Source organism: Dipodomys ordii, unplaced genomic scaffold, assembly GCF_000151885.1.
Source record: "Dipodomys ordii isolate 6190 unplaced genomic scaffold, Dord_2.0 Scaffold40, whole genome shotgun sequence".
Classification (NCBI taxonomy): Eukaryota; Metazoa; Chordata; class Mammalia; order Rodentia; family Heteromyidae; genus Dipodomys; species Dipodomys ordii.
This window is the reverse complement of record NW_012267256.1, coordinates 11,829,621-11,973,799: the sequence shown is the minus strand read 5'-3', so window position 1 is coordinate 11,973,799 and position 144,179 is coordinate 11,829,621. Positions and strand designations below refer to the sequence as shown.

General features: G+C 40.0%; 1 pseudogene; it reads left to right on the top strand.

Annotated features, from left to right (window-relative positions):
* Window positions 1-36,120: 36,120 nt before the first annotated feature.
* LOC105987212 lies at window positions 36,121-119,721 on the top strand (annotated as a pseudogene).
* The last annotated feature ends 24,458 nt before the right edge of the window (window positions 119,722-144,179 follow it).

The window sequence follows — 144,179 nt, the reverse complement described above, 5'->3', positions numbered from 1 at the left end:
ATCTTGCCCATGTAATTGTAACCCCTCTGTACAGTATTTTCACAATAAAAAATGAATAAAAAAAAAAGAAAACCTGTGTTAACATGACTGAGCCAACAGCTCAGTTGATACTCATCAACAGCTGTCAGGAAAGTGATACTGCCACAGAATGCAATGCTGTTCACCAAAGAGAGGATATTCTGTAATGTAACCATAATATAATATAACTGAGGAGACAGAGAGACCAGATTCAATTGCATCTTCTATATAACATGTTAAAACCAGGTAAAATGAATCATGGCCTTGGAGTAAACTCTAATAGAAATAAATGTGGGGAAAGCCTTTGCACAAGTACCAAACACTTGCTGTGTGTGAGAGGGTGTGTTTGGGAAAAAAAATCGATGGAGTTACAAACCAATGTGCACTTTTGTGCATGCATATAATAAATGTAAATTTTTGACTGTCTTTATTAACCAACTGCTCATAGCTCTGTAAGTATAGAAATTAAAAAAAATAACAATTGGACCCTGTCATCCAAGGCTGGAGAGATTTTCATTTTTGCCAAGGTAATCCAAAAACAAAAGTAAAAAATCACTCTTGAGTTTTGTTAGTAGAGGGCAAATTCATTTGCAGAATATTTGTCTTCCTTTTAAAAATATTTTTATTATCTTCAAGTGGCTGTGCAGAAAATCATCATTCAATAAAATGGTTCATGACTCAGTGTGTCTTGACCAATGTCATCCCTTTCAACATTCTCACCCATCCTTCTCAACCCAGACAGCGTTGCCTATACCCACCAGCTCTGAATGCCACACCCAACTCTATGCATCTCTTCAGACATTAGCCAAGCCAACTTTACCCTTTTCACACAAGAAGGATCTGGGATATGGAGAGGCTAGTCGTGAGGTCTCTACAGTATTAAAGGAATAATAATAAAAAAAAAAAAACAAGTAAAGGGCTGGGAAGGTGGCTCAGTGGTAGAGTGCTTGCCTTGCATGCATGAGGCCCTGGGTTCGATTCCTCAGCATCACATAAGCAGAAAAAGCTGGAAGAGGTGCAGTGGCTCAAGTGGTATAGCGCTAGCCTTGAGCTGAAGAGCTGAGGGACAGTGCCCAGGCCCAGAGTTCAGGCCCCACGGTCGACCAAAAAAAAGTAAAATCAAACAGTACAAATATGTCTGTAAGCTACACAGTGTACTAAGCCCAGACTTTTAGCTCTGAGAAGGAAAAGAAATTAATATAACAGGAGAAAAAAATGGGGAAAAGAAAATTAAAAAGAACAAAAATCCAAGGATTAGTTTTAAGCCAAGGGTATCTCAAGCCCCTTCTAGGATATAATGTGTTTTATTAAACAAGGAAAATAATTTCACTCTTGAAATTGCACATATCTAAAATCAAACCAACATATATGAATCATGAACAAATGTAAACATTTTAAGTGTTTATATCCTAGGAACTAATATGAAACTAGATTGGGGCATTCTTCATTCTAAATGAATTCTAAATGAATCTTGGATGATTAAAACACTAAGCCGTTGGTGTTTTAATCATCGTAAGTGAAGCTGTTTTTGAGAATTATAGCACAGATAAGAAAGTGCATGCCTCGTCAGCATACATCTTGACAAGTTATTATAAAGCAAATGTCTGTGTGTCTTAGACTGGGGTTAACAAATAGGATATACGCCAGCATGAAAGAAAATTCCTGCTGTTACCCTCCCAGTCCTATGCCCTTTCTTCCCCACAAAAGGTAGGCAATAAGAAAATTGTCATAGCAACCGCCTCTCCTCGTTTCTCTGTACATGTATGATCTAAGCGTATTTTATTCCCTTGTCATCTGTTGAGGGCATCTTCCGATGCTTACCAAGTCACCACTCCTTTTAATCATTCGATTTTTAAGTTAGGCGTATCTGAGTATTTTTAACTGCTCAGATTTTAAGTGTCCACATTCATGTGAATTATTATTCTGTGCTAGGCCTGGCTATAGCTCCAGGTGGCAATCATTTAGATAAGCATGGCCATTTGCCCCCCGATTAAATGGCCTTAGATCTCTGAATTACTTGTGACTTGTTCTTGTGTTTCTTTGGTTTGTACAGATCCTGTCATCTGGTAATTTCTGCAAACTGTTCACCTTCTTTGCACCTCCTTACACTTAAAAAAAAAACAAACACCTTTTTTTAGGACTTCCTCCTCCACCACCCACCCCATCCCCCACGCTAGGTAACATCTCAGACAAAATAATAATCCTACGAACACTTGTTGTTATTTTTTCCAGCCTATAGAGAATCCTTTTGCTATAGAGGTCTTTTTGCTAAAAGTGCAAATTCCTCAAACCTATGAACATTCGCATTTTGAAGATTAGCAGTAGCAGCTCAGAATCTACAAATGTACCAGCTACTTCTATTGATCCTGGTGCTACAGTACAGATGAGACTTTAGTAGCAATTGTTCTCAGAGGCTGACCAACCCTGACCAGGACTGCATGTCTCATTCTAGCCCATAAACGCATACATAGAATGCATATGCGTGCTGCCCACAGAAACACATATTTGCGCGCACACTCACACACACACACACACACACACCACTCGCTAAGGGAAAAAAAAGCTTAGCAGGAATGGAATTAAGGGGTAAAATATTTCTATTCAAAGTTTTTACACATAGTAGAATTTGAGGGAAAGATACCAAAAAATCCAGAGAAGAGTTTTCTCAAACTGAATGGGTGGCATTTCAACTCACATGAACTCATGAATTCACTGGTTTGTAATTTTTTAGTCTCCAAAGATCTCTAAAGCTTCGAAGAAACTTGAGAAAAAGGGAGGAAAGGAAAGAAAAACAAGAAAAAGGAAAACCAAAATGTGTATCTTGCATGGAAGCAAGTGTTACCGTATTTGGTTCCCAGACCCTTAAAATACTTGATGATATTAAAATATATATTTCATAGCATACTTGAACAAGTATTTTAGACCATATTTGAAAAACATCAATGATATGGTATTAGGAATATATTTAGCTTTTAAAAATTTATTAAAGTACTCAAATAATAGCAAGAATAATTGTTTGAGTCTGGCACCAGTGGCTTGTGCCTGTAATCTTAGCTACTTAGGAGGCTGAGATGTGAGGATTGCAGTTCGAAGCCAGCCTGGGCAGGAAAGTGTATGAGACTCTTATCTCCAATTAAATCATAGAGAAAGCTGAAAGTGGTGTTATGGCTCAAGTGGTAGAGTGTAAACCTTGCACAAAAAAGAATTCAGGGACAGTACCCAGGCTCAGAGTTCAATTCTCAGAACGAGAAAAAAAAGAGCAATTGTTTGGAATGTTACTTTCACTGTTTCTATAGTCTATATAAAATTTAAAAAAAATTGCTTCATAGTAATCAATTTGTTGAAGCTTGGAGATGTGGCTAATTACTCTCTCAAATGAAGCAGAGCTGGAAGAGTTTTACAAAGGAGTATAAAACAGACTGGGAAGTGACTCTCATCATCAACTGACAAAGAGAGAAAGAGAACCCAAAAGGGAAAGAAGGAGGGAAAGGTTAAGATAAGAAAAAAGGAAAGAGGGAGGGAAAGGCTAAGAGAGGGAGGGAGAGGGGAAACATGGAGGTGTCAAGTATATTTATGAAGGTGTCTAGAACTGATCAGAGAAACTGATCGGGATTCAATGAACCATCCCAATTAGACCTCTAACTAGTGTCTGGCCTTTCTGGCAGGGGTGGACCCTCTCTGGTAAGCTGTGGCATGCTTGTGCATCTGTTTATAGGTGGTTTTTCAGTTCTCCAGCTCTCCACCATGTACTGCTCCTCAGTCCTAGCCAGTAAACTATGCCACCAATAAGCCAATAAACCAATGCCACCAATGTGTTATTAAAGCATCTGTGTGTGACATCTGCTTTTCTCCTCCCTGCTCCACAATATTGACCCACCCTAAGGAGACAGACTTGAAGCCAGGATCCAGACCAGTGGTGGCCAACCTTGACAGTATCTGGCTGTAAGTTCCCTCCCACCTGGACAGCTTGTCTTCTAGTCTGCTGGGGCCATTTCGGCGAGATTTGTAACTTGAGCTCTGGTTGAACTCCAGGATTATGTTGCAGAGGCACAATGCTAAATCTTCTCTAGTTAAATATAATCATGTCCTGATGTTGAATTATGGTTGTTGTTTGATTCCCCCCACACACCCCAAAGCCTTTGGGTTTTAAATTTATTGCATTTTCTTCTGAGCCTCTAAGGGTCATTCCCCAATCCCAGCTCACTCACCCCCTTAGCACTTCAATTCGTTGGGTTTTCAAAACAGCTTTTTCCTGTTCTGTACCCCATGTTTCTTGAGGCTTTTAGCAGATGGAACAATCCTGGTAGGAGAATGTATCCTTCCCTAAAAGATCACAGAGAAACTGATTTTCAAAACATATGTTAAATAGGAAATTGTCATGGGACAATTAGTGATTCTACCGCCATATTTGTGTGGCATCTCTAGAATCACTCTTACAGTCAACTTTCTACCCTGTCAAACATGACTACTATCACCATGCCAGTAATCCTAGCTACTCAGGAGGCTGAGATCTGAGTGTTGTGGTTTGTGAGAAAAGTCTGTAAGATTCTTATCTCCAATAAATCTACCAAAAAAGCTGGAGGTAGAACTGTGGCTCAAGTAGAAGAGTGCTAACCTTGAGCAAAAGAAGCACAAGGACAGTGCTCAGGCCCTGAGTTCAAGCCCTAGGCCAGGCACAAAAGAAAGGAAAGAAATAGTAAAGGAAGGAAGGAGACAACACACTCAGTAAGCACAGATGCTACAGGATGTCAAGAAAGCAACATTCATCAGCCAGCTGCAGCAGCAGCATCCCCATTAAACACCTGGACGAGACTCTGAGCTCATCAGCTGCAATTTCCCCTGTCAACAAGCACATGCCACAGAGGCTGGGGGGTTACCTGTCCCCAGGGCTAGGTCAATGGAGCTTTGAGGAACTCCTGGCAGGTTATATGTGGCACTTTCCCCCAAACACTCCCCACAAGTACATGTACTTAGGCACTCTTGCTAGAAGTTTGCATTCACCTGCAACACTGCCCACTTTGTTTCCACTTGCCTGGTCCGACCATTACCATCACTTTGAGAGATTTCCTTCCCTTTGGTGCCATCTGTGGTCACCTCTGCTGGAGAATGACAATCACTTCTCTCTTCTTCTATGGCTCTAGATCCTACTGCTCCACCCCAAATAAATTGTTACAGTCCTGAGAAACTTTTTTTTTATGACACAAACAAAATGAAACAACCAAAAAAAAGTATTAAATGCACCGTGACCACAGAACTGTGACTAATATTGGAATTTAGCAAGAAGTCAGCTCTAGTTTCACGAAGCCAAAGTAAGAGTTTGGGAACATTTTGCCACTAAAGCCCATGATGAGTGACTCTAAGAAGAAAAGATTGCCATTTTCTTATGCTACTTCTCTTTCCGTGTCAATTTCATGCCATAGGTAATACGATGTGGCACTCAGGCATGTAGCAAACCTTCTTGACTGACAAAGATAAGCTACCTCTTCTTCAGTTTTGTCTTCACAGAACTCCCGAACTAGGGAGTCAGATTGGACTCAGACAGGGAGATAATTACAGTCATGCCATTTTCCTCATTTCTTAGACTGATATTATCATCATCTTGCCTTGAGAGGCTAAGCAAGGTACATGGAGCAATAAGAGGAAATTCAATGGTGCATAGTTCCAGCCAGTCCTTCATCTTTTGCTAATGTTTTCTTCATATAATTTCCATCTCTCAGGAAAGTTGCAAGGATGAGAGAAAGGATTTTTTTTTTGGGTCCGGTTGTGGGGCCTGCACTCTGGGCCTGGGCACTGTCCCTCAGCTCTTCAGCTCAAGGCTAGTGCTCTACCACTTGAGCCCAGCACCACTTCCGGCTTTTTTCTTTTTGCTTATGTGGTGCTGAGGAATCGAACCCAGGGCCTCAGGCATGCAAGGCAAGCACTCTACCACTGAGCCACCTTCCCAGCCCCGGATTTTTTTTTTTTGTATTATCCTCCCAAATTCAACCATGACATTTTGCTCAATTTGCTCCACCATTTGCTGTGGATTTCATGTTTGTGTGTATGTATTTACCTCTGTGCGTCACTACTGGGATTGAAACTCAGGGCCACATACTTTCTAGGCAGGGGCTCTACCACTTGAGTCATCCCAGCTCTTCTTGGCTTCAGTTACTTTTTTTAGATATGATCATCTCACTTTTTCCTAAGCTGTCTGAAAATTAGGATCCTCTCAAATATCGCTGCCCCTTAACTAACTGCACCCCCATATCTGGTCCAATAGGCAACTTCATACACCATGCGTAATACCATGCCCTTTTGCCATGTAATAGCTCAGCCAGTCTTTCCTAAGAATTAGAGCAAACTTAATACAATCGTCGAACTGCAAAGTTAACATTGTTACATTACTATTGTCTTGTGTGTGTGTGTGTGTGTGTGTGTGTGTGTGTGTGTGTGTGTGTGTGGCAGTACCAGTGTTTGAACTCCAGGCCTCACACTTGCTGAGTATGCTTGCTCATCTGGCACTCTATGATTTGAGCCATATCTTCAGTCCTGATTTTTGCTGCTTAAATAGAGAATGAGTTGCACAGACTTTTCTACTCAGACTGATTTCCAACCACAAGCCTCCTGATCTCAACTTTCTGAGTAGCTAAGATTATACTTGTGAGCCACAGCACCAAAATCCTCTACTATTTTCTATCCCCACAGTACCCTAGTCCAAACTTCAAGTCAGGATCCTTCATTGAATTTAGTTTTCCTGTATCTTTGTTTCTTTTTCCTTTTTCTTTTTTTGTTGGTCGTGGGATTTGAACTCTGGGCCAGGGCATGGTCCTGAGTTTTTTAGGTCAAGGCTAGTGCTCTACCACTTGAGCCACAGCACCACTTCTGGTTTTCTGGTGGTTTCTTGAAGATAAGAGTCTCACAGACTTTCCTGCCCAGGCTAACTTTGAGCCACTATCCTCAACTCTCAGCCCCTTGAGTAGCTAGGATTATAGGCATGAGCCACTGGAGCCTGGCCTTTAAGTTTCTTTTAGTCTGATGATTTCCCTCAGTTTTTGGTATATATTTTACATTTAACATCTTAAAGAGCACAAGTCAATTATTTTCAAGATTATGATAAAATTCAAGCTTGTCTCATGTATGTTTGTGATTAGATTAGGTTATTTTTTGTTGTTTATATCCATCATGGGACTTGAACTCAGGGCTTGGGCCTGGGCACCGCCCCTGAGCTTTTTGCTCAAGGCTAGTGTTCTACCACTTTGAGCTACAGTCCCACTTCCAAAGTTTAGGTGGTTAATTGGAGATAAGAGTCTCACCAACCTTCTTCCTCAGAGCTCAGCCTCCTACGTAGCTAGTGTTGTAAGGAAACACAGTCATGAGAAACAGAGAAGCCTCCACATAAGAAGCCAAATGGTGAGTTTTTATTGGGAGCCGGAGGACTGCTGGTGGACTCCTGTCTCAAAGACCAGAAGCCCCCAAAGCAACCAGCACAAAGCTTATATAGGTCAAGACCACATAAGATGTGTAGAATTAAACCTAACAAAAGTGTTATACATAAGCAAAGAAAACCAAATGAGGACACTTAAACCTAATAAAGGTATCATATATAAGCAAAGCAAATCAGATGAGGATACAAACCTAATAGAAGTATTTAATAAGAGCAAACCATCTAAGGAAACAATCAAGGGAAATCAAGGGCCAATTGTCTAGGGGAAGTCAGGCTTTCCTGGAGCTTAACAACTCAGGACACACTTGCAATTTTCCAAAGAATGTCATCTATCACCACTCTCAGTTTTCAGAGCTGCATGGAAAGCCCCCTTTACTCAGCAAGGCACCAAGATAGCTGTAAAGAAAAGGCATATTGCTTAGACTCAATCTCTTTGCTTCACTAGGATTACAAGCGTAAGTCATGAGTGCCAGATAGGTTATGTTTTTGAAAGAAAAAAGAGGAGGAGGAAGGAAAAGATGGAGGAAGATCAGAAGAAGGATAAGAAAAGGAGATGGAGGAAAAGAAAGAAGAAGGAAGGGGAAAAGGCGAAGCAGAAAAGGAGAGGAGGAAGGAGGAAAAGGAAGAAGAAGAAGGAAGAGGAAGAGGAGGAGGAAAAACCACTAGAGAAAAGGGCAAATGACTTCAGGATCTTAGCTTCCTGAATATCTAGAATATACCAAATAAACACAAATGAGAAGAAAGATGGAGTGATTATATTAACACCAAATGAAGTAGGTTTGTGTGTGTGTGTGTGTGTGTGTGTGTGTGTATGTATGTATGTGTTAGCCTCCTTAGGATGAAGATCTTATTAATCAAGAAGACATAATCCAAAAGTTCATACACTTAAAAACATATTCTTATAGACCAGCAATTAGAAAGAAGGAAGACTTAAAACCAAACCGTTAAAGCTAGAGAATCTAAAACTGCTAACTCCATAATTGATAGACATCATAGACAAGAAATAAGCATGATTATAGCAGATTTGATCAACATAGCCAGCCAATCAAGCAATAACATTTATTGAACCATGTATGCAAAACACAAAATTGTTAATATATTATTTTCAAGGGCACAGAGCATGTGTTCCAAAACAGAACATATTTTAGGCCATATAACATGTACAAATAAATTCAGAACAGTATATTTCTTGAACAGGATATTTCTAAATAAGCCCTGGTCAAGGAAGAAGCTAAAAAAAGAAATAGGAAGCAATTGAATTACATGAAAAGGCACACATATTTCAGAATTGGTTGAATGAACTTTAAATAAAGCCTACGGAAATTTTTACAGCATCAAATGCTTAGATTTACTAATGTAAAGGCAAACTTACAGTCCAATAAAATAAACCGAGGAAATAAGCACTTGGAAGAGAGGTAGAATGAAGGAGGGAGTAGATGAACCAAGAGAGGAAGCAGAGTAGAATGCAGTCATAAAGTCCAAAGCACATCCTACGAAATAAAGACAATTGAGGGAAGGGGTAGAGTTGGGAATGATGAGGGAGAATGGTGAAAAGAATAACATTCATTAAGATACATTGTATTCATAAACTGCTTTGTTGAATGGTAGCTCCTTTGTACAACTATGTGAGGATAATAAAATATTTTAATTGCTTACATTAATAAAAGAATCTCTACGTATTTGTTTCAATATTCTAAAAATCTAAATAAAATAATTCTGAGCTTAATTCAAAGGTTAAAGAAGGAAATAAGAACAGAAATCACTGAAACATAAAATAGACAATACAAAAATAATTGTGTTCAAGAAAATCAACAAAGTGAGAAAATGTCTAGAAAAATCAGGAGAAATAAAGAACCACATAAGTATTTAGTCAAAGTTCTTCAAGATATATACATTAATTGTGTTCAGATTTTGGTTGGGCAACCACACCTGAATAAAATGCTGTGGAAAATAACCATAGATTCTGTGATATAAGTTAAAGAAAGAATCTGTTGCAAAATATCTGATGCCAATATTATGAGATATAAATAATCTAATAAATACATTAATAAATACACTAACTCAAAGAAATAGCCATGAAGATATTTCAATAGATGGGGAAATTTTGTCATAAAAATGAAAAATGAAATCTGATTAAGAAGCAAAGACTATTTCTGGTTTTATCACTTATTTCTTTCATTCTAGGTCTTTCTCAATGTTTCTGAGTCTACAATATAAATAATCAAAGTTACTTTTGTTTTCCTTATAAGTATCAAGGATAACCACTCATTTAAATATTTGATCCTTCATTATAGAACTCATGTGCTTTGAACAAAATTGCTTAGAGCTTAAATTCTAACTACTAATTCTTCATCATTTGTAAAATATGAATAACAAATGAGAAATTGGTTAACATATTCATCTTTTTAAGAAAAGCATGCTTATATAATAAAATTCCAATTTGTTATGAAGATTTGTCATATGTTTCGTGATTTTAAAATTATATTTAGTATTAGAGGACAAATTTTCAAATATTGATTTTAGTAGTTACATACTATTTTGTGGAGAAAATAACCAAAAATAAGTTACCTGTATTAGGAATGAAATAAAGGCATTGCTATAAATCCAACAGTGGTGGAAATGTTAATTAGGGAATATTATGAACACCTTTGTAAGAATTTGGTATAATAACTGGGTGAAACTGACAAATCTCTTGAAGGACACAATCAAAGTCCAATAAAAAGCAAGTAGGTAGGCTAGTAAGCCCCAGATCTATCAGAGAAACGGAATTCATAATGTTTAAACTTATCCAAAGAAAACTCTATGCAGAATCAGGGCATAAGTAGCACACAGCTGGAATCCAGGCTACTTAGAAGGCAAAGGTGAGAAGATCTGGAGTTGAAGTCCAAACACCAGAAAAACAAGGGAGATCTTATCTCATATACAAAGTAATAAAAAATAAACAAAAGGGCTGGGGAAGTGTACATCTCAAAATAGTGTGAGGCCTGGGGGGTCAAACACCAGTACAACAGAAAGAAAATGGAATTAGGTGAAATGAGTTACTTACACAGTCTTGTGCAGGGCTGAGTTCCAAAGTCAGAAGAAATAAGAAAGGAGAGATGATGGAAAAATTCCTAGAAAGGGGCCAATCGCAGACCAATGTACAGTTTCTTAATTAGCCCATCAGAGTAATCTTTTGTGCTAGTACTGGAATTGAACTCAGGGCCTCTTTTTTGCTCAAGACTGGTGTCCTACCATTTGAGACACACCTGTACTTCCAATCACAGTTATCTCTGAAAGGTAAATCACTATTCTTGTGCTGTCAGTAAATTACACAGCACTAAGAGCACAGATAAAGAAAATCCATTCTCCGCCTCAATCCACTTAGTAAAATGACAATTACTGTTACTTTTTGTTTTTTCTCTCCCTCTTTATTCATTTTAAATTTTGGATAGCATAAGAATTGTGTTTGCACATATTAAAATATAGTTATGATGCAAGGTCACTACCTAGATCTAAAAAGAGAACTCTATTAAAATGACTGGTAAGTATATGATCCAATACTTATAGTTTTAAGAGTGATCAATGTATTTCTTTCTTCCCTCCGTTACCCACAGGATTAAAGAAGTCCACCATAATAGAAGACCACTCTGCCCAGGCCTCCTAGTCAAAACATTACACCATTCCCCTAGCTACACCAAGAAACTAGAGCAGGTGACATCATTCATCTCATATGTAAATTTTGGTCTCCCCAGGGCCTGATTTGGAGACCCAACATCACAATTCTTCACCTTGAAGCTCAGGCAATAGGAAATTCATCAGTGATGCTTAATTTGGTTTCGATTATTTTTTTAAGACATTCATTTTAAAATTGTGTTCTCAAGTTATCTATTTTCCTCCAACTTTTAAACCTTTAAAAAAAAAAGATCAGGAGGCTTGTCAAAAGTCATATTCTCTCTTAATTTTTGGAGCTTTCTTTCCTTCAAGGGCAATTTAATCCATGTGTTTTTTATTGACTTTCTCTTAACTCATTTGTATGTTGTGTGTGTGTGTGTGTGTGTGTTCACATGAGGAACATGAGGTATATACAAGAAGCCTTAAAAATATGCCTGTAAGCAAGTTTTTTATGTTGTTGCGTTTACCTTTTTAAAACCTGGAAATTATTCTTGGCCAAATATAAATTTAACTCAGGCACCAAGTGTTTTGAGTCCAGGTTGAAACTTCATATCCATAAATTTTGAATAGGTTCTAAACTTGGCACCGCTTATTTTCTATTTGGCCCTTATAGTCACTGGCTAAAGAAGATGGTCTCTTGATTAAAGAAATGCTTTGAGTTCGAAACAAAATGAAAAAGTTGAACAAAAGCAATTAATGATAAAATATTGGATGTCCTCATGGAGCAAGTGGAAAGGTCTCAAACCCTTTCTCATAAGTTTTGAATCAACCAGGGATGATATTTAAGAAGCGCACAAGCCACTTGCTTTGTTCCCAGAAATCAAATACTAGAATTTCAAAGGGTTTAGCCTAAGCCCTTTATCAAATGTTCATGATCCTAAAATTCCAGAAAATGGTGTTGGAAGAAGCACAAATTCATCAGAAGTAATCCCATGCATAGAATTCTGGTTGCATAGAATTCTGGTTCTTGCACAGTGTCATTCTGATTGGCTTCCTGGGAATGCCATTGTGAACTCTACAATAGATGTTCCAAAAAAACATTTTTTTTTAATGATCGTACTTTCTTTCTTTTTTTTTTTTTTTCGGTCATGGAGCTTGAACTCTGGGCCTGGGCACTGTCCCTCAGCTCTTCAGCTCAAGGTAAGAGCTCTACCACTTAAGCTACAACACCATTCCATGATCATACTTTCTGAGTCGGTTGGTTGTGATGAGAATTGTAATCCACTCTTCCCACCAAACAATATGCTCAAAGCATGTAGGAACTAAAAAGGCCTGAGTCAGTATCAACTTCTAGGGTAACTGCATCAATTTGTCATTGCGATAATATCCCCAAGTCATTCCCACTTGCACATTTCCAATGTCCTTGATCTCACCTGATCAGAGCAGAAGCCCAATCTAGAGGGGCAAAACTCAACACAGAACTGGCTCCTTCAGGCTCTCTCTTCTGAGAAGCTTTGATAATCTACCTATTGGCTGCACCGTGATAGGAAACCAACCTGCATCATTAACCTGATCCCAACCTTCCCTGACCACACAGATGTTTCCCTGGAAGCTTTGGCTCTTCTCATTGAGTGATTCAATCACTTTGCACTAGTGGACCTTTTTCACATGCCTCATGAGGTTTTTTGTTGTTTTTTTCCTGCTCCTTCTACAACTTGGAATTCCTTTCTCTGCACCTCTCTCTACATTCCTACTCATCCTTAAAAGTCCCACTTACATACTCATTCTTCACATCCTAGCTATTCACAGTCCTGGTCAGAAATCATCAACTCTTTTCTTGTCCCTAATGCCATTGTCTTTAATACCATTATGAGTAATATTTACAGTCAGCTTTGTCCTATATTTAGGACTTTGCAGGTCCACCTACTTCACTAAAACATGAATTCTCTGAATTCCAGGGATCTATTATTGTTCTTCAGAAAATTTCCACTGACTGGTACATAAAGGAATTTTCAATAAGATTAAACAATGCATTTGAATTCCATACCCTAACATTGACCACAGTTACATTCCAAAATGCATTATACAAACATTGACATTTCAGTACATTATTACCTAAGACAAGGTTGACAACCCTCTTTCTGTGAAAAGGTAGATAGTAAATGCATTAGGCATTACAGGCCACATACGATATCTATCAAGTCTTCTTTGCTTTTTTATATATTATTTTAAAAAATATATATGTCATTCTTAGCTTGCAAGTTTTACAGAAACAAGTGAGGTTGACAGTCTGACACCCCTAGTGCAAGGTAAGGCTTTGCAATAGAATATTCTGTCATGCTGGAAATATTTTCTGCACTGTTCAGAATAGTGGCCGTGAACCACATCATGCTATGGAGTACACAAAATATATCTAGATTGTTAGTCAGACTTTCCATTGCTGAGCCAAAATACCTGACAGAAACAACTTAAGGGAGTTCAGATTGATACTAGCTCATAGTTTTAGAAGTTTCGGTCCATAGACCTCAGTTCCATCGATTCTGTACCTGTGGTAAGGCACATCATGGTAGCTGGAACATGTGGCAGAGGCTGCTTATCTCCTGGTTAACTGGAAGCAGAAAGAGAGAATGCCTGTTTTCATAAGCTCTCTTTTCTCTCCTTTTATTCCATCTGGACATAGCCTTGAAGATGGTACCACCCACATTCAGAGTAAATGGTCTCCTTTAATCTTCCCTGAGAACATCTTTACACATGCACGCAGAAAATATGTTTTACTAATCCCCTACACACCTCTCTAACCAAGTTAACGGTCAAGACTATGACAATTGGTGTGACTGAGAAATTAAACCTTACCTTTTTGTTTCATCTTGATTGATTTTTATTCATATAGCTGTAGATGGGTACGGACTTGTCAAGATGAGCGGAGAGTTAGAGACTCGCCTACGTGCTCCCTTGAATCAGTGTGAGTAGATAATTTTGGAACTGAGAAGTCAACAACTAGAAAATATAACTGTTGTGATAAGCAAGTATCTTTCTCTTGAAAGAAAGCCCCCAGGTTTACGAAAATGGTTTTGAGCTCTTTGTACATAGTTAACACAAAGGAAAGATTTTTTTCAAAGGTGGCAGCTACATAAACTTACTTCAATTGATGACCAGATTAATCCTTGTCATCAATAAGATGCGTCACACCTGATCAACTTGGAAAAGAATAAGATTTTTTTTAAAAAAAGAACTTTCTTACTGAAAAAATGTTTCTAAATTCCTTTGATGCTTTCAAATGCCCCTACCACCTCATCAACTCTCCACTGAGAATACACTGCCCACCAAAATAATGGTGGTCTAGCCCTATAAGATCCTAGGTTCAAATGGCCAGGAATATGGTTGCTTTCTCTTTCCCCATCTACCAGGGGGATATTTGCTATGGTGCTAATATAATGAAAGATACATGTAGTGAGTTGGGGGGGTGGGGGCAGAAACATAGGCAGACATGGATAGCTGCTGAGAATCAGTACCAGATGGAAGAATTTGTGGCTCTTCCTAGTCAAAGAACTGAAGGATATTATAACAAGCAAGATGGAAACATTGGAAGTGGTGGGTGGTTTGGGTGGATTTTAAATTTGAGACTTCGGAATTGGCACAACTGCTGGTGATGAAAGAGACCAAGATGAATCTTGGCTAAGGTGGAGTAGAACATAGTATGTTGTTGGATGTGAAGAAGTAAGAGAAAGAGAAGCCAAACTGTTGGATGACCACCTGTTGTACATGCTGAAATCACACAAGCTGATGACTGAATGAGGGCCAGAAGCCAGAGTCTTTATGAAAGAGGTAGAAGTAGAGTGACATAACCCTGTGGCAAACAGAAGGCAGAAACAATAAGAAGTTATGGGTGTCATAACTCCCAAATCCATTCATATGTGCAGCTACTTTCTGAGCATAGATCTGGCTGGAAATACAGTGCAGGGGCAACGTGCGTGCACAACGTATCCAAAGCTCTGGATTTGTGATACCTAGCATCACAAGCACCACTGCTAATTAATAGACCCTGCTGGCTTCTTCGATAGAGCCACTTCCCATTCCTGTTCTCCAATGAAATGGACCCAACTGGAACCACTAGTAGCTGCCCAATCAATTGGAGGCACACATCTTGAGCACATGCAGGGGTTGGGAACCTGTGCTCTTTGCCATTTGGAAGGGTAACTATCCAGAATAGTCAAAGCTTTCCAAAAAGACAGAAACAAAGAGACAGAAAAGCAAACAGCCTATGTCAAAGATTTTGGCTCATATGATTGTGAGGAATTGGCCAGGAAATGCAAAATCTGCAGAGTAGGAGATTCAGGGAAGATGTGATCAGGCTGAAACTTGTCGGCTGGCAGACTTCCATATTCCTTGGGGAAAGTTAGTGTTTGTCCTGAAGACCTTCAGATTTACTAGATGAGGCCCATCGACATGGTGAAGAGAAGCCTACTTTACTCAGTTTACTGACTGAAACGTCGACGTCCCCTTTAAAGCACAGCCTAACAATAGTAAGCCTGAGAATAGGCAAGGGACATCACTTCTGGGAGACTTTCCATTAAATGTGAATACTTGGAACAAACTAAGCTTATAAACCCAGAAACAATTAGCCATTGCCCATGGGCTGGTCATTCCCTATGTGGTAACATAAAGGAACATTCTATAGTGCTGGACAGTCTCATCTTCTTAGAGAGTTGCCATTTCTTTGACGTCTTCCTTTTTCTCCTCTTTTCTCAAGGGAACTCCGTGGTCTTGTTCCTGGTTTTATTTTCTGTGTGTATCTCATCAAAACTCTCTTTGTGCCTTCATGGAAACTATTTATACACCAGAAAGTACAGGAAAGTACTTTTCGTACCTCTAAACAAGAGTCTAGTGGAGGAGCCGTGAATTTAGCCTCTCTTACCTCTGCTGTCATTTTCAGAAAGACTTTTAATTTCTTATAAGTGCAGAAGATGCTAGCTACCCTCTGATTTAAGAGTACTATTAAGAGTATGTATTCATGAGAAACTAACTTGATTATTGACCCTACACAGACTCATAGACCAAAGACATAGATACCCCTAGAAATATTCACTGCATACCTAACTACATAGGAACCTATTCTGTATTCTAGAACCTTACTCACTACAGACAATTGATTGTTGCTTTAGTAAAAGTCCAGTACAGTACACAGCTGGAGACATCTAGTATTCAATTGAATCTTTATTGCTAGGAATGAATGCAGGAAAACGACTCCCAGGACAATGGCCATTTGGGGACTGTTGCTGGAATTGCACTAAAGTTATTTACTCAAAAAACCTACACGACTTCTGTGCACAGTGAAGTGCTTTCCGTGGATTCTTTGAGGAATCTAAAGGATTCAAAGAAACCACCTCTTTCTAGGCCATTAATGTCTATTACATATCTCCGCTTGTCTTGAATACTTTCTCATCTTACAATATTACCCAGAAACCAGGAGGCTGAATGGCCACCCAAGGAGGCTGCTTTATGAAGCAATGATGTGTTTGTGATGGATGGAGTAAGCCCAGCACAGGACATGAGAGTGAATAGCATAGTCAGGCCCAGCTGGGAAAATGGGGAGAACATGAAGGATTTCAGACTCATTCGTTGATAGTAAAGGAATGCAGGGGTGGCCATGGGAGGGTGAAGCAAGAGTCAAGTTCAAGCGAACCTCAAAAATGTGGGGAAGGAAAACTGGATGCATTGGACAAGATGTCAAATTCTTTTTAGCCCACATCCTGCCGAGAATCCTAGTTACAAACCAACCTAAATGCGTCCATGGCTCTCCTCTTGCAAAAGTGTCACTCTGCCAACCTCCACCTGCTTCTTCAGCCCCATCTTCCTTCCCTTCATCTCCAAGTTGTGCCCTTGGGGAAAGGAGGCAGGCTTGCTTTTACTTCTTCTGCTCGATAGCACTCAACAGCTTCACTTAGACAAATTATGAGTGAATGTCTCATTTTCAGATTCTACGGGGTTGAAACGTTTCATGTCATGAGGAATTATGGAATCTGTAAGTAAAACTCATTTGGAATTTCTGACTTTACCCACATAGCTACTGTGACCCCTGCAAAAGCAGGAAAAAGAAATGGTGTCAGAATCTTGACGCCCCATTATTTCCCACATTTACCCACAAGAGCTGACCAAATGAATATGAGATTTTTTTTTCGCCTGCTCTTTCCTCCTGTTTTTCCTAATCTAAATCTATCAGGATAAGGGTCACAAAAACCAGCAATTTATCTGCGAATCCATTAACTGTCAGCAAAAATATAAACAAATAAATATTCTCTACTAGCTATAGACAGAGGGAAAATAATATCATCTAGTCATTTAAGTAGTCTTATCTAGTATGGAAGAGTTATGAGATTTTGAATTATATTAGTATTTCTTAATATAGAAATCTATGAGCATCTCAAAAATCTGTGGAAAGAGTTCAGAGGATCTGATCATTTGACTGAGAAAATAATTATATCTTCATTTTCATAAACCCCAACTGGACTTCAGCATTTCTTTCCACTATATTGACAGACCCCAAACTATAGAAATACTAATGGTACCTGTTAGAAATACTGTTCATGTAACATTGCGTTGTTCTGATTATTTCCAAATATCATAAATATATGTCACTACTTCCAAGTTATAGAAATTGTTAAGCCCACCATTAGATTTGGTTATTTTATGCATTATAAGGGAAGAGATTTCCATATTAAAAAATTCTTTCAAAGATTGACCGATGTGTTTCCAAATTAGTTTCCTTTAGAATCATATGTTTTGTGTATGCAAAAGCATAAGGTGTACATTTATCCTATCTCAAATGGAGACACAGGGGTATTAAGAATAACAATCTTCACCATCTAAATGATTTTCAGTTTTTCATTCCCACACTTGCTTTTTGAGCTTTAGAGAAATGTTTGAGGAACTACTGTCTCTCCTGTTACTCACTTAATGTGATTCTGTTCAGCTCTTCTTCTCCTCTCTCCATATTCATCTCCGCTTTGCCTGGTCTGCAGGTGACCTACAGCTCAGGTACCTACCCTAATGAACGATGAGCCATATTCTCGCCTTCTCTGACTTATTCTTCTCCTTCTACGATGAGATCTTCAGGGTCAGATTGAAGAGAGAGTGGTTAAGAGAAAAAGGCAGGGCTCAGACATGGCTCAAATGGTAGAACACCTACCTATCGAGTGCCAGGCCTTGAGTTCACATCCTAATATCATAAAAAGAAAAGAAAGAACCAAGTGTAATGGAATGTCAGACGTGGACCCTTTCATGAAATAGAGCTGTAGGTGTTTCAGAGCTACACTAGATACTTCACTAGAGACTATAGTCCCCATTGCTTTTCTATCAATGTCAAAATAGCCACACCCTAGCTCATGCTTCAGGGAGTCACTCAACAGTTTCTTCTTACTAAGGATTTTCTTTGGCTGGGGTTTCCACAAGACAGCTTGAGCCGTTTATTCTCTGTCACATCCTCTTGTCCCAAAGAAGCTGTACATCCTGACTTTACAACCCAACAGGAGGATGGAATGACTCTGGTGGAGAAAGGCATGTTTTGTGCACACACAAGAGACTAAAAAGATGGCATTCCATTTTCCAGGAACTCCCCTTCATGTTCTAGTCCAGTTCTCTGAGAAGACCTACTGTTAGCAAACAGCATGAAATGAAACGTCTTCCTCTTCCAGAAGATTCTTCTGAAGGATTCTTCCTCCAGGTTTTTCAGTCTCCTTAATCTTGACATGGGATTCTCTCGTATTACCCAATGATTTGACCTAGTTGGGGGCAATACCCCTTATTCATCTCCAAGAAGAAAGTAAATAATTATTCATGCTATCCAAGGATGTCATCAATAGAGGTGGAAGCTGGATCTCTGATTTGAGAAGCCTTGTCTGTATCTTTTCCTGACATCATCCAAACCTAGTTCGTTCCCCAAAAGCACTATGCTTCAATGTGTGAATTTTATGTGGATACAAGCATTCACTTTACAGCAAAGTAGGGGCAGTGAGCCACAGAAGAAATGTGGCTTTTGTGAGGCCACAGAAGAAAATTTCAGCCTGCTGTAGGACAAATTCTATTCTCATCCATCATATGGTAAAAGCACAGAAAGCAATGGCATGGCCAAGCTATATATCCTTTATGACGAGGTTGTATTTTTATAATAAAATTAGCACCACAATGTATAGAGTTCTCCTCACATATCAAATTTAGCTTCTCTTTATTGTCTTCATTGCCATTTCAAAGACCCAGTTAAAAGAATATTTCCAGTTATCAGAATAAAGACCATATAAGAGGAGTCTACTTAATCTCACCTCTGCAAAAGAAGTTCTGCAAATAAAAACCAAACCATACTGCACAGATCCTGTCTCTAGTAGCATGATACTTAAGAACACACTTTAAAATGCACTCCTTTACAATGAGTCTTGTGACATATGCCTATAACCTCAGCACTCATGAAGCTGAACAGGCAGATCACCAAGTCAAGCTTAGCCAGGGCTCTACAGTGAGACCCTATCTCAAACAACCGAGAAAAAGCAGGGCATCTGGAAGCAATTCAGATTTGCTCTTGAATTTCTCATCTCAGTGAAAAGAGAAAAAAGCATCACAATATTTCCGAACATATCAAAGCTTGATTTCCCTTACCTTTTGCCGAAAAATAATAACCACTGCTTCTCACACCCAAAAGACCACAAGAGAATAAATTTCTTCTTCTAGCATGACTGTCACTCAGTCATGAGTTTCAAGATTGCTTTTTATATGGCTTCCCTCTTCCCCTTAGCAACCCTTAGAAAACTAAAACTCCACTCTGGTTACTTTTCTTCTATTAATCAACCTGCTGGTGATTTTTGAACCCTCTCTCCCTTTATTGAAAGAGAGAGGATACTGACATGCGCAAATGCTTGTCATGCCTTGGACTTACCTCATTCCCCATTTTTCTGGATTCCATGTACATTACAGATTCCTAAAAATAAAAACCCCTATACATTGGAATGATTGATGGACTATTGGTGTTTTCCCCCAGAAGAATGCTAACAAATCTATGCTGGGTTCTACTATTCCCCCAATTTGCATCTCAGAATCTATTTTCAGTCAATACAAAGGCAATTTTAAATATTAAACAGCCAGTTACTGGTGGCTCACATCTGTAATCCTCACTACTCAGGAGGCTGAGATCTGAGGATCACAGCAAAAGGCCATCCCGGGGAAGGCCCAGACTCTTATTTCCAACTAAGCACTAGAAAACCGGAAATGACACTGTAGTTCAAAGTGGTAGAGTGCTAGCTAGTCTTGAGCAAAGAAGCTCAGATATAGTATCCAGGCCATGAGTTCAAGCCCCACAATTGACTAAAAATAGGTTGTGTGAGCAAGGGGCAGTCTTACTAGTTGTAGCTACAAGATCACAGGAGTAGAGGAATCCAACTGGATCTTACAAGGCTCAGTTCTAGATCTAATAATGCACACACTGTGGGCTGAAGCCCCATCTCTCATGAGACAGCAGAATGGGTAGGTCACAGACTGGAGCTAGGCAACTTCATGGGGATTCTGACTTGGCCACCCCATAATCATTAAGACACAGATACATTATTTCACTCCTCAGTTAAATATCTTTGTAAAATGAGATTGGAAATTCACAGTTATTGTAATCTTTATAAAAATGCTCGTGAAGCACCTAAAAATAATACTGGATGGGTATGGGGTATTTGAGAATTCTCTTTACTATCATTGCAGATTTTTTTTCCCTGTAAATCTGAAACTGTCCTAAAATGAAAGTTTATTTTCTGAAGAAAAAAAAAAGGAGAAAAACAAGAAATGGTAGACAACCAACTTGCTCACTATTAGATATTTGCAATTACATTATCTCCCATGAAAGCACCGGTTATAGTTATTCCCACTTCACAGATGAGGAAAGTTAAGTTTAGAGAGGAAAAAACTGAACAATGTTCAGACGCAGATAGTGAAAGACAAGCCAAAATTCAACTACAGGGCTGATGATAAGAAGGAAGAAGACAAGGCAGAAAGAGAGGAAAGTAGAGAAGGGATGGAAGGAAAAGGAATGGAGGAAGAGAGAAAGGGATGGGTAAGAGAGGGAGAGGAGGGGAGAAATAGAGAGCAGGAGCGGTGCTGGAAGGAGGAAAGGAAGGAAATGAGAGATGGACAAAAAGGAGAAGAGAGAAGGAGGGAATGGAAGAGAGGCAGGAAGGTGGGAAAGAATGGAAATGGAGGAAAAAATGAGAAAAGGAGGGAAAGAATTGTTGTATTTCTTATTACTTCCCTCTGCCTCTTGCTCCCTCTGTAACTGGTTAACTCTGTTTCTTGAAATTCTCTGAGCTTCCATTTCATGGTCTGTATAATAATGAAATTGATGTCCGACCCTACTACACAAGAATTATGGAAGGATTAAATGAACAAGTGTAGACAAGCATGCTTTGTGAACAATGCAGATTTAGATAAAGGGAAATTAATATTGCAAGTGTTTCTCATTTTTTATAGCCCATAAAAATACATACCGTAGTTAATTCAGATGTCAGCCTTCTCTTAGCACCTCAAGATATGTCCTTTATTTCTTTTCTAGATTTACTGGTCTCCTCAAGGATAGTAGCTGGCTTTGGGTAGGCAGAGTTGAACAAGAAGTAGTTCCTGCTTTGGAGAAGGCCATGGTATTATAGAGAAGGATCATGGATAAGTATGACTCCGTGAGAAGCAGAATTTGTGCAAGGCCATCCGAGCTTTGGGAGTAACTCATCCTGCCCCTGGGGCTATGCAGAATGTTTGAGAGATAAAAGGAGGCTTAAGCTGAGTCCCAAGGGATGGGTAGACGTTCACATCTCCCCAGTGACTGCTTCCTCATCAGATCTTAGGAGCCTCTGCTCCCCAACCCCAGGATTGCCATGAGTAGGTGTGTTGGTAGGAGGACCCCATGGTTCTAAGTACTGTCTAGGTACCTCAGATCTCATTTATATTGGCCCAGAATTTTGGCCATCCAGTCCCATGGCACTCCAAGACAGTGCCTTCGTTCCAATAGAAGTAATTTCCTCTTCTGATTGTTGCCTTCCTCTCCTGCTTAGAGAAACTTTGGGGGAAAACTTCCCTTTCAGACACAGTGCTCTCCCTGCAGAGATGAAGGGACTCATACTGTCTCTCAATGTAATCAGTATTTGACCACCTTCGGGGATTTCCTTCCTATAGTGCCATTTATAAATGCACAAGGGACGCCCCATTGCCAATCTGCTAGCTTGCCACTGGAAGCCTGGCATTTTGCTGGTACTACACTGGTTTACAATGACATGGTAGGAATGGGATACAGAGGAGCTTAGAGAGATGAGTTCCCATGGGAAGGGGAAAAAATCACCTTAAATGTGTATGTCTTTGAAATTACTTGCTTTTTCATCTTTTAGTTTTAAAAAAATTTACTTCCTTATCTTTGTTTCCAGCACTTAAGAGACTCCCCCCCCCCACATACACACCAAAAAAACATTTCATCCCTTTCTGCACTGAACCTTTATTTGTCAGTGTCTCCTGGCCTTGACATATATATGTGTATACATATCTATAGATAGATGGGTTTGTATGTATCTATGTATATAATATATATGTATATAAGTATTTATATGTATATGTGTATGTTTATGTGTATAAGTACATACATATATACTATATATATATATATATATACATATATCGTGTTTATAGAGTGAACGAAGATGTATAAGACAACCCCCTAGTGGTGCAGAGGATTATAGCAGGCTTTTTACTTTGGGAGTGTTTCTCTCTCTTTCTTTCTCTCTCTCTGTCTCTCTCTCTCTCTCTGTCTCTCTCTCTCTCTGAGTCTCATTCTGTGAGTGTATAATTAACTCATCCCAGAACCCACAAATATCTGTGGGATGAATGAGAAAGTGTAAAGGGAATTTGAAAACTTCAGCATATAGGGAAACTTCGGGGAACTTTAAAAGAAAGTCAGATGGGAAGTTGCCTCAGTGGCAACCATCACTGAATACGTAAATTACCCACTTGCAAAGCTTAGATTCATCAGAGCACCTCTCAGGAAAAGTACAGTATATGTTAAAGCCTTTCATAATCTGTCTGGAGGACGAACAAAGAAGAACCTCCAGGGAACATGCTAACGTGTCCATGGATGGTCACTATTACCATCTTCTGGAGAGTCTGAGCTGCTACTGCACTTGACAGGGCGGAGGAGATTTTTCTAGAACAGAAGTGCTTCTGTGTGACAGGAGCCACTAGGTGCCACCACAAATAGACGAGCCCTCCTTCACATGCACCCTTGGAACTGTCCCCACGTTTCTTTCGAAATACAGGTATGCTGGTTCATTCGGTGTGGCTATCACAGAATTACATACACTTGGAAATGTATAAAGAAAATAAACTCAGTCCTCACCCTGTGGGAAGCTGGGGATCTGAAAGCACAAGCCAGCATCTGACAAGCAAGAACCATGACCGAAGGAAGAGGTCAAGAGAAAGCGAGAGTAAACACAGCCGGGGAAGTCCACTCTCAGGATGGTGACCCTCCCTCCAACTGCACTATCACCTTAACCTCTTCATGAGCATTCAATAATCTCCTAAAATTCCCAACTCTCCACACAGGGGCATTGGAGATTTCTAACATGTAGACTTTGAGGTCATATTCACATTCACCTTAAATATATTCAAAAATGATCCCAGATAACTACCTTTCCAAACGACCATTTGCCTCCACCTAACCTCTCTTCCAGGAATATTTGTGAATGGAAAAATGAGTATCTTCTATATAAGGAGAGTAAATAAGAGTTTCCTGGTGGTTCAATGGAAGGAGCAATACATAATATATACATAATACATATATACATACATACAGGCATCCATCCATCCATACATCCATCCATACATCCATCCATACATACATACATAAACCTAGTTTATTTGGGTGAATCAAGAGTAACACTAAAATGTCATGTTTCTGGGCTCTAGGAAGATTCTATGGTATGATACCTTGACTCATTGAATTTGAGGGCTTTCCTTGTATAGTTCTAAAGAGCCTGAATGGGCAAAGTTGGGCTAATGTATTACATATTCTGAGCATCCCCAGCAATGACATTGGATAAATCTTTCCTTTCTCAGGCTACTTTCATCCCCTATTTCCACCCCAGCAGATTTGCTGTTTCCCATCCAGGCCCTCTGAGAAAGGCTTATAGGAAACGTGCTGGGATTATGTGAATTCTCTTTCCCCATCACCCACAGTGTCAGCCTGTGTATTCACTGCCACTTCACAATACCTGTAGAAGCTTGGATAATTGTTTGAATTCAATAAACGCTTCACACATGTTAATAGGATTTTTCCAGTAGTTGAACCCCATCAGGAAATTTGATTTCTTCTTCTCTCCACCCCCTAGCTCCTTTGTAAGCAGTCCACAAAATGCATGTCATGTCCCTAATGGCCTCCAGTTACAGCATCAGCATAGACATGCTCCTAGGCTCTCCAACAGGTGTATAATTGTGTTATACTCCACAGTGTCAGCCAGAGAATTTCCCAACTTCTTTATATGAATTCCATATGCTCTGTTTCGTGCAAAGTTTATAGCCCAAAATGGTCCAAGGATCTGTGTCATCGTTGGCTTCTTCTGCAGGGGCCATAACCCTCTGTACATTGCAGCTGACTTTCTTTCATTCTACATTTCCACCTCAAAATGTCAAGAACAGGGAAAGCTGGAGGAGGCCCAAACATAGAAGGACAAAGGGTGAATAAATGCAGCTGTGGTACTCATAGACACTATGGTGAAAATGAACTATACAACTTGTGGGTTGGACAGGCAGGAAAATCCAGGAGAGAGCCAAGGAAGGGGTACAGTATCCAAAAATCAATGACTTATGGAACTGTAACCCCTCTGAAAATCACGTTTATAATAACAAGTTTTAACAGTTTTTTTTTCTTTTTTGTTGTTGTTGGTTATGGGGCCTGAACTCTGGGCCTGGGCGCTGTCCCTCAGCTCTTCCGCTGAAAGCTAGTGCTCTACCACTTGAGTCACAGCACCACTTCCGGCTTTTTTCCGCTTATGTGGTGCTGAGGAATCAAACCCAGGGCCTCATGCATGCAAGGCAAGCACTCTACCACTGAACCACCTTCCCAGCCCAACAGTTTTCAAGTCAACAACATAGTACATGCTCATTTGTATCCCTAAAACTGAGTAAAATCTTGTGCAGCTTTAAGGAAGAGGGACAAAAGGACTGTTGGTTGGTTATGCCATACATTCTGGGTCCTCGAACTTCATTTCTTCTGCCTCTTGTGTGTGGGAGGGTTCCCACACACAATCTTCGTTCATTCATCTTAAATCCCAGTTCAATTGATGACTCATCACCTCTAGTGCAAGAAGGAGCAATGACCTCTGTACAGTTCTGAGTAATTTCTCCTCATGACTCAGCCCCCGACTGGTCATAAATGTGTCTCTGGCATTAAGAAGCACTTAAATGTGGTTGTACTAAGTTGTCTTGTGTGACTTCAACATCTTTTATCTGAAATGAACAGCATATAAGGGATAGGGTTTCCACCCCATATTTATCAGAGTTGTAAGCCACTTCCTATAAAGAGTCTCCACTGAGAACCAGGATATGATCCAGGCAACCAGGATGATTGCACTGAACTGAAATCGCTCAGCTCCTCAAGTAGAAACGAGACTCAGTTCAGTTAGAACTTATTCCTCTCTCTTCATTCTTTCACTGTGTCTTTTTTTTTTCTTCCTGGTCCTGGAGCTTGAACTCTAAGCCTAGGCTCTGTCCCTAAGCTTTTGCTCAAGGCTAGTGCTTTACCACTTGAGCCACAGCTCCACTTCTGTTTTTTCTGAGTGGTTTGTTGGAGATAAGAATCTCATGGACTTTCCTGCCCAGGCTGGCTTTGAACCCTGATCCTCAGATCTCAGTCTCTTGAGTAGCTAGGATTATAGGCATGAGCCATCAGCACCCAGCTCACTGTGTCTTTAATGAAAATTTTATTCAATTAATAGAATTTACTGGGGAAAAGCTTACAAGGCACATCTAGAGATAAGAATTCTGGTTCTAATAATGAAGGTACATGAACTCAGTGACTCAGTTCCTTTCGATCTATTTTTTTTCCTTTATAAAATGATCATCGGTTTTTGCCTCAGAGAATAATTTTAATTTCAATAAGGTAAGTGCAGTTGAAAGTGCTGCCAGTAAATTAGTGATTGTTATTCCCCTTTTGGTATCAGGACACTCTTAAGTATAGGGGTGGTAGAAGAAAGTGTCTGAGCATCCAGAGCTCTCAGAAAGACTGCCTGGGTATTTACTGACATAATGCTTTTTAAACTTTTAACTTTGTAAACCTTTCGTCTAGGTAGGCATTTTGCATTTAAGCCACAGCATACCTTCTTACATCTACAGGCATACAAATATGCCTGCGCATACTTCCTGTTCACTAACTAACTTTTCCTAATATTCTTCTTCAAACCAGAGGTTTCAGGCCTTGTTTGGCAATAGAACCTGCCCATTGCCTCTCTCTGAAATACCAGCCAATTAAAGCGTTGCTACTGTTTGATGCACGTGTACAAGTTCAAGCACAAAATGCTCTGCTTCCCCCAAGCCCAGAGGCCCATCTGCAGAATCTCCTGATCATAAGAACACAGTGTGGAATTCTCAATCTGTGTACATTCAGAAGAATTCTACAACATTGTGGAGTTTGCGCATTTTTTCCCCAAATATCTTGGGATAGTAAAGTGTCTAAAAATTTGATCTCCAGACACCTTAGCTTCATTAAATCACCTTCAGCCAGTGAGTTTATTTTTAATCTCAAAACATTCTCATTGGCCATGTGCTGGTGACTCACACCTGTAATCCTAGTTACTCAGGATCTGAGGACTGTGATTCAAAGCCAGCCCAGGCAGGAAAGTCTGTGAAATGCCTATCTATTAATCACCAGAAAACTGGAAATACTAGAATGCCAGCCTTGAGCAAAGGAACTCAGGGACAGCTCCCAGACCCTGAGTTCAAGCCCCGCAATCGACCAAAGGGAAAAAGAAATTCTCATCTTCCTCCCTTGAGAGTCATACCTTTCTTTAAAGAATGCCCTTTGTGTTCAGCAAAATAAGATACAAGGAAATGGACACTCAAAAGGGGTAGAGTGTGGTCATGGGGTGAGAGATGGACAAATGAAGAAGAGAAGAGGGGGAGGATGAAGAATCTAATGTATATCCTACAGAATTAAGAAGAATGGGTGAAAGGTTGGGGAGAGATGGCTGAGAATGTTGAAAGGAATGATATGGATCAAGATATATTATAACCATAAACTGTTTGCTAGATGGCAACTCCTTTATACAACTACTTAAAGATACTTAAAAAAAGAATATCTTTTCTGACCTTCTGTACATGCCAGCCAGGTTTAACTATTATCTCCTCTCCCAGAAGCTTCTCTTACATGCCTTGGTTGCTCCATGGTGATCCCACAGAAGGCTCTAGAACTTTCTCAGTCTGTCATTATCTCATCTTTTTTTTAATTTTTTTTGTATGTTGGTATTCTTTTTTTTTAATTAAGTTTTTTTTATTGTGAAAATATCGTACAGAGGGGTTACAATTACATGAGCAACAAGGTAATGAGTACATTTCCTATCAAGCATTGTTGCCTCCTCCCTTGTGACTGAAGGGTAGGAAGCATTCTGAGAGACAGTGCTAGACCAAAAGTTAGTGGCGGGGTATCCACAGAAGGAGAATTTCCCAGCTGCTTTGCAGCTAACTTTATATGATGGTCTGTGGCCAGGGAACATGAGTTAAGGTACCGCCTGTAACTTCCAAATATAAGAGCATTGCTCTTCCACATTCTCTTTCCTCTCTCCATGCCTGTAAGCTAGATTCAACTGTGCAGTGAGGATACTATCCTCAATAGCAGCAGAACAAAAAGATGGCACCAATCTGAACACGGTTTCCTTGACAACCCAGACCATTCACCTCAGCATTATTTGGGAGAGAGAAATAAGCATCTGCTTTCTCCCTCCTGTTGATACTTGGGACTTTCCAATATCCCAAAGCATGTTAGCAATAACATAGGCAAAGACCAAGTCATATAAATGTGTGAATTATACCTATATCTACTATAAAAACTTGTTTAATAAAGTGGCTAAGTGGTCCTTTTGAGTTGAATTTCTGTCCTGAACCTTTGATATTGAATCAGATTGTATTCATTATTCTGGGTCATGGAGAACATGCTGTTTCTTATTTTTAAGGGTATCATTCATCCATCTAAAAGTCTTACACTTGCTGATTCCTAGCCTTGCTCTGAGCTCGCTCTTCAGCTCCTGAGAATGAACAATTGATCTGGTACATGATGGTTAGCAACATGTAAAGAGATTTTGTTAAATGGCATTGCACACAGTGCTTCTAGGTTTCTTTTCATGTTCATAGTTATCTCCGCACCATGCGTAGGTGCCTCATTCACCAGGTTTCCATACGCACATTGCTGTTTTACTCCCTATAAACCAGAGAATGTTAGCACAAATGGATGGGCTCTAGTAGTGAGCTCTAGAAAACAAACTGAGAACAAACAGTACCTTTGTTAAAATTGACCCAAGATGATAATGAAGAATGTAAAATAATAATAATAATAATAATAAAACCCACAAGAAAAAAAGATCTATCTGAAATACTATATTTAATGATTTCATTTAATCTTTTCCCTCTTTGGCCTTGAGGGCTTGGGTTTCTCTCTATCCGTATTTGTCATTCTTTCTCAGTCTTCTTGCTCTTATCTTCCCTTCTCTGCCCTTCCCTCCCTTCTTTTCCCCTGTCCTCCTCTCCCCCTCTCCAACTCTAATGAGATTCTGAGGAGGAATATACTATGCTACAGAGGGATTCTTCAGGGACTACCCTCTCAGACTGGCCAAGGATGATCTGAAATAGTTTATCTGGAGATGTGGATGGTGTACTAGGGAAACAACTCGCCCATCCCCTCAAAGGATAAATATATTTTCCAGTCCACTTGTTTCAGAATATTGACAATGGTCCTACAATCTATGGGTTGTGCACAACCTCCTGTCAAGAAGAGACTATAACTGAGATGAAGCCTAGAAGGTTTTCTACTCATACATTCAGTTTGGAAAGATAAAGGTATTCAGGGCAGGAACGTATGGGCAGAACTCAATGAGACTTCATGGAGTGTTGAATTAGGAGGATTCCAATAGTATAGCTTACAAGAAGGTCTAGGGAGCTGGAAGGCTCAACATCAAAGCCAGTCCAGCCATCATCTCACTCATTAATGCCAGGAAAGAATCAGGCTTTGCTAATGGGCTGATGGCTTCACCGACTGAGACTGCCCACATGTCTCCAAAGCCTAAAGACACATCATTACTGCATGTGTAGGTTACATAGCTATTTTAAGCGGCAAGTATTCATGTAAGTTTTGAGAAGAAATGCTGGTTTCTTTTTTCAGAGATTCCCTGGAGATCCATTTTAAAAAAAGAAAAAAAAAACAGACTCTGCCAAATGGCCTTAAACTAATTATCTGGAGTAAATTACTTCAAAAACATACTGACAAAAGTGTTCTACAATCCTAAATGCAAAGCACTGTCACAGTCTTGCTGCAATGGCAATGGGAATTTGGGGCCTCCCAAGAGAGCATCTACCACAGAATTAGGGATCATCCAAGGAACCTCCTTCATTATGTTGACTGCAAGAAGTGAAAAAAAAAAGTATAGAATCTGGGATCTACCTCTACTTGATATATAGATATAATAATGTATGGCCCAAGCCAAAGGTACTAACCTTGCAACCCTCTTTCTTCTATCCATTGTCAGAAAAGGCCATTTGCAGTCTGCAAAAACTGAGGCTGAAACTACATTTTTAACTAGAAAGAATCCTATTACAAGAAAGATAGTGTATTACCACTCATTATTTAACTCTAAGCTTACAAATATGTATATGTATTTATGGATGTTCATGTGTATCAATATGTATGTACACCTGTATATGTTCAGGGGGAGCTGTGGGGTAAGGAAAGCTAGATGGACATATTCCAAAATGCTAACTGAGCGTCACTATGTACTGGGAATGTGAGTGATTTTGTTTTGTTTTGCTTTTGTTGTTATTTTTTTCTGCTACGGAATCTTTCACCGTGTGTTATACCACGAATTACTTTTCTAATTTCAAAAATAACCTTCCTGTTAAAAACATACTTGTTGCAAAGACAGATGAGGAGTGGCAGAGGATAGAGCTACTATGACTCGCTGTGGTTTCCTGTGCTGCACATCCCGATCCCAAGGTAATAAAAGAACGTGCAGATGGGGCCACAGAACCAGCATCAGGGACCCTAGAGCATCACAGGCAGGAGGCATGGCTCCAGAAGGTTACAAGCTTACAAATATTATTCCTATTTTTAAGATGACGTCGAGTGGGTTTTTGAACATTGAATCCCAAGGCACGTAGCATCAATTCCCTACTTGACTTCAAGAGCAGATTACTAAACAAATCGCCCTCGTGTCTTCACAAAGTCAGAGTGGATCCCTTAGAAAAATATCGTTGCCAAATTAAACTCATTCCTCTTTTGAGTGAACTAGGTAGCTTCTCAGGAAAGAAGAGCTATTGTTTCAATAAGGCCATTGATCATGCTTACCTAGAACCTAGAACCTTCTTCACTGACGGAATCAGGTCAAATCAGAAAGACAAGAGCAGACACCTCCTCCAGGAGGGAAGAGGAAGTGGAGAAATTGGTCAGTGGCTGAGATGAGAGGGAAGTGGGGAGGTCACAGGTCAGGGGGCAAGTCCCTCCGTCTCTCCCTTTCTCTCTGCCTGAACACTCTTCCGGAGAGGTTCACAAGCCCAGGGCCTCACTCAAACATCCCAGCCTTCAGCATCGGTCCCTCAAGTCCTCTGTCCTCACTTCCTGACTGTTCAGCCTGATGCAAAAGAAACTCTTTGGCCATGTGCCCCAAAATAGAAATCTCCCACTATTAACAGCAACCACCTGTTCATAAAGCTCACCAGCAGTGGGGATGCCGAAAAGAAAAATGGCACCCTGATCCAAATTAACCAGATCTCTGGCCTCATGCTGTGGTACGTAGCACCTCATCCTAGTAATCCAGGTAGGATATATGTGACTAGCCAGGCCCCATGTGGGATAGGCTCTTGCCATTTCACCAAACACGTCCTCTTGGCTATGGAGAAGAGACAATCAGTAGGCTGTATTTCCTCCAAACTTGGCAGTGATGTTTTCGCCAGGGACCCACACAGGAAAGGGACATATCCATCCATACCCAAGAATTCTGCTGTGTCCTATTGGTTCAAATTCTCCAGTTTGAGTTCAGCCCCACAAATATGGACACTACTATGGTTTGACAGTTCTTTTTATGTTATTTTATTTCTTATTGAAAAGGTGATGAGCAAGGGGGTGACAATTACATAGGTAAGGCAGTAAGTACGTTTGTTTTACATCATTGTTACCTTATCTTCTGTATCTCCCACATACCCTCCTTCCCCCCACCCCTCACTCAAGTTCTAATGTTCATATTGAACATAGTGTCAAGTGAGTATCAATGTTGCTGTGGTACATCCCTTGCCCTGCTGTGATTTCCTTCCCCTTCCACATTATTGCATTGTCTATTATGCAAAACACGAGGTACAAAAACTAAGAAAAATGATGAAAGAAAAAAATAAAGAAAAAATAACCACATACAGGGTCTAATGAGAACCTCTTGTTTCCATAAGTTGGAGTTCATGCAAATATTCTTCATGATATATAGTCCTATGCACTAAGCCCTTGGGTTATTGAGAGCCCTGTTAAGAATATCATATACATATTCTACTTCTCACAAATGAAGGAGATCGTGTGACCTACTTTTCCTTGATGGTTCTTTAGACCAGAAAGGAATAATCCTGGCCTAGTTGTTAAAAGAATTTTTTTAACCCACTTATATTCCAATATAGCAGGATGACCATAAACTAGAGTGCATAAACAAGTAACATTATCACAAATAAGTGGTAGGATTTTGGCAAACAGACAAATGTGCTCAAAGATAATTTCTAGAAATATATATACCATATTAGAAATGGTAGTCAGGGGATGATATTAAACTAAAATACAAAATATAAAATGTTCATCCTGTGAAGAGCTGTGTTAATGAAGGGAGAGAGTGAAACACTAAGATCTTAAGACAGAAAAGAGCTGAAAATGTTGGAGCAACTTCCCATAGGCTGAAAATCCTTAGACTGTGGTGATTCACCCAAAGTTTCTAAGAACCCCACTGCAGCTCTTTTGGATTTTACGTTACCAATGAGCTCCACTCGCCTTCTGGCTGAATGCATAGTGTCTTGTATTCAAATAAAAAATATGTCACTTATCCAGAAAGTTAGGACTAATATAGGGTTAGGACTTCTGGACCAGAACTATATTTAACTCAATCTAGTGGTCTTACAACTAAATAATCCTAGGAGAGTCTAAAGATCTTCTGTGACTATCCGAAGGCAATCATGAACAGATACAAGACCAGTAAGTGAAAGTTATAGGGAAGCAAATTTCAATTCAAAGCATGGGAGTGTTTGAAGATCAAAAGAGACCAGTGATCAATCGGCTTTTTCCTTAAAGATCCAGATCATGTATACTGTAATCTTTGCAGGCCATGCTGTCTCTGTAGCAACCATGGGCCCTGCCACTGTGGCTCAAAAGCAACCATAGACAATCCACAAACAAATGAACATGGCTTAAGTTCTAACAAAACTTTGTTTAGGCAAATAGGCAAGCAGGAGGCAGGATTTAGCCTACAGGCCACAGCTTACCCATGGCTGGAATATGCAGAGAATGGCAGAGCATACATTTCATCTAGACATGCTTTACCTGGCCCCCAAACTGTCTTAAAATAGAAAGCACTTAAAAAGAAGATTTCAGTAGCTTTTCTTGAGAAAGGGGATGATTAGTCACCCAATGTTCACATTCTTAAGTGTCAACAAGTGTCAGCAGTTGTCTGGGACAACATAGCAGCTGCCCATTTTAGAAGGCAGAGCAGCTCTGCAGTCCCCCATCGACTGGCTGCCTGCCTTGACTGGAGCTTGGGACCAGTTGCCACTTAGCATCATACTATCTCATTTTCCCCCCTTATAGTAGAAAATTATTTCTCTAAACCTGCATCTCTATCAAATGCAGGGACAAATAAAAGATTGAAGAAGCCATACCTCCAAAAAAATGAGAGAAGGTCTATGGATCTGATACACATGGAAAGGCTGTTGTGTTGAAAGCATCTATGTTTCTATTTCTCAATTTGTTTTTCTCCATTTTGAATTTACAACATTTACATATTTATATCATGTTATGTCCTTTTGACATAGCTCAGTACCAATGGGGGGAAAAACCGTAGCTTAAATCTACTTCTGCATTTGATTTCCTTATCCCAGACTTGTTTTGTTCATCTGTCTTCTGGCTGATCACCACAGGCATAGACCAACATTTAGGTAATTAAGTCCCCACCACACAAGACTGGAAAGCTGGAACCATCTGGGCTGTGGATTCCACTTGGGACTACAGCTTTGCTTGATAATCTTCTGTGCCCTGTGATTGGAACCTAGGACACATTTGGGTCCCCCTATGGCAGGACAGGAGTATAGTCATCCTAAGCCTTTGATCCAACAATTGGTCCAACAGGAGACTGTATTTCATAAGTACACACATGTACTGGCTTCATGAACAGAGCTCAAAGAGAAAAGGATTCAGACAATCTATGACATAAAAAAAGAAAGCCAAAACTAACAATTTAGTTATGGGGCAGGTGCACTATAGGGTAAACAGAGAAAAATCCTCTGTTTCTCCAAGCGAATGCTTTTCCTTTCCTCCTCTCCTAAGAATAAGCAGGTAATATAGGATTCCTTCACTTTATTCCAGCCTCTGGAGAGAGTTTACATCTCAATTCATTCCTTTGGCGACCACATTAGTCAGCTTTGCTATTTACCCTTCCTTTGTAATGTGTGCTTTTTTTTTTTTTTAATTCTACCTGAAGGGGAATATGAAAACCTGAGAAGAGGAAGTGGAAAGTTCAGGCACACACATAAACCTATGTGAATACTCTTCCTTACAGTACATTCTAGTAAGTACATAATATTTATGCAATCAACGCAGAACAATTGTACTGCCAATACCTATTTTTCACTGAAATAGTGACTGAAGTGCAAAAGTGGCTGGAGATTTTTTTTAATTTAATTTTATTTGTGAACATACTGTACAGAGGAGTTACAATTACATGGGCAGGATAATGCGTACATTTCTTACCAAGAATTGCAGCCTCCTCCTTTGTTTACCCTTCACATCTCTTCCCAGCCTCCCCCCTCCCCCCCAATCCCACCCCCTCCCCCCCCCCCCCCCCCCCCCCCCCGCACCGACGTTGTAAAGCTCATTTTGGACATGACGGATTGGCCTTTGATATGGATTTTAAGTTCCCTGTAATGTTACATTATTTTTGTTACAGCAAGCCAACAAAAGGATAAGATGGTACAAAAGTACATTCTAAGGGGAAAAAAATCATTTGTAAATAGGCAGCAAGTGGATACGATTGTGAATCTTAAACAAAGGCCATGTTTTCTGTGTTTAAAGACCAAATTGAATAAGACTTTTGTTTGTTTGGTTGATAGAAAACAGGAGGGCAAGAATCAGTGTTGGGGCAGCAATTGGGAATATCTTAAAAGTAATCTTTGAATGAGGACTGTCACATGATGCTGCTAGATTTGAGGCTTTGGTACATACCAGTACATGCTGAAGAAGTTTCTACTCTCCTTTTCCTACCTGAGGATGCCACTGAAAATAATGAAATTATATGTGATTAAAGGGAGTATTACCCTGTACTATGCGGAAGTTAGTTTGTACCTCCTCATACAATTTCAGAAATATATATATATATATATGCCACACACATATATATGTATGCATGCATGTATATGTATATTTACCAAAACAGAGCTCAGATCCATTATCCTGGTTTGATGACTACAGAGATGGTCAAACCACAGTGACTAGAATGCAGTGATTGTGTTCAACCAACATGGAAAAGATTTGTTATTTTGTTTCCTCATAGCCCTTAGGCAGCAAAAAAAAAAAAGAGAAAGAAAAGAAGAAGAAGCAACACTAATACAATAATAAAAGCAACATTTATATTTCAAGTTAATCATTTTTATGTGAGACATTAACTCCATAGAATAGTATCAAGTTCCTCAGCACTCTCCAGAGAGTTCAGATGTCTCTTGTAATAAAATAACAGAATCCTTGAAGAGGGCCTTTGCTATTGCAAGTGAGTCTTTTACTACATACGGCACAGAATCCCAAATGCGTCACATGAGTGACACCAGCGACACATTCTCTACATTATAGAAAGCATGTCTGTGGTAACACTAGCCAGAAGGGGGAAAAATTTAAATTAAATGGCCATCCACACCTGGAAATTCATTTCTCACGCACGACTTTTCATTTGGAAATCCATCAGCTGACTGTGAATTTCTGGAAGTCCCTATACCATGATTTCCCAGCAACCCCCAAATAAACCACAACAGAGACCCACAGAAGCCTCCATTTTTACACAATGAGTTTCTTCAGCCCTCCACGCCTCACCCCCACACCATTCCTTGTTATTTACCACGTTTTCCACATGTCTTTTATTTCATGCCTTTATTAATCCAAGTTCCCCCCCACCACCACCACACTCCAGCAGTAACAAAAGAAGCTGTATCAAATCAATGAATCAGAGCTGAGAACAAGGGACCAACCCCGCACGGCCTCGCGACCCACCGGGCACCACCCTTGCTGAGTGTAACCTGAAGTCTTATAACACTTTCTAGACAAGCCTGAAAGCAGAAACGAGGACTGGTTTGTCTCCCAAGTCAATGCTTAAAATGAAAAGGTTGGGACTGTTTACACTGGGGAAGAAAGGATGACAGACAGTAATCCTTCAGCAAGGATTACTGGGAGAAAGAAAGCAGGGTAGAAGTTCTGTTTTCACTTTCCAATGACAGAATTGAGTCAAGGAAGGAGGAGAAGGGGGGAGGTGGTGGCTGAGTGTCTAGGATAGACAGACATGCATAGCTTCGTGTGTTTGTCCTCTGGGCTCAGTTACACACACCTCACCATGGCTAAATTAAAAGGCCTGTGTTCTACTGACAGATTGGCAGCAACCAATCAATGTGGAATAGAAGATCCTAGGGACCACAAGCACCAGCTCTGCGTGATTTTCAAGGTAAATCTGGCCAGGCTTTTTTATTTCTTTGTCATGCAATCTTATTGTTATTATAAAAGTGATGTGCAGAGGGATTACATTTACATAAGTCACATAAAGAGTACATTTCTTTTTGGACAGTGTCACCTCACTCTCTCCCAGTGTTTGCCTCCCGACCCCACCCATAACTTGTACAGTGCATTTTCAACCGAGTGTTTAGTAAGTACCACTGCTGCATTTGTTTACCCTTCGGCCCTCCATTTTTGTGCCCTTCTCTTGCTCTCCTGAAAACAGATAAATGAACAGACAAGACAAAAGCAGCAGCAATGAAGAAAAACCTCCTTTCTCCATTTCCTGGAGTTCATTTCGATATATGTTATTTTATAGAATCAGATGCATGTAGGCATTGCACCTTTTTGTACCTCTCCTAAGAATAGGCTCCTTTGGCTGGGTGCAGGTGGCTCACACCTGTAATCCTAGCTACACAGGAGGCTGAGATCTGAGAATCACCGTTCAAAGCCTGCCCAGGCAGGAAAGTCTGTGAGACTCTTATCTCCAATAAACCACCAGAAAACTGGAAGTGGCACTGTGGCCCAAGTGGTAGAGTGCTCACCTTGAGCTGAAGAACTGAGGGACAGCGCCCAGGCCCAGAGTTCAAGCCCTACGACTGACAAAAAAAAAAGAATATGCTCCTTTGGTCTCTTTGTGTATGAATGCTAGAGACCTGTATAATTTATCATGATATTATGCCATTACAATAAAAATATATATTTAAAAAAGAAGAAAAGGAAAAAAGAAATGAAATGGAAAAACTTGGAAAAAATTATATTAAAGCTAAATAAGCCAGATCCAGAGAAACACAGATTGCAGGATTTCCCTCAATTGTGGTAGCTAAAATGTGCCTGTAAATCTACACTCTATATACCATAAAACACACTGGATGGCTAAAAAAAAAGGCTGGAGATTCTTCATACCTTTCAGTGGATGGCAAATTGAAATACTAAACCAACTCACCAAGAGGGAGAACTAGGAAAATGCCCCAGGAATCCTTAGCATGTGTCAGAGAGATAACTTGGACATCAGGCATGGAGCATCATTTGTCCCAGTGAATTTGCAATTGGTGACAAAACAAGCCCCAAGGCCTTAGGTCCTATGGCCCAGAAGTTTCTCTGGAAGAAGGATTCTCACTCCTGTAAAGTAAGGTAAAGCTTTCTACCCTTTTTAATCAGCTGGTCCTGGGTATGTGAATGTAATTGAGCTTGAGATGATTTCTTTATAGATATAGGTTAGAGAAGCAACAGATACATCCTAAGCCAAAGCTGCCCTGTGACCAGTACAAGGAGAATTTCCATTTGGATCTGGGTGAAGTGCTGATCAAGATTCAAGGCATCAAATCAACATTCAGGATGTGTGGAAAAATCCAAATAAGAAGCGCAGCAAAATAACTCGTGGTATAGAAGAACATGGGCACGAAATAAAAATTAAATTGATTTCTAGAAAATACAGAGATGCAATATTGCTTTCATTAAAGATTTGGGAGTTTGTAGACTGAAATTCATATTTATATGTTACCATATTCTCAGTATTTCATCTCTCTCTTTCTCTCTCTCCCCCCTCCCTCTCTCTGATACACACAGAGATTCCCTTATATCTTATCTCTGTTATTAGCCTTTGATTATTTTATGTGAACTCCCAAGTCTATAGTGATGTTTTGCTTTTTCCAGTCTTCAAGCTCAGTAGCTATATTGGGGATTATTTCCTATTTCTCTATGAAATGGGGAGCCACTTCATGAAGGGCCCATAATGGGTATGCGATTTAACATAAGGCACCCCTGATTGCAGAAATAAGTGCAAGCTGTAACTCTGGTCTCACTGGAATCAAGATATAACTGCTGTTTCTCCACATCACCCTGGGTGTTGCTGTGATTGTTCCATTCATTTGGAGTGTCAGTTCCTCTTTATACAAGCACAGCTAACACCTGTCCTCTTCAATCATATGTGATTGTTTGTGATCTTTTTAAATGCTTCTAGCTTGTTCAGTCTTCAAATGCTGTTTTCCACTGACCCAATTTTAATCAGTCAACTTGCAAACATTTGACAGGGTCACAGTCCATGATCAAAGCAGCCCTGTTATTCCCTTAGGGATCAGTTTTCCTTGAGAATTATTTTTATACCATTTGTAACTTTTATAATTCTACATGCTTGCATTTTAAGGAGTCATCTACATAAATAGAATATGGAACCATACACAAATATGTTTTGCTATTTTCAAATCTTATTATTTGGGGGGGAATTAATAGAGAAAGAGGATCTATGTCCGTTCGTTTCCAAGAAAACAAATTCTACACACGCGAAAATTCACATTGAGTGTGTTTCATACCCAATATGACATATTTTAGAAGTAAAAATGACCTGAATCTTTTCTTATGGGGGAAAGAAAGAGGAATGTTTTGAAGGCTTATAACTTGGCTCTCAACCATGCAACAAGTTTGAGTGGGCTTTGCTCTGTTGGTATTATCTCCAAGATGAAGGAATCGGTTGTGTGGGTTGAAGGATCCTCAGGCGATTCTTGTCTGAGCTGAAACATCTCCCTGACAGTTCACAGTCCCTGGAGTCGTGTGCCCTCTCTTCTCTGTGTTTTAATCTTCTCTACCCACATAGGAAGAGCAAATGACTGGGCACTTCCTGGGAGTAGCCTTTAACAAGTACCAACACCAATGAACCTGTAAGTATCTTATCTTTTCTCTCACTGGATGGAATAACTCAAGACATGTCATGTTGGCTACCAGAATCCCCTAATAGAATTAAACGCTTATTTCCAAATGGTCAGTTTCCTTGGTGAGTTTCCTCTTGTGAACATCATTTCCTTCTCTGTCGCTACTTTCCATACAGATGTTTCCCGACATCTTCTTAATAAACTGCTGTTTCCAAATTCTTGCCTTAGAGTCTTTTTGGGGGGGAAAGCTAATATATTCAGTCTCTCTCATGGGCCCAAAATTAAAACCTTAGGGGAATAGAAAGGTTGACCCAATTTGAACCATATGGCCATTTGTGGTCTAGTCTTCTGTAATTAGGGGAAATAGTCGTAGAATAATGCTGCTCAGATATCCTCATCATTGGCAGATATATGTGGAAGCAGTTCCCAGAGGAAGGGGTTGTGGGCAGAAAGGGACTCTAAACCTGGCCACCATTTACCAGTGCATTCAGCTTCCTTTATCCCAGACACTGCTAACTAAATCTTATCAAAATAAGTCTCTATGTTAAAAAACAGAATACCACACCTGAAAAACTGCCTTTACAGGATACATGAACTAATGCTCTTTGTAACTCAGAGAAAGAAAGAGCTACCAATGATTTAAGGCCTCTCTTGCTAGACACTTTGCATGCAACCTCTCATTTTTCCCCACAATTACACATTTTGGAATGTGAAAAAGGATCAGTAAAAGTCTCTGAACTGAGCATCTTTCCAACATCCAACGCATCTAAGTAAGGCACAATATTACTCCATACCACTAACCTCATTACAAGTTGTTATGAAGATCCATCTCTATTTGAAAGATCTTTCAAAAATAGAATCACACATGCAAATAACGGTATCTAGGTAGTTTGCATATCTGACTTCCATTGTTTTGTTGCAAATACACACTTTCAAATAGATCTGTAGAGAAATTTTCTGGGCTACTCACTCTGCCATTTTAGCCTAGAATTCTAGTTCAACCTAAAGGGCTACTCTGAAAGTGGTTCTACCAACACGTGACCTCCTTCAGAAATGTTTTACCATTAAAAGCTATGTGTTAAAAAATGACAATAGTTTCAGCAGGTTCTATTAATTGCCAATAATTCAGCAGGTGAGAAACTTCCTCAAGGTCTCTCTCAGTGTTTCCTGAAGCCCCCAATGGAAGCACTCTGTCAGCCACACTCACTGTGGCCCTCCAGTATTTCCCCTCCGGTTGCAACTGACCCTGGATGGATGGCAAGGGCAACTTACTGAAGGGGCCATGCATCCTCCTGGTGTATGGATGCCATCATCTTGAATAACCACACATGGAATAGTCAGGGAACAATCTGTTCTCTACCACCAGAGTATTATTGGATTGTGAACATAGCTAGGAGACTGTAGTCTTCTCGCTTTGTGCTACACATTCAGATGTCAGGAAGAAATAGCCCAATCCAGAACCCATTTCCAAGCAATTTCTGCCTTTCCTACTCTATCAAAACAAAAGCCCCAACTCCTATCCAAGAGCTCAGATAGAGGACAGACACCACAAGAAGCTCTTCACCAGGCTTTTGTCCTCTATGCAAGGAGTGTTGTTTCCATTTACTTATATGGAGGCAAATAAAGAGGGTGTGAAGACACTGTGATAAGGGTCCTTTCTATCATTTTGCCAGGTCAGTAATAGCAACAGTATTACAATGTAGTACAATTACAATTGCAATTGGAATTCCAGGTGATGGGGAGGAAGATCAACAGTGCATAGCATCAGGCTTGTATCTAAGCAATGCATACTACCCCATTGGACTGAACTCCTCAGTGGCATAGTAGAATGTGTGACAGGCCACTAAAAGCAAGAAACGCTGACTAAAATGTCCCAGATACACACTCAACGTATAGCTTACAAATAAGCCAGGCATCAACAGGCTTGCTCTATTATTGGCAGACAGCTCTGCCTGCTGGATGACATCATACATAAGAACTGGAATTCTGAGTGACATCAGTCTCTGTATACAGTACCAGCCATGTCACTTAAATAAGAGCGAGAAAGAGATTGGGAACAGGGCATGGTGATCCCAGTGGGCAGCTGCATGTATAAGGAACGCTCTGCTGCCCTGACCACAATCACTGCTGATTGGATGCAGGTTTAACTCCTTTATTCAACAAAAAAAAATATGGATTTAGAAAAGTACCCAAGAAGGTAGAATTTTGAAGACCAGACCCAGGGGGTCATGTAGGGAAGCTTACAAGAGAAGCGCTTTGATTTCTCCTATAGAAGACGTCATTTCTTATCCAGGAATATCCCCATCAGGACCCTCATGAAACTTTTCTTCATTGTGGGGTTAACAGGCTGTGCATCATTTGGTTCAGCTGCTGTTTGATCATGTAAGTCACTGAAATCCAGAGTCTGGAGTTCTTTTGATGGCCTAAAAGTTGATTGGTTGGATGGCAGAAGGCCACACAAAGAAGGAAACCTCAGAAAAGAGATTCGCAAGTGGTAGAATAACCTAAGTGGTGGCCAGTAACTGTGTGTAAGCAATCATAGCTGCAGATGTCTTTGTATTCTATTTATGGAGAGTATTTTACCATAGACAATGATCAGATAACTCGCATTAAATACAGCCGCAGAGGGCCTTTGCTCTCCCAGGGTGATGTCGACATCCCATCCTTTCTCCTTATTTCACATGGAAGCAAATATGCACATTTTGTGGAGCTTTCCTTCCAGCCTCATGAACATTCCAGTCAGGAGCTGTTCATGGCAGTGGACCTGTCTGCAGGTATTATTTCCAATTGTGTCAGTTATGTGTGTAAAGTTGCCAGAGGAAGATATAGCCTTTCACATGGTGCATCAGGTGTGACTGTGCTCCTACTTTCAATGGTCAGCACTCAGATCCTCGATGGGAGGCTCGCCATCATCTTCCTCCACAACACAGAATGCGCTGAAAGCCGTTAATCACCACGGATACAGCAGGAATGATCCAGGGATGGAACTTTTTGGATTATGCAGCTTATCTTGGGGAAGATCTCCTCAGAATACTGTATATTACCTACAGTCATCAACAAGGAGCCCTTAGTGGAAAATCTGGCATAAAACCAACATCCAGCTCTGTGTGTGTGTGTGTGTGTGTGTGTGTGTGTGTGTGTACCAGTCCCAGAGCTCGAACTCAGAATCTGGGTGCTTTCCTTGAGCTCTTTTGCTCAAGTGTAGCACTCTACCACTTGAGCCCAGTGCCACTTCTACCTTTCTAGTAGATAATTGGGGATAAGAGTCTCATGGTCGGGTGCCAGTGGCTCATGCCTATAATCCTAGCTACACAAGAGGCTGAGATATGAGGATTGCAGTTCTATATCAGCCCCAGCAGGAAAGTCTATGAGGTTCTAATTTCCAATTAACCAGCAAAAAGCTAGAAGTGGAGCTATGCCTGAAGTGGTAGGACATTAGCCTTGAAGACAAAATGTCAGGAACAGAACCCATGCCCTGAGTTCAAGCTGTAGGACTGGGTACACACACACAAAAGAGAATTAACAAAAAGAGTCTCACTTTGCTGCCTGGTCTGGCTTTGAACTGTGATCTTCAGAATCTCAGCCTCCTAAATAGCTAGGATCATAGGCATGAGCCACCAGCATTCAGCAACCCCCACCCCCAACCTTCTAAACTATCCTCCAAGGTATGTCTTCATAGAAAGAAAATCATGAAAAAGTGGTGAAACGGAGGTTTATATCTCTCGTTTGAAAACAAGTGACCTTTCTATGCATGCTCCTTGGAATACACTGAATTATTACCTTCCAAATGCACATAGAGACAGCCACCTCTTCATCCAGCAACCCACTAATTATTTTCCTTGGAAATATGGCTACTAATATTAACTTGGCTTCTCAAGGACCTACTCTATCTTCTAGTGGACACTCAATATCCTTGCTTCACTCTTCCCCACATTTCTCTCAACCCAGTCAACTAGACACTCATGGTTACAAATGCAGGAGGTGGGAATCTAATATTAGCTCTCAGCTACTTCTTTCTCATATATATATATATATATAATAGATAATATATTATATATATATACTATATAGTATATAATATATTAAAATATTATTATAAGATATTAAAATATAATAACATATGTATATAATATATATTTATATATACACACACAGAGAAAGAGATCTAGATAGGTATCATTAAGTAGTTATACAGAGGGGTTTCCATTCAACATGTTAATTTACGGGTACAATGCATCTTGATCGATGTTACTCCTTCTATCATTTTCCCCAACTCTCTCAATCCCACCCATCTTCTCAAATTACCTGGTTCCATGTTACATATTACATATTCCATGTTACATATGTTACAATGTTAAGGTAACAAAAATTGAGTATATGATACCAATGCCAATTTTATTATACCAATTTTATCTTAATTATATAACTCATTCTTTATGAAGAAAAAGAAAAAAATTTAGGGCTGACTTGCTATTAGAAATCTGGGCTCAAAAAGGTTAAGTGATTTGTCCCATGACACAGTACTAGGCACAGCTCAGATAGAAGTGAATCTCCAGCATGCGACTGCAGTCCTGGGGATACATTAGACTCCAGTGTACCAGTGCCAGGTTTTCAGATCATGAACTCTGTTCTAGTCAATTCTTCTGTCTTGTAATCAGGATATCAATCTATGTCAGGTGATGAGATCCCTGTCCAGGAACTAAAAAGGCATACCTTGTCCATGATAATGTTCTGTGTTCTGTTCTCCAGCATCTCCTCCTTAAAATAATTTTGGTAGAGTTGAAGAGCAGTTGCTGGTTACCAGCCAACTTAATGGGTTTCCAAGTGAGGAGGAAAACAAGAATATTCGCAGAAAAGACGAGTTGAAGTTACTACCCAGTCTTCTGTGTCATTATTCAACCTGGAAGGACAGACAATTTAGTTTGCCCCTCTCACAAGTCACTTGTATTATGGTAGAAACTTTGGTAGAATTGGGTGGCATTTCCAAAATATTCGAGACCAAAGCCTGACCATTTGTGCCCCCGACACTTCACAAGGAATGGTTGTGACTACTATTTCCCTCTATCCCACAAATGAAAAAATGAACTGAAAAAAAATCAAGAAATTAAAATAGTGAGTCTGAATGTATCCAGCCCAACTGGCATTAAAACATGGTTGAATGTCGCAGATCGGCTGTTCATCTTGTACTGTCCTGTTTTTCCCCACTTTGAGTCTGGAGGAAGTCGAGTTCATATCATTTGAAGTAAAGGTATGCCATGAATATGGCATATGTGAATAATATATCTGATTTAAGAACGGCGCCATAAATGGAGAAAGTAAACTGAACGTACGGGGAAATTCATAATTCTTACATCCCCTCTCAATCCCCCAAATTGTTTCCTTTGCTACAAAATAAAGCAGATTCACTCCTGGAACTTTGGGGGAATCTAGGAAAATTCAAGCATAAATGTGAGTCTGTGCTGTCTGTGGAAGCAGGTCACCTCCATTTTATTCCCTGTCGTGTGCACTTCTAACCTCATCCCAAACCTGCAGCCCTCTCCTGAAGGCATGGCCTTTGCCTAGGAAATCTGGCAAGCTAAGAAAACAGTGACTTCCCGCTAGCCTGGGTATAAAGTCTGAATCAGATACTACTCTCTTTTAAAACTCGGTTTTATATACACCTTGGACAACTCCTGGGATTCAACATTTCTTTTACACTTCACGTTTTTCTTCAACCTTCACAGATATCAGCAGAAACAGAGAAAACAGAGACCATGGGAGAAGTCACTATAACTCAGGATCTAGGGGCTAGGTGAAGGATGTTAGTCCCAACCCAGAGGAGTTCATAGAAATGATCCTGCCCCTCTGTGGGTACCCAGAGTAGAGAATCATGAATATTTATGAAGGAATATGTGGAGTGTTGGGAAACAAACTCAGCAGGGGCTATTCTACCCTAACATCTGGGGATGGTTTGGGTGTTAAAAATGAAGTTTTAAGGGACACCATTTAGATAAAAATCATATTTGAAGCAAATTATGCCTGTACTCCAAATAACACAGTGGAAGGCAATTTTGAGTTTTATATGCATTGCAAACATCTGCTTACTTTTAAACCTTACTCATCTTGTACCATAAAGTTGGATTTTGTTTCCCAAAAAAATCTCCCATATTTTTATGTTGGGGTGACCCAGCTATAGGGGTTTATGAAAATATTCAAAAGGAAAATAGCATATGTGTATGTATATGTCTATATACATATCATGAGCTTACTTTTCAAAAGTATCCATTTTAAAGAGGTACTGTGTCTGAATGCATAGATTCTGAAGTCAGACTCCCTGAGCCCAAATTACATCTCCATCACTCCCTATAGGCTGTGTGGCCTTAGGCAAGTTATATTTCACATTTCTGTGCTTGATTTTATATACTCCTCGCTTGATCAGCTTTCTGGAATTAGAAGTTTCCAATCTATAGAAATTCAGATTTTCAATCTGAAGAAATTATGTCAGAACAGTGCCTTCCTTCTTCTATGGCTGCTAAAGGAATGAAATGAGATTCTAACCCATCACAAGTACTCTAGCTGTACTAGCTTCCATCAGTGTTTATTAGTACTATTTTCCTTTAATTGGAATGCGTAGTTTTAGAGTGTGAATGGAAGCTATATGCTTACTTCAGAAAGGTTTTAAAAGGCATAATGGGCATAGTACCTGAATTAAACTCTATGTGCATCAGTATTTAAATGGAATTTCTCTAAAAGAAGCAAACAAATATTTTCTTGTGTGTGCCAGTCCTGGGGCTTGAACTCAGGGCCTGAGCAATGTTCCTATGCTTTTGAGCCCAAAGCTTGTATTCTACCACTTGAACCACAGCTCTCCTTCTAGCTTTTTTGGTGATAAATTGTCTATAAGAGTCTTATGGATTTTACTGCCTGAGCTGACGTCAAACTATGATCCTCAGATCATCAGGCTTACAGGCATGAGCCATCGGTTCCTGCAAACAACTAACTTTAAAACAAAGACAAACAACAATACAATAGCTTTGTCATCTGCTCTTGTCTAATCCTGAAATGAACCTGACCATTCTTCAGCAATAGAGAATCATGACTTCCAACCAAATCAAAATTGCCATTAATGGTTTAATGCCTGTGTTCTTTGTAAGACACACTTGTTTTCTATCAAAGGAGTTTGCTTCCTGTTAATTGTGAGGCTATTTTCTAAAGGGTTCTGCTTTGGCAAGCTAGCTCGGCCCTTGTTAATTACATTTCAGTTGCATGTATCCTTTTCCTGCTGCATTTTAAGACATCCTATTAGGAGCGCCTTGAATTTTAATTTACACCTTGTTAATTAAGCCACATTCTTTTGCAGACTGTGAACCTGAGTTCAGCCAATCTGAGCAGAGGGGCGGGGCCTGCTGGGTTAGGGTTTAAAAGGGAGCAGTATGCCTGCTCTACATACTTGCTTGCCAAGATTTTTGGTTTATGACACACCCTTCTGTAGAAGTATACCTTGCCTTGCCAAGACCCTTAAGCATTGATGTCTTTATTCCCACATGACACCTCCACCTCCACATTCCAAGCTATTTCAAATATCTTACTCCCTGTTGGGGAGGTGGGGGTTCATATGGTCTGGGACTCAACTGATTTCCTTCTCACTCCGGAGGGCTTCCAACTTCCTTTGCCTCTCTCGATTCTGAGTTTGTTTTTGTCTTATTCATTTATCCAGGAAGAATAAGAAGTAAATTAGAAATAAAGCCACGGATGGCTCCATTGAAGTTGTGGACTTACTATTGTTGGTGTAGTTTGTTCTTTCAGCTCTGTTAAATGTCCAAATGCTGTGTGGATGGTTACCAATCCCTCTTGCCAGGAAACACCTGAAAGAAGGCTCATCTGTGTCTGAATCCAGATTGACACACACGTGTGAAGAATTTTGTCTTGTCCAGGGAGAAAATAGCTTGTTCCCAATAGTTTATTTGCTTTATGAATCAGAGAGAAAATACAAGTGTGATCATGCCATCTTGCTGTTTAAACACTTCAGTAACTTCCCAATTCCTTTGAGACAGAGACTAAACTCCTAAAGGAGAGTTCATATTGTGGGATTCCTCACTGCTCTCCTCCACAGTATAGCAGCCCGGCCCTCCACTTGGCTCCTTGAACTCGCCAACATCCTTGCTGATGAGCGCAGCTAGAGATAGGCCCATGCCTGAAAAGCCAAGAGTCTGGAGCCCCTTCAATCGACACTTCCATTTTGTTGGATCTAAGCAAGGTGAACCCAACTTCCTGTCCATAAAAATTACTACCATAAACCACTTTATATGCAATTTTCTTTACCCAGTTAAAGCAAATTCTGGAAGATATTTTCATTTGTTCCCTAGTGGTTGCCTCTTTGGCTTTCTTTTGTCAATTCTTAAATAAGACAACTTTGTGGGTAGCGGGGGCACATGTGTGTGCTGGTACTGGTTGGAATTCAGGGCCTAGGTGCTCAAGGCTAGTGCTCTGCCATATGAGCCACAGCTCCACTTCTGGCTTTTTGGTAGTTAATTGAAGAGTCTCACATGGACTTTCCTGTCTTGGCTGGCTTTGAACCATGATCCTCAGATCTTAGCCTCCTGAGCATCTAGGAGTATAGGTGTGAGCTATCAACATTCAGCGGAACCAATATCTTTAGATGAAGGAGGATATATATTAAAATAGTCTCCATTTAGATCACCAAATGTTCTATACGAAGAAATACATTGCATTATGACATCCATCCTACCTTGTACATGAGGTGGATTGGGAATTTCAGATAAGGAAAACTGCTAATTTTAGACTTACTACATATTTTTGTAAGTACACGTTAAACACATTCAAGAGAAACTAACAGGTGATGGTCCCTCATTGTCAGGGCAGGGCCTACCTATGCTCAAGTCTTCAGGAAGATGGCCTATCTGCGCAGAAACCTAACCTCGTAGATGTCACCTGTTATAGTTAGTCTGAAAATGTAGCGTAGTTTGGTGCTATATGGAGCTGCCCATCTGTCTGTGCCAGATCTAGGCCTGCTTCTAACAGTACCACACTTTCCACCTCTGCTTCTGCATAAGTCCTCAGCTATCAAATCTGATTCTAAATGTCACCTCCCCCAAGACAAAACGACTCACCGTAAGGAACTAAGAGTGGCTGTACCACATCTATCAGGTCATAGAATATTATTCTATAACTATTACTTCTATGCTCTTGTATCTCTGATGACTTTCAAACAATGGCATTTTCTAACCTCGTGGGTCAGGTGGGTGTCCTGATGTGTTTACCCTTGCTAGTATGTGAGTAAATACAGTGCAGTCTTAGTGACATGATTCTATAAGGAAGCCTTTCCCTTTATAATCAACCAACCAGTTGAGGGCCATTTGAGGAAACAATATTAGGCTAGCTAATGTTTGAGAAGGGCTATAAGTAAAAGACATCACCAGCATCTAAATTCTAACAACTCCAGGGAAGAAAACTTCACAGACCACAATGGAGTACTTCTGGGATAGGACAGTCCCCTAGCAATCTTTTTTTCTTAGATCCCAGACCGAGACCGAAACTTGGTACCTGCCACTTTTGCTCATTGGCTAGTGCTCTACCAACTGGGCCACACATCCAGCCCCTCCCGCAGCAATCTTAATGTCTGTGAATGCCAGGATGGAAAGCCTGGAATGCTGATGACTCTGAGTCAAAAAGTGATTTAAAAGAGCTTAACTCTCTACATGGAAAGGCATTAGAAAGGCCACCTTCAACCTGTATTTCCTTTTTATATACACAAGTGATATGTGATTTGAAAGAACTATTCTATAGTAAATCTAAAATGAACTCTTTCTGCAAGGATAAAAGAAACTATCTAAATGATAAGACCATATGGGAATTTAATGTAATCAGCAGACCATTGTGTCCCTCGTGTTAAAACCCTATAACTATATATACAAAGGTATATCAGTCAGTGGCAGATCATATAAACAGCAATGTCCCATAATATTATATTGCCATCATAGTCTGTGTAAGAATATATTATGACATATATATCATGACAAAATTGTCTAATGATGCTTTTCTCAGAATGCATAGCCATCAAGAGATGCATAACTGTCTATAAAATAGTCATGTGACTTAAATGCATTTTATGAAGCATACCCTATTTTCATAGCTGCCTAAGATTTTTAACTCATTGTATCACAAATGTAATTCTAGTTGTGTGATGTTTGTTTTACTTTAGTTTTTGTTCAAGTTCGCTAACATTATGGAATGGTATCCAAAATAAAACAAGCCTTCAATAAATAGTTTTAATGAATAAATTAGTACATGAGTAAATATAAGAATGATTAGACTTATTCATGGGTGCCCACATTTCACCTGTGATCTTGAATATCCCTCTCTAACCTCCTGTAATGGAGCTGCAGTCTAAGTCTAAGCTGCACCTGTGTGTCTCTTGTGCAATACGATCTTTCTTTGAAAAAGAAAAATTGAATGCATCAAGGTGGGGCATGAATTCTCCAATCCAGTCCCAATCACTTGCATCCTCTGAATTAACAATTTACCACCACTGCCCCCAGGCTTTTGAGTTTAAGCAGTCTGCTCTGTATGGCAGACCATCTTGCAATCACATTCTTCAAATAGACAGAGGGATGGCTAGTGATTTGTGAAAAAGCTCCACCCCAGGCTGTGGCTGCATCTATGAAACATTTATTGGAGCAAACTGTGGGATACTAGACTCACCAGCTTGCTCAGTTACTGCACTAATAATTTCTCCTGTGGCCTGCAGCGTCTGTCTGTAATCCTTGCTTCTGTCCACAGGTGGCAGTGGTCTTTCACTATTGCAAAAGCCCCCCAAAGCCACTAGACCTCTGAGTGGTGGGCCTAGGGAGAGAATACCTGTGTTGAGACAGCTGACTTTATCATCCCACCTCTCACTCATTGTTTCTATGTGTAGAATTCAGAGAGCGAAGCAACTCAGCCCACTATAGTATCATACACCTCATTTGCATCATTGAAAAATAAAGGTAATTTGCAACTGAAAAGGTAACGTTCCCATGTGCTTTAAAACAATGTTTACCTTCAAAGAAGAAAAAATTGATCTTGCTATTCATCTTAAAGTTTTCTTTAGTATTATTCCTCATATGTTATAGTATATCTTAAGTTTGAGGTCTCGGTAGTTTTATAATGAATCATAAAAATAAGAGGTTTTAAAGAAAACATATATTTTCTTAGGCATCTGCATTTTAACATCATTCTATACATATATATATATATATATATATATGGGTGGATGGATATATGTGTGTATGTATGTACGTATGCATGTGTGGAAGAGCATGATAGAAATCTCAGTTTTAAAGGGATTGAAATTAAGCAATATTTCAGTTCTAGTGATTCGTTACCAGTTTTTACAGGTGACAGCATTTGACAGATGTAAACTCTAAAAAAGATAAAGGATTCTGCTTTATCTCTTTCTGTGTAAATCTAGGCTACCAATATGATGTTTTTAACTCCACCTCAAATGTGTTCTGGTCTGCTTAAGAACAGACTCACAAGCATAAATATTCCTCAGTGACACAAAACAGTGCTTTAAATGGTTTGTCTGTTAGACTCTGAGTCTGCTGGTAGCAAGGAATAAGTCACAGTAGATCAATTTGAATGGACTAACTTCTCCAGAGGAAAGTTAGTACCATTGTATAGATGATCATTAGCAATGGCACTGACTGGGATTGCTTTAAAACAAATCTTTCCTCACAAGAGGAAAAGAAAAGTGGTTATGTAGTACGTACAGAGTCAGCAACTCGATCTTTTTGCTGTCAGAAACTTAAGGAATTCTCCAGGAAAGTATAGCCTATTAAAAAAGAACATATTCTTGAATAAATGACACCTGTCTTGAATTGAAAAGTCATCTGCAAAGATTGTTCCTCCTTTCCTTGATGGGGTCTCCATGGCTTCCCTTAGACTTTAAAAGAAAGGGGAAACACAAGTTGATAAAAAATCAATGTTAGCAATTTCCTTTTTCTGTACTATGAGAGGTTTGGTTCTTCTTCATTCTCACTCAGTAACAGAGTATGGCTTCTCTTACTTTGGGTGCATTCATTTCCCCCTGCATTTTGCTCACGTCTCGTTCCCTAGTCTCCACTCTCCTATGACTGTACAGCCTCATGCAAGCTCTGAGTTGTGTGCAGAATCTCCCATTTAGAGTCCTCCCTACAGCTCTTTGTGCTTTTGATCACCAAACTTAACCATCTCTGCCCAAAGCGAATTGAGGAGGACCAGTTTCCATGATCAATCGATTCAAAATGCATTTTGCCTACCACTGCTTCAAGACAAATAGACATGAGAAATAATGCACCAAGTAGGTTTTCTAACATTGGAAACCACCACCCTGGGGATGTCTGATTTGAGTGTCACAATCTACAGAACACTCATCAGTCCACATCATGTGGAGAAACCGGAAAAGTGTGATTTCCTCAAACTTCTTCCTAATATCAATGCCTTCAGGATCCCAACTGAGTCAACACGTAATGAGATGAAAAAGAAATCTTGCCACACAGTCACTACCATATGATTTGGAAGCAACACCCAAGTCCTCGAGAAAGCAGGACTATTTATATTTGTTACAACATCCCTAAAATTCTAGCACTTTACATACATTGTCTCAATGGATTCTTAAAAATTCTTAAAAGTTTTATCAGTCCCACTTCACATAGAAGGCAATTGAAATTCGAAGAGGTTCGTGTCTCACCTGATGAATCCTTTACCTCACATCTGCGTCTTTTAGTCTATTCAACTCTCCATTTCAAATGTCCTCTTTACCTGCTTGATTGCTTCAATATGATCATTTAAAATAATATTTACTTGGGAAATGGTAATCCCAGAACCTAAGAAAGAAGGGAAACTATGAAATGTATTCCCTCTATTTTTTTAAGAATCTTGGTGGGGTGAAGAGGAACTTGATTCCAATTGTGGCTCTCAATATGGTAATCACTTTTATAATAAATATCATTTCTTTCAATTCAATGACCAGCATCCCTAAGTTCATGGAAAAGGGGACTCTTTCCAGAATATATTGATTGATTACAACACCAATAATGCAAGTTGTACAGATGTGATCTTTGGATTCTTAAACAATTACAGATATTTAAGAGCGAGTATAAGCTTCTCACCAAAGTCCGTGTTTATTTAGGGGATTACTTTATCTTGGTATCTGTAACAAATAAATAAAGGCAAAGATACTCATTATCCCCAGAGAAATTTCAGGTTGTATAGTATTGCAGCATAGCTGGAAATTCTTCCAACTTGCCCATCCCAACAGACCCATGTGGAAAGGAGATATAGAATTACAAAGAGCATAAACTTTTCTGCTGAGAACTCTGAACAACTGAGCTACTGTGATTCATGCCTGGTGAGTACAAAGCAATCTACTGGACTTTCAAAGAGAATTTCAGAATGACAGCTTTCAGGGGGGTGAGCCTATATATTAGTTTCTTAGATAAAGTAATTCATAGGCACATTCAAGTTTCTAGAACATTCTACTTTACTGGGAGTTATGTATCAAAAGGGAAGACATCCTTATTCTGTTTGAACAAGATATCCCACTGTTGAAACCCTCCTTGATCCACCTTCATCCCCTTCTTCTTACACTCAAAAAAAATGCAAGCTGGAGAAGAATCAACATATTGATTGAACTATGTGTGCATAGACCTGTGCACACCATACAGGAAGTGAACTCTAATGACATCTTTTATTCTGGGGTTGGGAGATTTCCTTCCACCATGAACAAATCTTTCTGGACTTCAGGAAAATCAATAAATCAAAGGTTTTACATCAAAGACTAAATTGCATATTTAGAACATGGAATTCTATCCGAAAGTAAGAGGAGCATAATTAACAGCCATTAAAATCACCCCATTGCCAGTTAGTTAGGATTGTAGATTATCACTTTTATTTTCCTTATTCTTGTACCGGTCTCCATTAAGGCTACTTGTGAAAGTCAAGTAACTATTTCCACTAACAATATTTCCTTTGAGTTGCCGAACTATTTTACAGGTGTATTTGTTGATACAAAGATCATCAGTGGAAACTAAAAATAAGTTACCTGCTAAGAGAACACTCAGAAACCTAGATCCAGATAGATTTTCATTTGTTTCTAGTGTGGACAAACTGAGTTAATTAAATATTTTTGAATAGTACTGCGATTATGACCTAAGACTTCCTGCGATCACAAACAGGTCAAGTTTCCTGGTACACTAAAAAACAATCCTGAACACTCACGATAATGACTAGAGTTTGCCTCCTGCTTTTAGAATTGCCTTAGGATTGGATAATTTCCAAGTTTTCATGTAATTTTTTAATGTATTAGGTTCACTATTAAACATAGCACACATGAAGAACAAATTTTAGCACAGTTTTTAAAAAATCGGAATTCGCATACGTGGATTTTTTTTTAAAGTCATCCCTACGTTATAAGCAAAGCAAACAAGAGATTCAAGTTGAGGAAAGGGAGACAGAATTATGTTCCGTAGTGTGAGAGTTCCCCTAAAAGTTCAAACTATAAAAGCAAGTGAACATTTCCTTGTCTATCTCCAGCAAATGTTCCAAGAGAGCCACTGGTTTGACCACTTTGACTTTTTGTTTGCATCAGTGACAGGCAAAATGTCTCCACAGAGGGCCACTTGGATCCTAAGATCCATCTGTGCTTGGAGGCCTTTTTAAGGCTAAAAACTAGGGCACCCACGCAGAACAGATGTTGGATATCCCATAAGGATGACTAGAAAAAAATGGTGATGTCAGGAACATCTTAGTTTTCTTCAAACTCAGAGTTCAGTTACTCATCATTCTCTCTGGAATACATCAGGAGAAATTCAGGTGCTAACGAGTAACATACCTGTCACCAGTGTTTATAAATGTAACTCAACCAAGTTAACTATCAATACAGCCAAGATAGGAGAGGGAACTAGAAATAATTGGATGAGGAGCCTTTCTACCCAAAAGATCCAGAAATTTACAGAGGAAAGAGGAAAAACTACTGTTAATTATTAGTTGTTCCCTGCTCACCCACTTAAATGCTTTCATATCTGGTAAACATTGAAGAAGTATGACTAAACGAAGCTATTTGGCAAATGAAATCAACTGGCTAGTCCTTTCTGGAGAGTTGGGTTTCAGTGAAATTGAGCCCAATTTCAGCTGTTAACGACCCAACAATCTGGATCCAACATTCATTGTATCTATCATGCTAAGTTATTCTTCATTCTGGAAATGTTCTGGTGCCTGTGGGCCCAACACATGTAAACATTTGATCCAGGGGCCTGGTTCCCTTCTCAACTGTCATCTTAAAGTTAGTCTCTGGTTCTCATAGCAGCACATTGCCATTTGTGTCAATGATCGGTCTTACAGACATTCTTTCAAGGAGAATTTTAATTCTCACCAAGGGCAGTGTCTATGTTATTCCCAGAAGAGGGAAAGAGGAAGGTAGGTAGGCCTTGTCCTTACAGAGAGCTTAAAGATATACTAGTGGTGATTTTAATGTCAGAGTTATCTATAAGATATGTGGAAACAAGACAATATGTTGGAAATGAGCTGTACAACTTGGGGGGGGGGTTAGGGGAAAGGAAAGTAGGAGAAATTTGAGGGAAAGGGTAACAAGTTTGACAAGAAATGTACTCATTACCTTAGTTTGTAACTGTAACCCCTCTGTACAACACCTTGACCAAAAAAAATGGAAAAAAGATACAGAGAGAGAGAGAGAGAGGGAGAGAGAGAGAGAGAGGGAGGGAGAGAGGGAGAGAGGGAGGGAGAGAGGGAGAGAGGGAGTTTCTACATCTGCCTGGTGAAATTAGGGGAAATATTATGGGGAAAACAAGTGCTTAGTGGAATAAAGACAGACAAGTAGACATATGTCTACCATATTGGTATGGGGATCGGAGAGGTGGCAGTGAAATCTTAAGGACATATATGAAAAGTGACACAGAGATTAGAGATCAGTGCTTAAAGGGCACATTTCAGAACATGTGGCAGTTTGTGATGGTAAACAAGTAGCAGGGGCAGATCATGCTTCAGAATTCAGCCCTTGGCTGCAGTCAAATACCATATGTCATTAGCATTTGTTTTCGACAACTCTACCACGTCCACTTTGTACGTAGGCAGAGTACAAGGCAAAATTATACTCTGCCTGGAGGTTGTGCATTTAATGGCAGGGGGTACCCTCTTCACTGGGGAGGGAGGCTGGAGGTCTTCTTTAACAGTATGTTTTCATGCTGCAGTTTAATGTGCTCCATAGAGCTGCCTGATCCCTCCCAAAGTGCAAAATCTCACTCTACCCAATACATATTGCATATTTGAGCCTCCATCTCCATCCAGGGCCCTGACATGGATGAATGGATTCATCCTATAAAGTTTAAATGGCATGGAATCAATTTATTTCACCTAATTCAAATTTTAGATGGAGTCATGCTGCTACTCATGGTTTACCCTAACACAAGGGAGTGTGAACCACCAATGACAGGTATATAAAAAAGGATAACACCCAGGGTCACACACACACACACACACACACACACACACACAATCACAATACACTATTGCTGTCGCAAAGCAATGAAAATTATAGAAAGAGTCCTCATAATTTCACAAAATTCAACCAAGAAATTCAATAATGGAACCCACAGTGACTCCCTTGACTTTCTGTCACACAGAATAAGAAAACTTACAATAAACTTGGCAGGATGGTTGGTGGTGATTATATTTCATTTGCAAAGAAGGAGAAGATCTAGTTTGTAAAAATTCTGACTTTTACATCTACTCAAAGTTCAGTTTTGAGGAAGTTCTATGATTCCTATAAAGTCCAAATATCTGATCAAGAACTCAAGTATTACCTTATTGTCTTTAATGGCTAAAGTTGGTAAAGTAGAATTCAAATCACACACACATACACATACATATACATACACACACATGCACACACACACACACATCAGAATAGAAGAACTAAAATATCATTTTAAGGAGCAAAGAAATAACTACACATCAAGCATCCAATTGACAGATTCATATCCATGGAAAATAGAGATCAAATCTGGCCCGGTCTGGGTGAGAATCTGGGACTGCCCTCCTTATCCTATGAATTTCAATTATCAAAGAGGTATCAAGTACACACTCAATGCTGGGAATGGGGTAAAATCATATTCTTATAGGTGGTTCCATGCTCTGACTAAACCAATGTTATGAAATGGTAAAAGTTCTGATTCAATTAAGTGAAGTCTACTTTGGAGCTGTGTATCACTGAGAGCCAAAGTGAAACATGAACATCCTCCCACAGAGGGGTGAATATAACAGATATCTGGAAATAAAATATTTCCTGAAATATCATAAAATTACTAAATTATAAATAAATAAGTAAATGCCTAGCTACTACTTGAGAGCAATTGATCAGGAATCCAAAAATAATTACTGCCAACATAGTAGTCTCAGAAGGTGTCAAAATAATTCACTTATACGACTAATTTCTTAAAACTCACTTTCCGCATCTCCTTATTTCATTATCTCATATTAAAAGGTATTATTCCAAAGGAAACTCTCTTTCTCTCTTCTAAACCTTTAAATAATCTCTATACCCTATAAACAAATCTGGCCACTTGACTTTTCTCCTTTTTACTCCTTTGGAATCTTCTTCTGATGAAATTCAAATCAGTCTTGTTTCTCCTCAACTATTCCCTTCCTTTATCACCCAGTATCTGTCCAACGTTGATCTGAGGAGCCTGTCAGACAATATAATATTTATTTCAGAGGACAGGGAAGGGAAGAAGGATTTGTTATTTTCTTGTAGTTGTAGGGTGGTATCTTTCTTGAATGTTGACCAAACACTGGAGAACATGGCTCCCATTTGGTTACTTTTGGAAATAATTGTCAATGATGGAATAATCTAGGCTTGTTTTCCTAGCTAAATTCTTGGGATTTGTAACCATGAGCATGAGAGATGCTTATGCCAGTGGTGTCAAGTCCTACCACATGACTTGGACTTTTCTTTGTTTTTTGTTTTGTTTTGTCAGTCAGGAGGCTTGAACTCAAGGCCTGAGTGCTGTCCCTGAGCTTTTTCATTCAAGGGTAGTGCTCTGACACTTTGAACCACCGAACCACTTCCAGTTTTCTGGTGGTTAATGAGGTAAGAGTTTCACAGACTTTCCTGCTTGGGCTGGCTTCAAACTGCCACCTCAGATCTCAATTTCCTGAGTAGCTAAGATTACAGGCATAAACCCTAGCCACCAGCACCCAGCGTGCATTGGCTATTGATCAACTGTTTCTCTTAGAGCATATGCATTTTGCTTTCCTGTACCTTCAGAAAAACTTATTACAGGTCCTCCATCTATAATAAATATGGATGGGTTTGCTCAAACTTCCAGATGCTATACAACATCTTTTTCTGTGTCCTACCTATTGGTGTACTCTCTTGGCATACAGAATAGGAGACAGCACACACAGTTAGGCCTGCCCTTTATTTCTGTGATAAAGTAGTGACATTTCTTAAATTACAGGAAGTGCTTCTATCAAAAGCAGGGCTGGAGAGTTGAGTTGGAGGCTCAGGGAATGCTTTCACGAAACACCATCCACTTGAAGCCACACAACAGAATTTGCTACTTAAAATAGCACAAATTCTGGCTCAACAAGAGCTCTAAGTTTCCAAAAGTCTGGTTTGGGAGAACTCTTTTCCTGTTAGATATTTAAGGTGAACAAATAAGCAGAGAATTGTTTTATTCTGACTTATTTTTTACTTAACCTTTTTAAAATTTTATTTATTTATTTAGTCAGTCTGGAAGGGCTTGAACTCTGGGCCTGAGCCATGTCCTTGAGCTTCTTTTGTTCCAGGCTAGTGCTCTACCACTTGAACCACAGAACCACTTCTGGCTTTTTCTGAGTAATTTATTGGAGATAAGAGTCTCACAGACATTCCTGCCTGGGCTGGCTTCAAATTGCAGTCCTCATGCTGGGAGCATACAGCTCCTGCCTGTAATCCTAGCTACTCAGGAGGCTGAGATCTGAGGATTATAGTTCAAAGCCAACCCCAGCAGGAAAGCTGTGAGACTCTTATCTCCATAAACTACCAGAAAACCAGAGTGGCCCTGTGGCTCAAGTGGTAGAGCACTCTCCTTGAGCTCAAGGACAGTGCCCAGGCCCAGAGTTCAAGCCCCACGACTGACCAAAAATAAAACAAACTGCAATCCTCAGATCTCTGCTCCACAAGTGCTTAATTCCCTTTTAATTTTTTTTAAATTTAATTTGTTTTTAAGCTTTTTTCATTACCTCTAGATCAGCTCCTACCTATTTTAATTCAAGGAAACTGACTGACAGATGACCAACTCTAGCATTTCACAGGTTGCCAGCCATTTCAGACATAAAGGCTGTTTAATTCAAGATGGGAGTTACAATATGCTGCTGTGTACCAGTTATACTGGAAAGGAAAGCTGAACTGTCTGTTCTTTTTGTGGATGTATTTGGAGAGTTAAGTGGGTGGTGGAGAAGAAAGGCTTTTTTTTTTACATGATTGTTTCTACAAAAAGAAAACCATTCTTAAGATGTTTAGCTCTAAGTTTCCTTGCTTGTTTGTTTTTATAGTCAATACCTGCATGGTCTAAGCAATATTTGCTTTGCTTCTTCCCTTTCCCCCCTCCCCACACCCCAAATGAGCCCTTGTGGGAATTTAGACTTCAATGGGCAGGATTAGTAGTGGAATTAGATGAAGCTAGTAATTCACACGGAAATCAGTCACACTAAGATTTGTCTTTATGTTCAGGAAAACACCTCCATATTGTGTCTCCTGAGCTGCTCTGATTATCCATTCTTTTCACAAATACTGAGTGTTAACTATATACCTGGTGTTACAATTGGATAAGGAGACAGAAGTGAATTAGAAAAGAAAAATGATGGGTATGCTGGAGGGAAATAGAGAGCTGAATAGTAAATAAAGAAATAAAACCACGTCTAGTTTTAAGACGTGCTATGAAAGAAACCAACCACGGCAGGTGTACAGGAGAGGCCAACGATAACTTGAGGGAGCCAGTAAAGATATTTCTCCATCACAGATTTTTCTTCCTTGTAAAGAAAAATCCTAAACCCTATGAAACTTTATTTTCTTGTCTGGAGGAAAAAAAGAGAGACATAAGATATCTTCTTATCTACTTCTAGACATAAGTCTTCTACGATTAAAAGTTAAGTGAAAAGGTCAGCTAAGCTCTGCTTAACAGTCTTTAAAAGTTGAAAAGCACGTTACAAAACTTTGATGTGACATCATTTTTTTACTGCCCTTTAGGAAGAAGCTAAAATCCTAAAGTTAGATCTTCCCCCAAATTGCACAAAATCTCGGGGCTCAGGAGAAAGTCTTTATTAGTATAGTTGTGGTGCCTACTCCCATGAAAAGGCAAACAGGAGGTTTCCAGAACCCTGATCTCCACAGACCATGAAGCAGCTGCTTGCATTGTGTACTATAGCCAAGTTATGGAATCAGCCCAGATGCCCCTCAGTGGTCACATGGATCAAGAAAATGTGTTATATATACACAATGGAATTCTACACTTCCATCAGAAAGAATACTATTGTACCATTCATAAGGAAATAGATAGTCTTGGAAAAAAATTGTATTAAGCAAAGTAAGCCAGACCCAAAGAAACACAGGTTGTGTGGTTTCCCTCATTTATCCTAACTAGAATGTGTTATAAACCCACATGTAAACACACTGGATGATAAAAGACAAAAAATATATCCTTGGACATGATAAATGATACAGGACTCTCAACAGTCACACAGTGAGACTAAGAGAAGATATTCCTGGAAAGGATCACAAAGGCTCAATAGATATGTGCAAATAATCATGTAAAATGATGTTTATCAAAATGAACTACAAGAAGTGGAAACGAGAGGGTTTTTGTGTTAGTATGCTTTTTTTCCCCTTTGTTACGGTTTTGGATTTCTGTACCTATTGTCTTGTATGTAAGTGTATCTGTTTGGGGGAGGCTATGGGGAACCCAGAAATGGTGGGACAAAAGGTAAACATATGCAGCAGTGATCATCACTAGAAGCTGTGTTGAAAATGAACTATACAGCCAGGCATTGGTGGCTCACGCCTGTCATCCTAGCTACTCAGGAGACTGAGATCTGAGGATCATGGTTCAAAGCCAGACTGGGCAGGAAAGGACAGGAGACTCTTATCTCCAATAAACCACCAGGAAACCAGAAGTGGCACTGTAGCTCAAGTGGTAGAGCACTAGCCTTGAGCTGAAGAGCTGAGGGACAGTGCTCAGGCCCAGAGTTCAAGCCCCACAACTGAGAGAGAAAGAAAGAAAGAAAGAAAGAAACAAACAAACAAACAAAGAAAGAAAAAAGAAAGAAAGAAAGAAAGAAGGGAGAAAGGAAAGAAGGAAGGAAAATGAACTATACAATTTGTGGATAGGGAGGGTTGGGAGTGAAAAACTGAGAGAAAATGAGGGAAAAGGTGACAGGATTCAAAAAGAAATATACTCATTATCTAACTTATGTAACAGTAACCCCTCTGTACACCACCTTTGCAATAACCATTTATAAGTAGCTGCTCTTAATCCACCATTCCTCTCCATCTCTTGCTCTTGATTTCAGTTCACACTTCTTTCCTTTGTCATCTATGACTCCAATTCACCTTCTTTCCCCTTGTTATCCATGTCCTGTGTTCACAAGGGTCCATTGAGGTTAAGGTAGTCTTGTTTATTCAAGATTTGGGTTGGAGGTATGGCTTAAGTGGTAGAGCACCTGCCTAGCAAGCACACGAAGCCCTGAGTTCTAACCCAATACTGCCTCCAAAAGGAAAAAATGGATAGATTCTTGCTTCTCTCACAGAGTGGGTCACATGTGACATTTTGAGTAAAGGAAACCAATCTCTTCCCAAATGACAGAAACACTTTCAGGCCAATGTGCAGATAGTAATCATACTATAAGGAGGTGCTTGCTTTCATTACTAAACTGCCTTGTTGCCAGGCTGGGGGGCAGTCAGTCAGAACTACTAAAGATGCGATCCCAACCAGTTGGTGTATTGTTGTTGTTGTTTTAAGAAACATTATAGAAAGAGCAAAATAGTTGTAAATAGTTAATATTTCTAACCCGCTTCAAGTTTAAGAATCCAGTTGTCTCTTTAGCTGTCTTTAACAGTTGTCTTTTCACTGGTTCCTAAACATCAAATAGAAAAACCAGTCCCTAAGATGGAGACGCTCACATCTGATTGACATGCTGAACCTGGATTACGTATTAAACAAGAAATGCCCTCCTTGAGCCAAGAGCACAGGGAAGTGAAAAACAAGGGACCTTCTCAGCCAATGATGCATCCATAAAATGCTTGGAAAGCTGCCCTGTTTGCACATGGAATCAGAAAATAAAATGAAATAACAAAGAATCCATCCCATTCCTTTAATTTCATCGTCTTGTACAGACCATCCTCCCCAAGGCTTTCCTCTAACCCAGTTGCCAAGCAGGCGTGAGGGGTTATCCTCTCTGAAACAGCATTAACAATGCTTGGGCCCTCCTGGGGATAGTCCAAAGCATTCTGTAGGGGAACTGGCTGTTTCTCTGGGCTCATCATATGGAAAGTATATTTCTCAACACAGCTGGCAAACAAATCTCTTTGAAGGAGATAGCCAAGAGGCCCTGAGATTGGCTCTCCTATAATGAATTCAGCATCTTTCTCTCTCCCCAGTTTGTAATATTCTTCCTCTCTTGTAGTTATTTATTATTATCCAATATTTATGCAAGCCATAAATGTGCAGCACACTGCACAGTATTATAGAGAGGGCCGATGAATGCACTAAGAACATCTCCCAAGGAATAGCTTGAAACCTACAGGTCAAGTCCACCAGCAGAGGCTTCCAAGGAGAGAAGAAAGCAAGGCAACTATGGCCCGCTGAAGACTAGTACAACAGAAAACAATGGCGGACCAGAGCTCGTTTAACTTGCTGTGGATTTGAGGAGGAAGTGGCTTGACCTTTTCATGACTTTGATTAATCCACACTTGTTTGGTCAACAGAGGTCGAAATGGTAGTCCAGAATGAAGACATGCATCATAAACTACAAGTTTCGTTCCTAGGCCATGTCCAAGGTAGCAGAAGAGCAGGATTTTATCAACAAGTATTCCTAAACTTGGAATGTACAACTTGTGAGATACCACTACTGATATTTCCTACTTCACATTTGAAAAGATACTGCCCTAACTCTCTCCAGCAATGAGCTGAGCATGTTTTTCTGTTTACCAGGCAATAAGTGTAATGAAAGACCTTGAAACTATCCAAGGTCATGTGATCAGGGCTGAGGTCCAAACTCCAGTTCTCTGACTGAGACCACGATTCCCTCATGGTTGACCTGCTGCTGCCTCCCTTGTTCCTAGCTGGAGCACTCAGGACTTTGGTTCCTCTGCTTTCTTCCTTCCTTGTTAACTATTTTCTCTTGTTTTCCCCAAACAGCAATTCATCATTCACCTTAAAAATCTATGCATTCCCCCAGCCCTTGGTTCTTTATTTCTCTCCTGAGTACATTGTTTTTTTGTACTTTTGGGTTTTGGGGAATTCTTAATTTCTGTGTTCTTCCTGGGAAATCCCATTCATCCTTTTCTCACACTGCGGTCATCAGCTAGCTGTATGTGGCGGATGCCATTACCTCTCCAGCCTCTACTGAGGTCTGTAAGCTCTCAAAAACTCTTATTCATCTTTAACATAAGGATAATACTTCATGACCCAACGCAGAGACTTCTATATTAAGTCTAATGTTCATTCTCCCCCAGTTCCTTAGCAACTGAGTTGCTGAAGAATCTTGACTAAGTAAAGTGTATTCGCTGGAAAGATTTCACAACATAGAGCCAACCTCCAATGGGTGAATTGTACTACATTTATTCTGTCCTCTAGAGTATGTGATCCAAGGTTTGAAACTTACTTTCTACTCTCCAAAGTCTCCTATACGAACATCCTTCTTCTGTATGTGGAGTACTTTCCTTTGGATAATGTTTTTATGGTAACCAGGATTTGAACTCAGTTTGCTCAGCTTGCTTGCTCAGCTTTTACTCTACCTCTTGTGCCATGCCTCCAATTGGAGATAGAATAACATGGACTTTTCTACTCTGGCTGGATCTGAACTACAATCCTCCAGATTCCAGCTTCATGAGTACCAGTACTCAGATCCCCCTTGATATTTCTACATTGAGCTTTTATCCACCATTTCTATGAAATTCCAGTGTGGCCTAGGAAATAATATCACCTTTCTTTGCCCCAGCTAGAACCTGTCACTTTGGGGCAGATGCTCTTACATCACCACTTGACATGATAGAAAAGAGCAGAGACAGTATCCTTTGTGTTGGCCAATGTACTCAGTGTATGGTTGAGTTTTGGACTCAGCAAGTGCTCAATACATACTGGTTGGATTTCTATGCGCCCAATTGTACACCTTTCCCCCGACCCCCATATATGCCTATTTGTATTGACCACAGCCTGTCTCAGATTCCAGTTGTAGAAGTTCTAATCTCCATCCTCTAATATGTAGAAAATACCAATCTTGGCATGTCTTGTGCACCTAAGATGTTACTTTAAATCACCAGATTCATGGAAATGTTTTTTTCATTGAACAGATGAATGTATTTATTCCTTTGGAAATCAAAGGGAAAATATAAATTTAATAAAGGCAAATTAAATCACAAAGGAAAAATACCATTTGAAGAATTTCTGTTACATATAAAAAATAAATAAACAACCAGAAAAAATCCTAAATACCATGAAACTAAAATTAAACTTTTATATCCTTTGATTATAGCATTTTAAACCATGATATCTCCAAAGTGAGTCACACCTATTCCTATTGTTCTGACTGCCTACCTTTCTACCTTGACTGCAGAAATAAGATAGTCTTGATGCTCAAGTTATAGAATAATACACAAAAAATTATCTCTTGAGAAATTATCTTATTTTTAACCTTAAGTTATCTTTGGCAAGGAGTCTTTCCAAAAGTTCATTCAAAATTCATTTGTGGTATCTTATCATGACTGAGGGTATTGAAGATACCTGCAACAATAATTGTGGCTTTCAATATTCATTTGTGATAACAGAAACTAATGAGCCCTTAAAACTACTTTTGTATACATTATATAATTATAATAATACATATTGTTATTCTTTTATTTACTTTCATACACACTATATTCAATGCACATTTTGAAAAAATTGAATTATGTAACTTGAGAGTACAGATGGGTGGGGGAATAATGGGAAAGAACTATAGAAATGGTGACATTGATCAATATGATTTACATAATTGTTACCTCTTTGTACAACTACTTAATAATTTTTAATTGATATAAAAATCATTTTAATAGGCCAGGTACTGGTGGCTCATGTCTGTTATCTTAACTACTTGGGAGACTTGAGATCTGAGGACTACATTTCAAAACCAGCCCAGGTTGAAAAGTCTAATTACTCAGCAAAAAGCTAGAAATGAGGGTATGGCTCATGTGATAGAGTACCATCCTTGAACTCAAAAGCCAAGTGAGAGCACCGAGCCTGAGTTCAAGCAACAATACTGGCAAAAAAATAATAATACTATTAAGGAGGAAGCAACAATGCTCAATAGGAAATGTACTCATTGCCTTGCTCATGTAACTGTAACCCCTCTGTACAGTATTTTTACAATAACAAACATACAAAAAACTATTTTTACAAATTTAAATGAGGCCAGTGGAAATAGAGGATGGAATTAAATCAAAATTATAAGGTTCCTTTGAAGGGTTAAAAAACACTCATTGCAGGAGAAATTAGGTTTATGAAAAATGGAATCCAGAAGAAAACTTCTTCCTTGAGAATGAGGAACTAAGTAAGTCATTAAGAGAGCACTTTCACTAAGTCATAGAAGATGAAGCTTAAAAAAATAAGGAAGACTTTTTCTCCAACCTACTCCCCAAATACTTAGTGAACATTACCTAAAGTCTTCTAGTTCTTTTTCCAAGATGCTCTGGAGCCTCTGTCTCTCTCAATCCCACACTCTACTCCCTGTCCCATTGCCTTGCTTCTAGAAGAACAACATTTCTCCTTGATCAGACGTCATACTTCCTTGAATGACCAAGACAGTGTTGCTGGTGCTGCCCTGAGCTTGCTGGCAGTGTCCGCTCTGACAGGTGCGGCTCATACCTTCCTGCGTCTGCTCCCAGTGTCCTCCAGAGCAAACCAGGCAGGACCAGCTGGCAGCCTTTCCATTCCCCTTGCCTGCAGTGATTGAAGGGCTAGCGAGAGGTAGCATATTGATTTCTATCTCATCTTTGGTGCTTGTAAAAGCTCCTCTCGTCTTGTCCACTGACGTTTCACACCAGGCTTCTAATAAGCACTTCTGACACAGATCATTCTTGATTGTCTGAAACTGGTCTGGACATAGTAAGTCAGCTCACTTCTCTGCACCATTCCATTATGTTCTGGGATTGTAATTTGCCCCAGTTACTGATACCAGGACAGAACAGTTCCACACATTTCCAAATGCTCTTCACAGATGAGACAGTCCCTGCATTAAGTCCTCCTTGAGCTCCAGTTAAAACTGAGGACACCAGAACCTGAGCAATCCACACACCTAGTGAATCACAGAATTAAGTTGACATGCTAGTATTAATAGCACAGGATAGGTTGAGAAAATTGAATCCATTTTACTATCTTGGGACATGGAAAGTACAATTCAGAAATGCTCTTGCTCCACTGAAGCTCAAAAGAAAATATCGTCTTCATGTAAGAGCTTATGGCTTCATACACTTAAAATAAAACACAAGTGGAGAGTACTCTTTAAACTCTTTGAGACACATGGAGGCAGACTAATATTACCTCCTCATCTCACCCCCATATTTCCTAATCTCCTCAAAACACACCTTCAGAGAGAATGGCTCCCACCATACATGAGTTACTTGCATTCTATGGACAATTTTGACAGTAGCAGAAAGGAAGGGAGAAAAGTACCAAGGACTGACTTTCCAAGCAAACATTGGCTCATGGTGCACTGCTTCTTAGGTACCAGAGTATCCATCCTGAGGTCTAGGATTTAATAAGTACTTTTAGAGAGAAGACCAAATTGTATGCACAGAAGATAAATGACGGGCAATTAGGTCTATACCTGATCTGTTTTCCAACATGCTAAGCTTCACTCACAACCTGTCTTCAGATTCATGTTTCTCTGTGAAAAAGCAAACCTGCTTTTCTTTAGAGCACATAGTTCACTGGGAATGAAATGGCTCTGGGTTGATACTCAGAAGTCCAGCCATAAACAAACCCAGATTATATTTGCAGGCAGCAGGAGCTTGGGTTACGAGTCCTTCCGGAGGGTATTTGTTACAACCCTGTTGAAAGTCAGCTGGGCTGGCAGAGAAGCTCTAATTTGCAAAGGAGAAAAGTGAGGGTTGTGCCAGTGAACAAGGCTCTGAGCTAGCAGGTGTTTGCAGTGATTACCAAACTCTGGCTCAAAGCCCAGCTGTGTCAAAATGACCTGGAAACACTGTTGGAAATAGAGCCTTCCTGGGTTCCATACATTACAGACAAAACTATGTCACCCTCAAGATTCCTATGTCTGTAGTCCTACATCAAGTAATTTGGAATGTGATTCAATTTGGAGATAAGTCCGTTAAAGAGGTACTTAAGGTTAAGTGAGGTTACTCAGCTGGGCCCTAAACTAGTATGAGAAGAGATCCTAATGAGCGGAGATCAGGACACAGACAGAAAACCATCTGAAGACAAAGAAGAAAGGCCTCAAAAGAAACCAACCTTACCATCTTGGGTTCTAACTTCCAGCTTATAGAGCTTGAAGGAATAAATGTCTGTTGTTTAAGCCCTGATGTCTATGATACTTTGTTACACAGCCAGAGCTGACCATACCACCCCTAGACACACTGAATCAGGTTCTCTCAATGTCAAAGACAACGTGTAACACACTATAGGCTCAGAAGAAATACAAGAGCTTCTCTCAGGCTGAGCATCAACATTACCTGCTGATTATGGCCAGGGGTCGGGCCCACCCTTACCACAGTGGAATCTTGGTTCTTCCTTCTCTCTTTTAAGTTGACTTCTTATGAAATCATTGCCACATTCTGGTTCTTACCCCTCACTTCAGAACTGCTTCTGCCAAAGTCATCTAGAAGATGTCTGAAAGAGGTAACTTTGAGATGACACAAGAATCTAATTCCTAAAAGGAAAATGTAGGGAGAAAAGACTATCCCTGGTCAGGATGACTGTAATGATGGACAATAGCTAAGCTATGAAGAGCTGAAAGAGCTCAGGGGCTCAAGAACTGTATGTCTGGGAAAAAGAAGAGAGCAGTTTTTATAGCATGTTCATGATGCATTAGTCTGTTTTGTGTTGTGATGGTAGAATATCAAAGGCTGGGTAATCTGTGAAAATAGACTTACTTCATTTATAGTTTTAGAAGTCCAAGAGTGTGGCAACAGCATCCTGGCAAGGATCCCTGTGGCTGTAGCACATTGTCACAGAGAAGGATCTGGCCATGTGTGGAAGAGGGAGACCACATAGCAAGAAAGGAGATACGAGCGATTCAGAGGCTGAGCTTGGATCTTTTCGTAACAACATACTTTCACCGGAACTAATTAGTAGCCCAGAACTATATGAACGCTCTAGGATGACATCTATGATGTAATTACACTAGGTCCTGTCTCTTTACCATCCCACCACATCAACACTGACACACTGGTGGCCAAGCTTCCGGCCTAGGAAATATTGGGGGATAAATTCAAACCACGTTCAAACCATAGGATACAATGTACTGACATGAATGGTCCCCATCATGCCTACAGAATAGAAAGCTATGGCCATTTACCAAGCTATTATCTTGCAGGATTCCTATTCATGCTCCAATTCATAAACACAAGCAGTAGTGCTCCGGAGTTTGCAGTGTATGATCTAGTTCAGATATTTGCTTTTGACTATCAGAAGCTGTACAGGGGTCCCTCATACATGGAGTTCCTGACACAGGAGAACCCATTTATGCACAAGAAATGTTTTCGTGCCACTATCCTACCAATGATCAATTACCCAGCCTGGAAGGAAATTATGAAGGCCTTGCTAACACCACCATTTAAATTATCCAATTAGTACCCAAATATCATGTTACATGATTACTTCCCCCTGCCCCTAAGACTTGCAATTTTGCATTTTATTTGCTTAGAAGCAAACTTGACTAGCAATCCCTCCTATCTTGGCATAATGAAAAATGTTTCTATGACTCAACCCCATCCCAGTCATTAGTATCAAATAACCTCACCCTTGATGCATTCCATGATCACACACACACACACATATATGTATATATGTATATATATATACATATATGTGTATATTTATATATATAATTTATTAGATATTTATCAGATCAAGCATATTCCAAATCCTAGACACATAGCAATGAATGCAGCTGACTAAACTGTTCTCATTATGCTTTATTTCTTATGGTTAAAAAACATACAATAAGCCAGGTACTGATGGCAAATAGCTATAATCCTAGCTACTCAGGAGGCTTAGATCTAAGGATCACAGCTCGAAGCCTTCCCCAGGCAAGAAAGTCTGTGAGACTCATCAATCAACCACCAGAAAACTGGAAGTGGAGCTGTGGCTCAAAGTGGTAGAATACTAGTCATGAGCAAAATAGCTCTGGGAGATCACCCAGGTCCTAAATTTAAGCTCCACAACCACCACCACCACCAAACAGAAACATACAATAGGCTGATAAATAATTATAAGAATAATTGTAGATAAACACTGTTAGAACAATGAAGCAGGATTAAGAAATGGAGCAATGGTCCCTGACTTAGTAGAGAATTGGTTAGGAAAGTAAATTCTCTGTCCTCACTTAAGACTTTTTTTGAGTCAGAACTTCAGTGGGAGGGAGACCCAGAAATCTGATGCAAACTCAAGTTTGACAACCCCAGCGACAGTAACAAATGATGAGAGGAGTTACCTTAGAATGCATGGTTGGAAATAACCTCTCTGATAAGATGGCACTGAGAAGAACCTGAATGTCACTTAAGCTAGGACATGTCCAAGTCTAAATTCATCCATGTCAGTGAAGCACCGCTAATGTCTTTGGTCTTTTATTTCATGCTTAGCAAACACTTTCTGATGACTCCTTCCCATCAGGGCTGGTTTTAAGGCAGTGTGACCTATGCAATCACCAAAGTCCCTGGGCTCAGAACTAGGTTGCAGACTTGACATAATGCTCTGTTGTTGTCCTCTTGAAATTCTCAGTAACTTTACCTTTGAACCTGTGTTTTGTCCAGCAGGCCCACAGATGATGCACTTGAACCAAGGAGATCTTATTCCCGCATAGCATTTAAATTTCACTCCCTTGGAGCAGAAAAGTCTGATGGCCTGCCATGCGTGGATATCCAGCAAGACACAAGGTGAGTTACTTTGTCTACCACAGAATAAGCAGACACACTGGCAGCTCATTCTAACAAGAGCACCCTGTTTGCACCTTACAGACCAGTGCAAACAGTAAATCCTCTTTTGCAACCCAGAACTCAATGTGGAGTATGAGATTTCTGGTACATGTAAGAAGGAATATGATTCCTACAATAGCTGGCAATGTAGGTGATTGTTAACCCACACAGATTGGCTCTGAGAAAAAAGTGGACGTAAAAGCTTTAAAAAGAAAAAAAAAAAAGCCGGGCACTGGTAGCTCACACTTGTAATACTAGCTACTCAGGAGGCTGAGAACTGAGGATTGTGGTTCAAAGCCAGCCCAGGCAGGAAAGTCCATGAAACTCTTATCTCCAATAAACCATCAGATAACCGGAAGTGGTGCTGTAGCTGAAGTGGTAGCGTGTTAGCCTTGAGCTGAAGAGCTGAGGGACAGTGCGCAGGCCCAGAGTTCAAGCCCCACGACCAACAAAAAAAAAATTAAAAAACATGATTTCCATCTTTTGGGAGTTCAGTGGACTGATTCCCAGCCAACAACAAATGCAAATGGGACCAGTAACCTAGACACTGCCCTGAAATACAAGCATAACATGAGAACATTAATTAATTGACTTCTAACATTAGTTAGTTAATTAATTGCTAAAACATGGAGTCCACAATGCAGTGAGAATTGAATGGAGATTCAGATGGATTAAAATTCTGAGGTTTGAGGGCTCTGTCCTACTTTTCTCTTTCACTACAAATTCAACTTGCACCCACATTTAATGGAAATGGATTCCATCTACTCTAATCCACGTCCAGCTCACAATGCCTGCCTTTAACCACCCATCAATGAGGGACAGTTCCCTTTGCTTTGCCTGCCTAAAGTTTAATACTAGGAGTTTTCACTTACAGACATTTTCCAAGACCTGGAAAATGTCACCTCACACGACTGGATACATCACCCGGCTACTTTAGTCAATGAAAAGCCTGGAATCTCTCTCACACATGGTGGCAGACGAGGCACAAAGGCTGTTTTCTTAAACTTGGGCAGGTTTATGAGGCTGGAAGTGCCAAGAATTCAGGGATATAGCACTATCCCACTCATTTCTTATTAAGATGCTCCTTCATCACTGGAAAGTCTTTTCAGTCCAAATGACCTTAGTCCTCTTCCTGAACCATTAGTTTAAAAAAAAAAAAAAGAGCCCTCATTTCCCTCACCAAAACCATTAGCTTTCAGAGACCCCTTTTTATAAGTACTCTAAATGTTGAGTCCGGGCAATGGGGTGTTCTATTAGGTGAAAACATGAGAAATGGATTTAGAATTTTACCCGAAAAACAACGAACTAAATGCCTTTCATTGATAAGTAAAGTAGTGGGGGGGGTAGGGGAGGGAAGAGGAGGAATTCTGGAAGAGTTCAAAGGTGGTAAACTTTCCTATTCTGCTACAAAATAAAATGCTGTCTCTTGTACAGGTCACACAAAGATGCTGAGAGCCAGGAAAGTGCTGGAGGCCAAGGCACTAGCAGGAAGGTCAGGCCCCGCCCTCATCCAGCCTTTTCTCCCTGACTAGGGACCTTCCTTTCTTAATCTTCTAGGTTGGTCTAGAGTGGAGGTTTTTCTAGTGTGATCCCATGAAATTCCTAGGAATCAGGCCATTGAAGCATAGCTAGCCTACAGAATCACCTGCAAAGCACTTTGATCATCCAGATTCTTACCTCTAAGATTCTGATACAGCAGGTCAAAGAGGGAGATGGATTCAGTCATTTAAATTACTATCAAGATCTTTGGCTGATTCTGACGCTAAGACTGCAGAGGTGTCTCTGAAGTTTTGAGGCAAAGGGGATGGGTGAGAGGGGCTGGCCTTCTCTATTACTGCATCGATGGGACATCCCTTCCTCTGTGTAATGGCTGAGGTCCTCATCAAATCCAGCTTGATAAGAGACTTGGTACTTAGTAAAAAGGGCTGGAAAGCACCTACAAATAAGTGCCTGGTGCTCTGTGCTATCCCAAGGCTGAGAATTCTAAGAACAGAGGATTCACTTGAATAGGTATAAGCAGTTCTCCAACAGCCTCCACCCCATGCTCCCAATGAAATATTTCTAAAGTGCATCAAGGAAGAGATACTCCAGGCCATTCACTGAGCAATTTGTCTCCCTTTAACAAAAGGAAAGATAAAAGAACCAGGAGCCAGTGGCTCATGCCTATAATTCTAGCTACTCAGGAGGCTGAGATCTGAGGATTACAAGCCAGCCAGGTGGAAAAGTCCACACACAAAAAAAGCCAGAAGTGGTGCTGTAGCTCAAGTGGTAAAGTACTAGCCTTGAACTAAAGGAGCTTAGGGATAGCACCGAGGCCCAGAGTTCAAGCTCCAGGACTGGCAATACGTAAATAAATAGGGACTCCACTTTCTTAAAATAATTATATTTCACCTAATTAATATAAAGACAATTTGCTCCACAGAGGTTAGAATGTGTTTGTACCTTTAACTAAGCATCACTAACAATAGTGTGAAAATTTGTGAAATTTATGTAATCACTTAATCACAATAAAAAAGTGTTATAAAAATAATAATTAATATTATGGATCAAATTGTGCCCCTCAAAAAACATGTTGAAGTCCTAATTCTAAGTATCACAGCCAGATCTTATAGATCTGAAAAGATAAGAAGAATCCCTACTAGAGAATGGCCAGCCTAATCTATTATAATGGGTGTCCTCAAACCAAGACATGATGATGACACAAAAATGCATTGTGATGAGGAGGCCAAGGCTGGAGCTCTTCAGCATCAAGCCAAGAATTGCCTGTCACATAAGGAACGAGCATGCTCCTGCATGAAACAAGATTCCCTGACTGGCACCTTGATTTCAATTTCCAGCCTCTCGAACTGTGAGAGAATTCATTTCTGCCTTTTCATTAATTTTTGCCCCGCGTGTGGTGCTTGGTGATGGCTGTATTTGGAAACGGAGGTGATTGCTGTGTTTGCAAGTGCTGGAAAGGATTCTTGCAAAGGTTACTCTCCTCCCTTGATTTCCAGGGCTTGAGTGTGGAAGGCTATCTAAACCTGCCCACCTCTCACCTAACACCTTTCAAAAGCAACAAGATCTCTCTCTCTCGACACTGGGTCTCAGGGTGTCATTACCACATTCTTTAGGTCACAGCAGACAGTGTGGCCTCACCCTTTCTGTCTCATCTTATCACAGAAGGAGGTCATTATCTGATTTCAAGCATGAAGTCTAGAGAACTTAAAAAAATACATTTAGAAGGAATAAATGAGCCCCATGTAAAAGGATTCCAAAAGCTCATGTTTCTACAGGCATCAGAAGATATTGTACATTCTGACATATGCTGTAAGTTTCCACAGGGGGCATAGAAGTATTTCCCATTCTTTTAAACTCACTGAATATTGTAATAATTAAAATGTCCTTTCAAAAACAAACAAAAACAAATCCAGTCTGAAGGTACTTACCAACCACTGAGTTAAATAACCTGAAGTCAAATGTTTGAATAGTAATTTCATCTTTGTGAAGGATTCAAAGAAGAATTGGATTTTACAATGAAAATGTGGTTTTATTCTGAAAGAGAAACTAAATAAGTAAGAATTCAAGTTTAGAAAAAGAGATACTAGTCAAATCTGATACATACAGTGGAGTGTGGCAGTTTGACTTTTTTTTTTTTGGGGTCCGGTCATGGGGCCTGAACTCTGGGCCTAGGCGCTGTCCCTCAGCTCTTCACCTCAAGGCTAGTGCTCTACCACTGAGCCACCTTCCCAGCCCTGCAGTTTGACTTTTGCATATCAAAAATATCCACAATAAAACCAGACATCAGTAGTTTAGGCCTATAATCCTATCTACTCAGGAGCCTGTAATCTGAAGATCATGGTTTGAAGCCAGCTTGTGCAGGAAAGTCTGTGAAACTTTGCTTCCAATGAACCACCCACAAAAACAAAAGTAGAGCTGTGGTTCAAGTGGTAGAGCACCAGGCCTTGAGCCCAAAGGCTAAAAGGACCATCTCTAAGCCCTGAGTTCACACCCTAATATCTGCACAAAAAAGATAGATGGAGATATCTATATAGAGATATTCGTGATGTAACAGATAGTCTTCAAGAACTTAATATTCTTTTTTAAATAGGTCAGAAGCTGAAAAGTGGAAGGAACTCTAGTGTCCTTGTCATTTGGCTGTGAAGGAGCTTGTTGATTGGTTGATAAATCTCTGTGAGACAATTCCCTGCAAGAGACATTCCCTCCTTCCTTCCTCCATCCACCCTGCTATTCTGAATTTCTTAGTTCCATTTGCTGAAGAATGCAGACCTGAGGTCTTGGCTGCAATTTGCCCCAGAAACAAGCCCTTGATAGGGCAACCCAAACTATCAGCAGTGTAAGTCGGAAATGATTGTTTCTATGACAAAGTCAGTTTTAATGACAGTCTCTTAAGTAACAACTGGCATTAGTGTGCTTAAATTTTTATTCAAATTCCGTTTTCATACAACTTTTAGAACCTTAGTTAATACACAAATTAAATTGAGAAGATTTGTGCTATCACATAAAAAAGTGGGTGCCAAGACCCACTTTTCCTTATAGAAGCAGGTGGATGAGATGCAGATTTTAACATATGAATCCTTTATACAATTGTGTCTCATAATGGAGCACAATGGAAGTGGAAGAAATGGATAATTGCTTATGGAAAACAACAACATTGACAGAATATCTGAAGTTTTGAAGACTGCCTGAGAGCCTGCCTTGTGTGCGCTTCTCTTCCACTTTCTGCTTCCTGCAAGATGAATTTCAGTCTGGAGCAGAGCACCAGGCCCAAAGTAAGGTTTATCACTTATGACTCAGAATGATCCAGGAGTTTGGAGAGATAAATACACTCATTCTGTCTTAATCATTATACAATGTTTACATGTGCCAGAACATCATGTGGTATGCCCACACCCACAAATATGTACATTATTTACATTTTTATGTCTTAGCTACAAAACTTATTAAATTATTAAGGAGTTAGAAAGTTCCTCACCTCAGCAAAATATACTTCAAAAATTTAATACAACTCTCCAGGAGATCTAGGCATGGGTCTGTGCACTACACTTCTTTTTTATTTTGTATGCATTTTTTATTATGAAAATACTGTACAGAGGGGTTACAATTACATGGGCAAGATAATGAGTACATTTCTTATCAAGCATTGTAGCCTCCTCCTTTGTTTCCCCTTCCCATCCCTTCCCATCCTCCCCCCACCCTCCACTACAATTCTTTAAATACTTTAAAAATTTTAAATTATCAATATTTTCCAGCCAGTTACCCTCATCTTTTTCATCCTAAACATAGACGCATTAAAATAAACCTTAAGCATATTACCTTACAGGTACTGCTGATTGCTAAAAGATAGGTATGCTATTGTCATTTTGGTTGCAAGCAACAGAAATAAATTCTGATAAAACAAAGAAAGCGCTAATTTATTAAAGTCAAAGCATTGCTGAATGAGAAAGCCTCAACAAGATATCACTCAGCTCCATACTTCCTCAGAAGACTGTGACTCAGGGGCTTGAACCCAGAACCTGGGCCTGTGAAGTCTCTTTCATTCACCACATTTCTTCTTTTCTTAGACCTATTCTGGTTACAAAACCACAGCTTTGGAAACTGTTTGGTGAAGAGGGGAATGTCAAAAGTGTTTAAAACAAATTAGCCAAGTGCTGGTGGCGTATTCCTATAATCCCAGCTACTCAGAAGGCTGAGTTTTAAGCCAGTCCGGGCAGGAAAGACTGTGTGACTCTTATCTCCAATTAACCACAAGAAAGTCAGAAGTGGCATTATGGCTCCAAGTGATAAAGCAGTAGCCTTGAGCAGAAGAACTCAGGGACAGTGCCCAGGCCCCAAGTTCAAGCCCTGTGATGAACAAAAAAAACCTTAAGTTCCTCATACAATCTGATGCCTTCACTTCAAACTTTGGGACTCTTCTTTCTAGAAACATGGATGGTTCAGGGAAAATGAGAGTCAGTTATAACATGAATAGACCTGTGACTCTAAAATAAATTCTAGCCAGATCTCTTCTAAGTGGACCCAGAATTAAGTGAGTTTATTTACTCCAAATTCCTAACTATAGTATTCTGTCTCATTAAATAACCAGCAGGATATGTGTCTTGATTATCTCAATATTGCCTTTATGTGATCAATTAAAACAAAAAAAATGTTTAGGGACTGGGTTCAATTCTTCAGCACCACATAAGCAGAAAAAAAAGCCGAAAGTGGCGCTGTGGTTCAAGTGGTAGAGTGCTAGCCTTGAGCTGAAGACCTGAGGGACAGTGCCCAGGCCCAGAGTTCAGGGCCCACAACCAGACCCCCCTCAAAAAAAAATGTTTACTCAAAGAAAGTAAGATAAGAAAGAAGTAGCCATTCTGGATTGGCATACAAAGACTGTCAAACATAGAAATTTACTTCTTCAGGCACCAAAGGACTCTACTACTTCTTCCTGTCAGGAAGTTTGCTTGATGAGCTTGGTTTGAATTACATGAAAAGCCTTATCCACAGTGAAAGGTTTGAGTCTAATGAGAACTGTCAAATGGAAAATATAACTGAAAGAGTTTTACTAAACAAAAATCCCTGCTGATGAAACTTGAAATCAATATTGATGAATTTGGCTCATTCATTTTTTGAGGTGTGTGTGTGTGTGTGTGTGTGTGTGTGTGTGTGTGTGTGTGTTTGCTGAGTGTAATAGACGGGTTTGGTAGAAGTTCTTTTAACTAGATTTCCTAAGCATGCCAATAATTTTTTTCAAACATTCTTCCAGCTACACATGTGGCATACATTTATTATTTACAATACATACACAGGAAGTGCTTGATTGATGAGATAACCCCTTTTTCAGAAAGATCTTTTCCAAATGGGTTTTTTTGTACTAGATGCATTAAATGCACTACCATAAAGAGAGCAAGATATACTTTTTCACCCCTAGATTTTATTTCCCATAAAAATATTACAAGAATGATTTTTGTAGACAGTATGGGATGTGAAATACGGATACAGATAAATACAGATCATGCTTCTATATTTTTCTCTTTACATGTCATGTGGTATGAGCAACATGACTTAGGCAAATATAAAATGGGGTAAAAGAGGAAGAGCAGGAAAGAGAGACTGAGATGGGGATTGTGTCTGTGTAGATTTCAAGCCATGCTTAGATGTTCATATTGTGCTCTTATGTTGGATGAGAGCTTCTAGAACCATCCCCTGTGGCATCTGTAGGGTTCTGTTAATGTCATGAATTTAATTTTGAAACATTAGTATGGCCACAATAGAAATGTCCCCATTTAGTGTTAGAAAGAAAAACTTGCATTTAAAGGACAGAATAACCCTTAGTAGAGTATCAAAGTCCTGTCATTTGGTTTGGTGCAAGCGATTGGCTTTATCTGATCACTTCCAAATGTAGTTCTGTTCTGCTGTAAAGCCTTTAAAGATACATACATCAGAGTACTTTATTTAAAAAGTCATCATTCATTTCTTCCCCAATGCTTGCATTGCAAGCTTCTTTGAAATTCTCTAACAGTATAGTTCATGGACAATTATCTTCAAAAATATAATACTTGAGTATGTGTATGTGCACATTATTCTCTCATGTAATATTTTATATTTCTCAAAATATATAACAATACTGAATTATTAAAACATTGTTTCAAATATATGTAAATTTATTATATATCAATATCTGATATAATACAAATATATATTATATAATATATAATACAACCTATGTTATATATGATATATATTGATGCATTCATAAATGTGTCACGTGCACATGGTTTGACCTAGTAACAGGTACTATTCTTAACTACTAGCAAGCATCATTTCAAGGACTTTCGTGAATTCATTCATGCCCTCAGCAGGATAGCTTCCTTATAGAGAAGCACAGATAGGTGTCTTCTAGCCATGTGAGCTCACTGTTGGCACACAGAGAACCAGATGCAGAGCTGGCTTCCTCATTTTGGCATGGCACATGGCCAAAGGTCAGCGCGTGACAGTTAATGGTCAGATAAGACCTACTTTAGGCTTGGTGGCTGCATATGATGTCTGTTGCAGATTTAAACAGTTATTTTTAAATTTCACTTGTGGGTGATGACAAAAACAGGCCATGGCCTGGACCTGGCCCACAAGAATCAGCTTTCTCAATCCAGTACATTGCCAAAATTCTAATTCAGTGCTTTTTAAAAAATATATATATATATACAATGAATGTATAAAGGGGCCTTCCTTTGGGTAGATACCTACTTTCTATGACTTCTATGGCTGCAATTTCTTCCAAAGACCTTCGAATCACACTTTCTTGAGACCACTTTCTCCATCATTTAGCCACCCACTGGTTGGGCTAGTAACAGTCCCACCATTTAGCCTCAGCTGATTGGTCCACAGTGGTCAGATCAAAGTAAGAATACTACTATAAGAATTCCCAATCTGGGTCAGAGAATTGGGTATTCTTACAGTGACATTCTCCTTCAGTACTGATGGTAGGCCTTCCATCAACTGGAACTGAAGCATTTTCAATGCCCAGGCCTTCTATCACATGAACTCGAGAAGCCTGGAGGAGTCTGCAAAGGGAGAAAGCAAAGAAAGAAAAACAGAGGTGAGACCAGCTGTATTCTGTCCTTGAATCTCCTGAGGAAATTCCTATTTCCCTATTTTAAATCTCTCTTCCCTTGCTCACTATTCTGACATAGGTTTCTGATACTTATAACCAAAACTAATACGTCTTACACATTTTTATTCTTCTTAATTACTCAATACTTCAAACAGGATATTATTTTTTAGGAGACTTTCTCAATGAGGGTTTAAGTTAGTAGATTCTTTCAATTAGTAAAAGTATTTCTAGTACATGGATTGCCACTTAAACATTTAAAATACACTATTAAAGCAAAGTACTAATTAAACACTTCACAAAATATTATGGCTTGTCAACAATCCTCATTTTTCCCCATTACGTCCCTCTAGTGTCACATTCACTGAAAAGCCAAACCTGAGATTTGAGGAAGTTCAACAGTATATAATCTCCTACTATGTCTCTATTACTTTTCTTACTTTAGGCCACTGCCCACTGTCCAAAACAGTGTCTGGACTACAGTAATCACTCAACATATGCTAAGTTGACTAAAAAGTAAATCGAATTACAAAAAAAAATATTAAAGAGGTTTTTTTAATGTAAACATTCATAAATCAGGCTGTTAAACTATTTCTAAATCTGAAGTTATTTAGGAATGCAAGGGGTAGCTTTTATAGGAGCACAGTGGTAAAGAAAACATTTAACTGGTTACAATTATATAGTTTCCTTGTTTGGTCTGTCTCATTGGAAAACCCCTAGTTACATCATTTGAAGTTGGTTGGACACTTCTGATTGGTCGAGTTGAAGTCTGCTTTTCTTTAAGAGAGACATGCATTATCTCAAGTTAAGCTTTGCTTATGTTTGCAAATCAAGCAATGTTAAGATATTTATTGAAGCCTAATTAGCTTTGCCTGCTCAAGGAGTGCCAAGGCCTAATCTCCATTTTAATTTATTTTAACAAGTGGAAAGAAGTAATGAATATATGTAAATATATATACACACACATAGATATATTTGTGATTATCAATGTTCAATAACACACGAAAATACTTGTTAATGCTTAATGATTTAAACATGAAATTTTCCAAAAAAAAAAAGAGAAAAAAATCCAAGGCAGAAATAAGAAAAAGCCAGGCACCAGTGGCACATGCTTGTAATCCTAGCTACTCAGGATGCTGACATCTGAGGGTTGCAGTTCAAAACCAACTCATGAGACACTTAATCTCCATTCAGCCACCAAAAAAGCCAGAAGTGGGGCTGTGGCTCAAGTGTTAGAATGCCAGCCTCGAGCACTAAAGCGCTCACAGACAACACCCAGGATCCCAAGTTCAAACCCCAGAACTGGCACCACAAAACAAAACAAACAAACAAAAAATCAAGGAAGGAATTCAGGCTGGAGAGAGTCTTTGTTGTTGTTGTTTTGTTTTTGTTTAACATAGCTATCCTTAAGTGAAAACGTAATGAATGCAGCAAGGAAAGGACTTTGGTTGGGATATTTGATGTCATTTAAAATAAGTCCAATTGTGACAAGGCCCATAAATTTTTCAAGTCTTTTAGGAACATCGAGCCAACATTCCTGAGTGGGATTAATGTTTTGCCATCATCTCTTCTTTTAGAAGCCACAAAATACAGTCACACTTCCAGGGCAAATGGCAAACTTCACTCCCTTTCTTCAAATACGTTTTAAGAATGGCCAGGAGATGGGCCAAGCTGATGAGGTCAGTCTCACCCGCTGCTGCTTCCTTGAGTTGAATTCCACCAGCTGACTAAATTGGCATTCGTGGATGGGATGTGGGATGGCTAAGTGATTTCTTTCTTTAAATAAGTCATGGCTGTGGAGAGTTCTGCTAAGTGAATAATCACACGCTCTTTCAGACTTTTGCCTGTATCATCTTCCAAAAGGATCACTTCACTGCAATTCACAAGGACCCCTCTACATGAAACCCATGGCATTAATGATCATGTGCCATCAAATATCACACATTGATAACATGTGTTCCAGTATGTGTTCTTTCATGGATACCTGAGAAGTTTTTTTTTTTTTATTTCAAAGGCAAAACTCCGGGAGAAATATTCTGTCATTTCCACAGGCAGTCTCATTTCATTTCCTCTGCCACACAAGTGCCTTCAATTGTTCTTTAACTTCTACCCTTTAAAGTCAGCAGGTCACTTGGAAACCATCCCATTTGAAAACTAAGAATCTATATTTAAAATGCAGAAAGCCACCCTTCAGGGTTTGAAAGGCATTTTTATTTGAGCACTCAGCCTGTAATGACCGTTGTCCAATGGTTGCCAAACTACTTTTCTCTCTTGGGATCTTTATGGCTTCTTTCTTCATACACAGAAGAACAGCTCTTTGTGCTCATTTCCTGAAGAAGATTACTTTTTGGTATCAGACTTCGCCAACCCCCCTTTTTTCTGCAGCCAAAGACTGAAAGTCTTCACTGTGGCAAAACAACTTCCCAGGCAGGACAGGACTGTAGAAAAAAACAAACAAACCAACAAATAAGAGTAAAAGTTGTTTACTGAACTTCCCTGTCACTTATGGCTGCTCATCAATGAACCGTTTACTGGGTACCATCATCTAAGAAAAGTTGAGTCAGAATAATGGTACAGATCCTCAAGATATAGTCAATAATACTCAATGTACATGTGTGAAAATGGAACTAGGAAACCTGAAGGGATAGATAGTTGGGATAAATAGGTGGAGAAAAATGATGGAAGGGGTGAAGCTGCAAAATGAATGCATGGTATATACTACAGAACTGAGACAAATAAGGGAAAGGGTGGGTCAAATGAGAGTGGAGACGTTGAAGAAATGACAGATCAAGAGGCATCAAACACATGAATTGCTTTGTTAAATGGCCAAAAAAGCAATATATAACCTAAAAACTAAGAAAAGTTAGGGAATGACGGGGTGGGAGGAGTAGGTGAGAATGTTGAAAGGGGTGACATTAATTAAGAAGACCTATATTCATAAACTGCCTTATTTATTGTCAAATCTTCTGTATAACTACTTAAAGATAATACAAAATGTTCAAAATAAATAAAAAAGACTTGACCCCTTGAAACCTCTTTGTACAATTATTTAAAGATAATATATATCATATTATATCCTATATGATATATATATCAACACTCATGAATTAGAATAAATTTGTGTCAGTAAGAAGCTTCAAGAGTGTTTCAAAATCTTTCCAAAGATCCCACTTCCTTTAGCATAGGTAATTGCATAATGGAGAGTCACAAGATCATGATCTAGACCTTTAGTATAGATCAATACACATGGAGATGCTGTTGTGTTAGGAGAAGGGAAAAAGCAACACTTCTTAATTGTAGGTAATTGTCTCCCAGGTTAGCTTTGAATCACCATTCTCAGATCCCATCTTCCTGACTACCTAGTATTATTGGCATGAGCCATTGGCGCCCACCTTGGCGTTTGGCTTATCTCACTCATCATAATAATCTCTCATTCTTTCCTTGTTTGTTTTTTATTTATAGCTGTATAATATTCCCTGGCTTCAATGTGCTACATTTTCTTGATCTATTCATCCATTGTTGTTTCAAGTGCTTTGATTCCTGTGTCTAACATTTGGCAAGGCATTTCTGGCCTCTCCACTTCATATGGACCATCTCCAAGCTTTAAGCAATTCTAGCTGCAGGCTTGCATTATTTCCTTGGGTCCTTTCCTGAGGTTAAACCACATAACATAAAAGAATCGTTTGTGTCAATTAATTTCCCTTATATTCTCTCACAACCTGCCATGGTAGTCACACTCTTGATTTAACATCTGTCAGAGCCATACTCTCTGGTTCTCCTTGGTATAAGTTAACTCACTCTTCAGCTTCTTATGAGTGTAGTTTGTTTCCTCTCTTAGCATGAGAGTACTTATCTTACTGGGTTATGTGGTCACTTGACACTACCTGCTGGTCTACTAGCTAAGAAGGCAGTGACAGCAACTTTGACAAAGCTATGTGTTGTCATCCAGGATGAAAACTTTTTCATCTTAATCTCCAAAAAGAAAAATGTGAAGAACGTTATCTTGTAACTGGAAAGTGTAGGCTCAGAAGATTCAGGGACAAAATCAAGGACACGGAAGTTTCTAGTGCTTTCAACAGGGTAAATCTCAAGGTCTCTTTTTCTGTATGTCTCTCTTTTTCTCTCCCTCTCTCTTTCTCTCTCTCCATTCAGAATTTTAACTTTGGTACAAACCACTTGCCAGCACACCTTCCCTGATGCATTGCTACCCTTACACTTGAGAGTTAAGTCTCAGGTCATCTGTTCTTTCTCTTCCAACTAGTGGAGCTGAGGGACTCTTTATATGCTTTCAGTGGCTCTCTGTTTTCATTCATAGGCCTAAATTAGTTTTTAATCAGAGTATTTTTTTCAGTAATTAATACGGATGGATTAGCAAGAGTTACCTAATCCATAGCCCTAACCACTGCCTCAAGCTACTTCTCAAAAGCTTGAAATGCTGCTCCTGGTGAATCATTGACTTCTCTCTGGGCCTCTTCCAAGTTCAACACCAGAAAAAATGTTATGCAGCCACATGCCAGGGGTCGTCAATATGCCCTCTACCACCACAGAATGGGACTCACAGATAGCCAGCTGACTAGAGGTCCAGCACTATGATCCCATTTTACAATCTGTTTCCTTCAATAGTCATTGATACAGATCATCAAAGGTCATAGGTCAGAGTCTAGAGAAACAGACTCTAATATGATTCGAATAGAAGTATTTTACTGGGGAGATGTGTTGAGAACAACCCCCTGAATGGGAGCAATGAAAATAAGACCAGCTATAAAAAGACTTTTAACTATGATACATTTGTGATGGAAGCCTTAACTGACCTGGTGAGAAATCCTGATGTTGAATGGCCCTTCAGAACTGTCCATGCCTGATGCATGGAACCCAGACTCTCCCACACATTTGGACCAGGTAATGGAGGTGAACTTCCCTTAGACAAGAAGGGAACCTTGAGGAAGATAGATCCCTTTGACCAAGAGTAATTTCCAGGAGAAGTCAAGCACAAGTATTCAGCAACCAAGACTACCGGGAGCTGGAAGAATGAAAGGGAATGTGAACACACACACACACACACACACACACACACACACACACACGTTAGGTTATCTAAGAAATTACAGTACTTGGAATTAGAAATAAACTATAATCTGAGAAATTGTAAATGCCATTCAAGAGATAATAGATGTGTAGATGCTTTAATAAGTAGTAAGGAACTAAAATAACTAATAAGGAAACAAAGAGGAAAGAAGGAAGAAACATGATTTTTTGAGGTGGAGGAAGGGTTGATAGTGGGGCTTTAACTCAGAGCCTGGGCACCGTCCCTAGTGCTCTACCACTTTGAGCAACAGTGTCACTTCTGTTTTTCTGGTGGTTAATTGGAGATAAGAGTCTCACAGACTTTCCTGCTCAGGTTGGCATCAAACTGTGAAGATCTTAGCCTCCTGAGTAGCTAGGATCAGTTCCCAGCTAACATAGCCATCAGTTCCCAGCTAACATGACTTTTTTTTTTTTATCAATATGCTTCAAACACTGTATCAAGAACTGGATGTCTTGATCCATAGTAAATGCTAACTTCCATTTACCATGCACTATTCCAAGATACTTACAAATACCATTTCATTTAACACACAAATAACTTCATTATTTACCACTATTTCATTTTCAGATGAGAAAGCCAAGACTGACAGATGTTAAATTCTTTGCCAAAGCTACACTTTCTAGCTGAGATCTGAATCCTAACAATTTGCTTTTGTAAAATATTTTTTTTTCAGTACTGGGAGTGAACTCGGGGACTTGCACTGCATATTCGGGTATTCTCCTGATGAGTCATGACCATGCCTCCATCCCTTTCTGTGCTGGTTATTTCTGAGATAGAGTCTTGCTTTCTGCTCTGGGGCACACCTGGACTGGAATCCACATATTTGAAACTTCCTATTGTAGTTGGGATGACAGGCACCCACCACTGTACATAGCTTCTTTCTGTTGATATTGAGTCTTGCAGACATTTCTGCCTAGACTGGATTGAAACCATAATCTTCCCAATATCAGCTTTCTAAGTATCTAGGATAAGCAATGTAAGCCACTGATGCCTAACTGAAATCTGTATTCTTAACCACTATGCTAAACGTCTTTCCTTAGATAATATATGTCATATTTTATTTTGAAAGTATCTGTATTAGCTGGGCACTAGTGGCTTGAGCCTTTATTCCTAGATATTCAGGAGGCTGAGATCCTAGAATCGTGATCCGAAGCCAGCCTGAGCAGGAAAGTCCATGAGACTCTTAACTCTAATTAATCCCAGAAAACCAGAAGTGGTCCTGTGGCTCCCTGTGGTAAAGCTCTAGCCTTGAGCAAAACAGTTCAAGGAAGTGCCCAAGCCCTGAGTTTAAGCTCCATGACTGACTAAAAACAGTTGTTTATAGAAATCATTAGTTTATTAAGAGATTAATTCTATTACCAACTCTATTTTGCTGTGGAGGAAACTAAAACCAAGTGTTTACTTTGCTCAGCAACAAGCCCCCTCTTTAGCTCAGGCGAAGTTAGGAAGACCTTATCTCAAAAACAAAACACAAAATCCAATTTAGAGATGATTGAGGCAAGAAGGGGTTCATCTCTAAGACCTCTGACATCTCTAAACCATTTAGCTTCCCAGTCTGAATTATAGCTGCTCATTTCTGCCAAGATGTATTATTGTGTTCCTTAGGTCCATGCTGTCCATGTTACAGTCACAGAAAAGTTTAGCCTACCTTGTGTCCCAAATTCTATGATCATGATCTCTTGATTCTTCTCACTACTGGAACATTCCCATAACAGAACAAATTTCAAAGAGCTTTAGATCCACGATTGGTGAAGCCATGGCTCAATTTTAATGCTGGTCCTCAGTGACTATGTGACTTCCCTCTGAGCCGCCATTTTCCTCTTTATAAGTAGAAATTAATTCAAGAAAATATTTTTCCAACTTCAAGAAGAGCTCCACCCTCCCCTAATAGCATGGCTTCCCTAGCATCTAACCACCTTCCCCTTTCTACAGTCCTAAAGTTCCTGCCCTTAGTTCACTCCAGCAATTTTATGGCTCTTGCTTCTCAACCATGGCTTTATCTTTGCCACATGTGTGTACCTATGTACTCATGAGTACCTGTGTACGCATGAGGGTACACACCATCTTGCCACTCACACATGGGTAATGACTACCTTGCTTTATCTACCACAACTTGGAACTGCAATTTATAGCAAAGTGGGAATCATCCAGCTATAAGGTGGCCAACCAGACTTTCCCACTGTGCTATCAGGTACACACGTTATTCAACAGAATCATAATACCTCAGGTCCTTGGTCAACAAGAGATGTCAGCTATTCGCTCTATCAGACACATGCCAGGTGTTTAGGAACTGATTTCCAGAACAGAATCCACAACAACCAGCAAAGAACATATCTGTTAAAAGAACCAAGTTTCTTCTCTTCAAATTATATCCAGATAATTATAATTTTTAATTTTTTATTATTTATAAAAGTTACTTACAGAAGGGTTATAGTTACATAAGTCAGGTAAAGAATGTGTTTATTTTCCTTTCTTTTCTTTTCTTTCTTTCTTTTTTTTTTTTGTCAGTTGTGGGTCTCAAACTCTGGGCCTGGGCACTGTCCCTCAGCTCTTCAGCTCAAGGCGAGCACTCTACCACTTGAGCCACCGTGCCACTTCTGGTTTTCTGAGTGGCTTATTGGAGATAAGAGTCTCATGGACTTTCCTTGCCTGGGCTGACTTTGAACCACGATCCTCAGATCTCAGCCTCCTGAGTAGCTAGGATTGTAGGCATGAGCCACTGACACCTGGCTAAGAGTATATTTCTTTTTGAACAATGTCACTCCTTCCCTTGCTCTTTCCCAGTTTTATAAAAGTATTTAAAGGCCATGATGATGGACATGCTCATTTAAAAGGACACTTGGATGGTTAAAAATGTACAGGTTAAAAAAAAATACAGGTCTCTAGGCATTCACAGAGAATGAGACAAAAGAGGATATTCTTAGGAGAGGATCACAAGGTGCAATAGCTATGCACCTCTAATCATATAAGATAATATTTATCAAAATGAACTCTGGAAAATGTAAACAAGAGAGGTTTTTGTCTTGTTTTGTGTTTTTGTTTTCCTTTCCTTTTGTCTCATTTGTTCATTTAGCTGTATTTGGGAGGATGGGGGAGCACAAAAATGGAGGGACAAAGGGTGAACAAATAAATGCAGCAGTGGTACTCACTAGACCCTGTTGAAAATGAACTATACAACTTGTGGGTGGGGATGTGAGGGAGAGCAGGGGAAGGGCTGTCATTGTTCAAAAAGAAATGTGCTCTTTACCTGACTTATGTTACTATAACCCCTCTGTACATCATCTTTACAATAACAATAAAAATGCATTAAAGTACAAATAAAAGGGCACTGGGAGATGAGAATAGTCACTCAGGTTATAAATGGAACAGGATGACATATCCTATGTCATTATAGCAAGTTTCCCACCCCCCACTTTCTCTCCCTCTTTCCCTCTCCTCCCCCCTCTCTCTCAGGAGAGAGAAAAAGCTAATTATCTGGCTACCTTATGGACTCATGGATCTAGAGGCTCGTATTTTCTGTTTGAAGCCAACAAAAATGAACAATATAGAGATAAGTTTACAAATCAATTCCCCCTGAGTTCCCTATCAACAGTTCTGATTTTCCCATCCAGATCACGTTTTAAACTTTGAAAAAGAACATGACTTGCGGGGACTTTTACGTGCATTAAAGTACAGAGCAAATAAATGAATTCTTAAAGAATAAAATTAGCTTTGAGGATTTGTTGTTGGGGGATTTAATGTTTTGAGTTCCAGGTATATTTTAGATATAAGACCCTTGTCCGTTGTATGCTAGTGAAGATCTTCTCCCAATGCGTGGGCTTTCTATTTATCTTGCTAGCTATGTCTTTTGCCATGCAGAAGCTCTGCAACTTCACGCAATCCCATTTGTCCAACCTTTCTTTGATTTGTTGTGCTTCTGAGTCTCTATTAAGAAAATTTCGGCCTGTGCCAAGGAGACCTAGGCTTTCTCCTATTCCATCCTGTAATGTTTTCAAGGTGTCTGCTTTGACTCCAAGGTCTTTTATCCATTTGGAGTTGATTCTGGTGCAGGGTGATATATAAGGATCTAGCTTTAGTTTTCTACAAGTGATTAACCAATTTGCCAGCATCATTTACTGCAGAGGCTGTGTTTCTTCATTTCTTTTTAGCTCCCTTATCGAAGATTAGATGGCTATACATCTGTGGGTTCATTTCTGGGATTTCAATTCTATTCCATTGGTCCTGAGGTCTGTTCTTGTACCAGTACCAAGCTGCTTTGATTACTATGGCTTTGTAGTAGAGTTTGAAATTTGGTATTGATATTCCTCCAGCACTGTTCTTTCTGTTAAGGATCAAAAAATTAAATCCCCCAACAACAAATCCTCAAAGAAACAACTGCCCAATAAATAAGTGGGCTAAAGACTTACAGAGAAACTTCTCTGGAGAAGAAAGAAGCATGGCCAATAGACACATGAAGAAATGCTCAACCTCTATAGCCATAAAAGAAATGCAAATCAAAATAACACTGAGATGCTACCTCACTCCAGTTAGAATGGCTAGAATTAAGAACTCTAATAACAACAGACGCTGGAGGGGATGTGGCCAGAAGGGAACATTACTTCATTGTTGGTGGGAATGTAAACTTGTTCAACCACTTTGGAAAGTAGTATGGAGGTTCCTCAAAAGACTCCACATAGAGCTCCCCTATAACTCAGCAATCCCACCTTTGGGCATTTACCCAAATGATCACAAACAAGAACACACGAAAGCTACCAGCACAACTATGTTTATTGCAGCATTATTTATCATAGCTAAGATATGGAACCAACCCAGATGCCCCTTAGTAGATGAATGGATCAAGAAAATGTGGTATATATACACAATGGAATTCTATGCCTCCATCAGAAAGAATGACATTGCCACATTTGTTCGGAAATGGAGAGACATAGAAAAAATTATTTTAAGTGAAGTAAGCCAGGCCCAAAGAATCATAGGTCCCCATGGTTTCCCTTATTTGCAATAACTAATATATGCTGAGACAAGCATAAAAGGTCAGATAAGATGATGTTAGGTGAAATGGACCCCAAGATAAGGACACAAGTAGTTTTTTCTTTCTTGCTATTGTTTCTAATGTATTTATACAGTACCATGTGATTTTTGTTGTTGTTGCTTTGTATGTCCCTCCCTCCCCCTTGGTATAACCCCTGTCTTCACTGTATTTGATATTGGTACAATTTGGAGGGGGAAGGGGAAAAATTGATTAAATAGGGATACAGGTGGACCCATTGCAACAATGAGATGTACAAGATGCTATGTCAGAAAGAACGTTACAATTTTGGCAGGGGTGGGGGAGTATAGTCGTGGAGATGGGAAGGCAGGGCAGGGATGGTAGGGGAAAAACAAAGGAGGAGGCAACAATACTTGATAAAAATTTACTCATTATCTTGCTCATGTAATTGTAACCCCTCTGTACGGGTATTTTCACAGTTAAAAAACATTTAAAAAATAAAATTATCATCCTTGCTTGTGTGAAATTACTCCACAGATTGTCCAGTAAGTAGGGGGATAGAAACTCCATCAGGCCTTGGATTCCAAGAAAAGTGATTCATACCATTGTTTAACCTGGTTGGTTACTCAGCCAGCCATGGTAGAATTTCCTTCGTATGAACAAACTCCTATGTCCATGTGACTGACCCTGGGTAACCACATCTCAAGACAGATGGAGATGCCATGCCATGACAGATGCTGCTTCTGCTTCATGATTCACCTCATTCTCTCACTTATTTTTAATTTTCCAGAAGCTGATTCTCACTTCTCAGTCATAATATGCATCTTTTAAAAAAATGCTAAAAGGCATAGAACAAAAACTAGCTCCTAATTACCTCTCCCTTCCTCATTACCACCATCTTTCCCAAAGCAATCACTTTCAACATTATCTGCTGTTTTACCTAATGTTTTTAAATACTGTGTTTACATTATTAGTTTTCTCAAGATTTCAATTTGGAGCACTCTTTGTTGACATCTCAGTATGGTAGAGGAGACATTAACTCTTGGACATCACCATGCCTTTATTCTACCTAGGAGCCCTGCCCACTAATGGACTATTTCTTTTTTTTTGGTCATGGGGCTTGAACTCTAGGCCTGGGCACTGTCCCTCAGCTCTTCAGCCCAAGGCTAGCACTCTACCACTTGAGCTACCACACCACTTTCCAATATAATAAACTTTTAAGACATCATTTTTATTAATATTATTGTAACTACCTGCTATAACCAACTGTGTGACAAGTATTGATCATAATTGTTCCCTATAGCATAGGAACTTTCCCATAATTATTTAGAAGAGCCAACAGGATTTAGAAATATAATGTGGAAGGTATAGAAAGAAGTGTCAAAAAAACCCACTGATCCTTAGGTGACTGACCTGAGTAGCTAGATATATCATGAAGCCCTTACTGAGATGAGGAACACTGAAGGAAGAACTCTGGTGTGGTAGAAGATGTGAAATTCCACTTGCGAAATTGTAACAAGTAGAATTTCTTCAACCACCGGCACTGGTGGCTCACACCTGTAATCCTAGCTACTTAGGAGGCTGAGATGTGAGGATCGTGGTTCAAAGCCAGCCCAGGCAGGAAAGTCCGATGAAACTCTTGGGCTGGGAAGGTGGCTCAGTGGTAGAGCACTTGCCTTGCATGCATGAGGCCCTGGGTTCGATTCCTCAGCACCACATAAGCAAAAAGAAAAAAGCCGGAAGTGGCACTGTGGCCCAAGTGGTAGAGCACTAGCCTTGAGCTGAAGAGCTGAGGGACAGTGCCCAGGCCCAGAGTTCAGGCCCCATGACCGGACCCCCCCCCCAAATAAATACATAAATAAGGAATTTCTTCAACCATGCACCTACATCAAGTCTTTGCTTCCTTCCATGTGCCGTTGAAATTCCATGGTTCACCTTTTAAATCACTGCCTTGTATATCCCTTCAACTCATGGGACCCCTCTCCCTTCATTAGGGACTTTTGGAAGAATCCAGACCTTAGTCAGAAATCTGCCTAATCTTCACCTATGCTAACCCCATTGTATATCTTTAGAGAAAAACTCAAAACCAAGTTGACTCATTTTCAATTCACAGTGTCAACCCAAAATGGAGTTTTAGTGTTACCTAGCAACCCTCCCATTTATCTCTGGTCCGCTCACTCTCCGCAGGCCTTGCTTTGCTCAAATTGCTGACAAATTACCCTAGAGTGACAAAATGAAAGCAATCAAGGAGACAGTCCACATGCTCCGACTCAAAGCTTCTGTGCCATTCATTCAGTCAGCAGATATTTACTGATCACCCTCCATGTGCTAGGCATAGGAGACAGCAATGGGCAAAGCACACAAAACTTCAGCCCTCAGTACTAACCTGCCAGTGTTCACCTGCCTTCCTCTCATGTAGATAACAAAGAGAAACTTCAGCCCTCTTCACCCCTGCAAAGACTCCACTCCAGCAGTTTTCTCCTTCAATCCATGTCAACATTTCCCTCTCTACTTGATCATTACCATCATTCCCAAAAGTGGTATTCCATTTTTCTTCTTAAAAAAGCAACCCAAAGCTGGGTGTCAGTGTATCTCATACCTGTAATCCTGGATACTCAGAAAGCTGAGATCTGAGGATCATGGTTCAAAGCCAGCTCAGGCAGGAAAGTGAGTGAGATTCTTATCTCTAATTTAGCACCAAGAAAAGAAAAAAGAGTCAAAGTGAAACTGGTTCAAATGAGAGAGTGCTAGCTAGCCTTGAGCAAAAAAGCTCAGAGAGAGTGCCAGGGTCCTAAATTCAAGCCAGAAAGAAAGAAAGAAAGGAAGGAACAAGAAAGCAAAGAAAGCAACAAGCAAGCAAGCAAGTAAGAAAGAAAGAAAGCAAGGAAGCAAGGAAGAAAGGGAGAGGAAGGAAGGAAGAAAGGAAGGAAGGAAGGAAGGAAGGAGGGAGGGAGGAAGGGAGGGAAGGAGCGAGGGAAGAAGGAAGATCTTCCTTATCCCAAATCTCTCTCCAACCGAGGTTTAAATTTTCTAGTTCCATTTTCAGCAAGCTGCTCCAGAGTCAGCAAGCACCATACGTTTTTTCCACTTTTCCTGAAACCCACTCCAATGAGGCTTTGCATTGCCATTGTTACCAGTTACCTCCACATTAGTGAATGCAAAGGGCATTTTGTTAATTACGTTTCATCTTCTTTGATTCTGCATTGACAGCAGTGGTTCACGCTATTTCACTGGATCTTGGACACCATTTTCTCTTGATTCTTTGACTCTGCCACGGGCTGCTACCTCTCACTGTTGGACTTCCTCACTCCATATTGGACATTTTGAAGTTTTCCACATCTCAGTTCTCAGACTTCTGTCCTCTACACACTCTGCCTCTGTGACTTCATCAAGTCTCAAGGATTTCCATAGAATATATACTTCTATTCATGAATCCACATTTTTTTTTCTTTTGGTAGTACTAAGGTTTAAACTCAGGGAGTTATGCTTCTATATGCAGGACTTGTTTGTTGTTTTGCTTGTTTTTCAGATAGTCTCATAAACTTTCCTGGACAGGCACTGGGCTAAAATTCTTCTACTTATACCTCCCACATAGCTGGGATCATAAGCACATGCTACCACATTTAGATTATCTGTTGAGATGGGGTCTCTCACTAACATTTTCTCGTAGATGGGCTCAGAACACAATCTTACTAATCTTTATTTCCTAAGTAGCTTGGACCACAGAAGTACAACACCATGACTGTCTTGGGCTCCTCCTTTTCTGATGAAACCTCTTACTTGGCATCTTGGATCTCTAATAACATCTCCAGCAACATCCTCACAACCAGTTTTGGGTATCGCATTCTCTCAGATCTAATGCTTCTGTGATATTTCAGCAAATGACAAGCTCATTCTTCCAGCTACTCAGGTCAATAAAACCTTAGTATCCTTGTGCACACTACCTCTCTCAGCCACATCCAACTAAAGTTGTTTGAGAAATATATTCAGATGTTAAGCGAAATGAACCCCAAGATAGGGACACGTGGTTTTTTCTTTCTTGCTATTGTTTCTAACGTATTTATAATGTACCATGTGATTCTTTCTTTTCTTCGTATGTTCCTACCCCACCATACAACCCCTGTTTTCACTGTATTTGATGTTGGTGCCCTACATCTTGTATATACACTTCTCTAATTTGGAGAGGGGAAGGGGAAAAAACAAAATGTTTAAATAGGGATACAGGTTGACCCATTGTCACAATGAGATGTACAAGACACTATGTTGAAAAACGAACTTTACACTTTAGGTGGGGGGAAAGGGGAAGTGTAGTTGTGGAGGTGGGAGGGAAGGGATGGTAGGGGAAAAACAAAGGAGGAGGCAACAATGTTTGATAGGAAGTGTACTCATTACCTTACTCATGTAACTGTAACCCTTCTGTGCAGTATTTTTTACAATAAAAACATATAAAAATATATATTCAGAACACAACCATTTATTCTATCCCTACTAGTATCAATCCTGAGCAAGACATCATCAAATTGTTCCCAGAAAGAACATCTACTGCTCCTTTCTTTTCTCTCTACCATGTATTCTCCATAGAAAAGTCAAAGCAGCCTCCTTAAAAAATATATACATTCATACTATTTCTCATCTTTGATCAAAGTCTTTGATCAAGTCCTTACCTCTTCCCTCACGGCCCTTCAGTCTCTTTTCTCCAGTCTGTCCGATCATCCTCTTCTTTCTTATTGCAATCATCCTCTTCTTTCTTATTGCATGCAAGCCCTGCAGATCTCCTTGTATATGCCCAAACACTCTAATGGGACACTCCTCTCCAACTAGATTTTTTGTTCATTCTACCTGGAATGTTGCTTTTCCAGGTCTCTTAGGTAACAATTGCTCTAATACCTTATCAATAGGGTCTTCCCTCACCACTCTCTACAAAATTGTAATCGTCTCCTCTGGTGACATCTTACTCTTCGCCATTTTCACTTTTTCCCAAAGAACTTATCACAATCAAATACTTTCAGCACAGTATTCCTTTATTTACTTAGTTATCTATCTTCCTTAAGCATACAAACATAGTTTAAGCTTTTTTTCTACTGGATACTATTGTAGCCATGGGACTAATAGGCAGTCACTAGGTGAGTTAAATAATTGAATGCATATATAAACAAAGGAATGAATAGAGCCACAATGTCAGATCTCAAAGAAAATTTTATTTTGGGACAGTTCGTCTAAACATGTTCTTTTTATTTTTTCAGTCACGGGGTTTGAACTCAGGGCCTGGATGCTATCCCTGAGCTCTTTTGCTCAAGGCTAGTGCTCTACCATGTTGACTCATAGCACTACTTCCAGTTTTCTGGTGGTTAATTGGCGATAAGAGTTTCATAAACTTTCCTGCCTGGGCTGGCTTTGAACCTCTACCTTGAGATCTTAGCTTCCTGCGTAGCTAGGCTTACAGGCATGAGTCACCAGCTCCTGGCTTAAACAAGTTCTTAAAATTGACCCAGAAACTGCTTTGTCTTTACAGCCTTGGATAAAGCTAAGAACTTTGGGTTGGAAGCAAATCATTATTCAGGTTATATTCAGCTAACAGAGGCCTTAGGCCACAGAATGCAAAACAGGGTAGTTGTAACTATGGCAGAAGGAATGACGTCTTCAAGATGCTTTTAAGAGGAAAGCAGGGAACTTATACCACCTCCTCTCCCTTTCATACCTTCCAGAAAGGACTCCAAAACCACAGGGCTAAGGAAATTGCTGTTTGAAATCCAAAAAAAAAAAAAAGAGTGCTAGCTCCAGGTCCCTCAAAACAAAGAAATAAAGGGCAATCATCTTCAAAGATATTTCACAAAGATGGATCAGAGTAAAGGGCGATGGGAAGAGAATGCAAACCAAACACCTTACTTGGCTAGCAAAAACAGCTATGTGTTCTGAGACACCAGAAGGGAACCTGAGATTCACAAGAGCCCTGGTATCTCATGCTTTCTTTCCTGACCACTTTCTTCCTCAGATCCAATAAACCTTTTCATCTCTTTGTAAGCTGTCTAGAGGGAGTCATAAAAAAGCAGCCCTGACAGATGCTCATGTCAGCTTAACACCACAAAATGAACAAGCACACATTGGGGTCTATGGCTGTGTGGCACACCCCATGAAGATTTCACTTGGGTATCCGTCTAGGATAAGCAAAGTGGGCTTTTTGAACTCACACAAAGAAGGATTCCCCCTGGAGTTTCCCCATTCAGAAAACCAGTCTTGTGTCATGGAGTATGCGAAACAATCAAGATCATCAACGTTTTAAGATAATTTTTTAAGCCAAAGGAGAACATAGAATCTAAGGTAACAGCTGCAGATATTTGCAAACCGAAAACTCTCTTTTGACATTGATAAGATATAGGCTGTCCCTTTCCCTTAAAAAAAATATTGTCTTTAAGCAGTTATACAAAGGAGTTTCCATTTAAGAAAGCAGTTTATGAATACAATGCATCTTAACCAATGTCATACCTTTCCACATTATCACCCATCCTCCTCCCTCCTCCAGCCTTCCCCTTCCCTCGGTTTTCTTAATTTTGTAGGATATACATTGGATTCTTAGAGATGCCATTCGTAATGTGGTGAGGAATATTTATAAAGTAGCTAGCTAATTTGTTTCCCACTTTCTTCTTTACTAATATCTAATAAAATGGCAGAGATAGATGTTAGTGTCTTCTGCCTGTAATCTTGGCTACCCAGCAGGCTGAGATCATGAAGAGCTCAGTATGGAGCCATCCAGGGCAAAAATTTTACAAACCCCATCTTAACCAATACCTGGGTGTTGGGGTCCACCGCTTCTGATCCCAGATGCATGTAGGCTGAGATAAGGAGAATTATGGCTCAAGTCATCCTGAGTAAAACGTCTGTAAGACATCTCATCAAAAGAAGATAGATGTGGTATCTCATGCCTGTCATGCTTGCTATGTTGGGAAACATAAATAGGTGATCATTGTTCAAGCTTGTCCAGGCCCAAAATGAGACTTAATCTCAACATTAACCAGAGAAAAGACCAGATAGAGACATGGCTCAAGTAGTAGGGTGCTTACTGAGCAAGCCCAAAGCAATTACTTCAAACTCCAGTATTAAAAAAAGAATAAAGAAAAATTGGAGGAATTGAAAAAAATGATCACCCTTTCAGTGAAAGAGCAAAGAAGAATATTAGGAAGCAACAGCAGCAGCCATACAGCTAAGCCATCTTCTTCTCCAAGACTCTGGCCTCTGAGGATGAGGAGAAATAAAGATACAGTAGATGTCCTCATGCAGAGAACCTCTTCTATCTAGAGACTGAAGATTTCACTTTCCCAATCTTACCATTCTTGTCCATTTCATGTCACTGCTGAAGTATTCCTTCAGGGGCCTTGTCTAAAATTGGCCCTCAATAAAGCCTTCTTCAATAAACACACCAGTAAAAGACTCTGAGAACCAAGGAAGATCTGAGGGTAACGCTATGGACCTGAGGAGAAATTGTGTGAGGGACCCTAGTACATCTTTATGAAAACGAAGATGATGGCTTTCCAGGGGAAAATCAATAAACTTCATTGTGGCCAACACATCCAGAGAGTCTTCCAGCAGCCAGGCAACTGTAACCTCTTTGCATAACCATAAGAACACTGTTCCCAAATGGGAACTTCAACCAAGATCCCTGGACACATGTCCGGTTGCTTATGTCTTTCCAAAACAAGGCAGTGGTCCAGGAGCTGGAGAAAAGTGGAGTCTTTCCCATTATATGGGATTGGTGATCCATAAGCTCACCCATAAGAGCCCAGGACTGAGTGCATGGATATGTACCTCTGTGATGCTTCTAAGACAAACTCGTGAACCTTGGGCAGATCCAGTGTCCGGACTGGTACACACAGGCCTTCAGAGACTCGCCTAAGTGAAGATCTAAACAGGCTGTCTCTAAAGTCTTCCAGCACTAGGATTCAGTGTGGTTTTTTTTTTCATCTGTTCCACATCAGAAAAGCATTTTAGCTCTGTCCAAAATGCAATCAGCCTCGAAACATTTTTTTAAATCTATGCCTTCAAAATTCTTTGGGCTCTCTGCACATTTAGGTTTTGCCAAGCTACATATGACCAGTTAGATGATCCAACCTCAAATCCAGGTTCTTCCCATTCGCTCCTTTGAGTTTCTCTTCTTGGTCCCTTCAGCCGTCCTAGGTCCCTCAGCAACGCTGCCACATCCTTTATTAACATATGGTCTCCCTCACTCAGAATTGTCTGCTCCACTTGCTGTAAAGCTACCAGCAAAAAAAAAAATGTTTGAAATTGAAACCAGATGCACACATGCACCTTGGGATGTATGTATTATGAAGATGAAACCATCACAGCTCTTCCCTGTTGGCTTCACCATGGGTTTTTTTTTTTTTTTTTTGTGCTCCACCTGGTCATGTGGCGTGCACCTGCAATACATTGACAAGGCTTTAGATTTCAACAAGAATGGTTATATCAGATTCCAGGATGGCCTTGGGTTTTAATCCCAAGTGAGTGGTGCATGCATCAAGGGTTTTTATTCCCACCTCATCTTTATAGTTCTCCTGGCTTCCACTTGCACTCAAGCTAATATTTCATGTGCACAAACAAGTCTCTTAGTCCCTGCTTCCATTTTCTTTGTGTGTGTGTGTGTGTGTGTGTGTGCAAAATTATACCAATCCCTCCCTTAATTGTTACTACAAATATTGTGGCATAGGTAAGCATACGTAAGAGCTGGGGATATCATTTTCACTGTAAACCTGCTCACTTCTTTCAACAGATTGTCTCAGACTGGAGAAATACTTTTAATGCTACAGGATAAGAAAGCTCAGCCATTTCTCCTGCCTTGGATGAAATAAAAAGAAAAAATGTAGGGGGAAAAGAAAAGCAATGGTGCTAAATAATCTCATGAAATTCAAATGTAAGAACTAACTAAGACAAGACTACAAACAATGTGTAAACACAGTGGCCAGATTTTCTGAATCAAATCATGTCTTGATTAGATGATTTTAAGTTTTGGACAAATTTATATTTGAAAATACAAACATTTTGGAGAATTTAACATGTAAAATCACATATGCTAAAAGTCATAGGCTAAGCCAGGTGCTGGTGGTTCATGCTTATAATCCTAGCTTCTTGGGAGGCTAAGATCTGAGAGGTGCAGTTCAAAGCCAGCCCAGGCAGCAATGTCCAGGAGACTTCTATCTCCAATTAACAATCACAAAAGGCCAGAAGTAGAGCATGACTCAAGTGGTAGAGCACTAGCCTTGAGCACAAAAACTCAAGGACAAAACCCAGGCCTAAGTTCAAGACCCAGGACCAGCCCATGTATGAGCATGGACGTGTACACACACACACACACACACACACACACACACACACACACACACACACACAATGTTTACATATATATACATATATATATATATATATATATACCAATAATATATGAATGAGGCAGAAATTAAGGTCTAAGAATGTCTGGCTTTTCTAGCTCTTTTACCTAGCCTCATCTTGCTGCCTATAATAGAAACTATTTTAACTATTATAATTATTTCAGGAATTTACTTGAATCAATTCATCAACAAGTTCCTTCGATAAAATAGTGTAAGTTATGTTTTTCCTATTAAAATTTCATAAAATCTTAATGTGGCAATTTAAAAGAAAAACTTGAGAGAAGTAGTTAAAAGAAGCATCAAGACACAGAAATTCAGTTCAACAGATAGCAAACGGAAGTGGTGGTTCCATCATAGATACAGACACACCACACACGCACACACGCACACACACAGATGCACACGCGCACACACATGCACACACACGCACACACACATGCACACACGCACACATATTTCTTTTGTAATAAGGAAAAAGCTGTAACAAAGAATGTACATCCAAAGAGATCAAATTTCCACATACAACCTTATCCAGCCTCTTCTTGTACTGTGGCCAAATTCCAAAGCACTCTATTATCTTTCCAGATAGAACCCTCTTCTGCATGTCACAGGTCAAGTGTGTTAGTCCTAAACTAAAGGAAGAAAGCAATTAGGGACATCGAGAGGGACAAATGGCATTCATTCAATTCTATATTGGAAACTGTGCTAAGCCAACAGTTTATTTGCTGCTAACATATTCTCCTTCCTTTACAGAAATAAAGATGAGAGAGAAGCAATATGTTTCTTGACTTTCTGTCATTATTTGTGAGCAAAGATTTTTATATATTTTTTCCAATTGTCATACTGTCAGTTAACAGTTATTAACTGTTTTCCAGGTGCCATGTTGGAAGCTAAGAAAGTAACAGATACTATCTCATGTACTTTAATCTTAAAGATCCTAATATAGAAGAGAAAAGCAAAAAACAAACCTTGAAGCAAAAAACATGAAGGAATTTGCCTCCTAAGGTTTGATACTTGGAAAATGGTGAACTCTGATTGAACTGGAATCTGTCTTATGCTTTCTTACAAGGTGATAATTAAAAGAGTAGACACTATATGAAAACTACTGCTGGGTGCAGGTAAGGGTAGATCCTGCCTGTAAGCCTAGCTACTTGAAAGGTTGAGATCCAGAGGAAGGTAGTTTAAGATCAATCCAGGCAAGAAAGTTTGCAAGACCCTTTTCTCAACCCATAACTGGACATAATGGCCACATCCTGTCATCCCAAACCAAGATGAGAGAGATCATATTTTCAGGCCAGCCTAGGGTAAAAAACTTCATCGTGAGACTCCATCTCCAGGGGGGAAGCTGGACACATTAGTATGCTCCTGTAATCCTAGCACAGAAAGCCAAAAGTAGAGAGATCACAGCTCAAGCATGCACCTGTCTGGGAAGCAAGAACCAATCTAAAAAATAACCAACACAAACCAGCACTTAAGGCATAGCATAAAATATCCATATATATATATATGAATTGCTTCTAACCATGCAGAGAAAGATAAAACATTAATAAACACGTGATTTTTTTCTGTTTTATGTAACAAAAGAAGATTGGTGTATAAAAGATAAATGTGCAGCTACTTGTAAGTTATTATGGCGTGAACAGAGAAGAGTAAGACCATCACAGACCTGATACAAGTCTCTACTAGTGCTGAAACAATGAAGTCATTGTCATCCCTAGGAGGATTACATCGACTCTTTAACCAAACTACAAGTAAAATTGCCAAGGAATTCAGAGAACTTAGCAATCCTGTCTGACTGGAAGAATTGGAAGGATGTCAATGGAAGATCACTAAACCGCATAAGATCATGACTGAATATGTTAAATGAGCCACACGACCATGGCTCTCTATACTTCTTTCCACAAACTAGAACACAACAAGCTTTGCCACCAAGCTAGGGAAGCTTGGTGGTTCCCAGAGTCTGGGCTATGCATCAGGGATCTGCTCTACCCATCGCTCAGATGACCTGACCACAAACCTTCAACACAGATTGGAAAGCACTTGTGTGCAACCACAATAACCATAATAATGCTCCATTTCTAATTGCTGTATTCAGTACCTTCACCGGGCAGGCTTGTTCTATTTTTCTGGTTTTCACTATTTTGTTCCTTAAACAAGACGCTGAATAGCTCTAGCTACACTGAACCATTATTCTGCTCGTGTACATTGTCCGTGTGTGTGTGTGTGTTTGTGTGTGTGTGTCACTGCTTATTGATGCTTTTCTCTCAACCCAGCCATGTAGTGCCTTTCCTCTGCCCACACTTATATCTCTGCTTGCAAAAATCCTGCCCTTCACTTTCTTAATAAATATCTTTACTATCTTTAAGTAGCAGTATAAACAAGTTGCCATTCACCAAAGCAGTTGATGAATACAGTACATCTTGCTCAATGCCACGTCTTTCAATTCTCACCCAGCCTACCCCTTCCTTCACTTTTCTTAAGTTTTAGGTTATGTATTGAATTCTTCGTCATTTAACACAGCAGTTTACATACACAATGCACCCTTCATCATCGCTTCAACATCTTCACTCTCCCTTTGGCCCATCCTTTCCCCAATTTTTCTCAATCCTGTGATATGTACAATGAATTCTTGCCTGCCTTCTGCCCCCTTCCCCAGTTCATTCTTCTCCTTCTTTCCCCTTGTCCCCCCCCTCCCCTCTCACAAGTATCCATTTCCTGGTATTGTTTTTTTGTATTGTGCCTTGACTCGGTCTTTTTAAAGAATAACACCATACGAATTCTCCACAGAGTCTATTATCCTTCAGTTAATTCATGTGTAACCATTAGCCATCCCATAGAGAGACAGTAGTCTGGAGGCAGTTATATGAGGCAACTATCTAGAGCAATCACCTTGAGACACCAAGAGCAGGTGGAAAAGCAGAAACTGAATCAAGAGTGGCTACATTCTGTTTCTGGTATTAGAAAGTTCAACTTCCATTCAAAACAAATGCCAAAGCAACATAAAATTACAGGAATGAACTCTAAAGGGTTTCTGTGGCTCAGCACTATTGATATTTGGACCAAATAATTAGTTGCGTGGGGTGGGGGTGGGGGTTCTTCTAGGCACTGGGGGTTATGGAGTAGCTCCCCAGGCCTCTACCCACTTGGTATCTGTAACATCCCCAGTCCTTGTTAGCTATGACAACCTCAAAAATGTGTCAAAACAAGCATCCCAGGTTGAGAGCCACTGGAAAATGATCTTAAGGCCTAGAATATACTTGATGAAAATCTAATCACAGAAATGATTACAAATGCAAGCCAGTAAGAGACAGATACGGCACTAGCAGAATGTCGGTTGATGGAGACTGTGTGGCAGAGGCTGTGAGAATGGATCTGAAGGCAGCCTGGAGAGCGGTGTTTTGTGGGTCGGGTTAACATGAACCACTCAGATGACTGGCTTTGATATGTCACAGAGCACTCTGTATCTATTTTGGTGTAAGAGGCTGCATAAAGTCCTAATCTGCTGAGATCTGATTGGATGGCCCTTTGATTGCTCCATTCATCTGTTCATTTAAAAAAAAATCTCTTTCATGCCAAGGATTTTTGACTGCACTCGTAACCCAGCAATCACACCAGCAATATCAAGCAGGATAATGTGGCTTTTGCTTTAAGCTGAGATACTTCACAAAGCATAAGAAGGAGATTTAGATTCAGCTGAGGTTTCTGAAAGTTAAGAACACAGCGGGAGTTATCATTTAGGCAACAAACACCACAAAGCCCCGGTTTAGCTTTTCTCCCAGTTGTAAGCATAATAGTTTTATGTTTTCTGAGATCCTTTTCATTAAGTTAGACCTTTCATGTCAAGTTTCTTTTGGATGTATCTCTGGCTTTTCTGGATGGGGTGGCATTTGGTAACTAACTGATGAAACATGAATATGCACCATCTGTATCCACAGTACCTTCTAGAATTCATACCTCTAGGCCTTCCAGTAACACAGTTCTACGCACTGCTAAAAATCAACTTGCTTCCAGAAGGAAGACATAGTCTCATGTCACAAACAATGGAGAATAGCTCAACAAAACCACTCCGAAAGTCACTCATGAAGGGTACCATCTAACCCAGGCCTGGTAAAGAATTACAATGACCTTTTATCTCTATCAGCATCCTGATCACTCTCACACTTTTACAGTGGCCCAGGACACCTCTGCTAGCTCCTCCCCCAACCCAGACATGGAGTGATGGCAGAAGCATATGAGGAAGTCAGTTGACTTCTTGACCCTACCCAATCATTTGGTGGCTGTCACAGGGATACCAAATGTGAAGCAGAAGGTTGTCAGAGATGAGCTGGGTTCTGAGAGAAGTTCTGAGGGCAGTGGAAAGCCTAAAGAGCCTCCAGGGATCCATCCATCTTCCTGAGGATCTCTGTGAACTGCAATTTAGAATCAGGTGCGCCATCTTGAGAAACCATCCCACATTCCAAACAAAATTAGTTTAATGCTCTCAACATAAAAAGGTCCCGAGCCAGGTGGAGGATCATTATATGAGCACACACCGTGGAACTAAAAAGGTTTTCATGCTGCTGGAAGGAATTTATGGGGAAATTTATTACAGACCCACTTCTTATGTAAATCATGTCCCATGCAATGAACTCAATGGAAGTAGCAAGGCCAAGGAAGGTCACTGAGGCAAATATCATTAGAGTTTTCCTTTTGAGAAATGAGATATTCTTCATCCCTATAAGCCTGTATGTCCAACCAAGGGAAGGAGCACAGAAGGAAAACAAAATACAACCAGATCTTCTGTGTAGATAATTCCTTAGCCTTTTGGGAAAAGTCTGGCTATTTCTAAGTTCTTATTGCAAACTGGGTAGAATAAATCAAGCCTGAGTATGGCATAAGTGGGCAAATACCACAGGACTAAACAAGGAGAGGTCTTTTCTGTTTCATTGTTTTTCTTTGAAAATTAAAATCCTGAGCCATGATTTATTTCACTTAAATGCATCATTAACAATTACTCTGTTAATAGAAATTCTTCTGCCTCTCAAGATTAAGTAAACACTCTCTTTCCTCTTATTGAGAGGAAATAAGAGATGACACGTCTCATGACAACATTGTGTATTTGGTTACCACTTCTGAGTATGGGCAGGTTCACTTGGGGAGCAAGGGAGCAAAACTAGACTAAATGTAGTTGCTAGAGTCTGGCTTCCTCAGCAAGAACCAAACCTACACCACTTGCCCAGTCTTCTCCCCTTTCCTTATCTCCAACAACAGCATTTTTACTTTTGGAGTGCTGAGGAATCAAACCCAGGGCTTCAGGCATGCTAGGCAAGAGCTCTATCACTGAACCACATTCCTAACCCAAGAGTAGCATTTTGAAACTTTTTGCCTCCAGTTCCTAATACAGGTAAGATCTGGTAAGATCTGTTTTCTTTTTGTCTTAGAAGTTTAGTTGTTCTTTTTAAAAAGTTTACTTCATTGCTATCTTAGAGGGGATGTTCAGAGGGATTACAATTACACGAGTCAGGTAACGAACACAGAAGCTTAATTGCTGTTGAAAGTTAGAAATCTCCTTACTCTCATTTGATTTTTAAACACGTGCCGTTTGAGAATCTATCTTATCGGTTATCACTAAACACCTACACCAACATTTGTACTAATGAGAGCCGAAATTAGCTGAGGGATTTCAGTCCATCAGAATACAGCCCCAGCACTTTACTTGTACTAATTGATTGAATACCGATTGTAACTCTAAGAGCTAAGGAAGAGCCATGGTTATCTCCATTCTTCCATGAGAGAATTAGGGTTTCGAGAGTTGAGACATCTTCCTTAGGTCATTTAACAGAAGGATGAAGCTGGCATCCAAATATAGACAATTTGGTCCCAACCTGGCAGTCTTGATATCTTTGGTAATCTATTTCCATAACCATATTATCCTTTGAAACACTCACCTCTTTGCATGTGAGGCGATGTATGAATGTATGAACACGTCACAAATTTGTGTGCAGATCAGACCATACCACGGACTTCCTTTTGTTTGAGCTCTTGTTTCCAAGGAGCACGGCTGGGTCCTGTGATGATGTACAAGGGCTCCTAGGTTCATATTTCCAGCATCCTCCTCACTGCTGAATTCTAGATTCCTCTATCCACGTACAAGCCCAACATAAAGATCTCAGCCTGTTCTGTTCATTGGTACGACCCAGTCACGGAGCATAATGCTTGGCTCAGGATAGGCAGTCAAAAAGTAATTGTTGAACTAATAAACTGATGTTTAAAAGTGACCTTCAATAAAACATGGTCAAGATTACAGCTTTTCATTCTTCCGTGAGACTAATTCCTCTTCTACACTTGATTCTTCAACTCAGCTGGCAGACTCAAGCTCTCAGTATCATCCTTATTTGTTCTCCATGTCACCCCATGGCCAATTCATCAGCAAGGATCATTTTTCACTAATTCTGAAGGGCATCCACACTTCTCTCTTTCTACTAGCTCTCCCAAGGCCAAACCAGCATCATTGTCTCTCTGCTGCTACTACACTTCCCTGTCTTCAAACTTGCTCAGACCTATCTCAGATATTTATCATTATTTTTTTCTTTGTCATAGTTGGATTTTAAAATAGGGCCTCTTGCTGGCTAGGCAGGCACTACTACTGATGAGCCTCACCTTCAGCTCTTTTCTATATTAGGTAATTTTTTTTATTTTTATTGTCAAGGTGATGTACAGAGGGGTTACCGTTACAAGCGAAATGAATTCCAAGGCATGGACACAAGAGGTTTTTCTTTGTTGTTCTTGTTCTCAGTGTACTACATGATTTCTTTTGTCTTTTGTGTCTCCCCCCATTCGATTTTGATACCATGGGTATTGTAGTAGGTGTTTTTAAGAAGGGGACTCGCTTCCTGCTCAGATACTGGATGACAATCCTCCTATTTCTCAATTCCTACCGTAGCTAAGGCCATAGGTACATGCTAATCCACCCAGCTTGTTCCACTGATATGAAATCTGGTGAGCTTTTCTGCCTAGAACTTCCATCCTTCCAATCTAAGCCTTTCATATAAATAGGATGATAAGCCACCAGCACCTGGCTTTAATCTATTCTTTAATCAACACTCTGATCTTTGAAAAAAATCATCATAATATTTTTTTCTTAAAAGGCTTGTGATAACAATAAATTACAATTCAAACTCCTAGCTTGTGTTACAAAGTCCCTGTGTGATCTGCCTCTTTCTTCTTTGGCCTCTACTCTCTCCTCTGTTTTATTCTTTGAGCATGAAATTTCATTGCTACTGCTGCCTCTATGGGGAGTAGTTTAGTGACACATTTGTAGATTTATGTGGGAGTGTATGAGAGACAGAGCATATTCAAGTTAATTCCAGTCTGTAAGTACCTTAGAATGTAAAATATCAATGTCAGATCTTAATATACCAAGACTGGTTAACTAGAATGTGAGAGATCCTACTTATGAAGCAATACTCTCTGTGTGAGTTCCTTAGCACTTAAAATATTGTTATCCAAAAGCCAGGAGACTTTTTTTATTTGCTATTTATTACTACAGAGAAAATTAGAGGGTTGGTTCAGTAGAAATCTTATAAAGGCCTTACTGCCCTTAAATGAGCACTGTGAAGAACTGGCCAGCCCCACATTGGAGCTCGGCAGTGCTATACTCAAGTTTCTGGCTTAGTACTCTGGACTCTCCACTTTATGGATATCCCACAGCAGGTTCCCCATGAGGTTACCCAGTACCATGATCTGAGTGTTCTTACATATGAAGCAGAGTAAGCAATCTAGGCTAAGTGTTACCTGGAGTCCAAGGCTATGTATGCAGATCTGGTTGTATGTCGTCTTGTGCTTGTTGACTAAATGGTTAGGGGAACATGTCAAAAGTAGAGCTCACTTTAATACATGTTTTTGCATTTTCCTGAAAGCAGGCCTTGTGACAAAGACTTGCATCTATACAATTTATAGGAAACATGGGTAGAGCCTAGAATACAGAAAAAGGAAGACAGTCAATAAAAGATACATTAGCAAGTCAGATACCAAAACCAGAGTTCACTCCCATAAGGAAACTGAGAATCATGGGAAACAGTTACCTGCAACCCATTTCACTGATATGCAAGAGAACTGGTTTCCAAAAGTCACTGATTAAAGACTGTTCTGCATCTGGCCATGTACAAGGACTGAAAAGCCTTTTGTGACTCTGGAGAAAAAATACCCCCAGCACTGCCATGCAGGTTCTCCTAGTGGGAAGAGAGAAGAGCACAGTGAAATGTGCCATAAGATCTGAGGTCTTCAGCCAAGGCACAGATGCATCTGCTGCCACCTAACTGAATAGTCATAAGAAAGGCCCATGCATCTCCACTTGTAAAACCTACCTTGCACATCAGCAAGCACAGATTGCTTTTAAACCTTACTGGGGGCTGGGGAGGGGGTGCTCTCTATTCCCTCTGCACTTTCTATTCCATCCCTAGAATATTTGTACACCATGCTTCAAGGAGTACTATGACTAATGGTCTAAACTTTAAACGTCCTATTTAAAAGTCATGAGTTGACCTTTAACTCCCAATGCAGTGGGTCATGAACTCCCTCAAATTATGAATGGAATCATCGATTTGTAAATTCATAGCCTGATGGACTCTTGTGAGGCAATAGAAACTGTAGGGGATGAAGTTCATTTGGAGAAGGTGAGTCACTGAGGTAACACACGGCCTCTCTCGGCTTCCGGGCTGCCATGAGGTAGGCAGCCTCCTCTGCCACTTGCTCCAGTTATAATGTTCTGCCTCACTGCAGACCCAGCAACAGCTGAGCAAACAATCCATGGAGTGAAACCTCTGAAACAGTGAGCCAAACTAAATCTTTTTTCCTCTAAGTAGCTTATTCCAGGCATTCTGTCACAGTGATGGACAGCTACATAACACCGCTATTGGTAAAGGTCAAGAACAGAAAATCCAATACAGAAAATCCTCTCCCTTCCTTAAGGCCTCCTTTTGGAAAGTTGACTACAAGTTCCTCCAATTGTAGAAGCACACAGGGAAAAACCCCAAAGCATTCCACACAAGGCAGAGGAGAATGCAAAGCAGTATGGAGGGTCCTCAAAAAACTCCACATAGAGCTCCCCTATGACCCAGCAATCCCACTTCTGGGCATTTACCCAAATGATCACAAACAAGGCTGTATTAAAGCTACCAGCACAACTATGTTTACCGCAGCACTATTCACCATTGATAAGATATGGAACCAACCCAGATGCCCCTCAGTAGATGAATAGATCAAGAAAATGTAGTATAGATAGACAGATAGATAGATGATAGATAGATAGATAGATAGATAGATAGATAGATAGATAGATAGATAGATAGATAGATGAATTCCATGCTTCCATCAGAAAGAATGATGCCATCCCTTTTGTTAGGAAATGGAAAGACTTGGAAAAAATCATATTAAGTGAAGTAATCCAGACTCAAAGAAATACAGGTCCCATGGGTTTCCCTTATTTGCAATAATTAGTATACATCTAGGATAATTTTATCAGATGAGCAGAAAAGGTCAAAAGCTATGTTCATATGACCATATAAGATGATGCTAAGTGAAATGAACCACAAGATATGGACACAAGAGGATTTTCTTTGTTGTTGTTTTTCATGTACTATGTGAGTTTCTTTTGCTTCTTTTGAATGTTTGCCCCCTATGGTATATCTCCTGTTGTCACTGTATTTGATTTGTATATACATTTATCTAATTTGGGGAAGGGAAGGAGAATAACAAAATGCTGAAACAAGGACACAGGTTGACCCATTGCAACAATGAGACTCACAAGACACTATGTTGGAAATGAACTTTAGAACTTGCGGGGGGGGGGGAGAAGAGGGAGGAAGGAGGGAAGAAATAGTAAGAAAAAAACAAAGGAGGGGATAACAATGCTGGACAAGAAATGTACTTATTACCTTACTCATGTAACTGTAAACCCTCTGTACAGCAACTTTACAATCAAATTAAATTTTAGAAAAAAAGAATTTCTAAGAAAAGAGAGACTCTACTTCTCTACCCAAAAGCTCCATTCCCAGTCATGAAGGAGTGTAGGCTAGGGCATGACTCTTGATGCATATCAGAAGCCCCTATTGAATAAGATCAAATCAAAACAGAATAGGTATGGAATCTGCATCGGACTGAGGTGTTACTAAAAGTCCCATATCAATTGCCTACTGCTATAATAATGCTGTGTAGCAAACAACTCCAAGCCATCCATGATCTATAACAACACGCTTATTACTTCCGTGTCTAGAGTCCAGTAAGGGTTTGTTAAGTGTGATGGCTGCTCACTAAGGTGACCAGGCCTCTGTTTCATGGGTCTCTCATCTTTCAGGAGGTTTACCCAAGCCATGCTCACAGCAACGGTTAAGTAGCAAGAGCAAGCAAACCTACTTCCACAAGTGTCTTTTAAATCTACATTTTTTTTATTGGTTAATATCCCATTGGCCCAAAGTAGCAGTTTACTAAAGCAATTCCACTGGCTTGCAAGAACCAGTTGTTAAATATTCAGGAACTTTGTGAGTTAGCTATTAAATCTCTGGTAGATTGAAATTTTAAAAATAAATAAATAAGGACCAATCTTTCCTTCCCCTCTTCACCTCCTGGGGGAGAGGGGGGCAGAGAGGCTAATATACTACTGGTCCAAAGCAAGTTACATTGCTGAGGTCAGATTGAAAAGATCATCAAGAACAACATTCCCGAAGGGGCAAGCTCCACGGAGTGCTGAAGAATCAGGGTCCAATTGGAATTCGTCACAGGTACTCAGCCATGCCAAAAGAACTGAGTTCTTTTCAAGTTCCACTAAGTGTGGGACCAGTTAAGTTCTTTTCTTTCTTTATTTTTACTTATTTTTTTATATTTTTTTATTAGTCAGGTCAGTTGAAGCCTCCTGCTGATTCTTCATCTTGGCAAACTTTTCCTTTCTCATAAAGACTCATGTGGTCTTGGATGTTAAAAGAGCACTTTAAGTCTTTCCAAAGACTATAACTAATAAAAAGCAAGGACCTGTTTTTTTAGTACCTGGGAGTGCCAAGAGCTCTCAAGTTGGGATTGCAACCATTGTAGAGATGGAAACATATCTGGGAAAATTGAGAGGTGGAACCCATCCAACAGCAAAGTAAGAATCAGGAAAAGGCTTCAAGAGTTCAAGCCCTTGGCTACATATGCTTCAGACCCTGGGCTTTGGAGCAAGCACAATAAGGAGACAGAAAATATGGGAAACTCAAGCCCACCTCTGCATCACCTGACCTAATTGCAGCCTGACTCCTTCACTTTTTTAGGTGCTCTGCAAGTTACAGCAAATCTGACTTCTTAACGAATTGCTAAAATCTATTACTATTGCGCAGGAAGTGGCTTGAAATTCCCACCTCTATGTTTCCTGTGGGTTCATTGAATTAATGACAGAAAGTAAAAGTATTACACTCCAATGCAACAGAGGACTGGTTCTCTTTGGACTGCCAGAATGTGTGTGTGTGTGTGTGTGTGTGTGTGTGTGTGTGTGTGTGTGTGTAGTAACTTTTGTGCTAGAGAATTGCATGGACTCTAAAAAGTCATACAGGAAGGAAACACTTCACCTTGAACAGCCTGTCATGTCTTCCTTGGTTATTTGAAGAAGACATCACCACCACATGTGACACTACTGCCCGGGAGGACATGGTATGAACAAGATCATGTCCTGACCTTCCTGGACCAATGGATGCTGGCATAGGGGTACCTGGGATCGGAGACCACTGAAGGGCAAAAAGTACAAAAAATACACCACTACAGAGAATGTTTTAGTGGTATCTAACCTCTTTTCCTCTAGTCAGGGGAGGCTGACAAAATAATCCTCAAGTCTCAGAAGCTTAAATAAGATCAATTTTAACCACTCTTTTTTTTTAAGTCAACAGGGAAGCTCTGTTCAATGTCACTCAGAGACTCAAGCATGATGGGTAATTCTCTGGTGCCACTTGATAGAGCTAAGGGTCGCCCAGATAACTGGAAAAGAATTTGTTCAGAGTGTCTCTGATGGTGCTTCCAGAAAGAATTATCATTTGGATTGGTAGACTGAGTAAAGATGATAGCCCTGGATAATGTAAGTGGATATCACTCAAACCCTTGAGAGGCTGAATAGAACCAAAAGGCAGAAGTGGAAAGTCTTTGTTTTTCAACTGGGACATCCATCTTCTTCTGTTCTTGAAACTAATGCTCCAGGCCTTCCATCTTCTGATTCAGACCAGAACTTATACCATCAGTCCCCAAATTCAGACTGAATTAGATATTGCTTTCCTGATTCACAGGAAAGCAATGAGACACCATGTGAGTTCTTAGCATCTACAATACATGATCCATTTCTTACAGGGTGTGTGTCCTATGGATGCCTATGCAAATATATATGCATGTATATCTTATTGACATGTATTGTTTATGTACATCTACTATCTTATTGAAACATATCTTGCTGATACTTATCATATATATCAATATATCATACACATAATCCATATCTTTTTTTTTACTGTGAAAGTATAGGATATATTCAAGTAAGGAAAAGAGAAAAAGAGCTTTTGCCAGGTGAGAAAAGTCCCAATAAAGAGTTGGCAAGTAAGGAGCCAATGTTTTTATCGAATAGCTTTGGGTATTGCTGTTGAACTTTTAAGGTAATTGGGTTTTGTGGGGAAGGTTGATTTGCTCATTGGTTGGGCCCAAGCTATTCTGATTGGTTCTGCCTTTTTGCCTTTATCACATTTTCTTTTTTGTTTTTTTACTATATATATTTAACTGTCCATCTGTATTTTAGCTACCTAAACCACCGTGATTTAGACATGCAAATCAAAACATATGTGAGCATATAACACAACACACAAATACTTACCTCTCTGTATGCGTATGTTCATATGTATGCAGGTAACTTGTTAAATATCCTAAAACAAGATTTTCAACAACAAAAATCATTTTTAACAAAAATAGAAAAAATACTAAAATTTTCATGGAATCACAAAAGACCCTGGAGAGTCAAAAGAATGCTGATGAAAGAATAAAGCCAGAACCATCACTTACTGACTTCAGAACACACTACAAAGCTATAGTAGTTCAAACAGGGTGTACTGCCATAAAAAATAGACACATAAATGTAACAGGAGAGAGAGACCAGAAATAAAGCTAGATTTTTTTTTTACTCAATTGATTATCCCCAAAGTTGTCATGAACATACAATGATCAAAAGATAATCTCTTCAACAAATGATTGGGTAAACTGGATATCCACGCATAGAAGGATAACACTGGATCTTTGCCTCATTTTTGATAAAATTAAAAATCAAAAATCATAAATATTTAAATATAACATCAGAAACAGTAATGCTGCTAGAAGACAACATAGAAGAAAAGCTCTATGGTGATCTTTGAACTGTTTTTTTTTAAATAAATGACCATCAAAATACAGGTAACAAAAGCAAAATTAAGACATAGAGTTAAAGCACACTCAAAACCATTTTCACAGCAAAGAAAACAATCAGCAGAGTAAATATACAGCCCATGAACTTGCATAAATTACTTGCAGCCCCTTCTCTAACAAGGAGTTACTTGAAAGGGGTGAGTTAAGTAAGGTCAAGTGGAGGCAGGGCAGAGAAATGAAGACAAATAGGGGGAAGAATGCAGTCAAATATTTAATTCACATCTAGCAAAATTAGGAAAAGTGAAGAGAGGAGTAGGTTGGGCAGGATGGGTAATAATATTGAAAGGGGTGACATTGATCAAGACACATTGTATGCATAAACCACTTCGTTGAATGGCAATTTCTTTGGACAACTACTTAAAGATAATAAAAATATTTTTAAACAAAATCATAAAGAACTCAGACGTAGCAAGAAAAGCCCAATTATAAAATGGTCAAAGGTATTCAACAGACATTTTTCCAAAGAAGACATACAAATGCCCATGAAGTTTTAGGAAGACATGTTCAGTATGCTATATATAATATTAATTAATTTAAGAAAATTGTTTGCCAATGATTTATTACGAACTCATTCACAAAATAATTATTTACACATTATTTTTAATAGATTAATTATTCATAAATTATTCATCAATAAATTGTTGATAAATTATGTGTTATTTGTTGCTTAAGAACATTCAAAGTAAGGAAATTTGGAATGTTTAAAATACCGAAGGAGCCTAGCATGAACCAGGTCTCCCAGCAACCTAGAGGTTTATGAGTGGATAGCTTGCCTGCTAGGGACTGAATTCTGTCCCCCTAAAATTCGTATACTCATATAAATTCATAAGACCTCACCCTTAATGTGATATTTGAAGATGGGCCCTTTGGGAGACAATTCATGTTAATGAGATGCTCAAGTTCAGACACTCAGAAAGAATTCACTTCTTTATAGGCTGAAAAAAAAAGAGAGGGCTCACCAGATTCCAACCTTGATGGCACCTGATCTCACACTTAGAAACTGCTGTTGTTTAATCCACCCAATCTACATAGCATTTTGTTACAGCAGCCCAAGAAAACCAAGACAGCCACTACCACTGCCATGCCTACTCTTCCAGCCAGGCCCAGGACAGACAGAATGCACCCAGCCCAGTAGCCCCAGTCACTCTCCTGTGCTCAGATGGAAAAAGTGAACTCAGCCTGTGCCCTGGGAGCAAGTGACTCATCCTGCCACACCTGTATCTCAGATCCTTTCGCTGAAGTATTCCTTGAATGCCTGCCGCTGAGCAGGGAATGAACTACCAGAAAGTTTTCCTGGCCATTCTCATTCAAGACTTCTCTACCAGTCATGATCAGAGTCAGAGGAAATTCTGAAGGGTGGTGGGTTCTTTTCCTATAGCAAAGCCTTGATAGGCAAGCAACTACTTGGGCTTGTCATAGGCTTCACTTGAAATAAGAGTTCCATTTCTTACATAACTATGGCTTACATAACTATGCTCCATTGTAAAGATTGAGTTAATTGAACAAGCTACCAAGAGGAGAATCTTCTGGATGCACCTCAACCATAAAGAAATACCACAGGGCTGGGAAAGTGGCTCAGTGGTAGAGTGCTTGCCTATCTCAAGATTAACTAAGGCCAGATGCCCGTGGCTCATGCCTATAATCCTAGCTACTCAGGAGGCTGAGATCTGAGGATAGCTGTTCTAAGCCAGCCCTGCCAGGGAAGTCTGTGAAACTCTTGTCTCCAATAAACCACCAGAAAACCGGAAGTGGCACTGTGGCTCAAGTGGTAGAGTGCTTGCCTTGAGCTTAGGAGCTCAGGGACAGCACCCAGGCCCAGAGTTCAAACCCCACAACTTATAAAAAATTAAAGAAAAGAAAAATAACTAAGACAAAAGAAGCTAGCGCTCCAGTAGTAGAATACCTACCTGGTAAGCAGAAAGCCCTGAGTTCAAATCCCAAACACATATGCACACACATATCACACACACACACACACACAAATATAGAGGAGTGTTTCACACACTTGGTCAACTATTGGGATATGTGAAAATCTTTGAGGAGATTCTAATTTAACTTACCTAGGTCTAGTTTAGACATCAAAGTTTAAAATATATATTAACATAAACTAATTGTCTAAAGGGGTTTTATACCATGTGATACACACATGCATATAATATACCTTGATCAAATCGATCCCAATGTATATCATCTCCTCCTTTTTTTCTTTAACCCTCTACCACTTTGAACCACAGCTCTACTTCCAGTTTTTAGGTGGTTAATTGGAAGTTTGAGTCTCACCAGCTTTCCTGACCCAACTGGCTTCAAACTGCAATCCTCAGATCTCAGCCTCCTGAGGTTTACAGGCATGAGGCACCCAGCACATGGCTTACCATCTCTTTCTTAATCCCTGTCATCCTTTTGAATCGCTTAATAGTTGTTAGCGAGTTTCATTACGGTATTTACATTATATGAGTGTATACAAATATATATATGAAGTACTTTGATCTTATCACACTCTTATTTTACCTTCTCCTTCCAATTGACTCCTACCCAAGTCCTTCTCATTGTTATTATTATTGTTATTATTTTAGATATAGTCTCTACATACCAGCAAAAACAGGGCATCAAAATTTATAAAAGGTCTCCAGAGTCAGCTGAGATTTAGAACCACTGATTGTTATTTCCAAAGGAGAATTACTGATCCTTATATAGCCACAAACCCAAGTCAATCATTTTATTAATTATATGAAATTATTTTATCAACTACTTTAATAATTATTTGAATGACAACAGAGAGAGAGTCAATTGTCCTGGGTAACTTCACGGTTCTGACAGCTGTGAAAGGCTCATCTTCCAGCTTACGATAAGTCCCTTCTTCAAGTTACTACATGCCCTATATCTATGCCTTGCAAGCAGTTCTACAGAACAGTGGGCTTCCTCCTCCTCTCCTGGCATACGTATTACTCAGGCCTAAATCTCCATTGCAATTTCCTAAAATTGACTGCTCTGAGTATGAATATAGAGAAGCACAAAGTAATCTGACTTTACATGCTAAAACAGTTGGCTCATTGACCATGTGTTTTCAGGCAAGCTACAAAGCCTTTCTGACCTTCATTTGTAAACTAAGTAATAGATAGATGATAGATAGATAGATAGATAGATAGATAGATAGATAGATAGATAGATAGATAGATAGATAGATAGATAGATTTGTCAGTTGTGGGGCTTGAACTCAGGGCCTGGGTGCTGTCCCTGAGCTCTTTTGTTCAAGGCTAGCCTTCTATCACTTTGAGCCATAGTGCCACTTCTGGTTTTCTGGTGGTTAATTGGAGATAAGTGTCTCGAGGACTTTCCTGGCTGAGCTGGCTTTGAACTGTGATCCCCAGATCTCAGCCTCCTGAGTAGCTAGGATGACAGGCATGAGCCACCAACCTGGCACTGAGATCTTATAGTGAGCACTGTAGCAGTGTTGGGCACAAGTGTTCAAATACCTAATACCCAGTACACTAGCTACCATTTTACATGGCACCAAAGGAAAACCACCACCTATAAATAGTAAATATCGGTTAGAGAATAACGTTATATATCCTTTTCCTCCTCCCTCTTAAGAAATCTTAAGTTTGGGGCTGGGAAGGTGGCTCAGTGGTAGAACGCTTGCCTTGCATGCCTGAGGCCCTGGGTTCGATTCCTCAGCACCACATAAGCAAAAAGAAAAAAGCCGGAAGTGGCTCTGTGGCTCAAGTGGTAGAGCACTAGCCTTGAGCTGAAGAGCTGAGGGACAGTGCCCAGGCCCAGAGTTCAGGCCCCACGACTGGACCAAAAAAAAAAAGAAATCTTAAGTTTATGTGGACAATAAAGACTTATGCCAATGATCTACAAACATGAGGAATGAAAAATGCTGAAATGAGCAAAGAGTGATCTTTATGAACTTTGGGTCCCATTACATTAGATTACCTTCTCTCTGTGATTTTTTAGAGCCACAAAAACTCTTAGAGATCATTAACACTAGTACATTTTAATAATTAAAAGAATAGAATCCCACTTTTAAATGGTGTTTATGGCATGTTGGATAGTGAGTGCAGTAACACTTGATATTTATCCAACATTAGTTTGCAAACCACCCACTGTTCATACAGCATGTTTATCATATGATACAAGAGGTATTGAGTTGGTCTAACTACTCTCAGCCAAGGTCATCTCAAGGAAACAACCATGCATAAACAAGCCATGCAAGGTTGCATAGCTTCTGCTCCTGCCATAGGTCCAAGTCCAATTCTTGATGGCAGAGCTGCCAGCCAGGCCAGCCAGAAACCATTCATCCTTTGAAGAAGGTGTGAGTGTTCTCAACACAAACTGCTTGCCAAATATTTGACTCAACTATTCACAGTAAAATAGTTTTGTTTTTTTTTTGCCTTCAGTTACTGCTTCTAAATTAAGGAATTCAAGGTAATGTTATGAGTGGAGACGAAAGTGTGAGACCTAGGAGAAAACGGAAATGAGCGACTTGACTTTGTCAAGGTGAATGAAGTCATCTTGGATAACAAGCTAACACGATCTGCCGCTGGAAATGGAAAAAGTGTTGGGTTACAAGCAGAGTGGCTTTGGATGTGACCCCCGGAGCAAGGGGACATTTTTCCTCTGGCTTCTCTCCATGATGAAACATTTCCATTTGGATCACAGCCTCATGTTTGGGGAAAACCTTTCTCTTTTTTGTACATATATTTTTATTGTATAAATACTATACAGAGGGGTTACAGTTACATGAGTAAGGTAAGCAGTACATTTCCTATTAAGCGTTGTTACCTCCTCCTTGGTTTTCCCCTACCATTCCTTCCCTCCCCACCTCCCCTACTCTTCCCTCCCTCCTTTACCCCCCCCACCAAAGTTGTATAGTGTCTTGTACATGTCATAGTTACAATGGTCAACTATATCCTTACTTATCTTTTCCTTCTCATTCCTTCCCTTTAGACTACTATGGCAATTTCAGAAGCAGGACAGAGGTACCTAATATGCACCTGTAGACACGTGGATGCTGGCAAAAGACTACAAAAGCAAAAAAAAGTTAAAAATTAAAAAAAATAATAGCATCCTTACAAGAGGAGTCTGAAGAGAAGCATCGATGAACTATCCTATTTTAATCTTTGTGGAAAAGTAAGGACCCATTTGCACACAAAGCCTAGGAAGTGTAGACATGATTTTGTAGTTCAGCTGAGATGAAAAGGTTGAGACTAATGCTTTGGCCTAGACACAATTAGGAGCTTTATCAGCTATGTGCCCTTCTGCAAGATAGCACATTCCTTCAAGCCTCAGGTTCACCATCTACATTGCAGGGAACATCGTTTAGACGATATCATGTATGTAAATATCCTGTCGCGTATGCAGAAATCATTCTTTTATCTTCTTTCCTTTTTTTCCTTTTCCTTTGCCTTATAGATATGGCAATGACGCAGCCTATTGGTACAGAATGAGCCTGGTTTGTAAACTGCTAAGAGCAATAGAGAATACTGCAGGTGGTAGGCAGCCAGAAGCTCAGGAAAAGGACAACAGGACACACACTGTATCTGTTGGATCTGAATCCACTCAGCCTGTCCACCTAAATAAACAGTGCCCTTCTGTACGCACACAACTGCCTTACACGACATGCAAGTGCAGAGGTGTCATCTTCCTGCTAAGGTAGCCAAAGTGGGTAATGTCTCCAGCCCCTTCAGAGCCTGGCCTATCCACACACACACACACACAGAGAGAGAGAGAGAGAGAGAGAGAGTTCCATCTGTGCCACCCTGAGGATCTGAACTCTACAAGCTGAATGAGCTCTGGGCTCCAGAAGTGGTAAACTACAAATACGAATTCGTGAGAGGGGAAAAAAAAGAATTATTATCTGTTATGTTTCTTGTGCTTGAGAGATCTGGAGTCATCCTATAATAATTTCTGAAAAAGAGATAAATTCTAGACCAAGAATTTCTCTAGCCCTCAAAAATCAACTCGTAAAATTCTTTGCTAGTCATATAACCCCAAGGCCCCAGCGAGGTACAAAGAATTAAGGAAAATCATGTGTGCGAAGAGCAACGCCTATCTATTAGCTAATGATCCTATCCAGAAAGTTCCAGAAGTAGAGCCTTTGCTGCTCAGATGGTAGCATTTTGTCCTGTCACAGATCCAAAAGTGGGGATTCCATAATCACAGCAGACAGGCTCTGGGCAGTGGACAGACTAGCAAGGCAGAGAACGGACTTGGCCTGGGATTGAAGAATGGATGCAGGAGGACAGCTGCAGACCCTTGTTTTCAAAAGGCCACCAAGGTTAACAAGTCGAGCAAACTGATGGCATTTTGTAGGACACACAGGACAGCATCAAAGCCCTCTCTGTAAATCACCCTCTAAGGACTCCCCTCAGAGCTGCTTCAAAGGCAGAAACTCAGGAGTAACAAGCCTTAAAACTAACAAAACAGGCGTAAGCTCTCGCCTCTCCCGCACAGGAACCACACAGAGCATCTCAAAAGAGCAGCCACAGAATCTGGGACAAGAACAAAGTGAGTAAACCTGAGTGTCTTCGTCTACTTGGAACCAAGCAACAAAATGCTACAGACTGGGTAATATGTGAAGGACATAGATTTCTTTCTTATAGTTCTAGAAACTGGAAAGTCCAAGATGGAGGGGCTGGCAGGTCTGGTTGTCTTGTGAGGGCTGTTGCTGGCTTCCAAAGTGGTGCATTGTGGCTACATCCTTTGAAGGAGGAAGACTGTGGACAGGTGGGAAGGGATAGGAAGGGGAACAAAGAAGGAGGCAACAATGCTTGATAAGAAATGTACTCATTACAATAAAAAAAAAGAAAGCAAAAAATAAAAGAAGGAAGGAAGGGGGAAAAGTTACATGAGTTACATGAAGTTACAAGAGTTACATGAACTGTCTCCATGAAGCCCTTACATAAAAGCTCCTAATCCCATTCACAAATAGGGAGCCCTCTTGGCTTAATTACTTCATAAAGGCTCTGTCTTTTAATCCTATCACACTGGTAACAGGTGGATTTTGGAGGGACACCTTCCACCTATAAGTACTAAGGAATCAACCTTACTTGCTCCTTTTAGTAAAGAGAGGCCATAAATTTTAGTCTTTCTTTTTTGTCAATTTCAATTCTATCGTAAAGTTGATGTACAGAGGGGTTACAGTTATGTAAACAAGGTAACAAGTGCACTTTTTTGAACAGTGTTACCATCTCCATCATTTTCTCCTACTTTTCCCTTCCCAAACTCCCATCTCCTTACCAAGTTGTAAAGTTCATTTCCAACACAGTGTCTAGTGAGTATCACAGTTGAACTGGCTCACCTTTTGTCCCACCGTTTCTGATTCCTCTTCCCTTCCCCAAATCAGATAAACTTATATTCAAGACAAAGGGTACAGAAATTAAAAACAGTGACAACAGGTAATAAAGCAAAGGAAAAAAGAAAGGAGAAAAAAATAACTGCAAACAGTACAATTTAAAAAACCTCTTGTTTACATTTCTTGCAGTTCATCTCAATAAGCATCGTTTTATATGGCCATTTGCACAGAGCTATTGAGCCATTGTGATCCTCTCCTAAGAATATCCTAGACATATTCTAATTATCACAAAGGAAGAAAACCATGCAGCCTAAGTTTCTTTGGGTATGGCTTACTTCACTTAATATAATTTTCCCAAGTCTTTCGATTTCCTTATGAATGAATGGAGCAATGTTCCTCTTTCTGATGGAAGCATAGAATTTCACTATGTACATATACCACATTTTCTTGGTCATTCTTTGAAATGTACTTACGTGTTGCTCTCAAATCAGAATGCAGCTTTAGACACACCTCATAAGACACATAGGGTAAAGATAACAATAGTATTCCTCAAGTATACACACATGTGTATGAATGAACCAGATGTGAGACTAAGTACCTCCATAACACAGTTCATGTTCAGCATAACCTGGGGAGACAGGAGACTGATCTTATTCCTGTTTTCTGGATAAGGAAAGTGCGGCTCAGAAAATCTAAAGAGCTTTCTTAGATTACAGGGTTCACAAGAAGGTAGAATCAGGATTGGAATCTAGATGTGCTCATACCAGCGAGTGAAATTACAAGAGCAGAGATCCTGGGTTCAGCAGGGGTCACCTGGAGGCCTTCCTAACAGCCTTGCCCACTCCCCCAGGGTCTGGGATTCCACAGACTGCGGTGAGCCCTGCACTTCCAGCATCATCCACGTGTCTGTGAGGTCCCATGAGCTGGAAGCGCTGACCCACACTGCCCCACCATGGTGGGTGTGTGGTTGCTGCTGTTTTTGTTTTGTTTTTGTCAGTCTGGGCCTGGGCACTGGCCCTGAGCTTTTGTGCTCAAGGCTAGCCTTCTACCACTTGGAGCCACAGCACCACTTCCGGTTTTCAGGTGTTTAAATGGAGATAAGAGTCTCACAGACTTTTCTGATCCGGCTGGCTTTGAACCTCAGTCTTCAGATCTCAGCCGCCTTAGTAGCTAGGATTACAGGTGCCTGGATATGCCAAGGTTTTATCACACATCGCCCATGTTAAAGATACCACTCCAGGCGTTGTCCATGAATGTCTGGACTGGGAAGACACAACCGCTTACAATCAAGGTCCCAAAACACTGAGAGTTTTGCCACTCCCTGGGGAACTTTCACCCATACTCTTTTTGGGGGGGGGGCAGAAGGGGCTGGGATTATTCAAAATGACAGTAGATTTTCTCCCTTTATTTCAGAAAGGAAGGAGAAGAAGAATATTACCGGGAGGCAGCCGCTAAGACCACAGAAAAGAATCAAGAAAACCAAAAAAGGGAACAGCTAGCTCTGCTCCAACTTGCCTTGCTGTCATCACCCAGTGAACCAGAGCTTCCAACTGAAGACCTCGAGCATCTCCATACCTATTACCGTATGTTCATTCAGGGAACCTAGAACAAAATGAGGAGGATGAGGAGGATGGTGGTAGTAGTGGTGGTGGCGATGGTGGTAATGATGATGATAATGAGAGTAACAACAACAACAACACTACCACTAATAATAATAACAGGGGGAACTGAGAGTATGAGGGAGAAGGAAAAAGGAAAGGATCCACATATATTACACAATATGAAGATAGCATGATGAAACCTACCACAGACTATTTGAAAAGGCAAGGAGAAGGAGAGAAATGGGAATATACTGGAGAAGGTACACTTTTTCTAAGTCTACATGTATGAACTGATGGCAGTAAAACCCCTTGCATTATTTACACGTGCTACTTCAAAAATCAGTCATAAAATGTGTCTCCATACCATCATCTTTATTTTCTTTATATTTCATAACAATTTTTTAAATTGAAAATCAAAACTGGTAGAGGTTTGAATCATCTTCAATGTTTGAGACTTGACCAATAAAGCCAGTTCAAAAAAAAAACATTTATATGTCATGCGGATACTGTTTTATATTGTTAGGAATAGATTTAATTTGGTTCTGATTTTTTTTGGTCTGGCAGGAAAACTGTCTAAAGACTGTTTACCTTTCATGCCAAGCATGGCAACTTATGTCTGGAATCCAAGCCACTTGGGAGCTGAAGATTGGGAGGACCGCAATTAGAGGCCAGCCCAAGAACTTCCTAAGACCTTATCTCAAGCAATAGCAGAATGCAATGATCTACACCTGGCTAAGATTTTGGCAATTACAGTTCCAGGCAGGCCTGGGCAAAGATAAAAGTTCACAAAATCCCATCTCAACAGTAGAATATAAGCATGGTAGTATGGTTGATTATTAAAACTACGTTGATAAACATAAGTCACAGAATCACAATCCAGGCTGGATATGGAAGAAAAAAAAATACCAAGGTACAAAGGACTCAAGTAGTAGAATGTCTGCCTACCAACAATGAAGCCCCAAATTCAAACCCTATTATTACCACCAAAAAAGAAAAAACAGAAAAGGTTGTCTACTTTTCCTAATTATATAAAGTATATAGATATACTTTTCCTAGTTATGGTTCTTAAAATGTTTAGGCACACCAATAGTATTCCTAGGTTTGCCCTTTTTAAAATGTCAATTCTCTAAGTAAATTTCCACTTAGAATTTGTTAGGGCCTCTGCTTAATGGTTTTATCAACTGCAAAAATTGCAGATGAGAAAATGAAAAGGACTTTACTAAAACACTACACGTGTCTAACTCTGGGACACAAGCCTCTTTCAAACTGTTTATCTACTATCCTCATCTTGTTAGCTTTACAGCTCAACCAATTGTTGTTACTTAACTGAGTTTTAAATGTCTATATTAATGCCTTCATACAAAGGCAATGACTTGACTTTAACACATTCCATTTAAGGGCACCATTGCAAGCATCTCTCTCTACTGACCTTCTCTGATTAGTATGGTGGTACCTCTGGCATTTCTGCCCTGCTAAAATGAGTGCTAAAGGCATGTAGATTCTATGTTGCTCTTCAGAAATTGATGCCCAAAGACAGATGGTGGTATTGTAAAGGTCTTTTTTCCCACCTATTCGTTCTGTGGCACTGGCAGCACATTTTATTTATAACCACTAGAGCTCCAACTTTGACTTTATTCACTTGAATAACCTCTGCCACCTCTTGGAATTCCACCTCCTTCAATACAAAAGTCCAGACCCTATCACAGAATCTGTATGTACATAGAAAGCCTCTGAAATTGATTCTGCTCTCAACTGCCTGTGCCAATGCTGAATTTATAGCCTTATCAAACTCAAGTAGAGCTTGAAGGACATGTCTGGGTGACCTGCCATGGAGCTGGGTCAGAGAGTCACTGGTTAATTATAGCAGTGGGCATTTATGACAGGGAAGGAAAGGTTACACAGGCCTGAAAGAAAATAAAGAAAGTCGGTTCCCTTATTCACCAAAATCTAGATGGACGCCATATATTCCTTGTGAATATGCAACTGTAAAACTGTGAACAGAAGGAGGCCTCTTAATCAGATGCCAGGGGCTCACACCTATTATGGTAGCTACTCAGGAAACAGATCTGAGGATGGAAGCCAGTGCGGGCATAAAAAATATCATGAGGCTCTTATCTCCAATAAACTAGCCAAAAGCTGGAACTAGAGGCCTGGTTCAAGTGGTAGAGTGCCAGCCATCATCAAAAAATGTCTAAGCCAAAGCTAAAAGCCTTGAGTTTACACTCCAATAGTGGCAAAAAATAAACTACTATGTCTTTACTTTTTGAAGTAGAATAACAACGTGAAATGCGAGGACTCAGGGTGTCAGGATCGTATACTGTGACTAAGCAAAACTTTGCGGGGACTTCTGATATTAAACACTTTTAGAGGTGATCCTCTCACACTGCCCCATACTGGTTATTCTTGCCTCGGATCAAACGCACAAGACATTACTAATAGAAAGCTGCAGCTACATCAATGCCCTTGGAGCCGGATAATCACTGCTAAGAAGCCTGGAAACAACACTTCGGTCTTTGCATTGGAGATAGAGCTCTCTCTATGAACCTGGTCTTTATTGAAAAGGATATTTAGCTTATTGTAGACTTTTCCTGCATTATTTTAAATAGTCATTAGAACACTGTCCACCTTGACTACTGAATTTTGAGGATGGGGGGGATGTCTCTAGTCTTGTGATCATGTTGAGTGCCTCTCTTACCCAGCCCTGTCCCTACTTTAAGGCATGTTAAAGCATGTGAGACAGTGGATCATAGCTTGCCATCTGTCACAGAAGCCATACATCATATACCTTTGTCTCCTGCCAGACTGAGTGAGTCTCTGTCTATCTTCCTCACCCTCTTCTACTAGCCTATTCTCATCCCCATTGATTGAATCTGCCGGAGGGCAGCCACCAGGAGTTTCTTAAAACAATAGAAACACAGAAGTAAGGTCTATCAGACAATGAAAGAAAGTCATCATTTTGCAATTGTATCAGTATGTCTATTCTCAAATTTAGGGGCTAAAACAAATTACAGATTTCTTAGGAGCATGTAGGAAATGCACTAAGAGATTATCTGGGAGGAAATTGATAGTGAGTTAAGAGTCTCCGCCCCCAAAAAAAAGAAAGTTGGTGATGGGTAAAGAAACACATAGGAGACAATATCTCAGGTATTCAGACTGGAGAAGTTCAATGTGAGGAGAAATAACACAGACAAAGAGGCATGACACAGTTGTAAGAGTCCCAGTCTAGTGGACTTTAGTCATGGAAGCAGAAAGAAGAGCCAAGGTCTGAAAGAAGTTGAGCAGCAGGTGTGTTGGACCACAGCAGGACTGAATCTCCCAATGAAGCAGTTTCAAGAGAATGGTGGTTGAGAGGTGGGAATCAAGTGAGATTTTTCTAAAGGAACCTAGAACCTGCCTGAGTCTAAGCTGAAGCACATCCTAGAAGTAATTGAAGTAGAGAAGGAAAGTAGAAATGGGGGGAAAGAATAGAAAGAAGTTAAATAAATAGAAAGGTTAGCTTCGTGTTTTGGCCAATGCTGCTTTGCAAACGGAGCCAAATTTACTAGCCAGTAATGTGCATGAAGTATCTTATCCCTAAATATAATCAACTCCACAATACATAAAAAGATACCCTGCATCTCTCTCTTCCATCCATTAGCCAGTGGCAGCCCAGGAGCGCTGCATGGAAGAGAATGAACAGCCCAAGGCTGGCTGTTCTCAGACCCCCTCTGCATTCATAACAGTATGCTCTACCTTTGGCTTTTGGAATAGTTACAGCGTTCCTTACCACATAGGCAGTTTTACCAGCTCTTGCAAGCAAAATGAAACATTTTCTATGAGGGATAGTATGATTGTAAACATGAAAATTATAATCCAGCAGCTTCTTTTACTTTTAAATTAGTAATAATCTGCTGTTCTAACACCATAAACTATCATGTTTATTTTTAGTTCTACTTTTGTACAAGATCTATGTTGAAGAAAAATCAAACTATAAATCAAAAGCTAATTATTCTTCCTAATGGATACTTGTATCATGTCTATCAACTGAGATAAAGAGATGAATACTATAAAACATTGAATCTATTTTTAAAAGTGCATATCTACTAAATCTGCTCATAAAATAAGCTTCATATGATTCATAATGTTTTGTGGGAGTTTTTATTGACTCTTGATTCCTACATACTACATAATGTGACTATAGGGAAAGAATGGTAGATATAGCTTTCTATCACACAATTTCCTAAGCTAGCAGATTGATTTCAAATTTTATTTTTACAACAGCATCTTTAATAATCTCTTGTCATAAAGTTATGAATGAATGAGGACTATTACAAACATATTCTCTACATGATAGTCATTTCAATATGATCTTATCGTGGGAATTATTAGGGATTGAAACATTCAATATAAATGCTTCAGGAAACTTATTTAATGAGAACAAAATGAACATAACCCTCAAAATGTGGTTTTGCTGCATGAGCAGTTTCTTTAAGAGAATTAAGCAAGAGTTAAATGCTGCTATATTGTCTGCTCTCCAAAGAGGGCGACCGATAAATTATAATAAACTTCACAGGTTATTATCTAAAGAGACAAAAGAGTGTGGGTTATAGGTACTGAGCGTCTAAACCTGTCAGCAAATCCTCAGGCTTCCGCTTGCTCAGCTCCACAGCTGTTAGACAATGTGCTTCTCCATGTCTGTGAGCAATTCCAGATAGGCTGAGAGATTCCACACTCTAATTCCAAGTCCTTGTGCTTCTGACTGAATAAAGTGGAGAGTGTGGGCTGATTTAACCCATAGGAGATGAGCTGAAAGAAATGGGGGACCTCATGCCCCCAAAGAAAGGGGGGAGATTGCTTTCAAAGTCATCTCTTATCCCACTGTATGGAGTAAGCATCTAATTGGTCACATCTGCACCAGAAGAAGAAGGAGGAGGAGGAAGAGGAGGAGGAGGAGGAGTAGAAGAAGAAGAAGCCGCCAGAAACCTATATTTGTATATGGTATCTCCTACCTTTTAATTTGCTAGTAAAAGTTAAATACATAAGCCGGGCAACAGTGGCTCACACTGATAATCCTAGCTACTCAGGAGGCTGAGATCTGAGGATCACGGTTCAACGCCAGCCCAGGCAGGAAAGTCTGTGAGACTCCAATAAAACACCAGAAAACCGGAATTAGCACTGTGGCTCAAATGGTAGAGCACTAGTCTTGAGCTGAAGAGCTGAGGGACAGCGCCCAGGCCCTGAGTTCAAGCCCCACGACTGACAAAAAAAAGTTACATACACGAGTCACTTCAGAAAAAAAGAATACCTTAGAACTCCTGCTTCTGATCAAGAAGGAATCATAGGAGTATGCTTGCCTCTCACCTAAAACAAAGGAAAACACAAAATATATGAACCCAGGACACCAGTTAGGAAGAAGCAGTGACCTGAACTGAGCTCTACACTTGCCCTGAGTGAGAAAGCACACAGCAAGCTAGAAGGAAAACAAAAAAGCTTTTCCAACAAATGTGGCTCAGCTCAATGCAAAATTCATGTGGCAAAAAAGAGCTCCCATCAGTACCTCAGACAATGCACAAAATTTAGCTTTAAAATGAATTCACACCTTAATGTGGTACCTAAGTTATAAAACTGTTAGACACAAACAATGGAGAAAACCTTCGTCATTATGGTGACTTTTGGATGGGTGAATCTCAACATAATTACTCTGAGTGGAAGAAAAAAAAAGAAGCCAGACCAAAAAAAAATGTCTATGTATTGTATAAGTATAGATAGTACAAGCTAGCTTGTAATGAAGGAAACCAAATCTTGTGTGAGAGACTACAAATAGAAATGGGGAATGATAAAGATAGGAGAAAAATTCTGATGATGCAGAATAAGCTAATTACCTTGACTACAATGATGGTTTGTAGGTGTGCACCTTTATCCCAAGGATAGGCTTCACAGGTGAATCTCTTTCTCCAAATATTTCAAACTTTACAATGTTTTTTGCAGCTGATTGTGTGTGGTTATATCTCAATAAAGCTGAGAGAGAGAATAGCCAAAGAGAGCCCAGTTGCAGTCAAAAATCTGTATTTGATGGCATCTGGAATCATTTTCTTTGAAATTTCTCCAAGATTACAATTAGCATTCTTTTTTCCATAGATAGTAGATGTAACCACAGAAAGACATTCTATAACCTATTAAATATTTACAGTTGAAAACCTAGATGTGCAGACTATGTGTATTAGCATATATAATTACTGCATATTTATAATGCCTCTGTTTCCAGTCATAAAATAGATTGTCCATTTTGAACCATGTCTCATCATTTGCCAAAACCTGTAAGTTCTCAGTGCTCAAGAAAGAAGCAGGAGGAAAGGTAATCTAATATATAGCTAGATAGATACATAGATACATAGATAGATATATAATGTTCCAGGACAATTAAATCATGAGATCAAGTGTCACAGGACTATCTATGACATACAAGACCTTCTAAGAAAGCTCCCCTTTCTCACTAGCATATAGGAACACTAAAATATGTATATATTATATGAACATCATGCACACAATGCTAGCTATGGGCTTTGCCTACTCTATAACCACATTGTCCCCTGTTCAGAGTCTTATGAGAAGTGCTTTGATGTGTGTACCTCTAGCTACATAAACATACACGCACACAAACACAGCTACGTTGTAGCCCATAACCAGCGGTTCTTCCAAGCCTGTTCGCACACATTATCATGATACATCTCACCTCTGCAGGAGTACTTGATCCATATCATAGAAGATACAGGCATAGTTTCCTGTTTTTCTTGTATTAGTTAGTGGAAATACGGGTATATCACTCACTGCCCATGAACGTTGATTTTTGGTTTTGTTCCCTCTCCCCCCCCCCACCACCCAGGTTTAAATGAAACTGCTACAAGAACTTAGAAACAGAGGCAAAACGTTGTCTGGTAACCAAATTGTCACTTCTCTTCCCACCAGGGTCAGTTTTCATTTGTCATCAGATAAAGCTACCCCATGATGAGGTGATATAACCCAGCTATGCAGGGTAAAATGAGTACAGCGTATTTCATGGCAGATTGTGACATGAAAAGGGGTCTGAGGAATGTCACTTGTCTTTTGTCAAAACAATACACAAAAGAGATCCATTGTGGATTGGCCACCCTCAGCTTAATGTAGGTGGAGTCCTATAACACCCCATTCTGGAATGCTGTCCATTTGTACCAAGAAGAACTGCTTGTCATCTTCTGGCTTCCTTCTTTTTATTATTATTATTATTGCTTCTTTAAACTGTGGTTTCAATCCTGGTGGCAGAAAGAACTCTTAGGCACTGAGCAATTTTCATAGCCCAAATTACAGGTAGAAGCTAGGTCCCCTTGATCTTGTTTGTAGAAGACCAGACAAATTCCTAATAGGAAAGGTAAATAACATCTCCCTACAATTGTGTGCAGCCTCTTGAGCGACTGCCATTAATTCATACTTATCAACAAGTGCTCTGATGTTATTTCTGCACATATCATTTGATAGGTGACCCTCATACCATTTTGATCAGCACCTCTAGAACAGATAATTAGGGACAAGCCCATCCTCTTGGAAAAGTCACAGTGACGAAAACTGATCCAAGGATACTTGTATGGGTACGGCAAGTTTGGAGATCTTTCTAGTTGAGCTTTCTTCTACAGATTGCATTGTGGGTGGATTCTCTTAAGATAGGAAATATTAAATAATAAATTATTAATATTCAATACGTTTAAAAATACAGAACTGAATTAAAACTCATATGAAACAAGCAGACAATTTACTTGAAAACATAACCAACCTCCTAAATGCCAAATGCAAATAAATAGGATGAATAATCCAGGTGAGCCTCAAACGTAGAGGCTTTCTCTAACAAAGTGAGAAAATCTAATTCAGTAGACATTTCTGTGTCTAAAATGGTGGTAGATAGTTAACGAATACTCTAGTGCAGAAACTGTGTCTTGAAATAAGGAAAACAGCCAGTGTTTACGTGCCACTTATTAGGTGCTTCTCGAAACATTCTTTGTATTTTAACTCATTTGAACCTCAAAATAATGCTATGAAGTAGACACTACTATGAACCAACCCCCCCTTTTTTATATAATAGATGAACAATTCCAAGTTGACAGGGGTTGGAAAACTTGTCCTTCATACAGCTAATAAATGACAGTCATAATTTCACCTGGCTTTTCTGATTCCAAAATCAAAGTGCTTAAGTACCATATCTTCCTGCCCCTTGAACCTATGGGTCATAGTCTTACTCACCAGGACTCCGACCCCCATTAACTGACCACATGGGAGTAACAGATGCTTGCATGTGGGCAATCCATCCTCCTCTAACCTGTTTCCTGCTCTGCCCCCTTCTTCCACCACCCCTCCCTCTCCTCTCATCTTATCGCAAATACTCTTTAAAAAGGAAAACAGGTTGTTACTAGTGTCCAGTTACAGTGAAGGGTAAACAGGGCTCCTAAGCACACATTTTGATAGAGAAAGAGCTGTTGAGAAAAAGTAGAACTTCCACGGATGAGAGGAAGCAACCCCAAAGGTGAGACAAGAAAAATGAGAAAGACCAGACTACTCTGATATGGGTTTAGCCCACCTCAGGTTTACTGATCTATGGACATGAGTTCAAGTCTACCACTCCTTCACCCAACCTGGAACTGGTTTAACATGATGTTATCCTGTCCCAAAGCCCTGAAAGTTAAAAAAAAGGGTCTTCAAGAGAATACTATAGCAGTAGTCTGTGGGGAAAAAGAGAATAATGCCTATCAGTAAATTACATCAGAGAAGTAACGTGTCATGATCGTCCCTGTGGGCACCATTCACCAATATTGTCATATAGAAAGAAGCTCCTACAGATAAGGTCTAGAAGACCCAGTTATTTATGTATTGCCAGATCCTTTCTTGATTTTCCTTGGGCTTTGCAGACTAGGTCTGTGTCAGGAACATTCACAGGGATATCTATAAATATGATGTTCATTTTCCCATAACGTCCCACTAGCATCCTTGGTAAAAGTCACTCACATGAATTGATACGCTTACAAAGACATCTTTAAGTTCATCTATAATATATTTTACATATAATACATTATAACATATAATATTATATGTATGTTTTACAGCAGCATATATATCATGTATTATAGAATATAAAATAATGAAGGAACTATTCATAGGCAGGTCTTTACGTAGAACACGTGTGAAATGAAACTTTTTTATAATGAAACTTGGCTCCATTCATAAAAATAGACAAATCGGTCCCCTCTTAGTATCAAACACATAGGTTGTCCTTAACTGTCTGCAAGTTGTTCCTTAGCACACAAGAGTCAGTTATATAAAACCATGGTGATTTTTTTTACAGGTTTCATCATGATGTACTTACACAGAAAGTTCCATATTTATAACTTGACAATGTTTCTGCAACTTTTATAATGATGTTAATAAATCCCAGCAGTTGAATTTTGAAACAAGAATACTGGCAATTCATCAAGGATGGTCTAGATCAGCTTAACTAAAAGGACAATTGGCACTGCCAGGTGAACTGTTGAAACCTTTTTCTTTAAACTAATGATCTTTGTTCTGTATCGGTTGTGAGGCTTGAAGTCAGGGCCTTATACTCCTCCCTTAGCTTTTTTCAGCTTAAAGATGGCATGCTTCCATATGACCCATTTCTGCCTTTTGGTGGTTTGCTGTAGATAATGTTTCTCAGATTTGTCTGCCTGGGCTGGCTTTGAACTGAGATCCACCTATCTAAGCCTCCTAATTAGCTAGGATTACAAGTGTAAGCCACCAGTGACTGGCAGAACTATTGATCTTCATGGATAAAAGTTTCTAACTACTTTAAAATCAACACACACACACACACATAACACACATACAATACCATAATTTCAAATCTATGTCTGATTTCCAATGTTTGTGCTCATGAAAATGGCTTCCTTGGTTTAACTAAAATCAGGGCTCCTCAAAGAACTGAAGTGAACATTTTGTTTTATAAAAAAAAAAAATATGCACTCATAAAAATGCTCCTGAAACTCTCCTTTGGGAGTTTCCATCAGCTTTGAGATTTGACCTTCCCCTCCAACTTCCCATTTCTGATCAGCATCCACTGCCGTTCAGCCACCATCCTAAGCCAACCCCATCTCCTACCTCGGAGCTCCACAAGCTTCTCTATCATCCATTCAGGATTATTGAGGGTCAATTTCTTTCTAATCTGCATGATCCTGCAGATCTAATCTGCATGACTCCTGCCTTTCAAGTCTGGGCAGAAAGGTAGGGATTGCTAGGTTAAGCCAGACTCCATAGATAACAGAATCTGGCTTGACTTTTTACGACTTCTGGGGAAGTACAGGCCCTGGTTACAGCAGACACAGATGTGAACCATTGGAGATGAAAAGAACAGTTGTTGGAGCATTTATTATGCTGAGGAAGGCAGACCCCCAGATGCACTTGCCATGTAAGAAGGTGATGGGAAAAGGACTCTCTGGATGGAGGTCACCCTTTCTTGCCCTTCAGCATCTGGGCTGTCACCTATCCGAGCTGCTGGGTGGTGAAGCAGTTTGTAGCAGCAGTAGGAGGAGGAGGAAGGCTGTGTCTGATCTGGCTTCCAGCACATTCCAGGAGACAGGTGAGCTGAAGGGAAGGTCAGGTGACCTCCTGTCCCAGCCCATAAGTGGCTCCTCTCCACACCCCCCAGGGAGAAGACAAAAAGGCTGCTTTGATTCCTGTGTGAACAAAACAAGATTCTTCTGAAAATGCGGGTTTAGGCATGGAGAGGCCCACATCTGAACTCTTCAACTGAGCTATGTGTGTTCCTTTATAGGCAGGCAAATGCTGATTAATTGTATAGAGTATTCAGCTTTTCACTGGTGCTGCATTTCAGAACTTAGCCTGCCTTACCCAACAGCTGTTTAACTTGGCTCTAGACATTTATGACTTTATTTTGAACAAATCTCTTGAACATTTTCACTTGATTTTTTTCCCAACTCAACTATGCAATTCAAAATTTGTTTTAAATTTTACGGTCTTTTTTTTTAAAGCATTCCACCACCACTCTTCTATTTTTTTTCCTCCTTTCCCTTCTTACAGCCATAGTTTTGCAGAAGAAAGGAAGTTTACAAAAGGGAAGGGGAGAGGAGAAAGAGGAAGGTCATTTTACTAACTCCTTGGGTCCTCTCACAACAAGCTAAAACCTAATACTATATAAATATTGAAATGCACAGTAGAGTCAAAGTATTCAATAAACATTTACTGTGAATGGAGGTATTAGGGGAAGGCTTAAGCCCCGCCTGAATTCCCAGGAAATTTGTAAATATTTCTTTCATTTGTTCTCCATTTACAATTAGTTGCGGTCAAGCTGATCAAAGCCAGAAGAGGCCTGTTGCCTGTGAACCTGCATCCTTCCCAACCACATCCACAAAGCAGAATGAAATATGGAAGATCGGGTTTCCATGGATGTATGAACTTGTAAAAAATCTGAAAGAATAGGAGGGTTTTCACACTGAGTAATGTGAAACATTTGGTGCAGATTGAAGGCCTCTGAAGAGGGAAAGGGGGAGCAGAAATGCATCAGGCTGGTAAACAGAAGGAGACCCCAGAAAACATTGGGACTTCCTCGGGCATCGGCAATTTCACTGTCCTGGGCTCTCTTCGTTCAGAGGGTCCTAGCTAAGAAGTCAGCAGGGTTTGGAGAAAGGAGAGAGACACCGAGCTCCATCTGGGATAATGGCTTTCCACGGGTCCCTGCTTGGTTTGCATTATCCCCCTTTCTCCTCCTCTGAGTTGCGGGATTATTGAATTGCTCTGTTCCCATCCCAACCAAGCACATAAAATCTCTTTCAACTTGTTCATTTCCCAACTCTTTCCAACCAGACAGGTGTTCAAGTTAATTGGGCAAGCACAGTCATGTGCCATTTAATACTCTGTCAATCAAGACCGCATACACTAAGTCTATGGTAAGGGACACAGTAGCCATCTTAGTTTGTGTAAGGACATTCGGTGGTGTTTGCAGAATGGTAAGTTGCCTATTGCCACATTTCTCAGAATTTTCTTCCAGCACTAAGCACGTAAGTTCATGAATGTCCATGGGTCAGGTCTTCCCATCATGTAGACATTGTTTAAGCAAATAACCAGTAACTTACTGGTTTGCTTAAACAGTGTCTATCATATTTGAACACAAAGCCTTTGTCAAAGGCAACAGAACTGTGGTCTTCACTGTGTCTCTTCTTTTCCCTACCTCTCCCTCACATTCACTCACTCCTTCCTTCTCCCACACTCACTGTTTCGCTCTTCTACTCTCTGTCCCACACCACTCTCCCCCCATTTTGGGTTTTTGATAAATACAGGATGTTTTCATTGTTTCCTCAGCCTTCCCCAGCTATCAGGTCATAACTGGGTCTGAGGTAGAGAGAAGGACATGATACTTAACCAAGTTTACATCCTTTCACCTCTAGAAATGCATAAGGTCAGCCAGGCACTGGTGGCTCATGCTTGTAATCCTAGCTACTCAGGTGGCTGAGATCTGATGACTGCAGTTCAAAGCCAACCCCAGACAGGAAAGTCCATGAGACTCTTATCTCTAATTAACCACCAGAAAACTGGAAGTGGAGCTGTGGCTTAAAAAGGGTACAGTTCGTGCAAACCCTACAACTGACAAAAAGAAAAATAAAAAAGAAAGAAAGAAAAATGTGCAGGATCCTGAGGCAAGATCTCTTCCCTGATGAGAAAATGAAGCCACCGTTACTGCAGCTAGCACAATCAAGGGCCCTACAAGGACCCTACAGCAATGCGCATAGCACTTATTATGCACAGGTTATTTACCAAGGACTCTTAACCAGAAGGGGCAGCGCTGGCTGAGTCCTTGCAGCAATCTTTGGAAAATACTCAGCCCTCCTGGAACCCAAAGGGGCTACAATTTAACCTTCTTCCTCCCCAGGTGTTTGAGTTGGGTATACTTCATTTACAAGCATATCCAAGGACTGACATCACCACATCTTACCAAGACTTGGAAGGGTTGTTGAGAGGATTAAAGATTACAGAGGTAGGCAGCAGTAAAGAAAGCACCTGCCTTAGAGGTAGAGAGCTTGCCTACCAGACACATAGCCCTTGGGTAGGTAGACCCTCAGTAAGGTAGAGCACCATGCCTCACACCTATAATCCCAGCTACCTGGGAGGCATCGGTAGGAGGATCACAGCTCTGAGACAAGTTCTAAGCGAACTATATGAGACCCTATCCAAAAACATAACTGACGCACAAAAGGGCTGGGAGTATGGCTGAAGTGGTAGAGTCCTGAGTTCAAATCTAACCACTACCTTCCCACACACACCAAAAATAAGAAACAAAAAGCAAGAAGAGAAGGAGGAGGATAAGAAGAAGGAGAGGAAAGGAAAGGAGAAAGGGAGAGAGGGAGGGCACAAAGCAAATAGGACACATAGAATCAGATCTCTGAAAACAGCCTCCTCACCCCCTCACACACCTTCTAGCTCTTAACACTCATTGGTTCAGAGGATTTGAGGGAGATCCAGTGTCTGGTACAAACAGCAAGTGGCTTCCAGGGGTTGGTAAAGGGTCACCTTTGAACTGAAAGCCCCTGGGGGAAAATACGTGCTACATCAGAGGAAGGTGCCCAAAGCTTTGGGTACGAGATGCCTTGGGTGTCTGCCACTGAGCAAAGCTGCTCCCTGGCTCAGGAGAACTGATACAAAATAATATGCAGAGTAGAAAGATGAAACTTTGAAGTGAATGGAGTTCAAATGGAGGCTGGCCTTGGATCTAGGATAGAGGCCTTCAGCCTGGAAAAACTGGATCCTCCCAAACCCTTCTAAACGGATTGGGCAGGGCAAAGGAGAACAACTTTTAACAGTCTCATAACTACTCTTTCCAAAGGCCTCATGACTCAAGGAGTTTACCAAAACCATATCAAAGTAATTTGGTTACAAATGATGTGACGTGTGAGGTTTGCTGGATGGTTCTGGAAAAGAGGGTGTTCCAAGGAATACGGCAACTAGAGAGATCGTTTCCACCTGCTTGGACTAACAAGTTTAGATTTTCAAAGACACATCCTTGACCCAGGCATGGAAGAGCAAAGAGTCACTTGGCAATGCTATCTAGACGTACACAGGGGAAAGAAGTCAACATAATTTCTTTAATTAAAAATAATGTTGAAAATGGCTCACGTCTGTAATCTTAGCTACTCGGAGGCTGAGATCTGAGGATCACAGTTCAAAGCCAAACTGGACAGGAAAGTCCATGAGACTCTTATCTGCAATAAACCACTAGAAGTGGCACTGTGGCTCAGCAGTAGAACATTCGCCTTGAGCTGAAGAGCTGAGGGATGGCACCCAAGCCCAGAGTTCAAGCCCCACGACCAACAAAATAAATAAATAAATAAGTAAATAAATAATAATGTTGAGGGGGCTGGGAAGGTGGCTCAGTGGTAGAATGCTTGCCTTGCATGCATGAGACCCTGATTCCTCAGCACCACATAAGCAAAAAGAAAAAAGCCGGAAGTGGCACTGTGGCTCAAGTGGTAGAGCACTAGCCTTGAGCTGAAGAGCTGAGGGACAGTGCCTATCCCAGAGTTCATCCCCCACGACCAACTAAATAAATAAATGAAAAATAATGTTGAGGACTTATATAGCATGCATAGAGACCCTGGGTTCAATTACCATCATTACAAATAATAACTATAATAATAATAACAATGCTTCCAAGTATTCTTGCCAACTCTGAGTTTGCTGAAAGTAGTTGATAGATGACCTTTATCAAGATAAAGGCATATTCTTATATTTTAATTGGATAAAATTGTATATTCAGAGCTGGCTCGATGTTTAGCTGGCTCAGGGAACGCCCATTCTATAACTGTTTTAAGAATTCCAGGCAATATCTAACTTTTTTGGTAGAGGGCTTTTTGCTTTCCAGATATCTGATTGAGAGCAATTTTGCTTATTGGACCCTAAATCAACATGAGCATACATTGATCTTTTCCCATCCACTTTTTAGAGCTGCCCACATTCACGCCAGAACATTCTTTATATCATCTCCTCTCTACTCCTAATCTCCTTCAAGTAAAAGAGGTCAGCTCATCACCATCTTTTATATAAAAGAACTTTTTACTATAGTTACGTTCTCCCCTTAGTCTTTTGTTTTCAGCCTACTAAATGATGTTTCCCTTTTTCTGTCTTTTAAATCACAGCCTTCCAACACTGAATTATTCTTCACCTGTACTTCACATTGACCTCTCAACAATTTCCTAATATCCTGTAGGAATTAGCAGGAATTTGCTTCAGTCTATTTTCACTTGCTATAACAAATTACCTAAGACCTGATTGGCTCATAGTTCTAGTGGATGGAAAGTCCCAGAGCATCTGTCCAGCATCTGGTGAGGTCCATCTTGCTACACCACAGCATGACAAGGTTCATCACATGGCCTACGAGGAGACATGTCTGAGTGCCAGCTCACGTCTCCTTCTTCTTATACAGCCTTCAGTCCCATCGTAGAAGCTCACTCTCATGACTTAATTTAGCCCACATTACCTTCCAGATACCACACTTCCAAATATCATCAACATAGGACTTTGGGGATCAGGACTCACTGTGAGTTTGGGAAGGGCTAAACACCTGGACTGCTGCAGAATTTATACCTGTGCACACTTTCTCCAGTTATGAAAGTCACTTGCCATTTCCCTAATGATGACTTTCAGGATGTTCACTAGCAACGTTGTGCTTTGAACCGCCATCCTCAGATCTCCACCTTCTGGGGAGCTAGGATCACAGGCATGAGCCATCAGCACGCAGCACATAATTGATTCTTGACAAATTAAAAATTAATATTCATTTATATCTCATTTTTATCAGAATTATAGGCTATCTGTGACTTCTCCTAGCCAAAGATGCAGGATCGAAGTACCATTGCTACAGGATGGGAGGAATGGGAAAGAGAACAGAGGTTCCTGAAACAAGAACAGAAGTCAAAGGGAACTGGAGGCCTCTCAGAAGAAAATTAAACTCAAGATACTGACAAGCCCTTTGATGTTACGGTGGGCACAAGACAGGAACCACTGGTGTACCACCTGAGATGCTGAACTAATAGCATGAATACCCCCAAGCCAGTTGACTCTTACTTAATGGCCCAACCATGCCCCCAACACCTGTCTTAGAACCCTTTGGAACTATTTCATTATAGAAGCCCAAGAACCACAGAGAGAAGAAGGGAGCCCAAAGGCCATCTCACAAACTCAGCCCCATGTTTTATAACTTTTCCATTTGGAAAAAAAATAATAAGTGCTGAAATAAATTACCACTTTGGAGTTTTCAGGTTATATAGATTTCAGGTTAATTGTGTCTACAGTGTGTTTTCTGGGTTCACACTCATTTGTATGTCTTGAATGTACACCAGCTGTTTAGGGGAGGGAGGATGGTTAATGGCGTCTGACATGGGAAGGATAGCCAGACTATGCCTGTAATGTTTGCCAAAGACAATAGCCTACAGCCAGACAAATGCCAGACAAATGCCTTTGGACTGCCATGGGTGCTCTCAGTCCCATAAGGGCTGGCCATGACCTTCCCTGGAGGTCCTTTAATGGCTATGGACCCAAAGCTTCGTGCTGAAGGGTAGGAACAAATGGCAGGCTTCACTTCAGCCTGTCCATAGAATGCTGCTGAGTAGCCTGGGCTCAGAGCCAAGCCTTCTCAACCACTGAAAGTTTGACAGATTAGGAGACAGAGTTAACAGAGTTCTGGGGATAGTTAAAAGATATGGTTAGGTCTGATAAGGGAGAAAAGAAAAGTCCCAAAGTATTAGGGTCAGAAGTTGAGGAGAGAGAGAGATGATGGGTGAAGCAATCCCTAGCAGGAGAAATAGGGTGGAAAACAGCCAAAGCAAAGAGGACTTCAAATGAGTACACATTCTGTAGTTTTCTGCCAGTTTTACAAGGTTTACATTTTAGCATTTTCTCTTCTCAGAAGTCCTCTAATAACTCAGCAAATAAGAGCTAGGATTGATCAATGGGATTGCATCAAATAAAGGAAATAATCACTAAGCCGAAGAGACAGACTGAAGACTTGGAGAAAATCTTCGCTAACTATACATCAGACAAGGGACTGACAATCAAAATATAAAGAGCTCAAATTACTAAACTCCCAAAGAACCAGCAACTCAATTAATAAATAGTCAAATGAGCCAAACAGACAATTCTCGAAAGAAGTGTAAATGGCCAATAAATACATAAGGAGCTGGTTGCCAGTGGCTCACACCTATAATCCTAGCTACTCAGGAAGCTGAGATCTGAGGGTTGCAGTTTGAAGCCAGCCCAGGCAAGAAAAGTGTCCGTGAGACTCTTATCTCCAATAAACCATTCAAAAAAAGCCAGAAGTGGCGCTATAGCTCAAGTGGTAGAGTGCTAGCCTTGAGCACAAAGAAGCTCAAGGACAGCGCCCAGGCCCTAAGTTCAAACCCCTCCACTGACAACAGATAGATAGATAAATAGATAGATAGATAGATAGATAGATAGATAGATAGATAGATATCCTAGAGAAAAAAGCCTGAGCATTTCTTTGCACCTAGAAGGTAAGACACTTGAAAGAAGAGCAAAGACCATATGTGAACCTATTTGCTATGACAAGATGATAAAATTACACGTTTCCTGGAAATATGTTGTCCCTTTCTCCCTTCCACAAATATCAATTCATATTATTTGTCACATTTCCCCATGCAGGACCATGACCTGAGATTGGACCCTTTGGACCAAATTTGAGGTGCCTGAGAGATTCCAGAATGAAAAATAATTGCTGAGTCACCAAATCTGTTTTTGGTGCTGGCCTTGGAGTTTGAACTCTGAAATCTGAGTGCTGTCTCTGAGCTTTGTTTTTCCCCCTCCAGACCAGTTCTCTACCCCTTGAGCTAGAACCCCACTTCCACCTTTATTTCTTTTTTTGGTGTTTAATTGGAGATAAGAGTCTCATGGACTTTTACTGCCTGGGCCAATGTAGAACCATGATTCCCAGATCTCAGTCTCCTGAGTAACTAGGATTACAGGTGTGAGCTACCAGTGTTCAACTTTCAAATCAGTTGTTAAAAAGTTCTAGTGTGTGACTTCAGAGTTGTCTTTAGATCTACAAGGTAACAATTCCATCCAACCTTCTATCTTTCTATCACAGCCACAGAAGTACTAACAGAGAGTAGGGACAAATGAAAATAGATTCCTACTTTATGAATCTAACCAAAAATAAATATCCTTTAAAAATAGGTTCCAAGCTGGGCATTGATGGCTTGTGCCTGTAATCCTAGCTACTCAGGAAGCTGAGACTTGAGGAGCACAGTTTGAAGCCAGCCCCCAGCAGGAAAGTCTGTGAGACTCTTCTCTTCAGTAAAACCCAGAAGTGGAGCTGTGGCCCAATTATTAGAGTGGTAGCAAATAAAGCTCAGGGACAGCACCCAGACCCTGAGTTGAATTCCCAGAACAAGAATTTTTTATATGCCTCCAATTTATTTTTTTCTGTGGACAAATCACTTAGCCCTTGACATTTTAAACAAAAAAAAATAAGCAAAAAACATTACTTTTTAGCTATGTGACCTGCAGTTCTTCCATTGCTTCATTCAAAAGATAGGAATAAAAATAGTACTTACTAAATAGATCCTTTCTAAAATGTAAATCCCTAACCAATTAGCATCATATACTAAGCATTCAATAGATGTGATATATATGTATATGTGTATGGTATTATATATATATGATATATATTCCAAAGCATAAAAAAGAGCAGAAAAGAACAAGTCAGGCATATTAAAATGAATTGCTAAAGGAAGTTTTAGGGTCTCACTTGTCCAGAATTGTTTCAAAAAATAGATATCATATTCTACATTGAGAAAAAAAAACCTGGCAATACCAAGAATTGAACTCAGTTCTGTGTGCTGGATAGGCTGGTGTTATACTGCTGAGCCATGCTTCCAGCCCTGTTTTTCACTGAATACTTTTAGGATAGGATCCCACGTTCCGCTAGATGTATCTGAGCTGCAATTGCCTACATTAGGCCACTGATAGTTGTTAGAAACACAGTCATGTGTCATTGAGTCCAGCTTCAGCTGGAATTCCTCCTGATCTCATCATCCCAGTGAGCTAAAGTTAACAGGCGCATGCCACAGAGCCCAGCCAAGTACTGAGGTGGCGTCTCATGGACTTGTCTGACCAAACTAGCTTAGAACAATGATCCTCCCACGCTCAGAGCTGCAAAGATCAAAGAAAAAAAACTGCTTAACCCTAAGAACTCCTAACTACCTAGGCCATGAAGCCTAAGGGCAGAATGAACAAATAGTGGTGAGCATCTCTTCTAGGTTCCCAAACACAGATTTCTGCCAGCTCCATCAGCCTCCCACTGGTAATAACGCACGGAAAAAAATGCAGAACAGAGATGAAGTCAGTGGCAATATTTATATTTTATCACAGGGATCTTCCAGGCATTTCCTCCTCTGACCCTCATTGGTATTTTATTAGTTGATAGGGGGCTCTTCATCTCCCTAAAGAGGTCTGTTTCTACATCAAAGAGGATTTATTTTTGGCTTCCTCAGCTTCCTTTATTCAGATTCCTCTGGCCAGGCCTTCATTCCTTTTGGTCTAGTGACTATCTTATGCCCATTTACCCCCCAGCCCTGGCTCCGACCTTTCAGGTCCCCCAAAAGATCTACCTATAAGTTTGACAAGGTCCTGGGTCTTCAAGCCATTATGAGAACCATACTAACGTTTGACATTAGCCAAAAACAACTCAAGAACTAACATTCTCAAAAATATATACCTTGTATCATAAAGTATATAAGTATCTCATTTATCCTATTTATATTACTTCATTGTCAGTGCCCAATGAGTAGATATATTTTTTTTCTTTTTAAGGACATAAATAATAAATGATTGACTAAAGAATATTCAAAGATATACAATAAAGTCCAGGACTTTCTCTTTTCATTTAAAAGACACCCCTTACCATCTTATCACTTTTCTCAAACTAATAAGATAAGGGTTTATGGTGTCCTAATCAACCCATCAGTCATGAGAGACAGATTTATCACAATGGACCTCCTAAAGGATTTGTTTGCTAGCCCAGCTGCCTGCCATGACTTTGTCTTTCTTTGGCTGTTTGTTTCCTACCATAAGGTCTGCAGACCAGGAGAGGAGGGTAGACACGAGGGAGGAAGTGACTTAATGTGTTAAAAGCTCACAAATAATAAACCCTGTTTCCATAGGGATTTATGAAACAAGTATCCTTGAGTGTCATTGCTTAACTAGAAGACTGGGTCCAATTCCTCTGCCTGGCCTGCCACATTCCTTGCTGAATGAAGGAGTAAGAACTGAATCTCTGGACCTGCAGCTGTGAAACCCATCATCATCATCATCTGCAGGGCTAAGTGTAGGACACTTAGTACTTTGGTGGACAACCCCAGCCCAGTCTCCAGCTGAAACAGTGCCATCAGCACCTGAATCCAGTAAGCATTCGCTTCTCTGGTCCAGAGAAGCAAAGCAGATCCAAGAAGAGCATAGGCAGGAAAGTACATTTCTGTTCATTTGCATGTAGTGACCTGCATGTAAATTAGACAAAACTAACTTGAGAATTAAGTTCTCATCATCATAAGGCATATAAAGATTGAGTCACAAAGTTAGACATAAGAGTGATTTTTTTAAAAAAAATTGTTTCAATGTGCACACACACACACACGCTCATACACACACATATATCCAAAGGGAAGGTATATTATCACCAGATCTAACCTTATCACAAAGTACCTATTTGATTTCTGTTCTGAGAGTTGTCTCCATGGAGAATTCTGTCCAGGAAAAGTTTCCTGTTGTCCAACTATGAGACCACTTTCAGAGTCAGGTGGACAGTAGTGTCCCATGGATACTAAAACCATTGATTATTTCAGTAGAAAATACATATTTCTAAGAAAAGCAGAAGTTTGATTCATATACCCTTGCTTAAAAATACTACCAACCATTCAAACAAAACCAGTTCCTCTATATTAGTACAATCCAGAATAACAAAGTCTGGATTATCCAACAGCCCAAAAGATGTCTCATTGCTCTTTCAGGTCATTCAATATGAATGGAGAGAAACTCACAGCAAAAAGTACGTATAAGGTGCTGTTTCAATCCAGATAAAATATTCAACTTAGTGTCTGTTTGTGTATTGTTGCCTATCTCAATTGTATATTATTCATTTTACTCGATTACCTTGCACAAAGCTTCACATTTCCCTGCCCCCCTGTTTTCTATTCATCTACTTCAGGCACACCTCCCATAGGTGCTAAACTCATTTCATCCCTTTACCCTAAAAGTGTGCTCCTTTTGCATTCCTATTTCAATCAAAGGCCCAACCCACAGCTCCAGTCATTTGCACAGAAAAGAACTTATAATTTACCCATATGGTCACAAACAAGACCACACTAAAGCTACCAGCACAACTATGTTTATTGCAGCATTATTTACCATAGCTAAGATATGGAACCAATCCAGATGCCCCTCAGTAGATGAACGGATCAAGAAAATGTGGTTTATATACACAATGGAATTCTATGCCTCCATCAGAAAGAATGACATTGCCTCATTTGTTAGGAAATGGAAAGACTTGGAAAAAATATTAAGTGAAGTAAGCCAGGCCCAAAGAAACATAGGTCCCATGGTTTCCCTTATTTGGAATAACTGGTATGTGTCTGGGACAAGCAGAAAAGGTCAAAAGCTATGTATATATGACCAGATAAGATGATGTTAAGCAAAATGAACCCCAAGATAGGGACACAAGTGGCTTTTTCTTTCTTGCTATTGTTTCTAATGTATTTATAAGGCATCATGTGATTTTTTTGTTTCTTTGTATGTTACCCCTCCCCTCGCCCAAACAGTATAACCCCTGTTTTCACTGTATTTGATGTCGGTGCCCTGCATCTTGTGTATACACTTCTCTAGCTTGGGGAGGGGAAGGGAAAAAACAAAATGCTTAAATAGGGATACAGTTTGACCCATTATAACAAAGAGAAGTACAAGACACTATGTTGAAAAACGAACTTTACAATTTATGTGTGTAGGGGAGGAGTGTAGTTGTGGAGGTAGGAGGAAAGGGATGGTAGGGGAAAACAAAGGAGGAGGCAACAATGCTTGATAGGAAATGTACTCATTACCTTGATCATGTAACTATAACCCCTCTATACAGTACTTTTACAATAAAAATATATTAAAATAAAAAAGAATTTGCATATATGTTCTTTATTATATATTTATGTTTATTATATATTCATATTTATTATATTTTCCTTCTGTTTTACCCACTGCTCCCTCATTCAAGGTATCTCATGTTCCCAACCAGGTTTATCTCAGAAGTTTTTTTATTTTTCTTTTTTTTTCTTTTATTTTGGTCATGAGGCTTGAACTCTGGGCCTGGGCACTGTTTCTGGGCTTTTCTGCTCAAGGCTACTGCTCCATCACTTTGAGCCACAGCTCCACTTCCAGTTTTCTGGTGGTTAATTGGAGATAAGAGTCTCACAAAATTTCCTGGCCTGACTGGCTTCGAACCATGATCCTCAGATCTCAGCCTCCTAAGTAGCTAGGAGTACTAGTGTGAGCCACCAGCGCCCAGCTGATTTGTCTGTTTTTCTGGTCCCTGAACTGCACATTTGTTGTATGTACAGTGGCCACATTTATCTTTCCAGGGCATTGTTTTATCACAACCCATTGCTGTTAAAATTGTTTTAGTTCTTTCCGATCCATTCCCTAAGAATGAAGTCCACATTCACCTAAAGATGAAGAGTCTCCTATCTTGATCCAATATCTTCCCTTTTATTTTCTATTCTCCCCTTACATATTACCCCCCCCACACACACACACACATACTTCCCAGGCAAGGAACATTCTCCCTGCCCAATCACCACTGTTGTTTCTTCCTCCAACAATGGCTTCCTAACTCAAACCTACATGTTCTAATAATCATAATAATAATAAATGATAATCTACCTTCAAGGATCCTTCTAAAGATAACCATCTAATAATAATCTACCTTTTAGGATGCCGTCAAGCCACTTCTTACATGACCTCTGTGATGATAGAATTGTATCGTTCTTCTCTGATTCTCATAAGGTGATACTTTTCATAGAAGCAGTTGCTTCCTTTGTGTGTGTGTGTGTGTGTGTGTGTGTGTGTGTGTGTACTTGTCCTGAGGCTTGAACTCAGGGTCTGGGCACTGTCTCTGAGCCTTTTTGCTCAAAGCTAGCACTCTACCATTTGAACCCCAACTCTACTTCCACCTTTTTGGTGTCTAATTGGAGAGAAGAGTTTCATGGACTTTCCTGCCCAGGCTGGCTTTGAACCATGATCCTCAGATCTCAGCCTCCTAAGTGGGTTTATAGGCCTGAGCTACCAGTGCCTGGCTCTGTGGATTGTGGAGCCTTTTAAATTCCTTTGGATACTTTCTCAATTCTTTGATGGAATGTATTTTCAATGACTTCTTTTTCCTGTTGGTTTCGGACCGCAGCCCTATAGTTAAGCTTGAAAACAACACAGCCTTCCTGTGGATTATCTGGCCCAGTAAGTTTTCATACATTTGCTCTTTGTAAAGGAAATCTCAGTATACTTCTCCCTTCCACAGGAAGAGCGCCAGTGATAGACACTAAAACAAGTCACAGGGGGACAGAGAAAAAGCAGATAAGAGCTGTCTCTGAGGCCTGGGCCTTCTCTCCTTCCAGCTGTCACCAAAGGAAAATAAACCTTCCCCAGACATGGATTGTATTAAAGCCATCACACACAACACTGGCGCTTAGGAACAGCAGAGGCAAGCGAGCGTTCCTCGTGTCTGAGACTGGATCACATCCTTGACACCTGAGCTCTCCCATCTTGCTTGCTTCTTCTTCCACAGTCCTCATTGATCCAGCAGGCAATAAAGAAGAGACACATACAGGAATTCCCAGTGTCAGCCTCCTGGCTCTCTCCCTGTCACAAGCTTAGTACAGACCCTTTATCTTTTGAGACATCAGCAAAGTGGCTTCAACCTTCGTTCTCTTGGACTCAGAAAAAAAAAAGTATTAATTCCTATTCCTCCCAATAACCCCAGTCACCTCAGGCTTTGAGGTCCTGTTCCTCCCCAGTTCTTCCATTCTGCTGGGGTTTTGCTAGACCCCTCCCTGCCTCTTTTCTCACCACCTCACTACAAACTCAAGGTCACACACCTACTAGGCTCCAATGAAGACTTCCAGCAAAAGTGAGGGGAAGAAGTAAAGAATCTTTTTCTTTTCAATGAAGATCCTGGGGCTTGAACTCAGTACCTGGGCGTTGTCCCTGAGCCTCTTTGCCCACAAGGCTAGTGCTCTACCACTTGAGTCACGGCTCCACTTCCAGATTTTTCTGACTAGTTTATTAGAGATAAGAGTTTCATGGACTTCCTTGCTGGGGCTGGTTTTAAACTGTGATCCTCAGATCTCAGCTTCCTGAGTAGCTAGGATTACAGGCATGA